General features: G+C 37.5%; 8 protein-coding genes across 8 annotated transcripts; 5 read left to right on the plus strand and 3 right to left on the minus strand.

Moving 5' to 3' along the window:
- The first annotated feature begins 12,116 nt into the window (after nucleotides 1–12,116).
- LOC110685472 (LRR receptor-like serine/threonine-protein kinase GSO1) lies at nucleotides 12,117–17,184 on the plus strand. The gene is made up of 2 exons (XM_021862002.1): nucleotides 12,117–16,422; nucleotides 16,632–17,184. The coding sequence occupies exons 1-2, from the start codon at nucleotides 13,029–13,031 to the stop codon at nucleotides 16,988–16,990; spliced, it is 3,753 nt and encodes a 1,250-aa protein (XP_021717694.1). The 5' UTR covers nucleotides 12,117–13,028; the 3' UTR covers nucleotides 16,991–17,184.
- A 21,797-nt stretch (nucleotides 17,185–38,981) lies between these two features.
- LOC110685463 lies at nucleotides 38,982–41,276 on the plus strand. Its single transcript, XM_021861988.1, has 2 exons — nucleotides 38,982–39,356; nucleotides 41,268–41,276. Exons 1-2 carry the CDS (start codon nucleotides 38,982–38,984, stop codon nucleotides 41,274–41,276), a joined length of 384 nt encoding a protein of 127 aa, XP_021717680.1.
- A 19,282-nt stretch (nucleotides 41,277–60,558) lies between these two features.
- On the minus strand, nucleotides 60,559–63,079 carry LOC110685464 (protein FAR1-RELATED SEQUENCE 6-like). The gene is made up of 6 exons (XM_021861989.1): nucleotides 62,703–63,079; nucleotides 62,514–62,609; nucleotides 62,210–62,391; nucleotides 62,007–62,072; nucleotides 61,200–61,861; nucleotides 60,559–61,086 (listed from the first exon to the last, which is right to left on the minus strand). The coding sequence occupies exons 1-6, from the start codon at nucleotides 63,077–63,079 to the stop codon at nucleotides 60,559–60,561; spliced, it is 1,911 nt and encodes a 636-aa protein (XP_021717681.1).
- Nucleotides 63,080–66,423: 3,344 nt separating this feature from the next.
- On the plus strand, nucleotides 66,424–69,562 carry LOC110685474 (protein TIFY 6B-like). Its single transcript, XM_021862003.1, has 6 exons — nucleotides 66,424–66,992; nucleotides 67,139–67,365; nucleotides 67,549–67,639; nucleotides 67,716–68,070; nucleotides 68,241–68,298; nucleotides 69,324–69,562. The coding sequence occupies exons 1-6, from the start codon at nucleotides 66,879–66,881 to the stop codon at nucleotides 69,457–69,459; spliced, it is 981 nt and encodes a 326-aa protein (XP_021717695.1). The 5' UTR covers nucleotides 66,424–66,878; the 3' UTR covers nucleotides 69,460–69,562.
- A 4,769-nt stretch (nucleotides 69,563–74,331) lies between these two features.
- Nucleotides 74,332–75,246, plus strand: LOC110685465. The gene has a single exon (XM_021861991.1). The coding sequence runs from the start codon at nucleotides 74,332–74,334 to the stop codon at nucleotides 75,244–75,246; it is 915 nt and encodes a 304-aa protein (XP_021717683.1).
- A 9,925-nt stretch (nucleotides 75,247–85,171) lies between these two features.
- LOC110685466 (histone chaperone ASF1-like) lies at nucleotides 85,172–85,645 on the minus strand. Its single transcript, XM_021861992.1, has one exon. The coding sequence runs from the start codon at nucleotides 85,643–85,645 to the stop codon at nucleotides 85,172–85,174; it is 474 nt and encodes a 157-aa protein (XP_021717684.1).
- A 13,598-nt stretch (nucleotides 85,646–99,243) lies between these two features.
- Nucleotides 99,244–100,402, minus strand: LOC110685459 (tropomyosin-2-like). The gene is made up of 2 exons (XM_021861985.1): nucleotides 100,370–100,402; nucleotides 99,244–100,290 (listed from the first exon to the last, which is right to left on the minus strand). Exon 2 carries the CDS (start codon nucleotides 100,285–100,287, stop codon nucleotides 99,595–99,597), a length of 693 nt encoding a protein of 230 aa, XP_021717677.1. The 5' UTR covers nucleotides 100,288–100,290; nucleotides 100,370–100,402; the 3' UTR covers nucleotides 99,244–99,594.
- A 4,071-nt stretch (nucleotides 100,403–104,473) lies between these two features.
- LOC110685475 (methylcrotonoyl-CoA carboxylase beta chain, mitochondrial-like) lies at nucleotides 104,474–123,409 on the plus strand. Its single transcript, XM_021862004.1, has 10 exons — nucleotides 104,474–104,825; nucleotides 104,998–105,117; nucleotides 106,175–106,609; nucleotides 106,778–106,868; nucleotides 109,136–109,371; nucleotides 109,502–109,666; nucleotides 110,587–110,661; nucleotides 120,003–120,134; nucleotides 122,778–122,834; nucleotides 122,953–123,409. Exons 1-10 carry the CDS (start codon nucleotides 104,634–104,636, stop codon nucleotides 123,154–123,156), a joined length of 1,707 nt encoding a protein of 568 aa, XP_021717696.1. The 5' UTR covers nucleotides 104,474–104,633; the 3' UTR covers nucleotides 123,157–123,409.
- Nucleotides 123,410–127,946: the final 4,537 nt, after the last annotated feature.

Genomic DNA, 127,946 nt, shown 5'->3' on the forward strand with positions numbered 1-127,946 from the left:
CATAAACAAGCCACCCACAGAGGTATTAAAGATCATAGAGGATGTAGTCCAAAAACTACACCGGTTGGAGTCCCGATGAGAGAAGCACTTCCAAGAAAGGACGAAAGTATGAGGTAAATGCTATCAATATGATTAATTTAAAATTAGATTCTCTGTCTTCTAAATTTGATCAATTACAATCCTCTTCCCTATCCCCTTCTCTGCATCATAATTCACATGCATCTAGTTCATTAAATGATAATATGTCAATACAAATGATGTCTTGTGATACTTGTAGAAGTGATGATCATGTGACTTCGGAATATTATTTTCTAAATGATTCATGCTGCCCTTCCCCTTCCATGGAATAAGTTAATGTAATCAACAATGGTCAAACCAATCCTAGGTATGACCCTTATTCCAACACCTATAATGAGGGATGCAAACATCACTCTAACTTTGGTTAGAAGGGGGGCCAAACCCAAGGAAATGGTCAAGGTCAATATAGTGGCCAAAGAAATGTTCAAAACAATAATCAAGGAAATTATATGAACCAAGTTAATGGTAATTATGTGTCTAATAATCAAGTAAACCACCAAAATGAAAATAGGTACCACCAAAAAGGTCAATACTCTTCCAACAATAACCTAACCGGTTTTAATGGAGGAAATAGACCTACCCTTGCTCCTATCCCTTAACCCCCTCTCCAAATTCAAGCCCCCCCTCCTAAGTCAAGTCTAGAGATGATAATGGAAAAATTTGTTAATGCTTAAATCAAGAAGACCAACGACTTAGAGGAGAGTATCAAGAAAGTGCAAGTCCATAATAAGATGCTAGAAACTCAAATAACTCAACTAGTTAATGCTCTTAAAAGTAACAATTCTAGCACCACTTTGCCTAGTCAAGCCATTGATCCTACGGAACATTGTAACGCAATAATGACTAGATGTGGGACTAGTATAGATGAAACTCCACCAATGAGAGTAAGAGTGAGGAGGTTAAAGAAGAATATCAATGTGAGGTGTCTAAGTCAAGTGAGGATGAGATAGTTGTCATGAGTGAGTCCACCACGATGAGCTTAACCGAAAATTGTAGTGCAATTATCAAGAACCACTCGCCCACTAAACTTAAAGATCCGTCCCAGAAGTTTCTTTATTCCTTGCTCTATTAAGAACATTTATTTTTAAAATACCCTATGTGATCTAGGAGCTAGTGTGAGTTTGATGCCTTTTTTGGTTTATGAGAAGTTTGGTATAGGTGGTTTGGTACCTACTAATGTCACTCTTTAACTTGCCAATCGATCCACCAAATTCCCTAAGATAAGGTTGAGGATTTCCCTTTTAAGGTAGGTAATTTCATCATTCCGGTTGATTTTATTGTGCTAGAAATGACGGAAGATGCTCTCACCCCTATCATCCTAGGTCGACCTTTCTTAGCAACGGGTGGTGCAATCATTGTAAGGGAAGGAAAATTCACATTGAATGTGGGTGATGATAAATTTTGTATGATTGTTGATCCCAAGAAAGGAATTCCTTCTCCCACTAAATATTTCATGACACTAGATGTTATTAGTGATAATGATTTGCATGATTTGAGAATGCTTTATGTTACTAATCCTCTTTTCAATGTCCATGAGTCAAAGCAAGGTTTAAATAAGTTTGATGAGGTGATTTCCAAGCTTACTTTCCTCAAGACAATGCTTGAAGAAGGTGAGCCTAGGGCTTACAAGGATGAAGAGGGTGGCATCAAGGCTTCCAAGAAGAAGAGGAAAGGAAAATCAAAGAAAAAGGAAGAAGGATTCAAAAGAAGTTGAATATGAACATGGAGTAGGTGATAGTCATGAAAACAATTTGGTTTTGCCCAAGATGGCAAGTTGTAATGATGAAAACAATGGTTACGAAATGGTTTCAAACTTTATCCCACCTTGAGGATATTTTTCGAATTTGCGTTAAGCTAGTGACGTCAAAGAAGCCCTCAACCCGAGTATTTTTCCTATTACTCTAAAAAAATTGATTGAAAGAGCTTAAACTAACACTTAAAATTTTGAATGTTTGTTTAGTGTTTTGTTTTAGTTATAGGTGATTTGTTAGGGGATAGCAGAAGAAGGTAAATTCGGCAATTAAGGTAGGAGCGGGCGCTCCTACAGAGATGCGTGCTCGCTCCTACCTAAGTCTAAGTATCAAAATCGTTAGACCAACTTAGGAGCGGACGCTCCTTAATGAGTGCACACATGCTCCTGCTTCAAGAAGAAGTAGGCAGAACCTACAACAAGTGATAGGAACGGGCACTCCAAGAGTACTGCACTTTCGCTCCTCTATCAGCTCTTATAAAAAAAATTAAATTTTTGAAATGAGGCAAAAGGCCAAAATAAGAATAGGAGCGGGCGCTCCGAGTATACAGCATGCCCGCTCCTCCCTTCAACAAGAAATCGGTAGCAGCTCAAAGGGGTCGGAGCAGGTGCTCCAGTCATATAGCACGCTCGCTCCTATCTTCACTCAGTAATCAGAATGCGATTTAAATGGTAGGAGAGGGCGCTTCAGTATCCTTGCACGCCCGCTTCTCCTTTCAAAAGCCGAAACAGAAACCCAAAATAACAGTAGGAGCGGGCGCTCCTCAAACTAAGCACGGCCGATCCAGGCCACATCTAACCAGGTAAAATTTCGAGATTTCCCTTATCTCTTTTTCACTTTCTTTCACTTTCTACCTCTCATTTCAAATCATTCATACTATGTCTCCTCTTTAACCACCTCTTTCTCACTCTAAAAACCTCACATTCTACTCCTTCTCTCTTCAAAATCATCATCAATCCTTCACTTTTTTACTCAAAATTCACAAATTCTTACTCTCCTTCCAATTCTCTTTCTAAAAATCACAAAATTGAGCAAAATTTCAAAAACCCATAAATTCTCAATTGAAGAACAAGGGAAAAGGGTGAAATCTTGAAGAAAGAGGAGCAATATTTGGGTAGTCTTGAAGGATTTTAGAGTATTTTCATACTCTATTTGGTATAATCTACTTCTCTACTCAACTTTCTTCATCAATTTTCTATATTCTTCTTTATTTCATACAAAATGTGTAGTTGATTACATGATTGGTTGGAATTGAACAATTGTTGATTATGGAGAATTGTTAGAGAAAATTGTAAATGATTTTTGGATTAGTTGAAATTGTGATTGAAAATTGCATAAAAATTGGGTGAATTGTGAATGTGATTTGTGTGAAATTGGTGAAGTGCATTGTGCTTGAGAAATTGTGTGTTGGGATATATTGTTGATTGTGTTGTTATTGTGAAATAAGTACTTGGATTTTTAAGGGGGTTTGAAGTTAAGGGTGTGTGTGGAGCTGTTTGTTGTTGATCCTAAACTAAAAATGAAGAAGTTCATTGGAGGGATTAAGAAAAGAAAAACAAGTGAACCTCAAGCATCCTCATCTCCTTCACAACAAGAAAACCCCAATCCGCCACCAACATTAAAAATCGATAACAAATTTAGAAGGGCATACAATGACCTTTCTACCCGAAAAATTATCCCAATCCGATTCTATCATCAAAAGTCAATGCAACTTCTAGAGGTTGATGAAGGAATTAGAAGAGTAGCCAATAATGTCAGTTTGCTAAACTTCTTGAACCTTAGGGAAGAAACTTTTTCTTCCCTAACTCTTGAATTCCTTTCATCGATCACTATGAAGCACATTAGCATGGTTTAGATGCCCTTGGTTGAACATGGAATTGCCTTGTTTAGGCTAGTGTGAGAATAACCTTACCGAATGTACGAGACCTAAAGTCTAGGATTGTGGTAAGAAGGTGTCGTCCATATCAAAGGAATTTGAACCCTGAAAGGTAGTATTTGATCCCACGTTGTTCCCAAAAGTGAGGTCTTTAAGATTTTTCAAGCCTACTACATTTTGAATGAGTGGCAAGGATCCTCTTTGATTTAGTACCTAGATCGAGAACTTGAGTACCAAAGGTTGTCACATTCACAAAAAATTAAGGCATACCAATCTTGTTTTCTTAGTTCAATCTTTAGTTTATTGTAATTAGTAGTTTGTGAATATCCAAGTTAAAAAAAATGTGAAAAGAAAAAGAAAAAAAGAAAGAAAGAAAATAAGCGATGAATAGCCACCACCCTATCAATTAAATAAGCTTGGTGGTGCATTTTTGTTTCAAGTTTATTCATAGTTTGTAATTTGAGTCAAAGTTTGAAACCTATGGGGGTTTGCTCTTAGTGTTTTACATCTTAGGCTTTACTTTAATTGCAATGCACTTCTAGTTTTCTCTATGCCTAAATTTGTGCCGTAATCCTTGAGTCTTGTAATGTTAGTAGAGTAGTTGAAGCCATTGTCGGTGGCGGGAGTTGATTCACAAGCATATGGAGAGGGTACTTATCATTGAGATGTCGAGTATTCTAAAACCTTCTTTTGTCTATTTTTCTTCCAAATCCTTTGAGGAGTCACAAGACACTACTATTAGGGGGAATTTGAACTTTGTGTTGGGGACGCGGTAAGATTGGTTGAATGGACCAAAGTTGAGTACATTCGGGAAGGTTAGCTAGGCCTAGGCTATTCATGACCGTGTTTGATCTTAGGCATATACCTCATGCTCGAGTTTTATTTCTTAAGGATTCTTTTATCTTAAAATGTGCTTTTCTTTGAGCGGACTAATCTATTGGTTTCATTTGCGCAAAGTGAGTTTCTTAGGGACAAGCAATTGGCTAGTTTGGGGGAATTAGATAAGTGTTTTATTTGTCCACTTATCATGACCTTTTAAACACAACTTTGTACTCTTTCCCCTACTTTAATCCCTTTTTCTAACTCCTTTTGTTCTAAATTGCATCTTTTGGCTTACCCGTTTCTTTTTATGTGTGTGCTTGTGTTTGTAGATGCAATGAGAATGTGGTTTAGTAGCATGAGCTTGAAGGCTTTCTCGAATGAGCATTTACCAGGCTGGAGCGGGCGTGCACCTTACAAGGAGCGGGCGCTCCTCATCCCAAAACCACAATCTTCCTACCCCCTTGCATTACAAGGAGCGGGCGTGCACCCCAAGTTTTCTACAATCTGCCTCGTAATGTGCAGTTAGGAGCAGGCACACAAAGAGGCCAGGAGCGGGCACTCCTACTATTCTGAAGCCCGATTTTTGACGGATTTTACAATGTAATTTTTAGGCGTATAAATAGGACGCTTGACTTCAATTTTTGGCACTTTATTCCCTTTAGTATTCTTAGGCCCTTAATCTCTTAGAACTCTCATTAATTAACTTATATCTTCTCAAACTCAATCATTATAGTAGATTAATTGAAGTTTGTTTTCTTGAATTCAACACTTTCTCAACCTTGAAGCTTCATTAGTCATTTCTTTCCTCCATCTCTTACTCTTTAATATTTGTTTTTATTTACTTTGAATTGCTAATTTCTTCCTTAATCTTGTTTAATTGTTGTTGCATGTTCAATCTACCTTGTTATTATTACTTTTCTCAACTTGTTAGATTAATGTTAGAATTAGAATGTGTTGTTATGATGTTCTTCACCATGATTAGTGAGTAGCTAATTAGCTAGGGGTTGGGTGAAGACCCAACCAAGCCATGGGTTGATTGATGTTTGTGCTTGCATGTTCATTTTGGGTTGATGATTTATTGTTAAAGAATTGGTTAATTGCATGTGTAATTGGATGTCCACTTATTGCTTATGTATTCACTTCTATGCTTTCATTGAGAGATGGAGTCTATTTGTGAGCCTTTTCTTATATGATTATTCTAAATTCCTCTTGATTATGGTTCCTTGTTTGGATGAAGTAGTAATTTTAGTTGTAATAATTAGGTGAGAAATCCCGATTACTTGTGCCTTAATGCTTTCTTGGACCGATCAAAAGATAAATCCGAGTTAGTAGTCTACTTCTCATCGTTAAGACTTGGTGTATCTTGTTAGTTGAGTTTGGATTAGGAATGCTTAGTGTTGTGGCCTCGAAAGAAGGCAATGTTGAGTGCCCTTTCTATCACCCAATTTGTATTCATGCTTGCCTATTGTTTTGATTCATTGATTTGGTTGGTGTCGATTCCCGTTTCCCCCTTGTGTTTGTCTCCATAGTAGTTATTTAATCAAAACTCCCAAATTTGTGGCCGATCTAGCTTACAATCGTTTCATACTTTTGGTGTTTTTGAGCCATTCCTTGTGGATATGATCCTTTACTTACCCTAGACTTGTCTTAGGTTGGTTTAGGTAGAAATATTTTTTGGTTTTAGGGTGATTGTCCAACGACCGATTATTCCTCTACCATACTTCTCATTTTGCGGCTATGAAAGTGGAAATGTCAAAGGCTTATGACAGAGTAAATTGGTTATTTCTTCTCAAAGTTCATCGAGCTTATGGTTTCCTTCCAATTTGGATTCAATGGGTTTCCCAATGCATCTCTAAGGTCACCTTCAAAGCTCTAATTAATGGGAGAATCTTGGAATCCTTCACGCCCTCTTGTGGACTCCGTCAAGGTGATCCTCTTTCACCGTACTTATTTTTGTTCTGTATGGATGTTTTTATCTCGTATGTTACTTCTGGCTGAGGACATTAATCTTTTTCAAGGGATTAAAATTTCAAGACGAGCCCCCTCTATTTCCCATCTCTTTTTTTGCGGATGATGCTATGTTCTTCTTTAAATGCTCGGAGGAGTCATGTGGCACTATAGTAGACATCCTTGCTAGATTCGGGAAGGCGTCTGGTCAGCTGATTAACTTTGCTAAATCCTTCATCAAATTTAGCCCTTCTGTGTCTCTAGAGTTGGCAAACTCTTTCAAAACTATCCTTTGTATTCCTATAGCTGATATTATGGGGGAGCTCTTAGGAGTTCCAATCGATTTACTAGGGAGGAAAGCTTCCTTATTTGTGGATCTTATCAAAAGATTCAAGAAGAAAATTCTTTCATGGGCTCACTGCAAACTCTCAGAAAGTGCTAAGCTTATCCTTATTAATTCTGTCTTTTTGGGCATGGTAGCTCGTGTTATGAAGCCTTTCAACCTTCCGATGTCCATCTCCAACAATCTAAATTCCCTTATCATAAGGTTTTGGTGGGCTAAAAGTGGAGAAAAGGGGGTTCACTGGATAAACAGGCAACGCGTTCAACTTCCTAAAGGCATGGGAGGTTTGGGGATCTGCTCCATTGGAATTTATAATGAGGCCTTATTCTTTAAAAATATCCACAAAATGCATACGAATCCTCAGCTACTTGCGGCCAAGATCTACAATGCAAAATCTGATTACCTCCTCTGCCCTTCTAGTGACCAGCGTAAGCCGCCTCCAGCTTCTTTCTCGTGGGTTAGAAGAACAATGCACTCCCTAGCTATTAAAATGAGAAAGGGTTTTGCGTGGAAACTTGGCTCTGGTAATAATGTTGTAGCTTCAAGCTTTACTTGGGTCAATAATAAAGTTCTAGTGGTAAATTCAAACCAGAATCTCAGACAAAGTGCTTTGTAGAAAGCAAGTGAATTTTTTTACTCCATCTCGAACTTGGAACGTGGGAATTGTTCGAGAACGTATTGAGTGGGAGAGTGCACTATCGATCTTCCAAAGGAATAAAGAAGAGGAGGACTTCTTATATTGACTTGGCATAAAACAGGTACTTATACTGTTAAAATAGGGTATGCTTTTCTTGCTAACCTTGGAGGGGGGAGAGAGCCCACTTATAGAAAAGAAATCTATGATTACTTCAAGATTTTATGGCACTTGGAAATTCCTCCGAAATGGCGTATTTTCATGTGGAAGCTTGCTGTAAATGGAATCCCTGTTAAAGCTAATCTTTATGCAAGAAGGATAACTACTGACACCTTGTGTGACTATTGTGGTGTCAAAGAGGAGGATGGATTTCACCTTTTCCTTGACTGTTCTATAGCTCGGTACGCTTGGAACAACTGTTAGATTCCAAATCACAAAAACCTACCGGTTCCATTTCACTTCAAGATTGGATCCGAAGCCATATTATGCTTTTTTATAGTCAGGATGGAATACAAAGCAAGCGCATAAAAGCTCTAGTTACTACTCTGTGGGATATATGAATTACAAGGAACAATCGTAATTTTCAAGGAGATAATGGGTACTTGAGATGTTACTTTGGAAATCTGAAAGAATCTTTTCTCTTATTACATGATTTCACTAAGCCAGATTCCAGGCTACAGAACCCAGGACCTCCTGCTGATTTAAACCTTATGCTCCCTCTGGGGTTTTTACAAGCTTCTTTAGGACAACTGTATCATGTCCTACTTTTTAATGATTCATTATCTTTAAGTACTATTCGAGTTGATGTCTCTTGGAACAAGGCTAGTAAACGCTATGGAGTTGGATGGACGATCGAGTGTCAAGACCAGGGCAAAATTGAGGTAGGGGGCTTCTCTGGCATTGTGGCTTGAGCTTTACAATCGGAGTTTTGGGCTTGCCTCTACGCTTTGAGGTAGGCGAGTGACGATGGCTATCAAGCAATAAAAGTTTTAACTGACTCTACTTCTCTTGTCATGGCTATTCGAAACAAGAAACCCCCAGTCATTCACAATTTTTGGACTCTGAAGGAGATCATCAAGATCGGGAGCACATTTCAACATTGCATCATCCTCAAAGTCGATAGAGCGGAAGTCCATACCCCTCACCAAATAGCTAACCAATGTCGGGTTACTTTGAATAGTTTTTTTCTATTATGGCGGTTTTTGATTTATTTTTTTTAGTTGTTTGCCTTCTTTCCTTTGTTTATGCTGTTGTTAAAAAAAAAATAATAATTATCACAAAAACTTGCTAAAGTTAATGTGATGATTAAATTGGGACTAAGAGAATATGGGTAATATTGATAATGAAGTGAGTTTATTTATTAATTAACTTTGTTAATTTCTTAAATAAAAAAATTAGATCTTGTTAACGAACGCCCCTAGAGTGTTACATAAACATTTAAAATATTACCTAAAGTGGTATTAATTTGGGAATGCATGACAAAATCACGCTTCGATCGGTGTAATTAATATTCATTTTAGTTTAGTATTTCTAATTTTAGTAATCTTATCCAACTTCCTCGAAGGCGTTTGTTAGCTTTTGCGCAAAAATTAATGAATTTCTTCACCTTGTAAAAGTATGATTACATTCGAAAACACAAATTTACAAGGCCCCAAAATGTTAAAGTGTATCCCTAAACGTACCGTGTCTAACCATCAAGCTGAATTAATGCTTGACAAAACAAAACACGTGTTTTGGTACCAGTAAAAGAGAAGAAATGAGGCGGTGTATAACCAACGAAGTAGAAATAAAAAAAAGTAATAAAAAAAAATTGTGCTTTATTACACTCTCAATTTCTAAAAGTTAATCATATCTTACTCCCTCCTACCAAAATAACTGACATGATTCCCATTTTCGTCAGTTCCAGAATAATTGACACGTTATTAGATATAGCATGAGATCAATAATTAATACTTTGTTCGTTTTTTTTTTTTACTTGACCTGCTTATTATACTATTCACCACTCCTTTATCTGTTTTTTTTGTAAATTATATGTAATTAAAAATATATTCATATAATATCTTATTAGATTTGTCTCAATATATACTATCATAATATATAGTTTTTACAATTTTACTTATGGAGAATTAAAGTTATTGATCATTAAAGTTGTGCACTGACAAAGGTGATAAATGAAATGTGATTAACATTTTGCTCTATTCTTCAAAGGCCCACTAATTCTTGGGAAACGATTTCAGCCACATAAAAAATCAAAAGGAATTTTTTAATATTAAACAAATGTATTACGAAGTAAATGGTTACCACTTTTATTCCAACTTTTTTTTTTTTTTTTTATGGGAAACTCTCAATGGTACTCATCACTTTTTTATTATTCTCAATGGTAAACTCTAAAATATCAAATTATCTTTGGTAATTTACAATTTGTAAAAATAATTCATTGGTAACATTAGTTAAACATTTTAAGGAAATATAACCATGGTAATGTATTAAAAGGGAGGGAAAAGGGAAATGCCTAAATACCCCTACTGAAAAAACTCATCACTCACTTCTTTCCCACCCAGCCCTTTGCCCACCCATCTCCGACTCCCTGCCGGCGCCGGCTGCGCCCACCCAACCCAACTCCGTTGCCTCACCAATCTAGGCCCAACCTTCATTGGCACCGGCGTATCAGTTCTAGAACCTTCCTGGAAAAGCTTAACAACGTCCCTAGGTTTTGACGAAGATCGAACCAAGCTAATGGATTCTCGGTTCGAAGAAATGTTCTTCGCTGCCATAACCAGTGATTTTGAGCAATCGAATTGAGGACCTAAGAGAATAGTAGCGCCATCATCTTTAGCCCTAGAAATTGATTTTTTAATGTTCTTCAAATTGCAATCGAAATCCATTTCCCTTTGATTCAAATTGCATGTTGCAACTTTAATCTACCTTATAATTTAGAAATTTGATGTTTAGGTTGAAATTCAACAATTTAATTGTTCAAATTGTGGTGATGTTGCTGTTATTTGGTGAGGTTATTGCGGCTTGCGGTGTTGGAAGAAGTGGTGTGTGCGGTTCGGTGGTTGTGCGGGGCGAGTGCAGCAGGTTGGTTGTGGGTGTGAAGGTGCTGTGATTAATTGAGGTTGATGGTGGTCGGAGATGCAAGGTCACGGAGGTAATAGATGGTGTTAATTGGTGGTTTATTGTTAGAAGGTGGTGCGGTGGCTTTGGTTGTGGCTCGCGCCGGAGAAAGGGGGATCGAGGCTGCCTGGTGCCGGAGGGTCTGGGCATGGGTGGTGGCTGGTGGTTGGCTGACTGTGTGGTCGTGGCTGGGGGAGAGTGTGGTGGGTGGGTTTTTTTTTAAAATTTTTAAAAAAAAAAAAAATATAATTTAAATGTTAAGAAAATAAAGGAAAATCTGATTTCAAGGATATAATAGTAATTTTGTTTATTAGTTAACTATGGTTAGGCTTATAAATTGTATATTAATCTAATTAATGTCACCATTGAATTAATGACACAAATAATTGATTACTAAAGATAATTTGATTTTTTTGATGTTTACCATTGAGAAATATAAAAAGTTTAAGAGCACCATTGAGAATTTCCCTTTGTTTTTTTAAACTATATGCCCATCTTAACGTCCTATATATTCTGGGACAAAAGAAATAGGGAAATTCTCTCTTATTTTTTCTTAGTGGTAAAGTCTGAAATTTTTTATTATCAATGGTAATCATGAATTAATATTATTAAGCCTATGATAACATTGATGATAATAAAATATCATTAAACGATTAAACATGGTTAATCTTGGTTAATAACATTGAAATTACATTAGTACCCTTCAATTTTTTTGTAAAAAAATAAACAAAAAAAATTCCAAACCCCTCCCCACCCACCCAGCCACCAGCCAACTGCCATCCCTCCTCTGTTGCCGGCGCTCAGCTCGGCCCGGATGACGGCGTCTCAAATCCACACCACCACCATCGACACCTCAATAATCCCAATACGAGCATCAAAACGAGCATCGACACGCCGTTTTTGACCTTCTGATCTCGAAATTAAAAGAAGGCCGGATTTGAAGAAGATGAAGAAGAATTGATGCCGGATTTAGGACCCTCCATTTGAGCAGCTTTACCTTGAGGTTTGAACCCACAATCGCTTGATACAATCCCTAAAAATCATTATTTTAATTTATTTTTTCTTTCCTCCGATCTATCTTCAATTAACCATGATCGAGGAGAGAGAATAACAGATGAGGGAAAATTTGGGGGCAAAATTAACGTTTGGGAAACGGGAAAATGGGGTTGAAGAAGATGATCATTTCGGGGAAAATTTTTATTTCCAAAAATTGGTTATTGGTAGTGGATATAATCTAATGGAGTTGAAATAATGGAGGAATGTAAAAGGAAAAGAAAGAAAAAGAAAAAGGTGGGGAATTCATGGCAGAAGAAAGAATTAATGGAGGGGGAAAGAAAAAGGAAGAAGAAAGAAGGTTGGGGTAAATTAAGTGGGGATAGTTGCGTCTTTTTACAGTCCTAATAGTTAAACCATGGTTAATAATTAACAATTTATTTAACTTAAGTTACCATTGAATTAGTAATATTAATTTGTGATTACCATTAATAATTAAAAGTTTCAAACTTTACCACTGAAAAAAAAATTAAAGTTCGTGATTACTAGAGAGAATTTCTCAAAGAAATATTTTTTTTTTGTGAAACAATCACTATTTGCAAAAACTTTAAGAGAAGGAGGGATTATATGATAGTATTTGTAAACCAAAAAAAACCTTTGTGCTCTATTAGGACTATTACACTCTCAATTTTGGAGACCAGTGAGTATATTGGTTAATGTTAATTAACAATATGACAAAATAATCAAGTCAAAGCTCTGAATTTTCTCATGTAAATGAATGGAGTTGTTTGCATTTTTTTTTCTTTTCGTTTCTGGTGCAGTTGTTGCTTGCAGATGCCATAGTTGCCTGCTTTATTAGGTCTATTTTCTTTATCTGGGTTTGAATACAAATTTGCAATAGTCAGTAGTAATTTAGTAGTTGTTGTCTTTCTAAATTTATCAGAAGATTGAAAAAGTCAACCCCTTTTTTAAATGCCATTTACGACAACCTTCAAACTTAAACCTTTTCCCATAACACTTTGACTCATTTCCTTTCATTTTCTCTCTCCTCCTCTCAATGGAACAGTAGTTCGGCGCTCATTTATAATTCGCATGCAATTTTCAGAATACCCATAATACTTTCACTTTCATCTGTCCATTTTTCCACATTTATTTTTCGAACAGAGCATTGATCATAAAAAAAATCCTCTGTTTTTCACTTCATAAATTACACCCAAAAAAGCTGAAACTTCACTCCAAATTTGCTCCTTTTTTCATTGTCTGCAAACTTTAGCATCTGGGTATTTGTCTAAGTGATTAAAGATTGCATCTTTGATTACTTGTAATCTTTTTTATTTTTCTTCTAAGGTAACTTTCTATTTTGGATAAGGAAATTACACTACAAAATATGCAAAATTCACTTCAATTTTCATAATTTCCTCATCAAATTCAAATTTAATGATCTGGGTAGCTGTCTAATTGATAAAAATGGCATCTTTGATGTTTTCAGTGTGTTACTTTACTCTGTTTTTGGCAACTTTCTTTTTTGGGTATGTTTCATGCTCAAAAAACTCAACTTTGGAAACCCTCTTAGAAGTGAAGAACTCATTTACAGAAGACCCAAATGGGGTTTTGAAAAGCTGGTCTAAAACCAACCCAAATTACTGTAAATGGGAAGGAATCATATGTAACTCAGCTCGAGTTGTAGTGAGTCTAAATGTGTCGAATGCATCACTTGGTGGGTCAATTTCACCTTCAATCGGTGGTTTAAAACACCTAATCCACCTTGATCTTTCTATAAACCAACTCAGTGGGTCCATTCCAACTACTCTTTCAAACCTTTCTTTGTTAGAATCTTTACTTCTTTACTCAAACCAACTAAGTGGGTCCATTCCTACTCAACTGAGCTCACTCAGGAATCTTCGTGTCATGAGAATTGGTGACAATGATCTTACTGGTTCAATTCCTTCATCATTTGGTGAACTTTCTAATTTGGTCACGTTGGGTTTAGCTTCTTGTAGTCTTTCTGGTTCAATTCCTTCCCAATTAGGAAAGTTAACCAGCCTTCAAAGCTTGGTTTTGCAAGATAATTACTTGGTTGGTCCTATTCCTGCTGAGATTGGAAACTGCACAGATCTTCTTGTTCTTGCTGTTGCAGGAAACATGTTGAATGACACTATCCCACAACATATGTTTCATCTTCGAAAACTCGAGACGCTTAATCTTGCTAATAACAGCTTGTCTGGGGAGATTTCTGATCAAATTGGTGAAATGGGTAGTCTTGAGTACCTTAATTTGATGGGTAATCAGCTTGTGGGTCCCATACCAAAGTCATTAGCAAATTTGGGTAAGCTTTACAATCTTGATGTGTCAATGAATAGGTTAACTGGTGGAATTCCTGAAGAGTTAGGGCAAATGAGCAAGTTAGAAAACCTGATTTTGTCAGGCAATAGTCTTTCTGGTACTATACCATCTGGTATTTGTGCCAATACAACTAGCCTTCAGGGGCTATCTTTGTCAAGTGCTCAACTATCTGGCGAAATTCCACCAGAAATTGGACAATGTCAGTCATTACAAACGCTTGATTTGTCCAACAATACGCTCAACGGATCGATTCCGGTTGAGCTGTATGGACTTGCAGGGCTGACTGACTTGTACCTATATAACAACAGTCTGAGTGGTTCAATATCTCTTGCTGTTGGAAATCTCAGCAGTTTGCAGACTTTGGCACTGTATCAGAACAAGATTGGGGGAAATTTGCCTAAAGAGATTGGTATGTTGGGTAGTCTGCAGGAGTTTTTCATCTACAGCAATCAGTTTTCTGGAGAAATTCCTTCAGAAATAGGCAACTGCTCGAGTTTACAGATGATTGATTTCTATGGGAATCAGTTTACTGGGAGAATACCTGCAAGTATGGGGCTGCTAAAAGAGCTGAACTTTCTGCATCTTAGACAGAATGATTTGGTGGGTGAAATTCCTGCTACATTGGGGAACTGTCAGCAGCTGTTGATCCTCGACTTAGCTGATAACCGCCTTTCTGGTGGAATTCCGGCGAAATTGGGCAATCTGGAGTCTCTGCAGCAGTTTATGCTGTACAACAATAGCCTTGGAGGTAAAATCCCTGATGAATTGAAAAGCATGTCTAATCTGACAAGGGTGAATCTTTCAAATAACAAACTGAATGGTAGCATTGCTCCTTTGTGTAGTTCAACTTCATTTCTTTCTTTTGATGTGACTAACAATGAATTTGATCATGTCATTCCACCCCAACTGGGGAATTCGCCTTCGCTTGAAAGGCTAAGACTAGGAAGCAACCATTTTACCGGGGAAATTCCTCGGACATTCGGACTCATACACGAATTATCCTTGTTAGACCTTTCAGGAAATTCGCTTTCTGGTTTCGTACCTTTTGAGCTTTCTTTCTGCAAAAAACTCTCTCATATTGACCTAAATGGAAACCATCTTACTGGCAGAATCCCAACATGGTTTGGGAATTTGCCACAGCTTGGTGAAATTAAACTGTCCTCAAATTCATTCTTTGGTCCTTTACCACCTCAATTATTCAACTGTTCTAAACTCCTTGTCCTTTCTCTGGAGGACAATCAGCTGAATGGTACCCTACCATCAGAAATTGGCAATCTTGCTTCTCTCAATGTCCTTAGGGTCAGTAAAAACCAACTTTCTGGCTCGATCCCACCCTCGATAGGCCAACTTAGCAAGCTCTATGAGCTTCAACTATCAAATAACCATCTTAATGGTGAGATTCCTATTGAGATTTCTCAGCTCCAGAATCTGCAAGTCATGCTGGACCTTAGTTTCAACAATCTCACTGGACAAATTCCTCCACAAATCGGATCGCTTACTAAGCTTGAAGCTCTCAGCTTATCTCACAACCAGTTCACTGGTGCGGCCCCCCCTCAGATTGGTGGAATGAGCAGTTTGAGCATACTTAACCTCTCATACAACCACCTTGGAGGGAAACTTGATAAGCAGTTCTCGCATTGGCCAGCTGATGTTTTCGTGGGGAATAAGCTCCTCTGTGGGAAGCCTCTTCAACTCTGCAGTGTTGCCTATCAAGGCAGCCGTAAGCATGCAACCTTAGCATTGATACTCTCTTCATTTCTGACCGTTGTTGCTGCTATTGTCTTAATACTTGGAGTGGCCATCTGCATCAGACGGCGAAGATATATGATCAAGAGATCCAAAGAAACAGGCAGCAGTTCATACAGCAGTTCTTCTAATACAAATCGGCGCTTACTGAATTCAAAATCCCCCAGGAGGCATTCAGAGTACAGATGGGATGACATTATGGAAGCAACAAAGAATCTGAGTGATGCTTTTATAATTGGTTCGGGTGGTTCTGGTACAATCTACAAGGCCGACTTAGCATTTGGAGAGACAGTAGCTGTGAAGAAAATAGCCCGAAAAGATGATCTCATGTTGGACAAAAGCTTTGCCAGGGAAATCAAAACTCTTGGGAGAATAAGGCACAGGCATCTGGTGAAGCTGATTGGGTACTGCACCAACAAAGGAGCAGCCTCGAATCTGCTTATATACGATTACATGGAGAATGGAAGTGTCTGGGACTGGCTCCATGGACAAGAAAGTATCAACAAGAAGGCTGGAACGAAAGGACTCGATTGGGAGACGAGACTAAGAATAGCTGTGGGGTTAGCTCAAGGAGTGGAGTACTTACACCATGATTGTGTGCCGAAGATCATTCATAGAGACATTAAAACAAGTAATGTGCTGCTGGATTCTAACATGGAAGCTCATTTAGGAGATTTCGGACTAGCAAAGCAGATACATTGCAATTATGAATCTATCAATGAAACAGAATCTAGTATTTGGTTTGCTGGATCTTATGGATACATCGCCCCAGGTAAATTCAAAAACCAATTTCTCATTATTTAATCTGCTTCAGAGTTATATTGTTACACTTTATTATAATCTTTTTTTTGTTGTATCATTTTTATAAACCATAGTTGACTTTGTATTTTTTATGTGTCATCAAACATTATACAACGATATCTTAGATCAAATATCTAACACAAAATTTGGCTTTTTAATATGTTGTCATAATTTTGCCAGAATATGCATACTCATTGAAGGCAACAGAAAAGAGTGATGTGTACAGCATGGGAATTGTACTGATGGAGCTTGTAAGTGGAAAAATGCCAACAGATGGAAGTTTTGGTACAGATATAGACATGGTGAGATGGGTAGAGACACGTATCGAAATGGAAGGATTAGAACGAGAGAAGCTTATCGACCCCAATCTGATGCCTCTCCCTCCTAATGAAGAATGTGCAGCATTCCAGGTTCTTGAAATTGCACTCATGTGCACCAAGACTTACCCTGCTGAAAGACCAACTACGCGACAAGTCTGTGATCAACTCCTTCAAGTCTACCGAAACAGGACAGTTTGTTCGGCCAAGAGTGATCTGTGACCATTTCATACTGTGGATTAGTGTCCCTTAGTGCATTTCAAAAGATCACTTATTTTGGTTGAAAATTTGATTGTTTTTTCAGAATCTCATGCTAACAGACTGATTATTGAAAGTGTATGATCTAATTACATCAAGATGATGACTTCATATTATTATTGTATTAACCTAAATGCAGTTATAATGATGTAAATAAAATTTTCTATCAAATGATGTTGGCTTTGTTATAATCATTCCATATTTAAATTAAATTAATCAAATGATGACTTAATTTATTTCACAGATAAACTTACTTAACAACTCATCATGTGTGCTTGTTCACCTTTGCTTAACAACTTTGATAATATATTTAATCATCAACTTTAATAAATTCAAGAATAGATCTTACCATCATGGCATCATCAAATCACATATTCAATCATGTACTGACCATTTATCTTTTGAATATTCAAAATAAATTAAATATATATGGTTTGTTTATAATGGAGAATTGGAGATAACCATGGAAAATCTTCATAACACTAGCAATAGAATTGCATTTCAAATTAATTACAGTATAACATTTGATTTTTTCATCTGATTTCAATTGATTGCAAACATATACATATACATATACATATATATATATATATATATATATATATATATATATATATATATACATACATATATATATATATATATATATACATAGTTGAGTTTTTTTTTGTTTTTTTTTTTTGAGGAAATGTTAGCAATATTTATTACGGAGTATTTTGTAAGGATTTAAGTAGGTACAGAGTAATGCTTTAAGTAGCCCTTAGGCTAAGAATAAACATTTAATATTTTTCCTAATTTGGTTTTAATTTAGAAACATATGACAAAGTCACTCGCAAATTTTTTTTGTTTTCTTCTTGAATAGCAAAAATATTTCATAAATTACGACCCTACAATAGAGATTTGACGTTAACAAATACATAAGATATTGAATCAAATAAAATTTTCCTTCATAAAAACTACGATCATGAAGTAGATCTAGCTTGCATTGTGGAACATTGATCTCCCGCTTATATCGCTGGAAAATACAGTTTTGTTAGAGAGACAATCTAACGATCCTTTGTAGTCATGAGGATGCTTTTCTTCTAATTTATCCGTATGTGTTCGAAAACTTGATAACTTTTTTTACCAACAAAATAATTTCACGACAATCCATTAGATCTAATTTCAGGGATTCAAAACTAAGAAATTTCTCCCCCGAAAAGAGAAGATCGATCTGATAAACCTTGTTTTTTAAAGAAGGTCGAAAAACCCTTGTCTTTTGAAGGAGATCGGAAACCCTTTCTTTCAAGGAGAAAAGATCAAAGCAATATTATAAACCTAAATTAAATTTAAAGATTTAAGAATTGTGGCTTTCCGGGCTTTCCATGGGTTAAAACCGATGGAAGCCCCTTCAAAATTCAACAATAGAGGTTACGGTTTTGGAGAGAGAAAGGAGGAGAGAAAATATGTTGTATGGTATATATATAAAGACAATTGCAAATTAGTGTAATTAATGTTATATTTTTACTTGTGTTTTTCATTTTTAGCTTTATATGTAGCCATAAAGGATGCCCCTCCGTGTTTTAATAAGTGTTACAGTTTGAGCAAATACGCATGGCGAGACACGAATTTGACCCTTAATTTATCTAATTATATGTTAGTAAAATCATATGAAATTTAATAATATGAAAGTATACATTATAACGTTTTCAACAATGCATTATACAATTTAATTTGTTTTTTATATGTTAGTAAAGTAATCAAGTCAAACTCATTTTGTGATTAGTGAAAAAAGTCAAACTACAACAGTTTTTAAAACACGGAAGGAGTATGTATATCATTTTTGATTTTTAATTCCTCTCTTCAACCCCATTTTTTTTTTTTACAATGTCATTTATATTATAAGATCCTGTCTTTGGTCCCCACCTATAAAGACTACAATTTCCCATGTACGATTGCGATCAATCTATTAACTTTTTTTTTTAAGGCAATCAATCTAACTACTTAGTATTAACTTATACTAAAAGCGATTCATCAATAAGGACAAAAACACTTGTCATTAACATATGAAAAAAAAAAATTAACTTTATATTTTTTATTTGTAAAATCTTTAAGTAAACTTTTTATATCTTATATGATATTTTCTTTCCAATTTGACAATCATATTTCATACATACCCAAATAAAATATTTCTACATATCTTTTGTATACTTTATATATTTTATAATATTACTGACAAAAATATTTAACAATCGTACATTGCACGAGATTTTAACCTACTTCAAAACTAAGACAATATATGCTTATATAATTTCATATTTTGCTCTTACTTTATAATCCAATACTCCATACCTCACAAGCGAGTGCATATATTATCCAACGAACCCAAGAAAGATCACATACACATGTTCTAATTAAAAGGAACACAAATTATAAAAAAAAAAAAAAAAAAAAAAAAAAAAATGAAGTATACGTCCATTGCATCACTTCCTATTCTATGTTCATTTGTTGAATATGCTTCACCCAATCTTCGTCTTCTGCGGGAACTTCCCGTTTTTCCTTAAACCAGGTCTTGATCAATTCCGGATCTCTTGCTTCAGCAAAGAAAATCTCCAACCCAGGTCTTCGAACCTTGGTCCGTGGGTCACACCATGGTTCCGGGAACTTGTAGTAAAGTTCCTCATCTCCTTGCAACACAAACTGACCGTTGAGTGTTAAAGGAAACTTCTTCAGGGGTAAATGATCCTTATTGACTCCATATTCCTTTGTCAGTCAATTTATCCATACACTTCATATACTATATGCTTTTCATGTAAATAAACAACTTAACAGGTGCAACTAGTTCCACTCCTTAAAGTGGTGAACAAAACTTGCTAATGCCAGTAATTGATTAACACAATGCATTGGTGCAACTACTCCTCTTTTAATATTTAATCATTGGGGGATTAGATTTCCCGTGACTATTAGATAATACTCCGTAATATTTTCATAACCCTATATTAAATTTTCTTTTTAAAAATAATCATTCAATTTATTTTAATTAAGAAAATATTTCCAAAACGCCAAATGAGAGAAAGAGATCAAAGCAAACAATTGGTGACCAACTCACATGCAATAACTTAATTGCTAAATAAATAATCACATGGATATGGTTTTATCTCTTAATTTTATTATGATGCTTGCAATGCAACAAAGTCAAGAATCAATAGTTTATTTATTTAATTACTTTTCAAACATGTTGTCGATGTCGACTAAACCAAATGAGAAAGTATTGTATTTCCATTTCGTAGTAGCTTGTTATATTAATTATTGCTTTCTCTGAGTTGGGCGGTAAGACACTAATAAATGACAATAATGATAGTTTATCATGAGTAATTTTGACACTAATAAATGACATGAGTAATGTCCCTGGTCATGTATTTGGGTTGGGTTCAATTCAGGACATGTTTGGTCTCGGATTAAGTCATATATATCTTAGCCATCATGTCAAACTTGGAAAATGTACATATCTAGTGAGCCACTCATGAATCTTGAATTGACAGGTACATATGAACCATTAAAGAATTATTATATAAAATTATAAATAACGAACTTTTAAAGGCAACCACAAATAAATGACTCATTTCATTAAGGTTCACCCCTTTTATGATACATAAAATCATTAACAATACGAAGTATAAGTAATTAAACCATCTAAATTTTAGGGATGAATGTATGAAACAGGACTATGAGATCGGTTTTCACCCATATTAGGCGCTCTTCGGTTTCTTAATCACATGATTCTTTGCAATAAAGGACACACATACTATAATTCCATAAGGTCAAAATTAGTTATTAATTACCAATAAGTCGGTTTTATTAATACACTACAAGAAAACAGCGTAATTGCGACGGAAAAAGTTCGTCGGAAAATATAAAAAATCCGTCGGAAATGAAGCTTGCGACGGAATTCCGTTGGAAACGTCCATCGAAAAACCTTTTGTAGGAAATTGGCCATATTCCGACGGAATTTCCGTCGTAAACTTCATTTCCGACGGAAATTATTGTGTCGGAATTTAATTTGACTTTAAGTGAAGATCCGTCGCAATACTAAAATTCCGACAGAATTTTCCGTCCCAAAAAACAATTTCCGACGGAATATTCCGTCGGAAATTACACATTGCAACGGAAAATTCCGTCGAAAATTTATTTTTGCGACGAAAAATTACGTCGGAAATTTAGTTTTGCGATGAAACATTCCGTCGGTAACTTTCGACGGATTTTTCCGTCGTTAATCAATTCTTTTTGTGACTGATATAATCCGTCGAAAAGACCTTCAAACCCGACTGTAATATTTTAAAAAAATGCATTTCCAAACCTGAAGTTGCTATTTAAAAAAAATTAATTACCAACCTACGAAATTATATATAATAATAATAATAATAATAATAATAATAATAATAATAATAATAATAATAATAATAATAATAATAATAATAATAATAATAATAGAAGGTTGCTATTGCGTTGCTGAAGCGGGTTCAGGCGTTCGCTAAGACTCAGGATATTGGTGCTCGTGCAGCTGCTCACATCTTCAGCAGGATCGGGTTCGCTATAGCTAGAGGGGTGGGGGCCCAGATTGTATCTCGGCTCCCTACCAATTTCTTGTAAATTGATTGACTCTGTACGTTTTGTTTTTTATAATAATAATAATAATAATAATAATAATAATAATAATAATAATAATAATAATAATAATAATGTCCTATTACAAAAGATAGTCCGAACTAAGTATCCATACCAAACAAAAGCTATGCTAGAGTGAATCTATGCTAGACTAAAGCTAAGCTACGCAATCACCTGGGTACCCTGGCCTGCTCCACCACTACCTGGGTCGTCCCTAGGGTCTCGATGCTGAGGATGAATGGTGGAACATGCGTTGTTGTTGGTGAAACGACTCATCATCTCATCCATACTCTCCTTGTATCTCCTCTCTATTTCAGCTTTGCATCTCGACTTCCATTTGAGTTTGGAGAGCATGCACCCTATGTTCCATCTGATCTTGCATCTGAGAAATGATAGACGTCGTGTATTGCTGTGAAGAACGAGAAACTCGACCCATCCGGTTGCCATAGTAGAGCTCTGCACTTTGGCCAAGTCCCTTCACACGACCTTTCTTATTGCGCCCACCCACCGTCTCCCAGTACAACTCATTAGGACTCTTCTGAATCCCCTAACTCCTTGCTTCTTCGAGCTTCTTCTGGTAGGTCTCCTACAAAATATAGAAGATAATAAAAAAAAATGTTAAAAAAAACAACCAACAATATTATGTAAGGTTTCTTATTCTTGATTTTTCAAGCTAATTTGGCCTATATGGCTAAAACATTGCCTGTTTTAGGTGTTTTCAATCAAATGGACTAGTTCTATCTTCTAACATTTAAATATCAAATAAATTTAGGTGCATATGGATAGAAATCAAGAAAAAAAGCACATAAGTCACTTTACGACCATCATTCATCCAAATTCAAGCAAATTTGGCCTATATGGCTTAAACCTTGCCTATTTGCTATGTTTGCAATCAAATGAACTCGTTCTTTCTTCTAAAATTCCAATATCAAATACTTTTAAGTGCCTATGGATAGAAATCAAGAGAAATGAGCACATAAGTTAATTTACGACCCTCATTCATCCAAATTCAAGCAAATTTGGCCTATATGGCTTAAACCTTGCCTATTATCTATGTTTTCAATCCAATGAACTTGTTCTTTCTTCTAACATTCAAATATAAATTACTTTTAGGTGTCTATGGAAAGAAATCAAGAGAAATGAGCACATAAGTCACTTTACGACCATTATTCAACCAAATTCAAGCAAATTTGGCCTATATGGCTTAAACCTTGCCTATTTTCTATGTTTTAAATCAAATGAACTCGTTCTTTCCTCTAACATTCCAATATCAAATAATTTTAGGTACATATGAATAGAAATCAAGAGAAATGAGCACATAAATCAATTTACGACCCTCATTCATCCAAATTCAAGCAAAATTGGCCTATATGGCTTAAACCTTTCCTATTTTCTATGTTTTCAATCAAATGAGCTCGTTCTTTATTCTAACATTACAATATCAAATACTTTTAGGTGCCTATGGATATAAATCAAGAAAAATGAGCACAAAAGACACTTTACGACCCTTATTCAACCAAATTCAAGAAAATTTGGCCTCTATAGCTTAAACCTTGCCTTTTTTTTATGTTTTCAATCAAATGAACTCGTTCTTTCTTCTAACATTCCAATGTAAAATACTTTTTGGTTCCTATAGATATAAATCAAGAGAAATGAGCACATAAGTAAATTTACGACCTTTATTCATCCAAATTCAAGCAAATTTGGCCTGTATGGCTTAAACCTTGCCTATTTTCTATGTTTCCAATCAAATGAACTTGTTATTTCTTCTAATATTCCAATATTAAATACTTTTAGGTTCCTGTGGATAGAAATCAAGAGAAATGAGCACGTAAGTCAATTTACGACTCTTATTCATCCAAATTCAAGCAAAATTGGCCTATATGGCTTAAACCTTGCCTATTTTCTATGTTTTCAATCAAATGAACTCGTTCTTTATTCTAACATTCCAATATAAAATAATTTTAGGTTTCTATGAATATAAATCAAGATAAATGAGCACATAAGTCAATTTACGACCCTTATTCATCCAAATTCAACCAAATTTGGCCTATATAGCTTAAACCTTGCCTATTTTCTATGTTTGCAATCAAATGAACTCGTTCTTTCTTCTAACATTCCAATATCAAATACTTTTAGGTTCCTATGGATAGAAATCAAGATAAATGAGCACGTAAGTCAATTTACGACCCTTATTCATCCAAATTCAAGCAAATTTGGCCTATATGGCTTAAACCTTTCCTATTTTCTATGTTTTCAATTAAATGAGCTCGTTCTTTCTTCTTTAATTACTATTAGGTGCCTATGGATAACAATCAAGAGAAATGTACACATAAGTCAATTTACGACCCTCATTCATCCAAATTCAAGCAAATTTGGCCTATATTGCTTAAACCTTGCCTATTTTCTATATTTTCAATCAAATGAGCTCGTTCTTTCTTCTAACATTCCAATATTATTTAATTTTAGGTTCAATAAAGAGAAATGTGCACATAAGTCAATTTACGACTCTCATTCATCCAAATTCAAGAAAATTTTGCCAATATGGCTTAAACCTTGCCTATTTGCTATGTTTTCAATCAAATGAACTCGTTCTTTATTCTAACATTCAAACATCAAATACTTTTAGGTGCCTAAGGATAGAAATCAAGAGAAATGAGCACATAAGTCAATTTACGACCCTTATTCATCTAAATACAAGCAAATTTGGCCTATATGGCTTAAACCTTGCCTATTTTCTATGTTTTCAATTAAATGAACTCGTTCTTTCTTCTAACATTCCAATATCAAATACTTTTAGGTGCCTATGGATAGAAATCAAGATAAATGTACACATAAGTTAATTTACGACCCTCATTCATCCAAATTCAAGCAAATTTGGCTTATATGGCTTAAACCTTGCCTATTTTCTTTGTTTTCAATCAAATGAACTCGTTCTTTCTTCTAACATTCCAATATCAGATAAATTTTGGTGCCTATGGATAGAAATCAAGAGAAATGAGATCATAAGTCACTTTACGACCCTTATTCATTCGAATTCAATTAAATAAGCAAATAATGAGTTTTACTTTGCTAATTTGCCATATATCAAGCCATATAATAAGTTTTTACCGCAATCTTTTTGGCTTTGGTGTTGGCAGCCACTTGGCCTTTCCCAAGAACTTCCTTGAAGTGTGTCTTCAAGAAAAGATCAGGGGAATTTGGTAATTGACCTTGGTTTTTTGCTGACTTTAAATGTACATGCAGAAAATCAATGAAAACATGTCAGCCCACAAAAGTTCATTAATATATACACAAATGACTTAATTGTTACTGGACACATTTTAGGAAACTTACCATCCTTTTAGCATGCTGTACAGCTGACATAGAACCTTGAAAGTGGGTCGATTCAACGACATTTTCCATGGATCCGCCTTTTCTATTCTTCTTGTTTTTTTCCGACCGCTTCTTATATATTGGATCATTGGCAACATTTTTCATCATGGCTTCGTGGACATCTTCATTAAGCCAATTTGGTTTGACACCATTCATCCTCTTTGTGATATGGTAGAAAATGTCACGTAGGCTATTTGCAAACTTGAATCCGAAAGTTTGCTTCACATGCTCGTTTAACTCAGGTGCCCACTTGAATTTTTTCTGCAAATCAAGAACCAAGTTTTTATTACAAATTCTACTCCATCAATGTACTTTATAAAACATGTCTTATGTTAGGTTAAAGTTATCATACGCATAACAAGTTCCAAAAGTGCTCTCTCGTTTTTTCATCAACCTCTCCGTAATTCTTCAAAGGCTCTCGATAGTAGCCGGTTAGCGTGTCGGAGAGCATATTCTTCACCGGCTTATCATCAAACCTATAATAAAGGATAGACATTCATGTAAGTAGATAATCAACAAAAAGTGAACAAAATATGCTAAAAGTAATACAAATTTACTTTACCAAAATAAATACGAATTTAAGGATATTTCATTACAACTACATACGCACCTAAGTGTGGAAGGGTCCAACTCCGGCAAGTCATTAGGTTGTGGGTCTTGTTGCTCCTGTTGCTGTTGCTCCTGTTGCCCCTGTACATGTGTTTGAATCTGTCTCCGAGTGATGATTTCTTGAGACGCCCCCAAATCGTGTGCCTCCTCTTCCTCCATTGACTCGTCATCATCATAACGTACAACCTGAGATTTCCCCTTAGTCTTTCTCCTCTTGAACGTTTCTCCTTTATTTCCTCCCTCCATGACCACCTGAAAAAATTGTTAGTACCATGATCGCACATTGTAATTTCATAAATTAGAACCATATTACATAAAAAATAAAATGAGACAAAATATGTAATGCAATATTACAAGTCCGAGTAGTCATTATAAAATAAAAATTACTAGACAGTAGTTAAAGGAGTAACTACATATTCTCCTCTTCATTACTCTTATCACTACTACCATTATCATTATTACTATCATTATCACTATCACTAGTGTCATCTAAAAATACATCGATGTCCTCTTCTTCGTCACTATCACTGGAGTCAATGCTATCTTCTTCTTCTTCTTCTTCATCGCTTGAGATAACAAAGCCATCGTCATCATCATCATCATCAATATCAAGTTCATAGTCTGGAATGTCAGTTGGTGGACAAAGTGTTGCATGTACTTGTGGTGAAGGAGCCTGCAAAAACTCTAAATCCACCAAAGCATCAACCACCGACCCTTTCTTGAGTTTTAAATATAGCCCATCATTGAACCCGATCACGTTTAAGGCTAGGGTAAGATGCATAATACGCTTGAGACACTTGGTAAGATAAGACAAATCACTACTACAAAAAATGGCATAGAGAACTATTAAAATAGGCTTTATAGAACGCCTCAGGACCGTTCTTCTGCTAAGGGATGTATAAAGTATATAGAATGGTTTGAATAGGCGTTTTGTATACTCAACTATAGAGAATGGTTATGCCTGATCACCGTTCTCTATTCCCTATCTAAAATTAGAAAATAATGAAGGGAAAGACAACGGTCATAATACATAACCGTTTTGTTTTCCCTTACCAAAGAGAACGGTTTGATATGCCAACCGTTCTCTATTCCCCTATTTTTTTTTAAAAAAAAAAATACAAAATAATTGGCGAGATAGTAGGCAGCTAATTTGCAAATTAAAAAAGAGAAATTCTCACCGGTAACACCCAACTCTTGTTTTTTCTCAATGGTAGAATGCAAAATTTTGGATTATCATTGGTAATCACCAATTAGCAATACTAAATTACTAGTAACATTAATGTAAGTTTTACTTCAAACCTTAACCATGATTAAAATGTTAAGTGGGAAATAAACTGCGAAATGACTAAATTGACCCTATTTATTTCCCTTAACCACTTCTGTCTAATCAAATGAATTCAACACTTCTCGTTTCATCGTTATAAAGTTTGTATTCCCTTTTTTTTTCTTTGAAAATCCCCTTTCTAAGAGATTATATAAATTAATTATTTTCAGATGTTGTCACGACCACTGTTAATCCTCTCCATAGCAACAACTTTCTCTGGCAAATCAGATCAGGTGAGCTCTACGGATGATCACCATGATTCTCATGTACCTTTTGTACATCCCCATGTTGATGTAAGGTAAACCAATAGCAATATAGCATTCACTTTACAATATTGGTTGTATAAGGTCAGATAAATGACTTTGTTGCAATATGATGATAGCGTGTTATTGAAATTAGCCGAAGCCTGCCCACGTTGCTTCAGATGATCAAATTCTCACATAAACTAAAATTAATCAATAAACCTAGTAGTTCATCCCCAAATTAGATCAAAACCCACCAAATTAAACTCAAAATCAGATCGAAAATTGGAAGAACAAGTGATGATTGGGTCAAGTGAACCTAAATTAATCGAACCCAGAAAAATTGAAACTTGAATTACCCACGATTGATAAAATACAGATAAATTGGTAACTCAATCTATAATCATCCGACTAAAACTTCAATCAAGATGATCAATTTATTGGATTGGATACTTTCGCTGACCTCCTGTCTCATTCCCTATGCTATCTTATATTTCGCAATTTGTTTAGCCATGGAAGTATTAAGAGAAATTGAGAAGAAGAAGAACAGAGAATACGAATAGAATTGGGGGTTTAGGGTTTATATAAAGGGGTAATTGATTAAGGACGGAAAGCAGCATATAACTTTGGAGGGAAGTGATTTTTTTGGAAGGATAGGTTTGTAATTGTGTTATTAGTAAACCATGGTTAGTCAATAATTAGGTAAAGGTTTGATTAATGTTACCAGTAAATTATTATTACTAATTGGTGATTACCAATGATAAGCCAAAATTTTGCATTCTACCATTGAGAAAAAACAAAAGTTGGGTGTTACCGGTGAGAATTTCCCATTAAAAAACTTAGTTGTAGAGTCGTAGTAAATACATAATGGATGTCAAACTAAAATACCGTCTACCGAAGTACCAAGTACTGAAAAGTTATCGAAGCTTATAATTAAATTGATAAAATTTTCGTACAACTCAAATGCAAATGAAATAAGAATAACAAGATATCAAATAAAAAAAATTCTACAAGAATCTCTTTTCTTTCAATGATGCTGACCCACAACAAATCATATATGCAGTATTTAATCTTCTCAATTAGTTTTCATCTGCAATTCTACATCAACATAACAAAAAAAAAACATGTAAATTTCGAATCAACAAGCAATAAAAACAAATAACCTAAATTGTTAAAAAAAAATCTTCCAAATCGAAGAGCAGAAAATGAAAAATCTAAAACTATAGCAAAATCCAACATTAAAAATTGAAATCATAAGCATTTGGATATATTGATATTAACACAAAATTTCAGGTCATATACCAAAAAGTGATGGGCAGAATGTTTAACCAAAAAGACTTAATTAATTTGGATTAATTTTGGAACAACATGCTAAAAAAACTAAAACCTCAATCATAGTTTTAATAATTATACAATGAAACTTGATTAAAAAAAACAATAACAAGATCTGAGAAACTAAATTGAAATGAAATTTAACGTAATAAAAGAAGAATGATTTACCTTGAATAATGAATCTCATAGACTTCGATCTGTTGATATAGCTTTGAATAATCAAAAGGACAAAATTATAATTACCGATTGTGGCCATAGGCAATGGGAAATTGCAGAAATAATTTTAGAGGAGTTGCATTGCAAAAGCGTCTATGAGGAGAAGATAAAGAGGAAACCTGTGAGAGGGATGAGAATGAAGGCATGTAGCGGCGGTTGAAAAGTTAGAGTAAAGAAAGAGGATGTAGAGTTGTGCTAGGGTTATATTATCTAGTTTTTATTTATTTATTTATTTATTTTATTTTAATTATAATTAAATCAAATAGAACGGTTATCCATGAAAGGCGTTTTCTAGGTAAAGTCATGTTTTTATTAAAAACTAATAATAAATCAAATAGAACGGTTAACAGGGAGGCGTTCTATAATATTCAACATATAAAACGGTTATCTAACATAACCGTTCTATAAAATCCTATAGATCGCCTATCTTACCTAACGGTTGTGTATTATGTGTTCCATATTCCACTTTTTGTAGTAGTGAATGGATCATACTTGGGATATTTATTAGTATGATTTACTTTGACAAGCTTGTATTGTTCATGAATGTTCATTCCTCTACCACAATCCATCCAATTACACTTAAACAAAATAGTCTTGTACTCTCTTTCGGGACCGGTGGAGACAAGTTCAATTATATGGTTTAAAATGCCAAAGTACTCTCCACCGTCCTCACTTGAGACACACACCCCATAATTCATCGTAGATTTGTGTTTGCCATAGGACTGTGTGTGGAAATTAAAGCCACCGACAAATATTTGGATCCAAGTTCGAACACGCTTGAAAGGCCTCATAGACAATGCTCGCAACACATCGGAACTTGGTTTCTATTCTACCACCTACGACCGTTTCGATACAAATGTCACACTTCTTGAAATGAAATTTAGTGTATTATCACAAGTTAATCGATATGTAATGTTCGAAAAGTATTATCACCTTGTGATGAAACCAATCAAGGAATTCACTTTCGCATTTCTCCATGACATCTTCTCGACGCAAATAAGTTCGAGTACTAAGAATGTAGTCCTCAAACTGCCTAATAGATTAATGACACAAGGTTAATCATTGCAGCAATTATTTTAAATTTAAGGGTTTTTGAAAATTTTCTCCTAAACATATATACCTTTCGTATTCACCAAGAATGCCGGTATTTCTTAAAACGAACAAATGAACACAATTGAGTTCCTTGTCATCTAAAAACCGAGTTTTACCCACATTTGACACACGACCCTTATCCACCGTGAACAGCTCTGGGATTTCATCGTTGTTAGCCGTGGATTCCACATGAGCATTCACATTTCGACCTAGATCTCTTGTTTTTGTGTCAACTCAGGGCTGAAAGTAATTGGAGCAGAAGTTTGATATCTCTTCAGTGAGATAAGCGTTGCATATGGAACCTTCAACTCGAGCCTTATTACCAATTTTTCGTTTCAGGTGATTGAGGAACCTGTAATTATTTTTATATAGATATAGATGTATAAGTAACCCTTAACAATGAAAGAGATGAAAGAAAGAGTTGAGAAAGGGCCTTTGATTTACCTATCGAAAGGATAAATCCACCGATATTGAACAGGTCCACATAACTTGCCCTCATATGGCAAATGAATTGGTAAATGCTCCATGGAGTTGAAGAATGAAGGAGGGAAAACCTTCTCAAGCTTGCACAGGATCTCAACTATGTATTTTTCCAATCGCTCCATGTCGCTAATTGTAATTGTGTAGCAACATAAATCGCGAAAGAATTGGCTTATCTCTGTAATTGCATTCCATATATGGCTAGGGAGCATTTCTCTAAAAGCAGTGGGCAACAACCTCTCCATGAACACGTGACAATCATGGCTTTTCATTCCATGTACTTTACATTCTTGCAAATCAACGCATCTGCTCAAATTGGAAGCATAACCATTAGGAAACCGCAGCTGTTTGACCCATTCACACAAAATCTTTCTTTGAGCTTTGTCAAGAGCAAATGGAGCCTTTGGCATGAATTCTTTTCCTCTATCTGTAATCCCCTATATTTTCAACATAAATATAATGTATTAGTTTATTATTTATATAAATATTTTTATTTTTGATTTTTTTAACCATGAATTATTTTGAGGTAAAGTAATGAGATTTTAATTATTTTCAAACTAAAACTACTAAGTTGTAATTTAAATTCTAAGCCTCTCCTAACTTACTAGCCCAAACACTTAATTCCTTTTATTCAAGCCCAAATTGCAAGTTCCTAAACCAAAAATAAAACCCTCTTCTATTCTCCCTCTCCCCTTTTCACGTGAAATCAAGAGAAAAAAAAACCCTCACTCTCTTCTCCTCCTTCACGCACACAGCAAACCCAAAAAAAAAGGGTGAAGCTTCGAAGTTGCCCAGCCGTGAGGACTGCACCGCCTCCCTGCCGCCGCGCCGCCCCTGCACCGCCAGCCAGCAACCAGTTCGCCCTTCCTCTCTTCTCTTTCCTCTTGTTTTCTCTTCCTTTATTTTTGTTATTTTGATTAAAAGCTTCAATTTCTGTTTGGTTTCAATTATAAATTATTGTTATTAGGCTTTAATAGTATGTATAAGTTGCAAAAGATTATAAATTTATGGGTTTAGTATGTCTAAATTATTATATAAATTTCAGATTATGTATTTTGTATATTTTAGGGTTTAAACCTTAATTTTTCATGTTTTAGGGCTTGAAAACGTGCTAATCAAGTTATCTAATTATACTATGTTTGAATTTTGTTAAAGTATAATTATTTTGATCATATATAAATTTTCAGATTATTAAAGTTTCAATTTTTATGAGCAAGTTATGTTAGTTTCATGTTTTTATGCTTCTAAACCTACAAAATAATTATTGTGGGTATTTTATGTTTAAAAAAGCTTTGAACTTTAAATTCTATTTTAAAAGTAATTTTCAGATTTCATACTTTTTATTTTGAAGCCTCTAATTGCATTGAATTGATATATTTTTAGGTTTTTAACACAGTAACTTGCTATATAATGATTATTTCAAGTAATTATGCTTATGGGGTTATTTTATATACTTAAAACAAATTTTCAGATTTATTTACTTACTTTAAAGTTGCTGTAATTTGATATAAAACACTATATTTTCATAATTTTAACATATAAACTTATAGTTGGGATGTTATATTATTAACTTTGACTATTGGGGACAATTTAAAGGCTTTATTTTGATGATTTAAGAGGTTTTAAAGTAGTTTAGTATTGCTGTAAATAAATTTATTTGCTTTGGTATTGATTTATTTCAAATTGTTTGGTTTAGGAGAGGACTTGGTAGAAGGCGACTTCTCGTTTTAAAGTGGCCAACCGGATTGTTTACACAAGGTACGTACAAGTTACGAAACCTTGCTTGTAGGTGCATGTTTAAGGACGGATCGAGAACTTAGTATCATGTATAGGATTGACTGGGTTAAATTGTTTGGTTATACATTGTGAATATCAAATGACGTGCACTAGTTTATAATGCAAGTATTATTTGTGCTCTAATTATGCAAGGTGCGCTTAAAGGCAAAGGTATGTGATTGGTGTAAAGATTAAATTATTACTCATTCATGATTATGCAAATAGGATGAGTAAAGGAGGAATTCAAGTTTTGTAAGACGAGGTTAAGGTTTTGGGGTGCCTTATGCACTCAAGGTGTTTATACACCGAGGTAGTAAGGGAATAATTAATAAATGTTGTTTGACACTAATAAATCAAGAATTTAAATTGGGAATTTTCCATGTTTGATTGAATTGTGTTTGGAATGTTTGTATTGTAATGTATATGAGTCATCACCAAGTCTAAACCTGTAAATCACGTAAAGTGCAAGATGAATGAGCAATAAAACTCTGGATTGGTGCACATCTGGAGTAATGACAATCAGGGGTTTGGGGTATATGGGGTATTAGCCGTGTACTTTTATCGAGGTCGTCTGATCTACGAGCCTCCTATTTCAAATATTTTTTTAAAAAACTAGGAGTTAGGTGAGATCTCATACTAACTACGGTCACGGAGTCGCGCCCGTGGTTGTTGGACGTTTATTGATGTTTCCGAAAGGAGGCATGGGGTTTTTCTTTTATTGATGTTCCAAATGGGACATGGGTTGGACAACCTTGTCTATTGCTAAATCCAATGAAATAAATAAATGAGTCAGTTAATATCAATTAGTGAGGTCTTAATAAATTTGATAATTAAGTCATGAGTTGAGTCTGTATTTAATGATGCTTATGCTTGATTATTAGTAGCATGTTAGGTATTTTCTTAATTTATTTCGCAGCTTGTATGTAATCAGCTAAAGCTGACTGCGTGCTTTTGTGTGTGTCTTTCTTTGGTCATGGCCTTCGCCTTTCAATGACCCTGTGACGATCCAATTTTTACACTTGTAATATTGGGGAGCAGAATAACCACAGGTTCTTACACATGCAGCATTCAGCAGGGTTGTGGGATCTTGAGTAGAGAGTTGGTTGTTTGCAGTTTATTTCTTTTGCAAGTTTGAATTTATTCTAATTCGATTTTATTCGACACTAATTCATTTGGTTTGAATTTATTTGAACGCTGGATTTAATCACTTACTACTTTTATTGGGTTTTGAATAAGGGCCTTAACGGTTCAAACTTGTAACACTTATTTTGATTTAATCCTTTTGTTTTGAAGTTTATTTTTAACTGTTTTAATTTTCCGCTGCTAATTTCTGAGATAGCCTTAAAGTTTGAACACGTGGCGGTAGCACGCCAGTAATTCTCTTGAAATTGTACAGGTTTCTCACAGGTTTTTAAGAGATAATTATATGGGTGTTACAAAGTGGTATCTGGGAGCTTAGGTTAGATTTAATTACCACTAAAGCCAATTAGCTTAGTATGACTTAGGCGCCTATTCAATGGTTGAAAATTTGAATTTTAAAGACAAATTTTTATTTATTTATTTATTTAAAACTAAGTATGTTTTAAACCATTTTATTTAAAACAATTTTAAAGTTTATTTATTCTACTTGGTGAGCTTTGGGTAGACTTAAGAAGGGAATGCATGCATATTTCATACATATTTTTGCATTTAATTATCACATGAAGTGTTATTTTCTTATTTATTTAACATGTTATAATTATGTTCTAATTGATTTATTTTGTGTTGTGCTTGTGTTATGCTTTTTGAATGTTCGTTGTGTTGGGTTAACATAGAAAAGAGATCAGCGACTCAGTAATCACGTCTGAAAGCGTGAATAATGATATTAGGAACAACCCCATTGTTGTGTCTGAGGATAAGAATGATACTCGAAGTGACGATACTCTGGAAAGGTTTGAAAAGACTATGACGCCAACTAATCCTGATGAGGAAGACTACCAGTACTTACATGAGTTTAAAACAACAAATTATAAGAAGAATAAGATTAAAACCTACCAAAGAATGTTCCATGATTATACTCTTATTGAATTTCCGGATGAGGATGAGCTTGAATGGCTACAACCACCACCTGAAGATCCAAATGCTGGGAAGAGAGCTACTAGAAATCTGAATCCGCTCTACAAGGCAATAATTATTGAAGACTCAGATGATGAAAATGATTTTGATTTTGATGTTAATAATTATAATGAGAAGAAAGATAAGAACATCAATGTGATACCTTGAGGATTATTTTTGTTAGGATGGAGTTAGCATGAATAAGGCATTTGCCATTGATAATGGTTATTAGAACCTCATTATAGTATGATTTGGATGATTAATTTTAATAAGTAGCTAGTGTTACAGAGTTTTTATTTGGGATTGATACCTTTATATAAGTTATAATAAGAAGTTGATATTTTTTTTAGAGCTTTATTTTACTTTTATATGTGAGCAAGAGCAAGTTTAATTTTTGTGATCATATAATTATTTTTTTTTGGGGAAACTTTCTTTGTCTATGATCAAACTTAGTAAGCTGTCGCGGGATGGGGAAATTATTTTCTTAACTTCATTTAATCCTGCGTATGAATCGTGTTTTTATTGTGTGGTTTTCCTTGGGACAAGGGGGTACAATCTCAAGGTACCCTTTTGAACCAGTTTATGTGACAAATGTAATATTGTGATTCAATGAATATGTGTGAATAGTATTTGGGTTCCGTTTAAAATGGTGTAGAGCTAGAATGGCTGAGAACGCTGCCTTAGCTGATGCTATTCGTCTGTTGGCTGAAAATTTGAACCAAAACCGGGGAGACCAAGTTGACCCCCAAGCTGAAATGTTTAAGACGCTGGCCTAGGTTAGGCCACCAGTTTTTAGGGGAGGTGCTTACCCTACTTTCCTAGAAAACTGGATTCGAGAGTTTGACAAGCTGTTCGTGGCACTCAACTGTCCTGAGGGTATGAAAGTGGACCAGGCCACTATGTACCTTAAGGACGAAGCTGATATCTGGTGGAGGGACAATGCTGTGACCATTAGGGCCAAACCTAACTTTGGGTGGGAAGTGTTTAAGACCTCCTTGAGGGACAAGTTTTACCCCCCGTTCTTGAAGAAACAGAAGGCTTAGGGGTTTATAAGCCTGGCAATGGGAGACATGTCAATCTCTGAGTACTATAAAAAGTTTATGGCTTAGAGGTTTGAGCATGGATTGACTGACGAGTTTAAACAGGGCCTAGCCGGAAAAGTTTTTAAAACCCTTGACAAGGTTTATGAGAGAGTTGCCCATCTGTACCATCTGAATACTAGGACTGCTAGTGCGAGTGCTAAGGCTGGGGAGAAAAGGAAGGACTTTGGGAAATATGAGAACCAGAGTAACTTTAAGAGGCCTAGGAATGGGAACTCGTTTGATAGGGGTAACCAGAATGTTAGCAGTTCTTCCAATGCTAACAATGGAGAGAGAACCTACCATTGTAAGAAGTGTAAGAGGAACCATCCTGGGAGAGACTGTGATGGGAATTTGGTGACCTGCCGGTTCTGCAACAAAAGGGGGCATAGGGAGTATGAGTGTTATACCAAGCAGAAACAACAGGGAAATGGTGGGAATGGTGGGAACACCTAGCAAAGGCCTAACAACTTCAACAACTAGGGGAATAGGGGAAATGGTCAGAATGGGAAGTTTGGGAATGGTAGCAACAATAACAACAGGTCTGGCAACGGCAACAGCAATAACTCAGGTAACAACAACTCAGGCAACAACAATAATGGCTATCAGACAAGAAACAACACTCCCGGCCACTTGTATGTGATGAGCAAGGGAGAAGCTGAGAGGTCCTCAGATGTAGTTACTGGTACTTTTTCTATCCAATCTGTCTCTGTCAACACTCTATTTGACTCTGGAGCAGCTTATTCTTTCATTTCTACTTCTGTTGTGCGCAAGTTAAACTTAACTGAATCGAGTCATGTTGATGTGTCAGTCAGTCTGCCTACGGGAAAACTTGTTCATTGTAATAAAATATTCAAAAACTAGCCTTTGAAAATAGGACAAGCTATCTTTCCATCAGACCTTATTGAGTTTAACCTAGGGGATTTAGATGTAATTCTGGGGATGGATTGGCTGAGTTTATACAAGGCCAAGATAGAATGTGAGATGTAGAGGGTGAAGCTGAGTGATCCTTTGGGTAAGACAGTGTCCTATTGACGATTAGGGAAGCCTAAGGGTTTTGGGATAATTTCTGCTATGAAGGTGAAGAAGCTAGTAAATAAAGGATGTCCATTGTACTTTTGTTGTGTTCAAGTTTTGAGTATGAGTGAGAGTAGGCGGATGGAGGATGTGCCCATTGTGAATGGGTTTTTGGATATCTTTCCAGAAGAGATTTCGGGAATGCCACCTAAGAGGGAAGTTGAGTTTACCATTGACTTAGTTCCAGGAGCTGCACCTATCTCAAAAGCACCTTATTGAATGGCACCAGCTGAGATGAGTGAACTAAAGGCTCAATTGCAAGAGTTGTTAGACAAGGGGTTCATTAGGCCCAGTGCATCACCTTGGGGAGCACCGTTGTTAATTGTGAAAAAGAAAGATGGAAGTTTGAGGCTATGTATTGATTATAAAGAGTTGAATAATGTGACTGTGAAAAATAAGTACCCTCTACCTAGGATAGATGACTTGTTTGACCAGCTAAAGGTAGAAAGTGTGTTTTTGAAGATTGACTTGAGGTCGGGGTACCATGAGTTGAAGGTTGCAGATAAAGACATTCCAAAAACAGCCTTTAGAACTCGGGGTGGACATTACGAGTTTACGGTCATGCCTTTTGGGTTAACCAATGCACCAGCCATATTCATGGACTTGATGAACCGAGTGTTTCATGAGTACTTGGATAAGTTTGTTGTCGTGTTCATTGATGATATTTGGTGTATTCGAAGAATGAGGAAGAACATGCTGAGCACTTGAGAACTACCCTTGAAACTCTTAGGAAGAATAAGTTGTATGCTAAGTTTTCCAAGTGTGAGTTCTGGTTAGAGAAAGTTGCATTTTTGGGGCATTACATTTCGAAGGAGGGTGTATCCGTGGATCCTGCGAAGATCAAGGCGGTGAGTGAGTGGCCTACACCTAAGAATGTGACTGATGTTCGTAGTTTCTTGGGATTAGCTGGGTATTATAGAAGGTTTGTTAAGGATTTTTTGAGGATAGCCAAACCCATGACTACTCTTATGAAGAAGCAGAGCAAGTTTGAGTGGAACGAGAGTTGTGAATCAGCTTTTCAAACCCTCAAAGAGTAATTGACCACTGCACCGGCGCTAGTATTACCAGATGGGAGAGAAGGATTTGAAGTGTATAGTGATGCCTCGAAGCATGGTCTGGGATGTGTCCTACAGCAGAATGGAAAGGTGATTGCGTATGCATCGAGACAACTGAAGAAACATGAATTCAACTACCCTACCCATGACTTGGAGCTTGCAGCTATTGTGTTCGCTTTAAAGATTTGGAGGCACTACCTTTATGGTGTTTCTTGTAAGATCTTCACGGACCATAAGAGTCTAAAGTACATCTTCACCCAAGATCACTTGAATATGCGGTAACGCAGATGGCTGGAGTATCTTACAGACTACCACGTCTACATCCAGTATCACGAGGGAAAGGCGAATGTAGTTGCTGATGCCCTTAGCAGGAAGTTGAGTCATAATGTTAGTGCTTTGATTGTGGCCAATGAGTTGTGTGAAGATATGAGGATATTGAACCTTGAGGTTATCAACCAATGAGAGTTAGAGGGATTACTGAGTGCTTTAACCATCCAACCTTCCATATTTGAGGAGATTAAAGAAAAGCAACTGGAGGATGAGTCGTTTCAGAAGATTAGGGATCGTGTGACTAGTGGTGCGGAGACTGAATTCAAGATTCATGAGGATGGGAGCTTGAGATATAAGGAAAGATGGTGTATACTACAGAAGTGTGAGGATCTTAAAAGGAAGATCATGGAGGAGTGCCATAATACACCATATTCAGTTCACTCTGGGGTGATAAGTTATATAAGGACTTGAAGGAGTTCTATTGGTGGCCGAATATGAAGAGAGAGGTAGCTGAGTTTGTATCCAAGTGTCTAACGTGCCAGAAGGTGAAGATAGACCACAAAAGACCCATGGGAAAGGTACAACCATTAGAAATACCAGGTTGGAAGTGGGATTCCATATCCATGGATTTTGTGACAGGCTTACCAAAGACTCGCACTGGGAATGAAATGATTTGGGTGATTGTAGACAGACTTACTAAGTCAGCGATGTTCATTCCTATCAAAGAGACTTGGAAAAAGAAGCAGCTAGCAAGTGTCTATGTGAAGAATGTAGTTCGGTTGCACGGAGTTCCCAAGGACATAGTGTCAGATAGAGACTCGAGGTTTCTATCAAAGTTTTGGCAAAAAGTGCAACAGAACCTTGGAACAGCATTGAAGATGAGTACTGCCTTTCACCCTGCAATAGATGGTCAGACTGAGAGAACAAACCAAACCATGGAAGATATGTTACGAGCTTGTGCTTTAGATTTCCAAGGGAATTGGGAGGATCACCTACCTTTGATCGAATTCTCCTACAATAACAGTTACCATGCAAGCATCAAGATGGCACCATTTGAAGCATTGTATGGAAGGAAGTGCAGAAGCCCAGTTTGCTGGAATGATTACAGTGAACGGGTTACTTTGGGTACAGAGTTCATTGAAGATATGGTGAGCAAGTTGAGACTGATTCAGTCGCGTATAAAGGCAGCACAAGATAGACAGAATAATTATGCCGACTTAGAAGAGAAGGGATGATAAGTTTAGTGTTGGGGACAAGGCCTTTTTAAAAGTTTCTCCAACAAAAGGTGTGATGCGATTTGGCAAGAAAGGGAAGCTTAGTGCAAAATATGTGGGTCCGTATGAAATTCTCCAGCGTGTGGGGAAAGTGGCTTACAAATTGGCTTTGCCAATGGAGTTCGAGAAAATGCATGATGTGTTCCACATTTCCCAATTGAAGAAGTATGTGCCTAGTGAAACCCATGTTTTGCAGCCGGAGACTATTCAACTAGATGAGTCTCTAACTTATGAAGAAAGACCGGTCAAGATACCAGATCACAAGGTGCGTAGTACTAGAACCAAAGATGTGAAGATAGTGAAAGTCCTTTGGTCGAACCAGGAGTACGAAGAGGCTACTTGGGAGGCCGAGGAAGAGATGAGAAACAAATATCCCGAGTTGTTTGACGAGGTAAGTTACGAGGGCGTAACTCTTTTCTTTTGAGGGAGATAGAATGCAATGTAATTTCGCGCTTTTACCTCAATTATACCATTTATTGCTTGATTTTTCATGTTTATTATTATTATTATGCATTATTATTGCGTTTACATACAATAAAAGTATGTAAACTTTGGCCAAATATGAGTTCATTGAGTACAAAGTTCAGTTTGTTGAGTATACATGTTGAGGATCAAGCAATTTACAGCAATACAAAACACAAAAGGTTTGAATAATTTTGGAAAAATTATGGTTTTTGGGTTAAGTTTCGAGGGCGAAACTTCTTTTAAGAGGGGTAGATTGTAATCCCCCATATTTTCAACATAATTATAATGTATTAGTTTAATATTTATACAAATATTTTTATTTTTGATTTTTTTAACCATGAATTATTTTGAGGTAAACTAATGAGATTTTAATTATTTTCAAACTAAAACTACTAAGTTGTAATTTAAATTCAAAGCCTCTCCTAACTTACTAGCCCAAACAATTAATTCCTTTTATTCAAGCCCAAATTACAAGTTCCTAAACCCAAAATAAAACCCTCTTCTATTCTCCCTCTCCCCTTTTCACGTGAAATCAAGAGAAAAAAACCCTCACTCTATTCTCCTCCTCCACGCACACATCAAACCAAAAAAAAGGGTAAAGCTTCGAGGTTGGCCAGCCGTGAGGACTGACCCGCCGCACCGCCTCCCTGCCGCCGCGCCGCCCCCTGCACCGCCAGCCAGCGGCCAGTTCCCCCCTCTTCTCTTCTCCTTCCTCTTGTTTTCTCTTCCTTTATTTTTGTTATTTTGATTAAAAGCTTCAATTTTTGTTTGATTTCAATTATAAATTATTGTTATTAGGCTTTGATAGTATGTTTAAGTTGCAAAAGATTATAAATTAATGGGTTTAGTATGTCTAAATTATCATACAAATTTCATATTATGTATTTTGTACGTTTTAGGGCTTAAACCTTAATTTTTCATGTTTTAGGGCTTGAAAACGTGCTAATCAAGTTATCTAATTATACTATGTTTAAATTTTATTAAAGTATAATTATTTTGATCATATATAAATTTTCGGATTATTAAAGTTTCAATTTTTATGAGCAAGTTATATTAGTTTCATATTTTTATGCTTCTAAACCTACAAAATAATTATTGTGGGTATTTTATGATTAAAAAAAGCTTTGAACTTTAAATTCTATTTTAAAAGTAATTTTCAGATTTCATACTTTTTATTTTGAAGCCTCTAATTGCATTGAATTGATATATTTTTAGGTTGTTAACACAGTAACTTGCTATATAATGATTATTTCAAGTAATTATGCTTATGGGGTTATTTTATATACTTAAAACAAATTTTCAGATTTATTTACTTACTTTAAAGTTGCTGTAATTTGATATAAAACACTATATTTTCATAATTTTAACATATAAACTTATAGTTGGGATGTTGTATTATTAACTTTGACTATTTGGGACAATTTAAAGGCTTTATTTTGATGATATAAGAGGTTTTAAAGTAGTTTAGTATTGCTGTAAATAAATTTATTTGCTTTGGTATTGATTTATTTCTAATTGTTTGGTTTAGGAGAGGACTTGGTAGAAGGCGACTTCTAGTTTTAAAGTGGCCAACCGGATTGTTTACACAAGGTACGTACAAGTTACGAAACCTTGCTTGTAGGTGCATGTTTAAGGACGGATCGAGAACTTAGTATCATGTATAGGATTGACTGGGTTAAATTGTTTGTTTATACATTGTGAATATCAAATGACGTGCACTAGTTTATAATGCAAGAATTATTTGTGCTCTAATTATGCAAGGTAGGTGCGCTTAAAGGAAAAGGTATGTGATTGGTGTAAGGATTAAATTATTACTCATTCATGATTATGCAAACAGGATGAGTAAAGGAGGAATTCAAGTCTTGTAAGACGAGGTTAAGGTTTTGGGGTGCCTTATGCACTCAAGATGTTTATACACCGAGGTAGTAAAGGAATAATTAATAAATGTTGTTTGTCACTAATAAATCAAGAATTTAAATTGGGAATTTTCCATGTTTGATTGAATTGTGTTTGGAATGTTAGTATTTTAATGTATATGAGTCATCACCAAGTCTAAACCTGTAAATCACGTAAAGTGCAAGATGGATGAGCAATAAAAGTCTGGATTGGTGCACATCTGGAGTAATGACAATCAGGAGTTGGGGTACATGGGGTATTAGCCGTGTACTTTTATCGAGGCGGTCTGATCTACGAGTCTCCTATTTCAAATATTTTTTAAAAAACTAGGAGTTAGTTGTGATCTCATACTAACTACGGTCACGGAGTCGCGCCCGTGGTCGTTGGATGTTTATTGATGTTCCCAAAAGGAGGCATGAGGTTTTTCTTTTATTGATGTTCCAAATGGGACATGGGTTAGACAACCTTGTCTATTTCTAAATCCAATGAAATAAATAAATGAGTCAGTTAATATCAATTAGTGAGGTCTTAATAAATTTGATAATTGAGTCATGAGTTGAGTCTGTATTTAATGATGCTTATACTTGATTATTAGTAGCATGTTAGGTATTTTCTTAATTTATTTCGCAGCTTGTATGTACTCAGCTTTTCTGACTGCGTGCTTTTGTGTGTGTCTTTCTTTGGTCATGGACTTCGCCTTTCAATGACCTTGTGACGATCCAATTTTTACACTTGTAATATTGGCAAGCAGAATAACCACAGGTTCTTACACATGCAGCATTCAGCAGGGTTGTGGGATCTTGAGTAGAGAGTTGGTTGTTTGCAGTTTATTTCTTTTGCAAGTTTGAATTTATTCTAATTTGATTTTATTCGACACTATTTCATTTGGTTTGAATTTATTTGAACGCTGGATTGAATCACTTACTACTTTTTGGGTTTTGAATAAGGGCCTTAATGGTTCCAACTTGTAACACTTTTTTTTATTTAATCCTTTTGTTTTGAATTTTATTTATAACTGTTTTAATTTTCCGCTGCTAATTTCTGAGATAACCTTAACGTTTGAACACGTGGCGGTATCGCGCCAGTAATTCTCTTGAAATTGTACAGGTTTCTCACAGGTTTTTAACGTTTGAACACGTGGCAGTAGCGCGCAAGTTATAAGGTGTTCATCATCGGGTTTGGTTTTAGGGAGACATTTTTAGGTGTCTACAGGAGGCAAACTCTGGAAAGCAACTATCAAGGTGTTTCCGCGCTTCACTATCTCTAGGGTGTGCCATTGTGCCTTGAACTCAAGGATTTTTTGCATGCCATGTCATTTCCTCGAAAATGTTTTTAGTTGCAAAAAGCCTTTGCAACCTAGGTGGGATAGGGAAATAAAATAGAACATTCAAAGGCACTAAGCTACCTTTAGAAGTCTTCTTGTATCGGTCGCTGCCACACACCCTACATGTAGATAATTGAGCATCATCTTTCCAAAACAACATACATCCTTTCGGGCATGCATGAATCTTTTCATGGGGCATCTCTAACCCCTTAACAATTTTCTTAACCTCATAGAATGTCTCAGCCATGTGGTTGTTGTTAGGAATCGCTTCATTAATCAAAGAAGCAAATCCATCAACACATCTATGCGGCAAATTATACTCGCACTTTAGGCTAGTGATTCTAGAAGCCATCTCTAACACAGACAATGAACTCCCTTCATATAACGGTTGTTCAGAAGCCCTTAACAAATAAAAAAAAAATGGTTAGCTTGTGCATTAGGCTCTTCCTCTAATGAAACACTAGCCTCTTCGGAATGCCCTTGATCTTGAGACTGACCAAATGCATCCAATAACATTTCACGATATTCATTTGACTGCCTTTCACGAGTTCCTGGAAACCCTTCACCATGACACATCCACTCATAGTAATTAGGTTAAAAAAAACCTTGCGAGACAAATGAAGTTTAACCGTTTCCGCATCCCAAAAATGTTTGTTTTTGCACTTAAAACATGGAAACCTAACTTCATTCGGGTTGCTACTCTTGGGATGATCTTCGACATATTTAAGGAATTCATCTACCCCTTTCATGAACTCAGGATTAATAGAATTCCCAACCTTCCTTTCGTATATCCAGCTACGTTCTCTTCGTTTCATGATTACAAGTTCTACACAATTAACGCATATGCCATTAATCACATTAGTCACAAAAAAAAATATATATTCATTATAGATCAAAGTGCTATGGAAATGCAAATGAGATTTGAAATGATTTTCAAGGGTCCTTATCACTCCAACCTAACCCATCCTTGGACATTCAATCTCACCAGTGAATGTATGCCAGGATTTCAATTCTATGGAAAATCCGGCAGCATTTCCCTACAGTTCTCCAAGTGCACGATATAGGCGATTAGAAACACCTATATATGTACCTAGAGAGCATTGTAGAGAAAGGACAAGCAAGGATCTTCCTTAGAATTAAAAAAGGAATACATTCACCATCTAAGTAAAAATAAACGTACAAAGACAGTCCCAACCAGGGAATATTCAAGACATACTCCTAATGTGTATGCCTTGAACGGGTATCTAGGCATATGATTATGCAAATGATTTATTTAAAAATATTAAAACTAAACTAACATACAAAATATTATACAATTATATCATAATTAAACTTAACATAAACAAACATATCATAAAACCATAACATTAATATAAACAAATCAAACCAAACGAAACCAAACTAAACTAACATATCATAATATTAAATCTACTAACATGCATTATATAAAATTAAACTTAAGTAAGAAACATTATATTAAACTAAACAAAACTAAACTAAATTGTAATGAACTAAAGTAATCTAACATACATCATATTAAACAAAACGAACCAAACCTAACTAAAGTTTCATAATATTAAACTAATCTAATATACTTTTGTAAAACTAAACTAAATTAAACCACATTATATTAAAATAAACTAAACTAAACTACTATATATTAAACTAAACTACATTATATTAAATAAAGTTATCTAACATACATCATATTATACTAATCTAAAACAAACCAAACTAACATTTCATTATATTAAACTAAACTAACATACATAAATTAAAAAACTAAACTAATTTAAAGTACATTATATTGAAATAAATTAAACTAGACCACATTTTATTATAATAAACTAAACTTAACTACACTATGTTAAACATAACCAAACAAAAGTAACATTATATTCATACATTACATATTAAGTTTAGTAATGTGACTAACCTTGTTTTGCACTTGTTTTTGATAATTAATCAAATAAATTGTACAAATCCTATAAAAAATTTAAAGAAAATAAAATAAATAATGGTTTATTTAATTTTTTAACAAAATTAAATTGAAAATTTTAAAATTAGAAAAAAGGGGGGAAGTAGGAAACTTACTGGTTGTTTCAGCCGACGGAGGTGCTTCAGTCACGGAGGGAAGGGAGGAGGCTGGAGCCTGCTTATGGTGATTAAAGTGGAGGCTGCTTGTTGTGGTTAGGGAAGAGGCGGTAAGATTTTAATTTAAAATTAAATAAAATAAAAACCAAACACTGACCTTATGTGAGGGGTGTCGCCGGCAACTACCACCGCCACGTGGAGGCTAGACGGCGCGTGGAGGCTCGTCAGAGAAGGCTGGACGACGGCGGATTTTCTCTTTCTCCTTCGCTTTCTCCTTCAGCCTCTCCCTTTCTGTCGCCTTAGGGGAACGCCGGCGATTCCGGGTCCGTTAGGAACCTCCGGCGTGCGCGCGTCTAGCCTTCTCCTCTCTCTCTCTCCTTCTCTATCTCTCTCTCTTTCTCTTTCTCTCTCTTTCGTTTTCAGCACTCTCTTTGTGTCGCCCTTGGGGAAAGCCGACGACTCCGGCAACGTTGGGGAACACCGGCACCGGCGACGATCTCTTCTTCTCTCTCTTTCTCTCCTACTCTTTCTCTCTCCTTTTCTTTCTCTTTCTTACTGTCGGCTTCCCACCTTTTTTTTAGGTCAAACCGTTTCAATTGTTTCAATGCCCTTATTTTTCAAATGATTAATTTTCTGACGGAAAATTAATTCGTCGGAATTTATATCTTCCGACGGAATTTCGTCGAAATTTATTTTCCGTCAGAAAATTCCGTCGAAAAAAATATTTTTCGACGGAAAAATTTACAGCCATAAACTTTTCGACGGAAAATTCATCGCAACACATAAATTCCGTCGAAATATTGCGACGAAAAAAAATCTGTCGGAAATTTTGAAATTTGCGACAGAATTCTTCGTCCGTCGCTATTTTGCCTATTTCTAGTAGTGATACACACATAAAATCTAATTATTGTGATCAGTTTTAATTAAAAGGTACCTAATCCAGTTATCAAAAAATATTTGAATCAGAGGCTAATTCTTTTGAAGGGCCCAAGACACATTTAGAAGGTCCAAATGGCTTTATTATGGACTAGCCAAACAAAGAAATAAACAAGGAAAGGTCCACTACATCGATCGAGAAAGAAGAAAGCTTGATCACCAAGGAAGAAGGTGTGCAGCAGTTCAATTCCAGTGAGGATAACAAAGGCCACACACCGAGTTAGGGCACACGCGCCCCCTTGACGGAACCACCTTGAACCCAGCTACACCTTGGGGCGGCGCATGTGGTGGTGGAATGATGGCAAGATGAAATGAATTATTTTCTATACTTAGTTTTTTTTCTAGAGTTTTGCTTGCAAGTTTTTACCTTTCACTTGAAAGGGTTTGTCTTGGTTTAAGCACTTAGGATACGCTTTATTTTCTGTTATTTAATTTCTATAAACTTCCTAAGGTTGTTAGGAAAGTTTTTAGTTAATTAGAGTCTGTTTAGTATTAGGTTTCCTATTCTAATTAGAAATAGTAATTTTATTCTAGTTAGGATACTTGGAGAGCAAGGTTAGGGGTTTGTCCTAATCCTTGTAGGAGTAGGATTAGTTGCCTCCTATTTCTATAAATAGGGGTAAATTTCGTGGCTTTTAGAGATAGAAAATTCAGGTTAATAAAATTGTTTTGGTTTAACTTTGTTTAAACTTTTCTTTGCTAGTTTTCAATTCAAGGAGTTGTTTTGATAATTAGAATGTTCAATTATTAGTTCTAGGAGTAGTCTAAGATTTTTTCATCAAAATACTTAGTTCTAGGAGTAGTTTAAGTAGTCTTGAATTCGATCCTGGAGTGGTCGAATTACAAGTCATATTTGGTTCGTTGTTCTTAATTTAATTTGTTCGATTTTGTAAGAGAATTCGGAAGGCGTGTGTTACTTGTGTGATTTTAGATCCTTTATTTTAAGTTAATGGGCTGAAATCCACATCACAATCCATGGTTAGAAAATTTCCTACAATTTTCTTTTTCAAATCTTCTTAAAAAAATTTTAATTCACTATCATATATTCTTTCCCACTTCACCATAATATAAAGATATAGAAGATTTGGATTAAGTAAATTATTAATCCAAATCAAATATACAAGTGTATACATTGAATTAAAATATAGAAAATTTTCCAAAAACTTCCATTTAAATTACCAATTTTGAGAACAAATCCACTTATTTTAATTTTTGTGGGAAAAATTACCACAAAAACCCATAAACTTTGAATACCGCTACCATTATTCTTGGTTCTCTTGCAAAAATCTCCGATTTAGGATGTCCACTTTTAAAAAAATTTCCTCCAAAAAACCTGTATAAAATAACAAACTTGCTCAAACATTAACCCTAAATTGATTAATATGATTCAATTGCCCCAAATCCCCCAAGTTCTATTTGGTAAACCCTAAATTCAATCTTTGAATCATAAACCCTAACTTAAGATTAAATTGATAAATTAAATCATCTATAATGCAACATTAAAGACAATTTACCTATATTTGTGTTCGACAACCAAATTTTCTTGTTCTCAAAATTAATTGATTGAATTTTTTATAAAGTATGCCCTACTAGCCGAAGATTTTTGCCGGAAATTAAAATTAAATGTGGTAATGCTACTCAAAGTTTTTGTGTTTTGGGGTAGTTTTATTAGAAAAATAAATTAAATGGTAATTGCTCTCAAAAGTGATTTTGATGGCAAAATTTCCTTAAAATATTAATCCAAATCTTCCATTATTTAACACTAAGAAAAAACAATTTCCATGTCATGCAATCTTTCCTTCCCAAACTCTATAGCTTTTTGCAACTACTTATAGAAAATTGATTCGATACTATTAAAGAGAAACTCATATTTATTACTTTAGAATTTGTAAACCCTTGTTTTTTTTAAAAGTGTCCTACTTTGACTTTTTGCACTATTCATATAATTCACATTGACCAATGTTAGTGATTTCTTATACGTAAGAAAAAATATAGTAATAATATACTTGGATACTTATTGTAATTGTCTCATTGTATATATATTTTTTTAAGTATAAGCTTATTATAATTTATACTCATTAATAATATTATTGGTCAAAATTCTACTTTTACACACGTGCCTAGCCAAATTGAGGCACTTCAAAAATAACAAAGGACAATTCATGCGGGCAACAACCTGAAATTTAATTGCTTAGAAAACTTCAAAGAATTTTATTCAAACACCTTATTATTCTACAGCTTATAAAGAGAATAAATTTGTAACTTTATAAAAATTGGAAAAAAAAACGTACATTATATGAGCCCTAAGCTAGTTAGAAATAAATAATAAATATAGATACGTACTAGAACACAACACAACTCAACAATTGAACAAGTAGTAGAACCATAGGAAAAACCTGAATAATTCCAGCAAAATTATAGAACCTCTTTCTATCAGCCAAAAAAGCCATAGAATCATTGTTATTGTTCATATGAGAAATCTCTTTATGTTTTTCTTCCTGACCAAACATTCTATAAGCCTCAATGACCTTAGGTAAGGTAGGTAACATCAACATATTTCTTCTAACAGGGGCAAACTGATCTAATAACTTCATCATGAACTATATCACCATTTTCAGTTGATGCCTCTTAAAGATTCTCTTGGTCAAATTACAAGTGCAACCGTTACATGTACAATAAGGAAGTGGATGTGCCTTATCTATTGCATCCCAAACAGATTTAATAGATGTGAAAAATTCAGAAATAGATTGACTTCCTTGATTAATTTCAGCTAATTTTTACTCTAATGCATAAATCTGAGATAGAGAAGTATATTCAAATCTATCCTCAAGATCTAACCAAATTGCTATAGCAAATCTCATAAACATAACACTACCAGCGATACTTTCATCAAGATTAAACATAAGCCAAGAACATACCAGATCATTGCATCTCTCCCAAGCTTTGCAATCAGCACTGTTATCATTGGTAGGTCGACTATAAATCACCATTAACAAAGCCGAGTTTATTCTTTACAGAAAGTGTCAACAACACAGCTCGCTTCCAACTGGTAAAACCTTCACCATTGAATTTGAACGAAATTGATTGAGCTGAATTTGCATCAAAAGGATGTATGTAATAGATGCTTGCAGGAGTCTAATTCAGTGGTAATATAGATAAATTCTGAGAAGTTTCAGCAGCCATGACCAATTGAACAAAGGAAAAAATTCAGGAATAAAAACAGAAATTCAGCTAGAAATTTTTAGAAAAATTTATGAATATGAAGAATTCAGGAAGAAATCAGAAGAAATCAGGAAAAAAATCGCAACAACATTCTACAGAAATTTATCTCAAACAAAGATGAATAGTCTTTTGTTCTGATACCATGTCATGAAACAGAGAAAAATCTAAATAGAAATCTGAGAAATTGTATTATGTGTGAATAAATGACAATTACAGCTTAGGATGATATATATAGTATCTATTACATAAGAATAATCTAGAAGGAAATCTAACAAACTTCTTGTGGACACAGTAAACTTGCTATAACAACCTAGTCCTAGCTGGCAAGATCATAACAAACTCTGAGGACGTGGCAGGAACCTCTAACAACCTTGCTGACTTGTGCTTATAGGCTCAATAGTTAACATATAGCTAAGTGGTTGACAATCTACAATGTATAGTCAAGCCATTACATATTCATATCCAAAGCACTCTCGAAAGATCTTCAAAATGTTTTATTATAAGCGCAAGGAAGGGCGAGACCAAGGATGAAATCAGAGATCAGTAACTAGGATCGTTTATGTTGTTAATAGAGTAGTTTCATTTTTGTTATTGCTTGTATTCGTAGCAGTTTTTTTTTCTCTTTAGGATTGGCTTGGCTTTGGTTCTTCTTTTTTTTTTTAAAAAAAAAAAAAGTATCTCACAAACTATTACTCCCTCCATCCCTAAATTACATTCCAGTTTGTAAAAATACACGGGAATTAAGTAGGAAAGAATAAGACAAATAACAATAATAAAATATTTCAATGGGAAATACAAAACATTAAATGATGTCTTTGAGTAAAACAAAGATAGATCAATGATTAATGATTCCATGTCATCAATCTTTTGTAAAAAAAAAAAAAAAAAAAAAAAAAAAAAAAAAAAAAAAAAAAAAAAAAACATGCTTCTTATTGAAAATTAAGAACAAATCATATTCATTAGGTTAGTTATGGGAAATACAAACTTGAGAAAAACGATGGAGAGAGAAAATAAGAGTGAGATTAGGATAGTAAGAGTGAGAAAGCATTAAATATACAACAGAAAAAGAGAGTTGATTTGGGATATTTGGAAAAAAAAAATTACTAAAAATGAAAAGGAGAAATGTAATTTTGGAATACCCAAAATAGAAAGCAGGAATGTAATTTAGAGTGATACTAGTTGCATAGTTCCTATATGCATTTGTTGCATATAGGGGGGCAATTCTGGAAATGCTCCTTGGTTTGTGTTATTTGACTTCATGTTGACCCCGTTCTAATTTGAAATGTTACGGGGATGCTTATTGGGGATATGAAAAGGGTATTACCTTCTCTTTCTCTTATTTCGACTTCCTAAATTCTCTCTCTCCTGAAACTCCCTCTTTCTCTCACACTCTGTCCAGTAATTGAAACTCCGAAGTTGTCCCACTTTCGTCCCTGAAAAGGCTCCGGAGCTGCCGGATTTTTGGTGTTGGTGCGGCGTTGGCGATTGCATCATCCGTTGTTGCGATTTTGGAGGAATTTGTCGCGTTTTGTAGGTACGAGTATCACTCTGCTTCCATGTATTATTTCCCGTATTTTTTTCAACTTTCGGAATCTTTGGGGTGGAGTGATTTTGATTTCATGCTGTGGTTGGTAGTTCGCAAATTAGGGTTCCAATTACTCGTTTCGAATTGTACATCTTAGTTTCTAGGGTTTACATTCATAATATTCATATTATTGTTGTTCTCATATGTTATCTTGCGTGACATTGTTCTTATGTGTTAAATTGTGTAAAATTGTTAACACTGAGATACAAGTTTTTTGGGTTAAATTGTGTAAAATTGTTCTCATGTGTTTAATTGTTCTTATGTGTTAAATTGTTCACATGCTTAATTTTGATAGCTTTAACTAATTTCAATTGAACATGCATAGTTTACTTATTGTTAGTTTGGCATGGTTGATTTTGTAATTGTTGGGTTTGTTGTTGAGATATTATTTCCTTGTATGAGTTAATTCGTATTTCCAACCCACTGTGTTATTGCTTCATTGCTACTTAGGGGGGGGGGGGTCTGAAGCATGTATTATTATTATGGCAGCGGGTTTAGGTTGTTCTTAGGTTGTTGGTTAGTTCTGATGTGTCTGCAAAATTTGCGGATTCGCTAACCAGATGATTAATTTATTGAATTGTTGTAAATGTAGTTTTAAATATGGAATTGATTATTTTGTATAATTTACTTATACTGTGTATGGTCTGAGGCATTTGTGTTATATTAGAGTTCCATCTCTAATCTTGTAGTTGACTCTGGTTTATTTCCTAATTAGATTAGTGTAGTTTTTGATTAGTTATATGGGTTTTTGGAGCAAAGGCTTAAAATTTTTGGAACTGCTGCATTTGAGGTGTATTGTTTGTTATTGTATGGTACTATGTAGTTGTAATGGTATGTAAATTTTGATCCATTGGAAGTTTTTTCTACTAGAGATGTCAGAGTATATTGTGAAGTAGTTTTTATTGATAATTGTGGTAATTTTTATTATTTTCCAGGGTATTTTGTGCAATGGTGAAGAGGAAAGTATAGGGAGTTGCTTCTAGCAGTATAAATAGGAGGGTATGTGTGTGGATCATTTATATGGTATTGAATTATGTTTTATTTTTTATTATTTTTTTTGCTGATGTTATCTGTAATGTGTAGGGTCAGTTAAAGGGTTTGAATGGAGAGGGTGTAGTGCCTATCAAGAAGGGTCTAAACAAAGGGAAGAAGAAGGTGAGAGAAGATCCAGTCTTTGAGGAAGAGGAACTGGAAGACACAAGTAATAAGTATGATGATGAATATGATGAATAGGATGAGTATGAGGATGATGAGGATGGAGTAGAGGATGATGAGGATGCAGAAGAGGATGCTGAAGAGGATGCAGAAGATGATGCAGATGAAGAGGAGAACGAAGAATTGGTAAATCAAGCAAGAGTCCAGGGTATGTTCCTGAAGTTTCTTCAGGAACAAGCTAAGTATAGAAAGAGAAAAGCTGGAGGAGGGGTTGGTAAAAAAAAGTTAAAAAGAGAGCAAAGGTATGTGTTAAAAAAGTTGTATAATGAATTTGAATACAAAGTGAGGGATGATTATTAAATTTGGGTGTCATGAAATGTTAATGTAGGTTGAGTCTGATGTGAATCTTGGTCAAAGAGTGATGCAGAAAGGAGTTGTTATCAAAACTCAATCTCGGACAACGCAGAAGGTAAAAGAAATTTTATGTTTTGGTTTATGTATCAATTTAGATGTGCGTAGATGTTTGTTGGTTTCTTCCTAGGCTTTAGTATAGGTTTTACATAATTTTGATGTTATATCTCTGTTGGCAACTTGAAACTAAGGAACTGTTTGATTTAATATCCCCTACCTTGCTATTTTTCGAGTGGGTGCCTCCCTTGTCATATAATTATAAGTGGTTATCTGTTTTAAGATACCTCTCTGGAAATTGTGTTTCCATATGCCTCAACACATGGACTATAGTATAATTGTCCCATACCCTTATTTGAATCACTTTATATGCTTTTCAAATCCAAGTGATTTATATGTTAATTTATATGGTAGTGTTAATTTTCTGCTTTCTAGGTTAATTGGACTAAGTATTGGTAGTAAATTGTTGTATGGATTTAGTATTATACACTGAGTATTTCTTGTATCTTGTGTATTCTAGGCCCTCAACTTGAATGGCGTAAAGGCTTTTGCAAATCTGGTGGTTCAGTTTGATGAGTCTAGGAAGAAAGTTGTAACTGAAATGGGTTTTGGGAGCCTGTTAAAGATACCGGTAACTTGTTTTCCTCGTAAATTTGCGTATTGGCTATTGACTAGAGTTGGTGGTGATGGATCTGTAGTGTTTGGGGATGGATATGTATTTCCACTTAGCCCTGTTCAAATCCAGTGTGTCCTTGGCATCCCGATGGGTTCGAGACAACTGCCGTCGAACATTCCGGATGATGATAATGTGAAGGCTGAAGTGAGTCGTATTAAGGGTTTGTTTGCTAAGGGGAACAGTATATCAGTGCCTATTGCAGGGGCTGCTTTGTTTAGGTGGGATAGTAATGCTCAGTTGGTGCCGCTAAGATCTGAAGCGGAGAAGTCGCATTTTAGAATTGCTTTTCTCATAGTTGTTCTTGGGTATTTGCTTTGTCCAACTACGAACACAACCAAATTGGCAAGCAAATTGACACCAGCTTTGATAGTGTACCAAGAAACGGGGGAGTATGACTGGTGCAGTTGGACTCTTGATTGGCTTTGCTGTGTAGCAAACAAGTTTCAACAGAAATTCACAAACAGAGGATATGTTGCGGGGTCTGGGGGCTGCTTTCTGTTTTTGTTGGTTAGTTTTCTCTTGGTTTCCATTGTACCCTTTTTTATGTTAATATTTATCTTTGACTAATGTCAACTACTGCATATCTGTCATTTAGCTTTTTTACATCGACCATTTGAGGCGCGTGCCGGTGCAATGGGGAGTGATGCCGAGGATTACGGTATGGACTCCGAAGAAAATTAAGGATGCGCTTAATGCCGACATATTTCCCAGTGGTGATTATGGGAAGATGAAGGTACATTTTATTTTTTGCACAAATGTATGGCATACAGTTGTATTTCAAATACGAAGATATATGATGTTATATGATGTTCATGTATCAATGAATTTATTGTTGGTGTAGTCAATGAATGTAGCATATGGTGAGGCACATCCATTTATCGTGATACAACAAAGAGTGATGTGGATCACATAACCGCGGTGGTATGCCCTAAAATTTGGTGCTGATACTTTGTTTGCTTTAAAAGCAGTTTCATCTATGAATCCAATTTGTTGGTGTGTTGTGGCTTTGTGTAGGTTGTGGAGAGGGTTACTCCCCAACTAATGTCTGCGGTTGATGTAAAATTGAATAGTGTCATCGAGTCTGTCAAGTCTATGAAAGATTTGTTGACAAGGAGCTTTGGCTCTGGTACCAGCAAAGTGATAGAGGTAATAGACAATGGTAAAGCAAATGAAAGTGCAGTAGAGACGGGGAATGTTGGTAGTTTAGATAATAGGGATTTTAAAAGTGTATGTGATGCTGCTGCTTTGGGATTTAATAGTTTAAAATAATGTACAGGGAAAAATTTCATCGGCCAGGGAAAACCTTTTCTTGGATGATCTTCTGTCGGATGAGAACGAAATGAAAGAAAAGTTGGAAAGCATCCTACCTGCTCCCAGGAAAACCAATCGCTCTCACTGATTTTTCCAACCAAAGTGTTAAGGAATGTAAAAACTACTTGTTATCTGTTTCTGGGGTTTGTGAATTTATGTTGGAGGAAGACTATATGTTGTAAAAAAGTTGGTATTTTATCAGGTGACTTAGGAATCGACACTCAGTGATTTGGTCACTAAAGTTGCAGTATTACTGGTGGTACAAATGGTACAATTGACAGTACTTTTGGGTGCCATTATCCATGATCATGGTACTGCTTTTGTGCTTTATTATGTCAATGGCACATTGTATTGTGCAATTTTATCTGAATGGTACATTATGATGCCTTCTATTTTATGTGATGGTACATTTTGTGAATGATATTTGCCTTTAGGTCCCTGAATGGTACTACAGTTTGTGGACAAATACTGCTGGTGCAATTATAACAAATTAAAGTAATATTAATAAAACATTGCGAATGGAAAGTTTGAGGTAGTGCAGGAATCGGAATCGAGTTAAGCATTACATTGGATAATTAAAAGAAGTCTTTGAGGATAATAGGCCTTAGGAAATACATAAAATTCATAAATACGAGTTAAACAGTTCAGTTTATTAGTTTACGAATCTGGAACAAAGGAACTTCAGCAGTGCACACTTCAGCTCGTTCTTTCTTCAGCATAGGTCCTTGCCCATTCCCAAATGGTGGTAGGAGCCGTCGAAAGCCAATCCGGAGTTGAAAAAATAGCTCCCTGGTTCAGCCTCTTCGTCGGAGCTACACGGGTCATTAATGAACTCCACAGGGGGCTGGTAACGCCGTGGAGTGTAGCCTGGTGGTGGCCTTGCCTACAAACATACAAACATAAGGACATGTGTGAGTAGGGAATAGTGGAATAGATTCACACATATTAATATTAGAAATGGTACATTCGTGTACCTTTAAATCAAAATGGTACAGTAATATGCTATTTATTTTAGTAGGGTACTTATAAGTACTGTTTTCTCATACTGGTATACAAAATGTATTATGTAATTGCATTTATATTTTTCCCTGAGATTTATGATTGTTAATGGTACACTGTAAATGCTATTATAGTTTTAATAGTATAAATAACTGTATTACAAAGGTGAACTAGTGAAATAAATCAATGGGTGGTGCTATTTTACGGCTTCAGTATTACTTAATCAAAAGGTTGAATTCATAACCCAACCTAATACTTATCACAACACAGTACATCCATAAAGGTACACAAAACTAGTAATTAGGATGAATGTGATTGAAGACATTACCTTGAAAACGGCATCCAAAACCATCCCGGTTGGGGCATCCAAAGTGTACAAGAAGTTGCCCATTAGAGCTGACGGATTCCACAGCACCAACACCCCACCTGGCCTTCTTTGAGGTCCACAGTGATGCACCTCATACGAACCAGGTAGATCATACATAAGATATGTGGTAGATTCGGTAAATATTCGGGCTTCCAGAATGATGAACATCAAAGGGTTGAACTTATCAAATAGAGTTGTGAAGTGCTGAACAAATGAGGGCCTGGTGCATCCTCGGGCATTCCAAAATAGAACCACGGATCCATGATCCAAAACTGAATCAACACTGGACGAAATGTGTTCTCCCCTGTAACTTATGCGTTGATAGCGTTTACGGATAGGCAGATGTTGTTGGACTTTTGGCTTCAATGTGGAACCCTCAACTTGGACCCTCAGTTGTGTGTAAGATATGTCGACTCGCATCACGTGGAGTGTATTTGTGTACAATCCAACAAAGATATGGCGCCAATTCATGGGAAAGCTATAAATTGGGGTGGTTTTGATGTTGAGAATGGGTTTCATGTCAATTGCTTCAGCCAAATCGCTTGGTATAGTTAACCCAGTAGATGAGGAGTAGAACCCTTGGAGCATCCAATACAACAGGATACAAGCCCCTTCACTGTAGCAACCCACCAAGTCCCCGATCAGTGGGAGATGTCCTAGAACAGGGCTCCCATCTGGCACAACCATGAATTCGGTTGACGAGCACATTGATTGAAGAAGATATGCTCTTAAGCTTTGTGTAGGGTAGCTAACCCCATTAAGCATCTCATCATTCCCCTTGAAATATTCAACAAGGTTAATGTTAATTTCATTATCTTCCCTTTGTAATTTTTGAAAGTACATAATGGGCTTTTCTGGGTGGCATGTGCTAACATCAAGTGTCGGTGTTTGTGTCACTACAGAGGTGGAAGCACGATGGAGGGATTGACTCATGTTGTTGGAGTGAAAAGGTTGAAGCAGGGGCGGGGATTGGAGAAGAGGATAGGAAGAGTTCTAAAATTGAAGAACAAGGTGGAATAATATGGTGGTCAAGCCTTCAAGAGCGGGAAAATTCTTTTTCATCAAATTTGAATTTTCTAATATATACAAAACTCACAAAACAGAAGGTTACTGAAAATTGTAGGGTGGTAAAATAGGGTGGTAAAATGTATCACTGCCTCTCTCTTTTACGGAAAATGGAAGTTAAATTAACAATATTAAAATTATGTGGTACAAATATGTTCTTCCATAGGTTGTAATAATACCATTAACTATCATGTTGCAACAGAGAGGTACATAGAATAATTAAATAAAATAAATTATTTAGTTGTTATAGGGTGATTCGTGATTGATAGTCTACGCACCTAGGGACTGTACTGACTTGACAACACGTCAGGACAGTTAAAACGAAAACCAAGGTGAAGTACTACAGTGTACCATTTTAGGTGTAACTTGTACTGTAGAATGGGCAGTATGTACCGTTTTATAATTTTCAGACTCGTTAGAAACACAAAGTGACACAAGTCAGAGTGCACCATTATTAACATAATGGTACATTATACAACCACTTTGTATGTTTATTGTACCATCACAAACTACTAAAGTCCCAACTGTAAATGGTGCGTATATTCTGTTTCTGGGGTTTTTTTACAATAATTTTTACCATTTTACTTAGCCAAGTCTACATTTAACACACATGTCTACTTCCTTGGCTTTAAAACCACTAAAAGTTCTCTGTTTATCCTGTTACTAATAACTCTAAACTCCAAAAACTTACAACTATGGTGAAAAAAAAGGAAAAGGAAAATAAAACCATGATCACACCACCTGGTGTTATGGAAAAGTTGAAAAAATGGAAAAAAACAGGGCTACCATGATGCAAATGGTGTTGTTAGGGACTTGTTCTTTCTTCGAAGGAGTAGGGAGATGATTTTTTGCCATAAATCCGCTACTATTGAACGTGGTGGTTTAGAAAAACCCATACTCGGGATAGATTTCCACCCTGAGTACCCTTTCCTAACCCCCTTTAAAATTGGTAGGGCATAATTTTTTAGGAAGGAAGCTTTTTGTTGCATGAACTACCTCGTTGATGCATGCAAAATTGTTGTTGTTGTCAATTTCAAAGAGTTCTTAAAGGACTTGAAAGAGTGCTTGCAATACATATAATGGGGCACTTACTTAACCAAGTTTTGGAAGTTGTTCCTACCTCTTCCACTGTGGCATAAGCATGTTGAGTACATGCTGCAAACACATTGCAATGACACAGATGAGTACGGTTTGCTTTTGCTAGGCCGCAACTTCAGCGCTGATCAAGAAAAGGGTCGTGTGAACTCCACAATGGAGTGGCTTAATCTGTCTGAAGAGGATCCTTACGAGACTATAGTACACGATGAAGAGGAGCGCATGCATTTTAGGAGTCAAATGTTGGCAGAGAATGGATATGATGAAATGAAGCATTTGAAATTAATCACAGCTGAGCCGTTTACCTACGACGACTACCCAAAATGGTATGCGAAAAGGCTTGAGGAAGCAACAACTCGGTTTCAGAACAAGACAGGCCTTGACTCAGCAGACTGCTATGACGGGGGGTATGCATCAAGCGACCATGAAATGATGAATGAACAACCTTGGCTTGTTTATGACTGGGATTGAACGATTCAAGTTGACAAGAGTTCTCAATTTTTTGGTTTGTTACCCCCTGTTTTAAAATTTTGCCCTTTTGTAGAGTTCAATTCAGCTTATGGTTTATCAAAGTATTTTGTATGATTGGTGAACACTATGATGGGAGTAGTATTATTTGATAGGGGAGTATTTTTTATTTATTTAGCCAATCCCCAGTATTTCATATTTTGAAGGATCAGGGAGTAGTCGTTCGTCGTAGGGCATTGTAATGTGACTACATAACCTTTTGTACATGAAATTGTTGGTGTGTTGAATGGATAATTAGATTGATCTCACAATTAAAATTATTGCATTCAAAATAAATTTAATTGAACGATTTCATCATGGACAATAAGTACTTATCACAACACAGTACATCCATAAAGCCTAATACTTTAAATACAATACAACTGCTATGAGAAACAGAGTAAGCCCGATTTTAACTAAATTAATGTTATGGTGTTCCAACACCTCCACCCTTTCAACAATTGCAGCAATATTAGGTGAAGGACCGTCTTTAACGAGGTCACCATCGACAGCCCATTCCCAGTTGCCGCAAAGACGACATTTGTAGTAAGGCCTCATTGGATTCATCTCGGACATTGATATCCGGAACTCCACCAAGTTTGATCCCGCTCCGGAACAAGAACAATTTTTGGCCGATATCCATGACGTTTCAGCAGTTGCAACCGGTCGCCTAATAGATCGCCGCACCAAGGAGGAGGATGTGTTTGATTCCATGAACAAAGTGCTTAAGTTTGATTTCATAAGTGGTGAGTCAATTGGGAAAAATGACAAACATATTTATAATAAATTTAATTATTTACTATTGAAAATACAAAAACTCATACATTCACAATATACAAGGTAGGGAGAAAAATGGCGCCAATACACGTTACCCTTTCGCGCCAAATCAACAAAGGGGCACCAGCCCTTGTTAACCACACAGCGGTAAATTTATCAGTACATCGGTACATTTAAAGTACCATTATTATGTCAAATTTTTAGTGGCGGTACAATTAAGTTCCACTAATAAAGCATTTGAGATACACAAGACACTAAAGGGGTTTGAACAAATAAAAAATGGCGGTAAAATACGTTTGGTCTACGCGCCAATTGAGCAGTGGGGCCCTACCATTTTCACATCACTTATGGTACAGTAGCAATTTCATAAACAAATACAATGTACCGTTAAGTATCTTAACAAGAAATTATGGTACAAAACTATACTAGTATTAAAGCGTTGGGTTGATATAGGACATGTCCATCATCTAAATGTTATAGGGACTTAAGTACATGATCATTTTATTTTGTTTACTTCCAAAAGGTTGAGCCAAATTTGTAAAACCATTTGAATATGTAATGTTACTATGGAAAGTTCTATAAATTCAATTTTAAGTTATGTTCATTTACAACAAAACTCGTAATTCACTATCCAAGTGCAAGTACATATGGGTACAAATGAGTTCCTCACCTACTATGTCTGACTACGTGAGTAGTTCATGAAGCGTGGTTTATAACTTACCAATATTAGATTTGATTATAATTTTAACATGTTAGAGTTCTTAGACTAAATATAACCTATCCTCCTAGGTTACACAAATTCATAATGAGTCCTTTAATATTCATTAAACTTACTTTAATGACGATTTTCATTGACACAAGGGTCATAGGGTAAAGAATGGTACCCTATATCCACACGAACCCTGATAGTGGTACCCTTGGTTATTTATCCATTGCAACGTTGGTACAATATCCTCCCTGATAGTACAATATGATACCACTTTATTGTTGAGTTATGATACCATACCGTTGATGGTACATATGAAGTCCTGTTAATAAGGTACACTAAATGAATCAAAGGGCCCCAAATGAATTCATATATATATTTATGGGATTCAAACTTAAGTACAATGCGAATTCATAACCCAACCTAATACGCAACTCCAAAAACCAGTAGTCAGTCACTGTTGTATACATCTATGGGTACATGGGTACAATTCGATGATTGACGCATAGGTTCCATGGTGGTATGTAGGTCTTTACTTTGCACTTGGAGTGGATCATTAATTTATTTTAATATTACAGTACAATACCATAAGTAGGCATGGGTGATTTCACATTAGTACATTATAATAATACTTAAGATGGTTAATTGTCATAATTAAAAAATTGCGCCACATTGTCAATTTTTAAGGACAATTACCAAAGTACACAACTCATACATAGGCGGGATGAAAAATGGAACATTAAATTACCATTCCTGAAAATTATAAAAATTGCAGCCTCAATGGTACAAAATAGTACACCTATTGTTAAAAGGGTAAATATAAAGTACCATTACATAACAAGTAGTCAAGTAATAAGTCATAACGATACCTAAGCAATACCACCTTATAGGGCATGCACAACTTTTGTTGCTTATCAACAAAAATCATGTCAAATTACAATATTACCGAGAATATTACACAATCACATTCATAGAGTAATAACCAAAACATACGTAGTCTACATATTAACTGCCGTACCCAGTACAAGTGAAGTTTGCTATGGAACCATCAAGGTCTGTCATGTGCATTCCAGCAGACCTGATATACTCATGGCTGGACAATGTGACACTAGTGGTGCTGTTTTTAGCAGCTAGCTTCTTCGCTGCGTTCTTAGCTCTTGCTGCCTTTTCTTTTCCCTTTTTCTCCGTGCATGAAGGATATCTTTTATTAGTGGTCCTGTGATTCTTCTTCTTAGGTAATGGTGGATCAGGAGTGACACTTGATTGGTCAGGAATGGCACCAGATAGATCAAGAATGGCACCTGATAAATCAACAAAAGACCCTTCACAACTACCCTGAAAAGCACTACTTGGAGTTACAAGAGCTGTGTTACGTGCACTGTTATGTGTTACCTTGTTCTGTCCCACAGATGAAGGGGTAAGTACCAAATCTTTCTCACGCCCAGCCTCATCCTCAAGTTGCTGTTGTTCATTACCATTTTCCTCCATTTCCTGTTTTCGCTTTTTTCGACCATAGCAATTACCTCGTCCACTCTAAGGTCCATCAACTGCAATAAATCATTCACAGCAGCCACAGCCTCCTTATAGGAAGCTGCTTTAGAACAAATCGGTTCATAAGCCCCCATAAGGTTGTGGTACTGTCGAACCTCATCTGTCTTGAGAGGGTCATGGTATGCCACTTTCACTCTTGTATGCTTTCTCTGCATATCTATCCTCCAACGGCGAAGAATGTATTTCTCAGGTACTATACCTACACCAGAAAGATCGTACACAAAGATCATATGCCGACAAATTATTCCATGGCATTCAAAATGCTTACAGTCACACGGTGCCTCAAATGTACTACTATCATACATAACCCTGTAACATCTACGAATTTTCGTTACACTCTCCTTCCTCGCATTCTTCGGCTTGATCCAAACACGATCTTCAAGAATGTACTCCACAAGTTTGTCAGAAATTTCTATTTGATCTATACAACGCACATACAAAATTTTTTTACACTCCTGCTGGACTTCTTTGAATTTTGAGTCCGTGTAGCACTTTTGGAACACCTCCTCGACAGGAAATGCTGTTGCTAATTCCCGAACATATCGAAGCGTGTTAGAGTCCGCAATTCTTTCTGCTTCGGCTCTAATCTGCATGGCATCACAATATCGGAGCACAAACTCTGACAAAGTGGTGTTCTTGTCAACATAGCCTTTAAAAAAATGATTAAAACTCTTGGACCTCTGAGTCGTTCTCATCCCTGCCCAGAACAGATGTTTCAAGTATGCTAGCACCCACATATGTCTTTCCAAGTACAAACCTGCTCAGAAAATATGTTAAATTTGTAACAAAATTCCCAACAAATGGAACTTCATTTTATAAGCATAAAACACACATGATACAACACAAGCAACAGGCAACGCATTTAGAATATACCGGGGGGGGAGTCGTAATAAGAGCTATACTTTTAAGTCTATGATCACCACAACAACAACCATAAAGTATAAGTTCACATTCTTCAAATACCACACCTAACACCAAGTTAGGAACAAATCATTAACAAAAAATTCTAGTAAGGAACAAATCAAACACTTTCCCAGATATCTATTAATTAAAACACAACCATAATGCAAATTAAAACTATAGAACCAAATAAGAACTACCATACCTTCAAGCCAACTATTTTTTTGCAACTTATAGTGCTCAATTGCATCCATCCAACGATCATCAAACTCCTCAGGAACTAAACTCCCATATATTATATTTTCCAATTCATCACTCAATTCTTCATATTTCTCCAACTTCCCAAGATACTTTCCAAACTTCTGCAAAATATGCCATATGCACCACCTGTGACATGTTTGATTCAAGACCAAACAACTTTGCGAATGGCAGGATCTTGATCCGTAAGTATGGATGTTGGAGCTTTATCACCCATGCAATTCAACCAAGTCTTGAACACCCACGCATACGTCTCGACAGTCTCACGGGAAATCAACGCATAACCTAACAATATACTCTGCCCATGATGGTTAACCCCAAGAAAGACAGCAAATGGGAAATGGAATCTGTTCGTCAAATACGTACTGTCAAAGCATACAACGTCGCCAAATTCTTCATAGGCAGCCCTACTCCTTGCATCAACCCAAAGAACATCCTACAATGCACCATCCTTCCCAAACCTACAGAGGTGGAAAAAATTCTGATTGTCGGAACTCATTTTTTGGAAATACTCAATCATACCATTTGCGTCACCCTCGGTCAACTCCAATTTCTTCAACTCAGAAACTGCATTCTCCAAATCTTTTTGCGTAAAGGCCAACTGATCAACCCCATTCCTCTCTCGAGCAATACAACTGTACGTTTGTGAAATTTTCACCCTTGACTTCTTGGCATTACAGGCCTGTTTAACCAAATGCTTATTTTTAACAACCAACTCATGCTTACGAAACATGGCAACATCCCTTGCTTTTCTTAGAGTGACTGTGCCTTTTATGTTCCAAATAAACCTTGCGAATAACCTAATCCCCCGCCGCATTTACACTAGCATACAACTCCACAAGGCATGAACACTTCTTTGTTTTCCTTTTTCAACAGAGTCATCATCTTGCGCCAATCCTTCCTTAAGAGGATCAACCTTTCGCTTCCTAGAGGGTACACCATAACACTCACAAGTCCACTTCGCATTCCTCCTATGTTTGCAAAACTTACCATTTCCCAATTCACTCTTCACCTTAGCCCAACCAGATGCTGCTCTAACTATGCCAAATCCCTTCTGCCTCGCATACCTCCAGAAGTAGCTAACAACTTCATCCCAACTACCAAACACCATACCAATGGCAAGTGGTTCCAGTTCCTCTTCCTCCCCTACAAAGGTATCAACCATTACCTTCCTCTTGGGGGTAACAAAGGAGGAACCCCCAACATTTTCACCAACACCAGATACCCCACCATCCTCATATTCCATTTCCATACCATCTTCAACCTCTTCCTCGTAACTAAATTCCCCATTTTCTTCACCCTCACCCTCTTCCTCACACCAGATTTCCTCAAAATCTTGACCATCATCATCACCATCTTCCTCATCTTCATCAATCATATCATCATTCCCAAATTCTACACTACCCTCCCTTTCATTTGATCCATTTAGCCCCACAACAGTATCATCAAACCCACAGCCCTACAATAAACATAAAGGCACAAAAAAATACACACAAATTCAATACAACATCCAACCAATCAATAACATCAACACACATTCTTCAACTCAACACACATAAAACAAATCAAATCAACTCCATTATCAAAGGTCCATATTTTCTACGACCCCACATTCTGTTAACAATTCTCCATATCCACACATTCAACATTTTAAATTAGCATTTCCAAACCTAAATGTTGAGCAAAATTTAAATCAATTATGTTGTGAAGACACAAAATATTGAATTCTTCTAAAAAAACCATGTATTAAATGAAATTTAATTGAATCTACTACTTACATTGTCATTGTTGAATTGAAGCTCTTTCGCGCAACCTAAATTGGAGCCTTCACTCAACGCCTCGGCTAAATCAATGCCAAGCAACTCCGACAACGTCCTCATTCTTCACATATCAGCCCTACGATTGCAATTTGAAGGCTAAACAGAGTTTAAGAAGTACAGATGCATGTCTCGTTTGGAAGAGAGAAAATGCTACAGTATTAATGTTTCCCCCAAATCAATTTCCCTAATAATTTAGTGAAGACTAAATGAAATTAGATTTTCCCGCTTTACAAACAAAGCTCGTTACACTCATATTGCCCCGTTATGCTTTTCCATGCCAACTATACAAGGCCCCACCTTCAACTTCTATTTATTAACACTTTTGCCATCCTATGGATTTCTTAATCCATAGGAACTATGCGCCAGAGGTTCTCCTGTAATTTAGAAACGGAGGGAGCACAAGTTTTATAAAATTAAGATAGTATAACATTTTCACCAAACAATTTTTCATGCCTTACCTTATAAAAAAATTACTCATTTTAAACAATTACTCAGATTATTAATTTGCTTGCCGGCTTAAAGAACTTCAAGATTCTTTTGGTCAATTCTATTTTATTACTTTGATTTTATTGAGGGATTTCTATTTTATTTGGTTGATGTACTTAGCAATTATTTATTTAAGGGGATTTTATTTTATTTAATTGATGTACCATTTGAATGAGAATTATTTAAAAGAGATTGCAATCGCCCTTCGGGCCCTTCACTGCACCATTTTGTTTTTGTCAATGATTATTAATTTTAAATTGTAAATTTGCTGTTTTGATGTATACTTGGGCAATTATTAATACGAATTCCTGTAAAAAAAATAGAAAACTAAAAACGACTGATTCACTAATTAGGTGTTTAAGCATGTTAGGTGATATCTTAATTTGGTGGAGTTATGCCACATGCACATGGGGTTTGTATTATATTTTATTTAACAATTTTAAAATTATATCCATTAAAAAGAATTGTACTTTTAATTAGATACAGCGTGGCTCGATGAACACTGTTCATTGGAAGTTCTACCTTAATATTTATTAATCAAAAAGATTATAGGAAAGATTTTGAGATGGATACTTTTACGGGTAAATCAAGTACGAAGTAATATTTTACTACGTACATTTTTTTTAAAAACACTAAAATGGTGAGGACCATTATAACAAATTGCAATCCTTACAATTTCTTGTTTCAGTGTTTGAGTGTTAGATATTTGGAAGTGCAAGGAATGAGAGGTGTCTTCGCCTTCAATTAGTCTCATATGAGAGGATTCGAACCTTAAATCTCCATAAGCAAAATCTTACTTGGTCTGTCTATCACTCTTTCATTTTGGGAATGGGATTGTTGTACGTGGTAAATGGTTACATATTATGCATCAACTTTGTAGGTGCATGTAATACTCTAGACAATATGTAAGATCACTAAGACACATGAGTTAAAAAACACACTAGCTTTCTTTGTTTTGCACTTTTACTCATTAGTTTTGACTTTTACTCATAATTTAGTTAATTTACTCATATATAAAAAAATTATTTTTATCATAAAATATGTTGTTATTAGATTTGTCAAAAGTATATCTTCATAATATCAAATTTTAATCTATTTTTAACATCAATTCATGGTCGAAAACATTTACCTACATACACTTGTAGTGACCACCTGCGTGAATTGTATTTGAAATGATACAGTCTCAAACTCTCGACTAATAGAGTATATAAACCAACCTTGAGTTTCAATATTTAGCTTACATTTTTGGTTGAGTTGATCCATTAACATGGTATTAGAGCTAGCACGATAAAAAATCAAAGTTCAAACTCATCCACCTCTCCCGCGCTTGGTATGGAGTTCCAAACGATATCCACATTTTAAACCCAACGTATACTCATGTGAAGGGACAACGCATAAATCAATTCAGGTTTTAACCACTAGCTTAAACTTTTGTTTGAATGGATCTATTTACATTTACCTGTATGAAAAGTGCTAGCACGTCACTTACAGAAATCAAAAGGAGTAACAATTAGCTGTCGAGGGACGGAATCCGGAAATGGTTGTGTACTTGTGTAATGTGTTATTACAAATAATGTCACACACCCAACTACCCAAGACCGGCTGAACTAAAAATTAATATACTAAACACAATAATAAAACTTGGTCCTATGACCTATGAATTAATTGAAAAGATGATTAGAAAACTTTCAAAGTCGTGCATCACGTGGACCTTTGCAGAGATCAGATGTGTAGTACTGTACAATGTGCATTACAATATGAGTTAATTAAACTGACTTTTTTGAATTACAGCTCATTTTTCACCATTTCAACTCGTTCATCTAGTCAATGAATGAATGAAGCTTCTCGTTTATATGATTCTCTTTTATTCGTACACATTACTAGATCATGGATTATTATTTTATTCCTATCTTTATTATTAAAATGTTTAATTTATAGCACATAGAATAGAGTGCATTGGATGCTTATTAGTCGGATGCATGGTTGTATAATGTACTTATTAATACATGGTTAATGCTCCTTATTTTAATATTATGGATTGATTTCTTGATTCCCCATTGTTTGAGTTTATAATATATTTCACAGCAATAATATGACTTTGTTTTATAAAATTAATTACATATTCCATAAACTTGGCTTATTCTTTTGTGTTTAAGGGGGCCATCAATGAATCTGGTGCTTTTTAAGCATATATACATATAGTTTTTAGCTTCTAATTACAGGAGTTGAAGCTGAATTAATGTGTATGAAATTTATTCAAGGAGAAATAATATATCCTGTTTTTGTGATTTTTTTGCAAGCTAAGTAACAATGAGAAAATCTAATTTGCAATGGTCTTTCTCAACTTCCCAATTTCTTTCCTTTAAGTCTGCTCAAGATCAAGATGGAGCTCATAAGCAATACCCACCTACCGCCTTTTCACAGGTTTGTCCCTTAACACCGGTCGTGGCACGAGTCCCTTTAGAGGCATTGGGGTAACGTTGATGTTGATATATATCGTATGTATGTAACAGAAAAATATGTCATTTCAGATAGACAGTTATCTGATGCTGTAAGATGTGTTTTTGCAGAGAAAGTTGGGATTGGATATTCAAGGGGGAAGTCAATATCCTATTACAGGTCATCATCATTGGCAGCCTAAAGATGTACTTTCATTAAATCAGTCCTCTGAAGTCAGAATCCATCCTGTTACTGGTCAATCAAATCAAATCGTTCCCGCCACAATAGGTTCTGGTACCGTGACAAATATTTCTGTTACGCCTCCAAACGGTCCTGTCGTTGGCTCTACTGATCTGAAGTAAGTTATGGAAGTCTGTTTTGCACTAATGCATCTTATTACAGCTTTTTTTCATAGGAAATAAGTGCCTAATAATGTGTTCTGCATGAGTTCTCCGAGTTATGGAAGTCTGTTTTGTATTACTGCATCTTATTACAGTTTTTTTTTTCATAGGAAATAAGTGCCTAATAATGTGTTTTGCAGGAGTTCTCCGAGTATTGCTATCGGTTCCTGTCAGTTGACCCTGTTCTATAATGGATCAGTTTGTGTCTATGATAACGTTTCTCCTGAGAAGGTATTATTTATTCTGTTTACTCAATCTCATCAGTTTCGTCTTCCTGCTATTTCTGACATTCTGTGTCTTTAATCAGGCTCAAGCCATAATGTTATTAGCAGGGAATGGTGAATCAAAAAATCCAACTTCCTCGCCTGCTGCAATCCCGTCTCTACCTAAAGTGCAGCTACCAGTGCCAATGCAAAGACCGCCAACAAACGATACTGCTATTCCAAATCAGTTAGCAGGACTCTTAAGCCCCATTTCTTTGCCCCCTTCTATCAGTTCTCTTCCTGTAGTAGCAACTAGTTGTGCAGTTGAAGCGAATCCAATTAAACCAGTTATGTCAACTGCAATTAAACCTGTTATGGCCCCTCCTGCTCATGTTAAGTGCCCTGAGCCTCCTAAATCAGGTGCCTCTGTCGGAGCTGGTGTAAAATCAGTTTTATCAGGTATATTCTCAATCAAATAATCAATTCCTGTGGATAATTTCTCTATCACATTGTTGTGGCTTACAATTACTGTATTTCAGTATCAGACTTTTGATATTTACAACAGTTCATTTCATCTTGATATAAAGATTAAGTTTCTAACTAGTTACATAAATTGTGAATTACTGCAGCTGTGCCTCAGGCTCGGAAAGCATCTCTTACAAGATTCTTGGAGAAACGAAAAGAGAGGTGAGCACTTCTTTTAATAAGAGAATATATTTTCTCTGAAGTTGATGCTCTAATCTGTGAAAGGTGTAGCAAATTCTGATATAGTCCTGCATCAGATGCAAAATGTGGTTATAAATTTATAATCCTTACTGCAGTTTGTTCTTTACCAAGTAGTATATATTCCCTTTAAGATCTAAATGTATAGGAGTATGGCCTAAAGCTTTCAAAAACTTCTGCCCTTTCCACGCTTGTCTTCTTGACTTGTCCTGGAAAGCGTAATCTAACCTGTAGGATTCTGTATTATTGTATAGCAAAGTGAACGCCTTTGTTGGTGTTGACTCCTATTGAGTTTGTAGCAGAAAGATGGATAATATGCCACATTTACACTTCATAAGTGAGGATCCTGGACTCCTGGAGGATTATGTCCAAAGATACCACCTTCTAAGGTGAAAACAGCTTCAAAAGCTATCTGAAAAAAGGAAATATGAGGAAGAAATCTACCAATATAGTCTTGTGTTGCAGTGCACAATATTAGTATGTTGGAAAATCGCTTTATTTTATATCAATCAAACTCTCTATATATAACTCCACTAATAAGTTATATGGCATGAAGAAGAGAGCAAAGCCCTGCCTGGAATATGGTATGATTGGCAGGGTCTGAGGGATGTTCCCTTGTACATATACGTTCCTTGAAGTTGTAACAATAATCTGAACTTGTAAAAGTCAGTTTATGTGGAACCTCCAAGTTTTGTGACTTGGTCACATTGGTCTACACTCTACAGTCCATGGCTGCATAATTTCTTACTAGCAGTCTTGCCATACTCTATTCTTAAAATCATAGGTTCGCGACTTTGACAAGTATCCTGATTACCATAGAATGATAGGAATTGAAGTCAACAAACTAGTGTTCTAATATTTAGCTTGATACATGATAGTTAACTTCAAACTTATATTTCAAAGATCAAGATATCAATTTAGAAACATTTTTGTAACAAGTTTTTGATGCACTGTAATACATGCTTACAATTGACATGTTTGTTTCACAGGGTAACCGCTGCATCTCCTTATGTTGTCAACAAAACTGCTTTCGGATGCAGCACTAAAGAGCCTAGTGGATCAAATTTAGCAACGAAATATGCCCCGTCTAGTCCCCTACCAGCTAGTGTTGTAGAGATTCTCTGATGAACTCTAGCAGTATGTAGGATTGTTTTGGATATATATTCAACCTGTTATCAGGATGATCATATTCAATGAATTCAAATATGATCTATATTTATTCTTTTGACTTGGAATTTGTTGCAATTTTAATATGCTTGCTTTCTGTTCATTCATTACTTTAAATAACAAGATAAAAACAATGTAATTAAGCTAATGCAAGAGGCTACTCCTTACTCGTCACTACAAGCAGGGCCGTAGCAAGGGGAGGGCAGTTGGGGCGGCTGCCCTGGGCCCCTAGTTAAAAAGCCCAGTTTCAATACAATACAAGGCCCAAATAAATATACTTCATACTAAATAATATTACGTATATATATATTTAACCAAAAAAAAGAGAAAGAAAGAAAGCAAGAAGTGTGTACTGTACAACACTACAATAGTAATGTAGTACTCCAAAATATCAAATGGCATTTTTGGTAAATGTATTTCATCCCTAATTTTTTGCCCAACTTATTCACTTTCCCAAGTGAATTTGATTAACAAAAAAAAAGTCATTAATTTTAATTGTATCCCGGTAATTTTATTTTTCAAAATGTATTTCATTACAATTTTCAGTTAGTTAAATTCTTTCTCTTTCGCAATTCAATTGAAGATGTAAACTATAATAAACGATCATTTTACTATTAAATTTTCAACGTGATTAATCTAATTACATACCATTCTCTTTGCATACCCTACTTTTTTTTTGAACGGTGCATACACGACTTTATTCATCAAGATCTCTTCTTTGTATTAAATTATATTTTTCATTGTATTAAAAAAATCTAATGGATGGGTTGGATACTTGAGAATGTAATTTCAATGTTTTATGAAATTTGATGTTTTTAAATATTATTGAACATAATAAAATTTTGCATACCCAATTTTAAAAAAAAAATTATATAGTTTATGTGAATTAGGACCCCGATTTATGTTTTTGCCCCATGCCACCGAAATCTCATAAACGGGTCTGACTACAAGTAATGTTCGTTGCAAATAACCCCGTGACAACTGACAAGTGATTAACTTCAAGAGGAAAAAATACCAATTGAGTAGGAAATGGTTGCTTCAAAGTGTAATCCATCAATTTAAAGATCACAGATGCAAAAGCAATATACTATACTACATAAATATTATAGAGGTTGGGGTTTGTATACTAGCTTAGTTTCCGATGCACGCAATGCATGCATTAAAGTCAAAATCCATATACTAGTATTTCAACCATCAAATATCATGCATTGTAGACTTAAAGTACTAGTTTGTTTAGTTTAAGTTTTTATTCTTATCAAATTTTCTTGATTCACCCATCTAATAGGGCGAAGTCGTATGTGTTTTGAAAGGGCAAGGTTTAGAAAGAGCGAGAAAGAATAAGCTTTTAGTTTTGAGAGCGAAAGAGAATAGATGATGATTGTTGCTTATTGAAAACGGGGAGATACGACCCTATTTATATAGAAAAACATCTGAAAACGATCAAAAAATGAAATTCCAATCGAAGTAAAACTGCTCCCATCACAGCGTGACGTGATGAACTTGTCGCAGTGCGATGGTGCTGCATGATAAAATTTGTCGTACGAAGTCCTTTTTCCAATAAAATTAGGTACTTAAAGTCTGTACTTTATCATTAAAATCATATTAAATCTCTTTAAAGCATTCGTTTTATTTCGACTAAAATTTCTTTAACTTTTCTAAAATATATAAAAATATATATAATTATTAATCCTAATATCTTTAGAACTTAAAATAACCTTCTAGACTATTCTAGAAAATTAAATTAATTCCTAATGACTTTAGGAATGATAATTAATGGATCCTTCACTTGATCATTGGGTCGCCTTTAAAATTCATTTAAGATCCAATTTAGTATTTCGGTCATAACTTCCTAATTATTCATCAAAATTGACCTTATAATATACCGGTCGAAATCTCTTTTCGAGCTTCGTCCAAATACACAATTATTGGACTCATATCATTGACCAAACTAAATTGGATTGGATATTTTTCATAAATAGAGTACGAAAAGAAATATTTTTGAAAACAGAAAGAAATATTTTTAATTAAAACAGGGGAATCGCAAGACTCTTTCACATTTCACTTAGTTCGATAATCAATGACGTGAAAGGTACTCATCACTGGGTTTGGTTTTAAGGGAGACACAAACTAGTATCCACCAATACAAGACACATAATCATACCTTCCGTTGTCCCTTTATCGTGGTTGCCTTTTATGATCCGCGAACGGTTTAAAAGTTTCTTAAAAACTTATTGGCGGCTCCCTACTATCCTTATCCCTAATTGTATATGTCATTTCCCACTTCCTAAGAGTACCAAGCATATTCACATCACGTGCTTAACGTAGGCCCACTTCAAACAACGCCTACAGTGACATATTCCGTTTTTGCTAATAATTCGTCTCCATTCCCAGTGTCTCCAATCCCTCCTTCAGATACGCCTTATCCTTTAGCGCATTATATAAATTGTGACATGTTCTTTGTGAGAATTATCGCAAATTTCTTTGCAGCACTTGTTCAAGGAAAGGATCCAAGATCCTTTAAAGAGGCCATGAAATATAAGGGTTGTTGACGATCTATGGAAGAAGAAATAAAAGCGTTAAAAGACAATGAGACCTGAACCTTAGAGCACCTTCCCTCGGCAAAAAGGCTCTAGGTAGTCAATGGGTATACAAGACGAAATTTCTGTCTAATGGTGATATTGAATGTCTCAAGTCTCGTTTGGTTGTCTTTGGCAATCATCAAGAAGGTATAAATTATGGTGAGACTTTCGCTCCGGTTGCAAAAATGAATACAGTTCGTGCTTTTCTTGCTATAGCTACTTTTAAAAATTGGGAGCTTCATCAGATGGATGTTCAAAATGCCTTTTGATATGTCTATTTTATATAGTGATTTACCTCCGTCCCTCGGTCATAATTAGGAGAATTTTTTGCTCTTTAGAGCCACTTTTATTGCTAATATGTGCTTTCTAGTGTTTTCGTAGTTTTGGTAGCATTTTGTAGAAAATTGCACTTTTGGAACATTTTTCCGAGACTATTTGGAGCAACTACGAGCATTGGAGGAGCACGACCATCTTTTCTAGCCCAGGGCCGGTTGGAGTCATCAAACCGGTGATTAAGGGCTCAACATATGAGAAGCCCGAGGTTATGGACCGAGTGATTTAAGCCCCAAGGAGGAAACTAGCGTTTGGGCCAAGATAATAGCCCAAACGAAAGTCCAAAGAAGAGCCCAAGGTTTCACCCGTCCAAATGAGGCCTCGCCCGAAGGCGCGTCCCGGCGGGCGGGGCGGATGACCAAAGAAGATGCTTCTCACCCTATCCCGCGCCCAATTAGGCGCAAGAGATGCATTGAGGATCGAAAAGGCTTTCAAAACTCCATCTATGCGTTTTGATGTCATGGATGTATTGCAAGAAGACTACGGCCCTGTTCTTTTGAGCTTCTGGGTAGAGTAGAGCAGGACAGAGCAGAGCAGATTTCAGCAGAGTAGAGCATAGCAAGGCCAGGCTAGGCTTCCATACACTACAGAGCAGAGCAGATTTCAGCAGGGCAGAGCAGAGTAGAGCAAGGCTAGGCTTCCACACACTATGGAGTAGAGCAGAGCATATTTCAGCAGAGCAAAGAAGAACAGTACAGAGCAGAGTAGAACAGAGCAGAGCAGAGCACCTCAGCTCTAAAGAAAAGGGCCTACATGTGGCACATAAATGTTATTAGGAGCACATTTTGAGCATAGTTTTTTTTATTTATTTTTATTTATTTTTATTTTTTGTAAAATGTTAACTTGGTTGTACAACACAAATTTGCGATATAATTAGTCTAATGTGTTATATACTTCCTCCGTTTTTTATTAGATGTGTCATATTTGAAATTACGGACTCGTAGGAAAATTTTAAAGTAGAAAGAGATAGAGAGAAAAAATAAATAGGGCTCATGCGATATGAGAGAGAATTTATTGACCAAAAGAGAAAGTATTGCATCTTATTGAAACATCCATACATAGAAAGTGATGTATTTAATTAAAAACAGAGGAAGTACTTACTTTGTAATTTTCGATTTCTTATGAATCGTTTAAAAGTGTCAATTGAATATCTTTTATGGAGGAAATCTTTTTTTCTTCCTTTAAATAAAACATTGTTTAACAAGACGTAACGAGCTAAAATAACTAAATTTTTGGCTAGACACAAAACCACAATGATTGTTTAAAAAAACAAAAAAGAGAAAACACAGCACTATAGCATGTGACTATGTGAGCTTAAGTTGTGTGCACGTAGTAAACGAGTTGGACCTTCGACCACGCTTCACATAAAATACCACCTCCATTAACAGTTATGTGCAACAAAGGCACTACGCGCGGACTCCTAGGCAAAACTTTTAAGGAGTGTTTAGAAGAGAATAATTGAAAAGAGGACATGTGATTAATTGATAAAAAGGGAGGGAAAGGGGGACCCGGATTTTTACAAAAGAAGGAGAGAGAAACTGAAATTTTGTGGGTTTCATTTTTCCCACCTAAAATTTCAGCCACTTTGAAAAGTTTGCACTTTTTCACACCAAATTTTTCCCTCCACTTGAAATTGTCATTCAAGGGAGAGTATATAAACATGCAGACAGTCTTTTAAGTTCAAAATATTCATACAACCCAATACATCAAACCTAACCAAATTACACCATGTTTTCATTACAAAAGTCAACACTAAGCTACCCTTCAATTAGTAATTAATGCAAGGTTAGTAGCAGCATCCTTCTTCTTCAAAGCTAAGTCTGGTTCAGCTTGAGCACTTCAAAAAAAAAAAACAGCAACCCCCACTTCATCACCAATCCTCAAATCTGTAACAACAACAGCTCAAACATTTAAAAGTATGGCAGAATTATTCGACGAGGACTTTTTCAGCATAGATGCATTGTTAAATGATGAAGCAAATATGGAAGACAATCAATCAAGAACAAGTGAAGAAAGTGATGAGATTAATAAAAATCAGATTCATGAAGAACCACAACAGCAACCTAAAAGCAGAAAGCAATTAACTGTTATGCAAAAAAGGGAGATGGTTGATGCTATTCTTTTGAAGTTAGATGGGGAGGATTTTCCACGAGGCTTTCTATCACAAATAGCAATAAATTTTAACATTCACAGATCAACAACACTTAGGCTATTCACAAAAATTAAGAAACAAATGGCTCAAGGGAATGTGATAGATGTCAGAAACAAAAGGCTTGGCAAAACTGGACCAAGACCCACAGAGTACACTGATGAGTTTCTGCAGTCAGTCCCTTTGTACAAAAGGACAACTGAGAGAAGCTATGGAGCTGCTCTGAATATCTCACATGTTACCATTCACAAGTTGAAGAAAAAAGGAAGGCTAAGAACACATACAAGTACAAACCACCCAGCTCTGACATCCAACCACAAAATAGCAAGACTGAAATGGGTTTTAAGTCATTTGCTGCCTGCTGAGCAGAATGGTAATCCAAAGTTTGAAGACATGCAGGAAGTCATACACATAGATGAAAAGTGGTTCTACTTGAACCCCGAAACAAGAAGGTTTTACCTGCTGCCTAATGAACCAAACCCATATAGGTGCCAACAGTCCAGAAGATTCAAGGTTAAAGGAATATTCATGGCAGCCATTAGCAAGCCTATTTTTGACAGCCATGGACATGTGCTACATGATGGAAAGTATGGAATCTTTCCATTTGTGTATGAGAACATTGCAAAGAAAGAAGTAAGAACAGAGAAGCAGGGGCTGTTGAAATTAAGGCAACTCAAAATGTAAACAAGGAGGCAATCAGGGCAATGCTTATCAACAATGTCATTCCAGCAATCAAAGAGAAATGGCCACCACATAAGCCAAAGGACATATGGATTCAGTGGGATAATGCCAGACCCCATCAGATTCCCAAGGATGAGGAATTCATTTCTGCATGTCAGTCAGATGGGTTCAACATTCAGTTCATCTACCAGCCAGCACAATCACCTGACTTGAATGTGCTGGACTTAGGGTTATTCAATGTCATACAGTCCATACAGTACAATACCAATCATTTCCAAAGAACTTGGGGGAACTCATAGATAAGGTGAAAGAGGCTTATGACTTGTTTAATCCAGTGTTAAACAAGTACAGTTGGATAACACTACAATGTTGCATGGAAGATATTCTCAGGCATCTAGGTGGGAATAATTTCACCCCACCACATAAAGGAAAGAAGAGGCTGGAAAGACTTGGCTTGCTGCCAGAACAACTAGAGGTGGAAGCAAATTTGGTTCAACAAGCTGTTGATTATCTCAACACTTTATTCATTTCAACTAGTGAAGGGAATGCAGAGGATGAAGACATGCAAGTTGATGCAGACTGACCACATCTCAGAAACAGAAACAGAGTGACAGTGAGACTGCCACACATAACCCATGAAGAGCATTCAAGTAAATGGTAAAATAGTAGGTTGTCTATTGTGTTTTTGGTTTAACAATTGTTTGACAATCATTGGTTATGTGTATTTTGTTAAACTCTAGGCCATATATTGTGAGGCAGTCTTAGCTAGCTCCTTTTGAACATGTTAAACCTTTTGAACAAGTTAATGATATTAATCATGGTTGTTTTATGTGCATTTGATGAACACATTATGACTGCCACTGTGATACACATACATACACAAAAATAAATCCATCAGAGGGTGTATCTTTATCACATTAATTGCATAACTGGTTCCCTCAACAGCAACTTCCAATTGAAGTAGTTGGAGCTATTCCAAGTTATGAATTTTGTTGAGTCAAATGAGTCCCTTCATCATTTGGATTTTGCACACACACTTATACACACTAAATTAAGGGACTCATATATCAAGTAGGACCACACACCTCATCTTGAAGGGACTCATGAAGGGAAGACATTAATATAGGCTACAGCATTGTTCTCTCTTAACATAGTCATTGAGAACAAAATAGGGACTCCAACAATAAGGGACTGAACTGCAGGAACATCTAATACCTAGTACAATAGGGTACAAATTCATTATATCATCATTCATCATATCACAATTCCCAAAGCCATACACAGTAATGACCAACCTTAAGCCAGGCAGGAAACACCACAACTCACAGCAGAAGTACAACCCAGATATGAACAACAGAAAACCCAGTACCCTCAAATATTTGAATTAAACAATTGAAATTTCAACTAAATCTAATCATCCAATTACCAACTACCAAACAATAACCTAGTAACTGTAGACACCTAAAAATGTCTCCCCGAAACCAAACCCGATGATGAACAACCTTTCACCGCCACTATTGGTCGGGTTTAGTATTTAATCCCAAGAGTGCTTAAAAAATCGTATTTTATTAAATTCATATTTTTGAACAGTCCATGGATTAGTCTTGATGTTTAGTAAAAGCATAGTTTTAATTTTAGCCCAAACTTATTAATTAATTTTTAGCCCAAACCTTTTTTATTTTATTGTTTTATTATTTATTTTTGGCCCAAACCCTTTATTTATTTATATTTAATTATTTTCTTATTTTAGCCCGAATAATAAAAAGTCAGAAAAGGCCCGAAATTATCAATCGGCACTTAAAATGCCGAAGGAAATTAGGGTTAAAAATGTATTTAGACGATAAAACAGACTAGAATTTCCCGCGCCACGGCAGGTACCTACCGTGTCAAAGGAATCCTTCCCGTCTGACGGTGGGATTTCCCATGACACGGGAGGTCTGCCGTGACACAGGACATTCCGTGTCTTTTCCGCGTAAACCCTTAACGTGTTTTTTATCCCGTTTTCTGAAAATTTCCCGCGTCACACCAAAAATGTACCGTGTCATGGGAAAGTGTACCGTCTGACGGTGGAACTTCCCATGTCACGGTACAGTTTGACCGTGTAACGGGATACGTATTTAGGGTTTTTATCATTTTAGGGTTCCGTGTGCTCCCTCAGCACATTTTCCCTATAAATACCCCCTCATTTCTGATGTACGGGACACCGAGTAATTCTCTAATTTTATTCTCCTCTCTTCTATGCTTTAGCTTAAACACTAGCCTACCCTTTTTACTTCAAAATTCCTTCTTCAAGTACTCAAAGGAGTCCATACTTTACTCGTGATTCTATCCTTAAGCCAAGGCGTGAAAGGTAGAATTGTTTGAGGGTTTGGCCCCAAAATCAACTTTACTTTATTTAATTTAATTTAATCATCGTTTTATTATTTCCTTGAAGTTACTAACTCGTTTATTATTTTGTAGTTGCAAACATACAGAATCAAAGTAAGGATCATGCTCCTTTTATTTTTATTATTTTTCTAACGATTTTATGTTGTTGGAATTGTGATTAATTTGGTTTTAATATTAATGTTGTTCTACTATTTTTATTATGATCACCATATTGCATGTTTAAAGGGAATATGTAATTGAAAATCACGCCTAATAAGATAATTTGGACAACCGGTTTAGGTTCCTTTTAATCTTGTTATTTAATTCAAGTGATCATGATATTTTAGAATTATGAGTTGCATTAATATTAAACCAATTTAGCTTAATAATAGTTTGGAGCAAATTGAATATTTTGTTTGTATGCCTTTGAGATCGCAGGAATCACTTTTCACTATAAGAATCGAGTAGAGCCAATACGGGCGAATGTGACTCCATGACTCACTTCGTACCATCATCCCCGATCCTCCTTTCGTGGTTCCGAACCATATGGAGTTAGTAATCTCATGGATTATGAATGGGGTGTAACCTTCACGGGCCAATCGTTGTTTCCTTCGTTGTCCCTTATTCGTGGTTGGCTTTTATGATCCGTGAACGGTTTACAAGTTCCTTAAAAACTTGTTGGCGGCTCCCTATTTTCCTTGTCCCTAATCGTATTATGTCAATTCCTAATTCCTATGAGTGCCAAGCGTATTCACAACATGCTTTTAACGTAGGCGCACTTCAAACGACGCCTACAGTAACCATTAGTTCATATTCCCTCAAATATAGCAAATGGAGTATAAACATAAGACTACAAAGTATGCCCTGAATATAGCAACCACATATCAAACATAAGGCAACAAATGTCCCACACTCAGATTTTATCAATTGTAGACATAAGTTATCATAAACAGCCAACAAATTCCAAACAAAAGCCAACAAATAATCCAACATTAGGTTGAATATCCAACATTAGGTTGATTATAGGGTACAAATAATCCAACATTAGGTTGAATATCCAACATTAGGCTCAAATCACCAATGTAATTACAGTTACCAACAAAGTCAGCCAAACCCTAACACATACAGTGTAAACAATACATCCACCAAGCAAATCAGGGACTCAAAGTAATCAAACAAAGTTAATTGCACCATGTAAAGGTCACAAATAATCACATGTAGCCCACAATTACACAACAATAAACCACAAATCATGAAGAAATTGCAGCATTTAATAACAACAAGAATAATTATTCAACCCTAGACATGAATTACAAACATCAACCAACAATTGTCACCAATAAGGCAGATATGACAACATTGAAATAGATCCACAACTAAACAGTATTAAGTAGCAATTAATTTTAACAATGAAGGGTAAGAAAAGTGTTACGCTGCTGCATTAGTTCGAGCCGAAGTTGGGAGGGTTGTTGTCCTCCCCAAAATCACCTTCGTCGACCCCAAAAGAAGCCAGAACTCCTAATTTTCTTGCCGGAAAGAACAAGATCGGTCTTCTCAGGGACAATTTCCTTACCTCCAGCCTCCTTTTCAAGGGACTCGGAACGATTAGCTGCAATAGGGGACTCAGCATCTTCATCCTTCACAACAGGTACAATAGTACCTTTTTCAGTGGGTAACTTAGCTTTGTTGCCCAGATCTGCCAGATTCGAACCCTCACTGTCATCATCGGAACCTACACTAGGTGAAAAAAGGGCTTTGGCAGTGGTTCAAACCCGGTCTAAGGCACCGGTTTGAACCGCTGCCTATGTGGGGTGTGCCAAAAACCCACTTTTTGGCACCGGTTCAAAACCGGTGCCATAGGGTCAATTAGGCACCGGTTAACCGGTGCTATATGCCCAATAAGGCACCGGTTAACCAGTGCCTTTAACTGCTCTCCCGCCAATTTTTTTTTTGGTGGTAGCTATTTTAGGCACCGGTTGGTGCCTAACCGGTGCCTATTCACTAAATTTTTTTTTTTCCAATCTTCGTGCAATAATATTTAAAAAAAAAACCTGTTTCCAGCAATAATAATAACTTGTAATTCCAGCAATTATATTAAATATAATAATTAATAATATTATTATTATAATAACTAATAATAATAATATTATTAATTATTACAATAAGATACAAAAATAATATTAAAAATAAGAATTCAATTATATATATAGATATAAATAATCCCAAACGCAATACAAAAAAAAGTTGCTTACATATACAAATAATAGTAAGTAAATATATAATGAATAATAAGTTGTATAGTTCAAACGTTAACATAAATAATTTACAATTACAATGCCATTTACATGTTGAAGGTGATAAAAGACGCCAACATGTCACGAACTTCATTAAGCTCCTTGATTTTCAACGCACCATCCTTTTGGACCTTGCAAAACTTGAAATACAAAAACATTATGTTAAAATTAATTAATTAGGCAAAACAATATGTATTTTATCAAATATTACCTATATGACTTCTATGTAGCCCATTTCCTACATTACTTATCAAATGAACTATTTCTTTCTCATAACATGTCAATGTTGGGTAGTTGTATGTGTGTAAGCCCTAAAATTGTATAGGAGAGCATTTTATTAAGGTTTATGACACTTTTTACTCAAAATGGCCCGAATATGGCCTATATGACTTTACTTTGCCCATTTCCTACATTTCTTATTAAATGAACTTAATTTATCTCATAACATGTCAATGTTATCTAGTTATAGGTGTATAAGGAAAGAAATCACATCAAAAGAGCATATTAACACAAAATGGCCCTAATATGGCCCATATGACTTCTATTCAGCCCATTTTCTACCTTTCTTGTGAAATGGCCTTTTTATTTCTCATAACATGTCATTGTTGGGTAATATTAGGTGTCTAAGGCTAGAAATCACATCAATATAGTATTTCAATAAGTTTAACAACGCATTTTACTCAACATGACCCAAATATGGCCTATATGACTTCTATGTAGCCCATTTTCTACATTACTTATCAAATGAACTATTTCTTTCTCATAACATGTCAATTTTGGGTAGTTGAATGTTTGTAAGCCCTAAAATTGTATAGGAGAGCATTTTATCAAGGTTTATGACGCTTTTTACTCAAAATGGCCCTAATATGGCCTATATGACTTTACTTTGCCCATTTCCTACATTTCTTATTAAATGAACTTAATTTATCTCATAACATGTCAATGTTATCTAGTTATAGGTGTATAAGGAAAGAAATCACATCAAAAGAGCATATTAACACAAAATGGCCCTAATATGGCCCATATGACTTCTATTCAGCCCATTTTCTACCTTTCTTGTGAAATGGCCTTTTTATTTCTCATAACATGTCATTGTTGGGTAATATTAGGTGTCTAAGGCTAGAAATCACATCAATATAGTATTTCAATAAGTTTAACAACGCATTTTACTCAACATGACCCAAATATGGCCTATATGACTTCTATGTAGCCCATTTTCTACATTACTTATCAAATGAACTATTTCTTTCTCATAACATGTCAATGTTGGGTAGTTGTATGTGTGTAAGCCCTAAAATTGTATAGGAGAGCATTTTATTAAGGTTTATGACGCTTTTTACTCAAAATGGCCCGAAATTGGCCTATATGACTTTACTTTGTCCATTTCCTACATTTCTTATTAAATGAACTTTATTTATCTCATAACATGTCAATATTATCTAGTCATAGGTGTATAAGGAAAGAAATCACATCAAAAGAGCATATTAACACAAAATGTCCCAAATATGGCCCATGTGACTTCTATTCAGCCCATTTTCTACCTTTCTTGTGAAATGGCCTTTTTGTTTCTCATAACATGCCATTGTTGGGTAATATTAGGTGTCTAAGGCTAGAAATCACATTAATATAGCATTTCAATAAGTTTTAGGACTTACCTCGCTGTTGAGTGTCCGTACAATGAGTCACAATGTCAAGCATGAATCTCATCACATACAAAGCACAATCAAGTCCATTCTCTTGTTGTGCGTACTAGCATATGACAAACAAATCACATTAGTGAAACATGCAAAGGAAATGAGCAAATATTTACTAACATAGATTTTCAAGATAATCACAATATCATGTAAATTACCAACCGTGACTTCCATGTTGGACCCTTTGGAGCACGACAATGTAGCTTCTTCATAACACTGTAGTAAAAAAAAGTACATTCAAATTTGATTAGTCGTATGATTACTAAATTAGTTATTATTAGCAATAATCATCACTAGGTTGCTATATATATATTTACTTTTGCAATATAGACTTCACGAGCCACTTCTCCGATGATCGAGCTGAATCAAGGTGATAAATTGTGTTAGTGGAATTACAAATCACCATGAGGCTCCAATGCTCCCTACATAAGTTCACAATAGACAAGCAAATTAATATTTAGGAGTCAACATATAATGAGGCCAAATCGATTGAATTTGACATGGTTAGACTTACTCTCTATAACATGGGGCGAGTATGAACTTGTCTCCCGCACGCGCTGATTCCCTGATACTCTGTTCAACATAGTACAACACGTCATGGGGGTTGCCTATGATTCTAGTAGTGGATAACTGCTCGGGGCATAACCACCCAACTTTACAAGGAGAATCAGTGTCAGTTAAGTGCTCCTGTAGTGCTCTGCGTGCATGAACATTGAATAATTAATCAGATGTAGGATAATCACCATCAATTTGAATAACTTGAAAAAAGTATAGATTATGTGGGCATTGAAGTACCTCATGAATGTTTGAATGAGGGAAATGTTAAGCTTTGCACCACGTAGAAATTCCTTCACATCTTCTTTGCTGATCCATGCAACTGCATCCTCATCATAGTGGAACATTGCCTTAGGAAGTGAAACTTCCATGGGATCGACCAAATGACAAGCACGGTTGTGAAGAAAGGTCATGTCAGCAGAGAGCGATTGAAGAACAATGTCTTCAACAAGTGGAGTAGGTAGCATGGGTGAACCTTTCGAAGAGTGCTACTTCGACGCTTGTTCACTCTTGGACCGTTGTTCACTTCGCTTCTTCTTAGGTTGATCAATTCTTTTAGGCTTCTCCATCCTCTTTCTCTTTGAAGTTTTTCTTCCATTCGAAATCTGAAATAGTTTGAGAAAGAATAAGTTTATAAGTTGAGAAATGAAGAAAATGGCTTTATTTTGATGAAATGGGCCCAAAAAAATTAGAACTTTGCTTCTTTTATGCAATTTCAACTCACAATCACTTCTACATATGTAATTATGATATGATTTAAGAATTTATAAGTTTATTAGTTGAGAAATGAAGAAAATAGGCAAGTGAGTAGCCATTTCGGCTCAAAATGGCTTTATTTTGATGAATTGGACGCAAAACCTTAGAACTTGGCGATTTTTATGTAATTTCAAATGACAACCACTTATAAATATGTGATTATGAGTTGTTTTGAGATTCAAGGAGTTTATAAGTTGAGAACTGAAGAAAATAGGCAAGTGAGTAGCCATTTCGGCTCGAAATGGCTTTATTTTGATGAAATGCGCCAAAAAAAATTAGAACTTTGCTTCTTTTATGCAATTTCAACTCACAATCACTTATAGATATGTAATTATGATATGTTTTGAGAATGTATAAGTTTATTAGTTGAGAAATGAAGAAAATAGGCAAGTGAGTAGCCATTTCGGCTCAAAATGGCTTTTTTTTATGAATTGGACCCAAAACCTTAGAACTTGGCGATTTTTATGTAATTTCAAATGAAAACCACTTATAAATATGTGATTATGAGTTGTTTTGAGATGCAAGGAGTTTATAAGTTGAGAAATGAAGAAAATAGGCAAGTGAGTAGCCATTTCGGCTCGAAATGGCTTTATTTTGATGAAATGCGCCAAAAAAATTAGAACTTTGCTTCTTTTATGCAATTTCAAATCAAAATCACTTATAAATATGTAATTATGATATGGTTTGAGAATGTATAAGTTTATTAGTTGAGAAATGAAGAAAATAGGCAAGTGAGTAGCCATTTCGGCTCAAAATGGCTTTATTTTGATGAATTGAACGCAAAACCTTATAACTTGGCGATTTTTATGTAATTTCAAATGACAACCACTTATAAATATGTGATTATGAGTTGTTTTGAGATGCAAGGAGTTTATAAATTGAGAAATGAAGAAAATAGGCAAGTGAGTAGCCATTTCGGCTCGAAATGGCTTTATTTTGATAAAATTGCTCAAATTTTTTTAAAAAAAAATATGCAAGTTCTGCCAAACGAGAACACTCGAGGGAGCCGCCCCCGCTTCCGGAACAGCGAAGGCAGCCCGCGCCGAGGCCACAGCAGCCCCGGCAGCCGCCTGCCAAGCCTGTAGCAGCCACGGTAGGTGGCTGCCATGTCTGCTGCAGCATTGGCAGCAGCCTGCCTAGGCTGCTGCAGCCCAGACATTCAATTCACCAACTAACTCGTTGCGTACTTGTTCCTTAATTGATGCCACCTTGGCATCCAACTCCCCCGGTGAGTTAACACTGGCTCGAGATCTACCCGATTTTGTGTATTCGGGACCCATCACCTTTTCCCATCCAAGCAATGACCCTCCCGAACCTACTACTCGTCCTGGATAGTATGGCCTTCCCAAATCCATGGTGAAAGGGTCATTCTCCACACTTGGTTCAAATTTGCCCTCCACCATCTCTTGAGTGTGCTCAAGCTACAGCATATGGAAAAATGAGGTCAGTTTAACAGTTAATGGTTTGTACAGTGATTTAGATGCAAAAGTGACTTAAATTCAACAATTCATAGGTAACTTACAAGCTTATCTGCCAGTTTTTTGGCTTCCGGACCCTTGATGACCCATTTTCCGGTTTCCTTATCAAACGTATGGAGAGAACAAAAGAAATCACCGGCACGACTCACCAATGTAGTGATCGTGGAACTAGAGGGTTCCTTCGATGCCACTAGAAGCGATTTAGGGTATAAACCCGAACCGACCCACTCAGGTCTCTTTTCACCAAAAGTCTTAGGACCCAACGATGGACGTATTCCTTCTTTTCTGCATTCTTTTTATTTTGCTCTCGAAGTTCCTACAAAACTAAAAATGTTAGTATCATTGCTACAAAAAGTGTCAAGCTATTATTCAATTGAGATCAGATTTACACAAACTTACAATGGCTTTCTTTTGAGTCTTCATTCTAACGAACTCTTCCCAATCATCTTTTGACACGGTCGGCCATATTTGCCACGGGAGACGGTCATCCTCATCTGCATTCTTCTTCTTTGATTTCTTCTTATTCTTGTAGATCCACCCATTAGTCAAATTGGTCTTAAAGCCTCTGAATCTTTCCGCTAATAAAGATTCAAACACCCTTCTCTTCTCGGGATCATTAGGAATAGAAAACAACCTCTGCAAGCACAAATTAAAACCGATTATTAGTTTCTATTTAGTAACAACCATAAGATTATGTATCTTAAATTGTCTAAATGTGCCAAAAACACACTTACCCTTGTAGCATCCCAAAATGTTTGAATCAAACCCGGAGGTACTTGCCGCATTACAAGTGTAATGGGGATTTTCCGCGAACATATGCCAACTTGATTAGCATATTGTCGACGCCATTTGGGCCCGAGTTGGTCGTTGTTGTCATACTCCAAGACCATGGGACCGTTCGATTTCTTAAAGCTTCTCGTCGGACCCCTTCTTTTTCTTTGAGCCGATGCCTTTTCCCCCCTCCACCACCTGTGTTGTTTTCATCTTGTCCTTGGCCATGACTTTCAGGAGTCGGGTTCTCACCAACAATCTCACGTGTTGTATTTACAATAGGCGGTGTACGTTCAGCTGAAATTTCAAAATCGTCAAGCCTACGCTCGAACTCATCTTGAGTCTGATCCTTTGGCTCACCCAAGTCATCCTCCTTATTCACATCATAAGGCTCATCATCATCGTCCTCGTCCTCATCTTCGTACTCGTCCTCATACTCATCATCGTCAATGTCCTCTACACAATGAGGACCGTACTCGTCTGCCATGAGATATAAGCGCCTGTCAAAGCAATCATAAAACAATATTAGTGTATAGTAAAGTATATGCATGATATTTATTATGGTTAAGTAGAAGCTATTTAAGCCATTTTCACCTACTTATTATGGTCCTATAACCTTGTATATGCATGATAATGAGTACAAAATGGCAATTTCAAACTACAAACATGTTAAATATAATAAATATAGGTTGTTAGAATGAATAAATGTTAGTTCATACACAAAACAAAGGAGTTGGGTTAAGTAGAAGCTATTTAAGCCATTTTCACCTACTTATGGTCCTATAACCTTGTATATGCATGATAATGAGTACACTTAGGCAATTTCAAACTAAAAACATGTTAAATATATTGAATATAGGTTGTTAGAATGAATAAATGTTAGTTCATACACAAAACAAAAGAATTGGGTTAAGTAGAAGCTATTTAAGCCATTTTCACCTACTTATGGTCCTATAACCTTGTATATGCATGATAATGAGTACACTTAGGCAATTTTAAACTACAAATATGTCATTTTCGCCTACTTACGCTCCTATATACATGATAACTAAACTATATTTGCTATGAAACCATTACTAACTTTTAATCAAACTACCTCAATCTGAAGTTCCTTCGTTGTGGTCTGATCGCATATAACCTGCTTCGTTGTCTATGTCATTTAGTACAACAGGTCTAGGAACAGTGAAAGGTACTGAATCATCAAACGCATCATATTGTTCCTCATCCTCAACATCTCCAATGCCTAGGATTCTTCTTTTGCCAGCTAGCACTATAGACCATTTTGAATCCATTGGGTCAGTTACGTAGAACACTTGCTTAGCTTGAGATGCAAGGATAAATGGTTCCGCACTATCATTCAAGTGGCCAAGATCTACAAGAGTAAAGTCCTCATATTTGACGTTACGCCTGATATTATCAACCCACTTACACTTGAAAAGAGCAACCGTGAAGTCACAATAATCAAGCTCCCATACTTCTTGAATTCGACCATAGTATGACAACTTTGCATCGACGGGTGATTTATCCTTAGAACTTGAAAACTCCCTTGACGATGCCACAAGAGTTACACCACTATTTTGGGTAGAAGAAGATTTCAAATCACGACCCTCGGTCCAAAAAGTGTACCCATTGATGTCATATCCCTCAAATGAACGGACATCATCCCTAGGACCGTACGCAAGCCACCGTACTGTATCGGTCACATTAGTATCATTCAATCCACTCATTACTCGATCACGAAACCAATCAACAAACCTCTTATTATGCAACTGCATAAGTGCCCTTTCACCTTTGGATGGAAATTCGTCACGCAAACTAGCCATGTGCTCGTCTAAATATGGGTGCACATCTGAAACATGGTGCAACACATAAAGGTGTGCTTGTAAGAACTGATCTCGGTCTGGTGACATTCGTTTCGACCCAATTGTGCCATGACCATCAAGTCTACCTTCATGTCGAGAAGTAGGAAGACCAATAGGTTGAGCAAGGGCTATGTAGTCTGCCACAAAGTTACCTATCTCCTCACCCACGGTCCCTTGCATCATACTTCCTTCAAGGTGAGCCCGGTTCTGTACTTTATCTTGTAATGTACCCATGTGTATTTCAAAAGGGTAGCACCACCTCATGAACACTGGACCGCACAACTTAATCTCACGCACCAAATGAAGAACCAGATGAACCATTATGTCAAAAAATGAGGGTGAGGAATACATCTCAAATTTGCACAAAGTCACAACCACATCTGCTTGCAAAGCATCTAGTGTACAAGGATCAAGAACTTTGCTACAAATTGTATTGAAAAACGAACAAAGGCTTGTAATCTCTTCCCTCACGTGTTTCAGTAGAATACCACAGATTGCAATCGGTAGGAATACTTGCATCATAATGTGACAATCATGGGATTTCATACTTGTCAGCTTCAATTCTCCATTTAAGGTTACAAATCTTTTCATGTTAGATGAGTACCCTGATGGAACCTTAATGCCGTACAGACATGCACAAAACATACGTTTCTCTACCCTTGACAATTTATAGCAAACCGGGGGTAAATAATTCTTTTCATCCTTCCCTTTACCCTTAACTTTCTTCTTTGACGCATCTTTGGCCTTTCCCTTTCCCTTGCTCTTCTCCTTCCCTTTTTTCGAAACATTTTCATCTTCTATTCTCGGCTCATTCCCCTTTCTAACCTTTTCTTGAGGCCACAATTCTGGATGAATCCCCATCTCTTTCAAATCTAACCGTGCACCCTTTCTGTCCTTTGTTTTGCCTGGGATATTCATAAGCATCCCCAAAATAGCATCACACACATTCTTCTCTATATGCATCACATCAAGACAATGCCTAACGTCATGTTCTCTCCAGTACGGAAGCTTCCAAAAGATTGATTCTTTCTTAAACAGAGCAGCTGAGACCACAGTTTTTTCTTATTTTCCAAACACCGTTCGTATCCCTTACACCCGAGCACTAATCTCAGCACCAGTCAATGGTCTAGGCGCAGTATCCTCTTCCACGGTTCCATCGAAAGCCTTTTTCTGCCTACGGTACGGGTGATCACGCCTAAGGAACCTTCGAGTCCGTACGTAGACATCTTTGTGAGAATGAGTCAGGTATACGCTTGATGTGTCAACAATACATATGGGGCATGCTTTTTTCCCTTTGACCTTGTACCCACACAAGTTGCCATATGCAGGGAAGTCATTCATGGTCCACATAAGGGATGCACGCAATGTGAACATCTCGTTCTGAGGAGCATCGAAAACGGAAACCCCTTCGTCCCACATCTTTCTCAAGTCGTCAATAAGCGGCGCAAGGTAAACATCTATGTCGTTTCCAGGTTGCTTAGGACCAGTTATTAGCAATGAAAGCATTACATACTTACGTTTCATGCACAGCCAAGGAGGCAAATTATAAATCACTAAAAGTACCGGCCATGTGCTGTGTTGGGTACTAAGAGTGCCAAATGGATTCATCCCGTCCGTGCACAACCCAAGCCTTAAATTTCTGACTTCATTACCAAATTCCTCAAACTTCAAATCAATGTTCTTCCACTGTGGAGAGTCAGCTGGATGCTTCAACATTCTGTTTTTCTTTCTTCCCTCTGCATGCCACCTTAAGTTTTTAGCGTCTTTTGGTATTGAGAACAGACGCTTAAACCTTGGAATAATGGGAAGATACCACAACACCTTAGCAAGAGGTCCCTTCGTGCCAGGATTACAACTCATGCGCTTGTACCGCGACCGCTTGCATCGTGGACACTCCTGCAGTTGTTCATACTCATTTTGATACAAAATACAGTCATTAGGACATGCATGTATCTTCTTATACTCCAAATCAAAGGGACACATGAGCTTCTTTGCGTAATAGTAAGACTTAGGAATTTCATTCCCATCAGGCAACATATCACTTAATGCAGTCAACAAAGAAGTAAAACTGATGTCCGTTCACCCATGCTTCGACTTAATGTTGAAAAGTGTTAGCACGGCCGATAGTTTGGAGTATTTTTTGCACCCGGGATACAAAGGCTTTTTGGAAGCCTCCGATAATAACTAAAACACTTCACCTTCAACACCATGAAACATCTCATCCACTTGTTCATCCTCGACCTCATCCGCCTGATCATCATCGGCTCCATCCTCACCATTATCAACAATATACTCATCATTCTCGTATTCCTCGTCCACATGAATCTCATTGCTTCTAACACGCACATCATTTCGATCAAGATCCCCACTGCACCCTCCACTTTCTCCGTGCCAAATCCACACATGGTATAATTTCCTAAACCCACGACATAATACATGATCTCTAATGATTTCAACACTATCGACCACATTCACATTATTACAATCAACACAAGGACAATAAAGGCCTTTGCCACCCAGTTTGCGTTGATAAGCTAAAGCCCTCTCGCAAACTCTTGAACCCCATTCCAAAATTCCAATGTATCGCGTCTACCATACATCCAACCACGATCCTTCTCCATTTAGTAAATTGTCTCTACACATATATAGCAATATATAATTTATAATGTGTAAGTGCTACATATTTTATGTAAATCAAATTCAAGTACAAAACTTGAATATACCATTCATATAGTGAAAAAATGCATGTTTCCAAAGGGTCCTTATCACTCCAACCTAACCCATCCTTGAATGTCTACTCTCACTAGTGAATGTATGTCAACTTTCCAATTTTAAGGAAAATCCGGCAGCATTTCCCCCTAGTTCTCCAAGTACACGATGTAGATAATTAATTACCCACATATGTACCCAGAGAACATAGTGAGGAAATGGTAAGCCAAGATGTTCCTTAAAATCGAAAAGAAAACATACATTCACCACCTAAGTGAGAGTACACATTCAAGAACAGTCCCAACCGGGGACTATTCAAGACTTTCTCCTAATGAGAAAGCCTTGAACGGGTATCTAGGCATATGATGATGCAAGTATTCTATATATTGTTGTATTTATTTGCAATTAAACAATACACAAGTTGCAATTTCATGAATAAACTTTTATTAAATGGATAAATAGAAAGAAATATAGCTAAGTAAAGTTTATAAGTCATACCAATATAGCAACTACCCACTTGAGCTCAATATGTAGTCCTCAAGCTAATTAAACTCGTGCTTCAATTCACAAATCTGTTAAAAAAAAACAATAAACAAAAATTAGGTTAAATATAAGGTATGTACTATTTCTTTCTCATAACATGTCAATTCACTAATTTATTTATAAGCTAAAACACATCATTCATTGAACTAACAATTGCTAAACTAACAAGGTTACTAATCTCTAATTTTTTCAAAATTACCCATCAAAACAACTTAAAAGTAACCATTCACCCATTCCAAAATTCATCTACTTTAGTAACAAGCAAGGTTACTAATCTCAAATTAATTCAAATATACCCATCAAAACAACTTAATATTAATCATTTAAACATTTCAAAATTCAACTAATTTAATAACAAAGTTAACTAATCTCTAACTTATTCAAAATAATAATCCATCAAAATAACTTCAAATTAACCATTAAAAGTAAAATACCAAATTTCACCTATTTAAGTACCAAGGTTAATATATTTTCTATAATTATTTCAAAATTATCCACCAAAACACATTAAATTAACCATTAAAACATAATAAAATCCAACTAATTGAGTAACAAGGTTACTAATCTCTAATATTTTCACAATTTCCCAATTATATTCAAACCTAAAATTGAGAAAAATTATATTCAAACCTAAATTTTAATTTACTAACAATGGTTCAAAATGCAAAACAAATTAATATATATAATTATATAATTGGAAAATAATGTAAAAAAAAATTAAAAATAAACCTTTAGACAAAATAGGCAGCAGCTAGGAGGAGACTCAGGGCAGTCACGGCAAATGGAGGAGGACCCTCAGGCCGGTGGCGCGGCTCGGTGGTGGAGGATCCTCAGGGGGGTGGCGTAGCTAGGTGGTGGAGGAGACAATTAGGGCAGCAGCTAGGAGGAGACTCAGGGCAGTCACGGCAAATGGAGGAGGACCCTCAGGCCGGTGGCGCGGCTCGGTGGTGGAGGAGCCTCAGGGGGGTGGCGCGGCTAGGTGGTGGAGCAACCTCGGGGCGGTCGAAGGAGTTTTCGAACTATGCAACAACTTAATTTGAAAGAGAAAGAAAGGGAAAACAGAGAGAGGAAGGATTGAAGGTGGTTTTCGAAACCTCTGGTGGCCGCCGGTGAAGGTGACGGCTGTGGTGGAGGGAGAGAGAGGAAGGAAAAGGCCGTTGTTCGCCCAGCTCTAATGAAACAGTGAGGAAGGAATGAATGAAAGAGAAAGAGAGGAAGGAGAAGAGAAAAGCCGCGAATTTTTTTTTTTTTTGAATTGGGACCGGTTCAATTGGCATCGGTTCAAACCGGTGCCTTTTTAATTTTAGGCACCGGTTCAGGCCAAACCGGTGCCTTTTCTCTTGTCCTAAAATCCTGCCCATTTCCAGACCGGTTTTGGCCACCGGTTTGACCTGAACCGGTGCCATATAGGTAGGGATGTCAATGGGGCGGGGCGGGGCGGGGCGGATGTTGGCCTTCCCATCCCCATCCCCACCTAATATTTTCATCCCCATCCCCATCCCCATCCCCATCCCCGTGGCGGGTCCAATTTTCATCCCCATCCCCGCCCCACCGGGTACAACTCCAAAACCATCCCCGCCCCACCCCCCACTTGGATATCCATCCCCACCAAAAACCCGCCTAATCCCCACCCAAGATCCACCTAATATCCGTATATCAAATACACAATCTTACATAATTAATACGAATTATAAAATAAAACATTATATACACATTTTTGTGTTATAATATAAATGTCGTACAAAGTGTTTGGGGTAAAAATACCCTAAACACGTGGCCCAATGGCCTAGTGACACGTGGCATCCAGCCGTTGGTCAGCAGGGCTCCAATCCTCTGCTGACACGTGTCCTCTAAACCCTAAAAGGGAAACCATCCCTTCCCCACTATAAATAGTGGAAGGACCCTCATTAATGGGGGGGGGGGACATCTATTGCTTACATTGAATACTCCTCATAAAGACAAACACCTACCCCGAGCAATATTAATTGCGGAATTCTCCCATTACGCGAGAAGTAACTTCAACATTACGTGCATTCTACCTCCCGTATCTTTACTAACTTGATCGTCGGAGGCGGAGCTCCTACCCCCAGGAGTCTTCGTGATTTTGCAGGCACAGGCGTCGAAGGGCATTCTTGGAATTGTAACTCTCCCGCAGGACACATCAAAAAACCCCGAAACATTTGGCGCCGTCTGTGGGGAGAGTACTTCTAAGATGACTTCTGATACTGTGTCACCAAATCAGGGCAAACGGCCTGTGGTCGAGCCTGAGGTCCAGACGGACCATGAAAGTGGAGACGAAATTGAAACATATGTGGCCCCGGATGGGTCTTTCAGAACGAAGCACCCTCGTGCTAAAGATAGAAGAGAACGGGAAATCAGCCAAGCTGCTCCCAGCAACCCAGCCGGGCAACCGGCTGGAATTGCCCAGACGGTGGAGGGCTCAGCTCCCGTTACAAGAAACGAACTCATGTCTTTCATGAATAGTTTCAAGGGTGAGATCAAGAGCCTCATCCGGTCAGCTACTCCAAAGAAGGGTCAGCCGGCCAAGAAGCCTTCTGGAAAGAAGGCGGTCAAAGAACGAGTTCCTACCCCTCATCCCAAGCCAAAGGAGGGGGAGGGCTTAAGGTTTGATCCAAGCAGACTCCGTTTTCCTCAAGGGGAGCTGCGAAAGGCCATCCGGCACGTACAGCCGGATGGCTCCAAGAAAACATTCTCAGACGCCCGCACATTTCTCCAAGAGAAGCGAGGTCAGGCGTCTGCGTCGGCCTCAACGTCGACCTTCCCGGACAGTTTCCATGACGTCTCACACAGGCGTACGGGAACGAACCCTGGGAGCCAGACGGGCGAAGCTTCTGCCCGGTCTGGACCCAAAGTGATCCAGCCTGGCTTATTCGGCACACCGAATGGGTTGGGTGGATCCCCTTTTATGTCACCGGGTCTTTTCGGTGGGCAAGCGCAGCAGCCGTACCAACCCACGGACTGGCAGCTGCGCCTGCTAAATTTGGGGGAACAGCCAACGGCGTTCTCACCCGAGATAACCCAGGCGGCACAGCCGCCTATGATCAAGAATGTTTTGGTGGGGGCCTATGACGGCACCACCAACCCAGAAGACCATCTAATGGCCTACTCTAACCTCATGTACCTTCAGGGGTTAGAGGATGCCGTCTGGTGTCGATGCTTCCCGGCTACCCTCAAGGGCATAGCCCAGCGGTGGTTTGGTAACCTACCAGCCGGTTGCATCAACAGCTTTCGAACTTTGGCGTACTTGTTTACGTCAAATTTCTCAATGAATATTCCTGCCAAAAAGACTAGCCTCGACCTAGGGGCAATACAGCAGGGCGACCGGGAGGGCCTCCGGTCATACGTCAGACGGTTCAATCTGATGAAAATTCAGATTCCAGGACTATCAGACAAAGTGGCCTATACAGACTTCTTTCGAGGTCTGAAGGATGGGTCGACCTTTAAGTTTGACCTCGTCCGGAAGAGGGTTGCTACCCTCCAAGAGGCGTTAATTGAAGCTAAAGCCTATATACAGGCGACGGAGCTTTGTGCTGTCAAGCAGCCGTCAGATTCTAAAAAGTCTGACAAAAAAGAGAGCCGGCAACAGCATCAGCCGGCAAGAAAGGAAGAAAAGAGAAAAGGGGTCTGGGCAGCTGACCGATCAGGACAGCCGGCCCAGAAGATCAGGCGGAAGTCAGAACCGTATGTCCCCAAATACGAGTTCACAAAAGATTGCTCCACCATCCTCCTGGAAATCAAAGACCGGATGTCTCTCGACAAACCGGCTGAAATGAAAAGCCCCGTGAATAAACGGGACAAGAGCAAGTATTGCCAATACCACGAGGATGTTGGCCACGACACCAATGGCTGCTATAGCCTCAGGCGGCTATTGGACCGTCTGGCAGATGAGGGGGCCCTAAAATACTACCTACCCAAGGCTAAGGCTAATACCCAGGTCAAGAAAGGGCAGGCGGCAAAAACCGGCCCAGTAAACTCCGAGACGGATGAAGAGACCATCTTCACCATAGCAGGCGGTTTTGCCGGAGGGGGTCCCACCATCCGGGGCACCAAAGACAACATCAGGAAGCTGGTCAACTCAGTGGATGAGGGCCAGGCGTCGAAAGACATCTTCCCTGAGGTCCTTATTTCTGAAAAGGACCGGGGCAAGGTCAGGCGGCCTCATGATGACCCCATCGTCATCGAATGCAAGGTTGCCAACCAGAAGGTTGGCCGGATCCTAATAGACACCGGGAGCTCGTCTGACCTAATTAGTTATCAGTGCTTGACCAAGCTCAAGTACACATCCGGTAACATGCACCAGGCTCCTCACCCACTAGTCGGTTTTGGGGGTGGAGTAGTGCATCCGGTCGGAAGCATAGATCTTCCGATCCGGCTGGGTGAAAAGGGGCAAGGACGCCACATGATAGTCAAGTTTTTAGTTGTGGAGGAGCTGTCCGCCTACAACATGATATTTGGCCGTCCTACCCTCAACGCATCTAAGGCTGTCATCATCCCGTCCCTCATGTTGGTCAAGTTTCAAAAGGATGATGGTACAGTCGGTGCCCTAAGCGGGGACCAGAAGACGGCAAGAGAATGCTATCTCTCTGACGTCAAGACAACTATGGGTGCAGCCGGCCAGGGTGAGCCCATAGATATTGATAACTGCGACCCAGCAGTCCCGGCTCCAAGGGCAGCCGGTAAGAAAAGAAAGGCGGACCAACTGGCACCCGTCAAAAAGGAGAAATAGCAATCACTAGCCGGGGAAAGGTCAGATGACCAACGACCTCAGCCGGCTGGTGACTGCCTTGATGTCATCCTAGATGACAGCCGTCCCGAAAGAACAGTCAAGGTCGGGACGGTAGCCTTCGAACGGTTGGGAGAAGGCTTGCTCCAGCTGCTGAAGGAATTCAAAGACATCTTTGCCTTTGAAGTGGAAGAGATGCCAGGCGTCAGCCCGGATCTTGCTGTCCACAAGTTAGCCGTAGATCCCAAAAAGCAGCCGGTTAGGCAGAAAAAGAGGGATCATGGTGGAGAAAGATCTCAAGCGGCAGCGGCTGATGTCAAAAAGCTGTTGGATGCTGGGTTCATTAGGCAATGCTACTACCCGGATTGGGTGGCAAATGTCGTTCTAGTAAAGAAGCCGAACGGTACTTGGCGGATGTGTGTGGATTACACAGATTTGAACAAAGCATGCCCAAAAGATAGCTACCCGCTTCCAAAGATTGACAGCCTAGTCGACTCAACAGCCGGCCATGCGCTAATGAGCTTTATGGATGCCTATTCCGGCTTCCATCAAATACCCCTCTGGAAGAAAGATCAGGAGAAGACGGCTTTCGTCACTGATCAGGGGTTATTCTGCTATACAGTGATGCCGTTTGGGTTGAAGAATGCACCGGCTACATTCCAGTGCATGATAAACACCGTTTTTATCAACCAGATTGGCAGGAATGTAGAGGCGTATATCGATGACATGATAGTCAAATCCAAGCTACAGACGGATCACCTAGCAGACCTGCGAGAAACCTTCACCACACTCAGGCGGCACCGGGTCATGCTTAACCCAAAGATGCGTATTTGGTGTTGAGTCTGGGAAGTTTCTCGGATTCTTGATTGACCAAAGAGGCATCGAAGCTAATCCGGAAAAAATACAGGCGGTAATTGACATGAAGTCTCCCCGCACTGTAAAAGAGGTCCAGAAGTTGACCGGTTGTCTGGCGGCATTGGGGAGGTTCCTCAGCCGGTCAGGTGACAAGTGCCTCTATTTCTTCCAGGCAATCAGGAAGAGGTCAAGGTTTGAATGGGGTGAAGAAGCAGAGGCGGCATTCCAAAGGCTTAAGCAGCACTTGCATTCTTTGCCAAGGCTAGTGAGCCCCCTACCCCGGGAGGTTCTGTACATGTACCTAGCCGTCTCTGATCACGCCCTTAGTGCCGTTCTCCTCGCTGAGAGAGACGGCATTCAGCTGCCGGTGTACTTCATCAGCCATGTCCTTAAAAATGCTGAGCTCCGGTACCCCATGATCGAAAAATTTGGGTTGGCCTTATTCGTAGCAGTCAAGCGGTTGAAGCCTTATTTTTTGGCACATCCGGTTGTGGTATACACAGATCAGCCGCTCAAGCGCACGATGACTGCTATAGAGTCATCCGGTAGAATGATCAAGTGGGCTGTTGAAATACAAGGCCTTGAGATAACTTTTGAACCCAGGCGGGCAGTGAAAGGTCAGGCGTTTGCCGACTTCATTGTCGAGATGACTAGGCCGGTGCAACCGGAAAACCCTGATCAGGTCTGGAAGTTATTTGTAGACGGCAGCTCTACGGTGAACGGCTGTGGTGCAGGTGTTATCTGTCATTCCCCGGAAGGGGATAAGTTTGAATATGCACTACGGTTTAAGTTCCAAGCCTCCAACAATGAGGCAGAGTATGAAGCCCTGCTAGCCGGAATGCGCATGTGTAAGGCAGCCGGTGCAAGAAAGGTCGACGCCTGCTCAGATTCACAGCTGATCGTTAGCCAATACCTTGGTGACTACGAAGCCACCCATCCGGCTATGATCAAATATTTGCAGGCGGTCAAAGAGGAGGCTGGGTCCTTCGATGAATTTCATCTGCGACAGGTGCCCCGGTCTGAAAACAATCAGGCGGATGCCCTCTCAAAGTTGGCATCATCAGCCTCCTGTGATGCTCCTAGGACGGTCTTTTGGGAAGTCATTGAAAAACGAAGTATTCCAATTGATCCCATTGGAGTCCTGGACAGAAGTGCTACCTGGATGGATCCCATCCGGTCTTTTTTGACGGATGGTATCTTGCCGGATGACCCTTCAGAAGCATCAGCGCTCAAGAAGCGTGCTTCAAGTTTTCTTATGCATCAAGGGGAACTCCTCCGGAAGGGATACCTGCAGCCGTTTTTGAAATGTGTAACCCCGGATAGGGGGAGAGAAGTTTTGGAAGATCTGCATGCGGGGTTTTGTGCCACACATATTGGTGGCAACAGATCTCACGGCAATCCATAGTCCGGTTCCGTTCGCTAAATGGGGCATGGACATTTTGGGACCTTATACGCCTGCGACAGGCGGCCGCCGCTACATTCTTGTAGCAGTAGACTACTTCACCAAATGGGTTGAGGCAGAGGCGGTAAAAGGGATTAAAACGAAAGACGTGATTTCTTTCATCTGGAGAAACGTCATCACCCGGTTCGGGGTTCCAATGTCCATGGTTTTCGACAACGGACCGCAGTTCGAAACGCCTGTCCTGAAGACCTGGTTGGGAGACCAAGGAATTTCCCATTGTTTTGCATCCGTTGGCCGTCCTCAGGCAAACGGTCAAGTTGAGGCTTTTAACAAGCTGATCTCAGACGGGATAAAGAAGAAAGTAGAAAGAGCCGGTGGACTATGGGCAGAGGAATTACCTCATGTCCTTTGGGCTATCCGGACAACCGAAAAGGGGGCAACCGGTGAGACCCCATTTCTCATGACATACGGCACTGAAGCAGTTCTTCCCATTGAACATTATGAGCCTACTCTACGCATTATGTTATATGATGAGGCGGCTAACTGGGAAGCCATGCGGTTGGCATTAGACGCTCTTCCAGAGCGAAGGGGGAATGCTGCCTTGCGTCATGAGATCTACCGTCTGCGTATGACTAGAGCCTACAACAAGCGGGTTCGTAAAAGACCTTTGAAAGAAGGAGATTTTGTGCTTCGCAAGATGGAGGCAACCGGTAGGGCCAATGAACAAGGCAAATTAACCCCAAATTGGGAGGGACCCTACCGGATCTTTGAAGAAGTACGAGACGGCACTTACCGCCTGGAAACTCCAGACGGAAGAAAGTTGCCTAGAACTTGGAATGTAGATAACCTCAAAAAATACTACTACTAAATATTGTACATCTTTTGTAAATTTTCAAATTGAGAATTATATTCAATTTTGTATACAGCCGCCATGTCTTGTGCCTACCACAAGCGGCACCAGTAACTAATTTTTTCATCCGGTGACGCCCATACGGGTGAATTCATCGAAGAGAACATCTCCCATTTGGGTGGTAAATTGTTCTAAGCGATCACACAGGCGGACAAATCCGCCTGACGATCCTTCGCACCAAAAAAGGGCAGGCTAGCAACCCCAAACTTGCAGCCGGCTCACTTTTTGGAAGTACCACTAAGGCTGATTCCAAAATTCAGCCGGTACTCAATACCGCCGCCTGACTCTCTAAGAGCAGGCCTAAAAACATTTGGTCTAGGCCATAATTCATTCAGGGGTATGCTTGCAAAAGCCCAACCGGTGAATGGACATCCTAATCTGGCGTGATTCTTTTGCGAAGTCCCGACCAGTAATTCAGTATAAACCGACTGGCTCCCGAATCTAATGTTGGCACTTAGTGTATATTCGAGCTATATCATATGGATAGCCGCCTGGCTTGCAAAGGCCCAGGCCGCTATCCAGGGGCAATTACCCAGACGCCATCCGGTTTGGTTTTGGGTCGGAATTTCTTCGCCTAGTTTGCGAAGACCCAGACGGCAGTGTTACCGGTGGGGTCTTCTTGGCAACCCTAGCAAATTTCTTCGCCTAGTTTGCGGAGACCCAGACGGCAGTGTTACCGGTGGGGTCTTCTTGGCAACCCTTGCAAATTTCTTCACCTAGTTTGCGAAGACCCAGACGGCAGTGTTACCGGTTTGGTTTTGGGTCGGAATTTCTTCGCCTAGTTTGCGAAGACCCAGACGGCAGTGTTACCGGTGGGGTCTTCTTGGCAACCCTAGCAAATTTCTTCGCCTAGTTTGCGGAGACCCAGACGGCAGTGTTACCGGTGGGGTCTTCTTGGCAACCCTTGCAAATTTCTTCGCCTAGTTTGCGAAGACCCAGATGGCAGTGTTACCGGTGGGGTCCTCTTGGCAACCCTTGCAAATTTCTTCGCCTAGTTTGCGAAGACCCAGACGGCAGTGTTACCGGTGGGGTCCTCTTGGCAACCCTTGCAAATTTCTTCGCCTAGTTTGCGAAGACCCAGACGGCAGTGTTACCGGTGGGGTCCTCTTGGCAACCCTTGCAAATTTCTTCGCTGTTTGTGAAGACCCAAGCGGTAGTGTTACCGGCGGGGTTCTTTTGGTTATCCTCGCAGAAATATGTATAAAAAAATAAAAAAATAACAAGAATTCTAGTATTGAAGTGCAGAAACATAAAAAGCATTCAAAAGCCAAGTGTGAAAAACAGAGTGCATTCAAAAGCCGGCTCAGCCGGTGAAAATGTTAATATTCAAAATAAAAATTATTACAGCTTAGCCCATCTCATCCGGCGCTATTACAAGATAATGCAAGGCGCGCAGGCCGGGAGGTAGTTGCTACTCCAGGCGAACAGTGAACCGGTCCTCTTCCGGTTGGTTCTGGGTTGGATCAGGGTGAGCGGCTACGTCGGCTTCAGGAACAACTTCCTCTTCAGCAGCCTCCGCCTGCCGTCGCGCAATCTCCTCCCCAACCCAAGCGTCATAGGGTCCGGGTCCCGGCTCATTCGCCTCCTCGGCCAGAATGGCAAGATCAGAATATTTGAAGGCGAGTTCCCAGACGGTGAAGTCCGCCTCCGGGTGGATGAGGGAAAACGCCCGTCGCATCCGGTTTGCACAATCAAGCTCATTCTCCTCAATGAGCCTATCCTGCTCCGCCTCCAAGGTGGCCTTGAAGTTCTCATTGGCAGCAGCCGCCTCTTTGCGCAGGCGCTCATTCTCTTTGGCAAGGCGGCCATTTTCAGTCTCCGCCTTGCTCAGCCGTTGGAGGGGCTCTTTCTGTTCCTCCAACTTTTTATTGGCATCATCCAGGGACGCCTGCAGTTGGTCAACTTGGTTTTTCAGTTGATCAATCTGCTGTTGGAGGGCCTTGGTCTTCTCCGCCTGTTCCATGCGTATAGATTTAGATTCTAAGCCATGCATGTACAAAGAGTAGTCAGCAACATTATGGGCGTCATCAACAGCCCGTTTGCTTCTCCTTACCTCTTCAGACTTGCGGGTATAAGCTCGTTTGAGCCCCTCTACGCGCAGCATAGCCTGCAAAAATACAGCCGGTTAATACTGCATATTTAAAAATGCACGTCAAGAAAATTACCGCATGGTTGTTGGAGCATACGTCGGCCAGGTCGACCAGCACCCGGTCGGCATTAAAGGAGTTGATCCCAGGGATCGCCTCCTTCTCGTCCCTGGGGACGGCTTTCAGCATGGCCCGGGCATATTGTGCCCCGTCCGGCCAGCGGGGAGAATTATCTGCACCAGAAACAGACGGTGAGAAACTCGCATATGCTCTGCCTATAGATTGCCGGCTGATTGGAGAATCCCCCGGCTGCGATCGAGACTGTGAATAAGACTTGACCCGCATGGGCAGGTCAAGCAGTGTAAGGTCGAAGTTACCTTGGCGGCCCGAACGGCCTTTAGAGGGACCGGTTGCGGTCCTCAATGGGATGGCAGAAAGCACATCCGCAGATCCAGGCCCGCCTGGGACCTTTATTGATTTGCCGCCGGTAGTTTGCCGGTCGGCTGTCTTCTGCACCTTGGATGCAGACTCTTGTTGGGTCGGCGGAGGCCTGACCTGTTTTTGAAGGGACCGGGGCATCTGCTTCCCGTCCTGTAAACGAGAAAAATATAAGTTATGGGATAAAAGGATTGAAATAAACGAGAAGGATCAGACGGTTATACCTTCCTCGCCGCCTGGGCAGCAAGTTTTTTCTCGAGATTGGCTTTCCGGATGTCGGCAGCCGACCTAGCCGGTGTCTTCTCGGTGGGCAGCATTTCCTTGGCTTCTTCTGCAGAGGAAGGCACACGGTTAGAATAATAAACAAGCAAGGAAATAAAAGCATCCGGTTCGAAAGAAACCGGCTGAGTTCCGAATACATACGTTTTTTAAACATGCTGCTTAGACCACAAGCGGACAAGAAGCATTCGTCCCTAAAAAATTCATGTTTGGGCACCCAGTTTCTAGGTACCCTTACTATCTCTCCGGATGAGAGGGTGTCAGGAACTAACTCAAAAAACCCGGAGTCAAGGATGGTCTCTCTATCATCCTCCGGGACAGGGGGCAGGCAGCACTTGGTCCCCAAGAGTTCTGGTTTCCGGTTGTATATCCGGAATTCTCTGTTCTTTGCCGTAGTTGGGGCCTTAACCAAGTAGAACCGGTGCTTCCAGTCCGACCATTTGGATGGCTTGTCCAAGGTCATAAGGTATTTGGGCTGGGTGGTCAAGGTATACCAGGCTCTCCAGCCGCCTGGGCTCCTACTCAAGTAATGCATGTGGGCAAACGCCTCCCAGCCGGGGTTGAGGCCCTGCATCTCGCAGGCGGCGATATACCCTAAAATATTTACCCATGAGTTGGGGGTTAATTGCCAGAGACCTAGGCCATACCCCCTAAGTATGGCTTTTATTGTGTCGTGGAGAGGGAAGCGGACTCCGGCCAAGAAGGCCGCCTCGTAGCACCCGAACCAAGCGTTCGCGTTCGGTTGTCCATCCTCCCACCATATTGTTCCCAGAGCAGCCGGGATTTTTATTGTATAGTCACCCCCCAGCGGCCGCCGTTTGATAAAATCTGGCAGCGCAGCCCGCATGAGCTCGCGGTCCTTAGAGGAGACGGCGATCATGAGAGGATCGTTCCTATTGTCCCAAGAAGGCCTCTCCGCCTCCTCGCTATCCTCAGATTCGGTTAAGTAGCTGCTACTGCTACTTTGAACGTGACCGGCATCAGAGCCGGCTGGGGAGTTGGAGACCTCCTTATCAGAGCCTACCTGCTCTCTGGTCTCCTGGAGGGGAGCAGTCTCTTCGTTTAAAATGCTATCACCCGGGGTGCTAGGAGCGCCCTCGGGTGAGCCTCTCTGCTCTACCTCTCCTTGCTCTACTTCACCGCCTGAAGCTGGGTCCTCAGGCGGCTGCTCATCTGAGCTCCCACTTCTGTAGTTGGGATCTCTGGCAGTAGACCGGATTCTGGCCATTGTGTCCTGCACAGACACAGAGTCGGTCGATATGGGTGTTGAAAAAGGGTTGTCCCAAAGAACAGAGGCGGCAGACCCAGTTCTAGACTCAGCCGTACTAATAAACCGGCTGAGTTCACAGCTAGGTTCCGGGTATGGGTATAAGGGGTCCATCTACTTATGGGACCAATGAACAAAAATGCGAGTAAAAGACTCAAACGGAAATGCATGAAAAAGCTAGAAAGAATAGAGACGGTACCTAGAAGAAAATCTGGAAATTCTTTGGGATGCTTGCGAAGACGCAGGCGGTTCAAAATCCGGCTGGGTTTCTCTGATTACCCTCTCGAAAACCTTTGGCTAGCTTGCAACGACCCAGACGGTCTGTAGACCGGTGGCTCTCAACGAATCTCAAACTCCGAATGCTCTCAACTCTCAAATTGCCGGCTGCTCTCAAATTTTCAGAAATTTGGCAAAGTTTGTAAATGAGAGCTCGGGGGACATCTTCTCCTATTTATAGGATTTGTCCCAGAAGGTGAAGAGTCGTGACTCTTCGCCTTCTGCTTTTCCATCCTTCAAAAAGAATCTGAAGAGTTGAAAAAAAAAAAAAAAAAAAAAAAAAAACCTTTCACCGGCGCCACGTGGCACCCTGCCACGTCAGCACCAGTGAGGGGCAAATGTTTGGGGTAAAAATACCCTAAACACGTGGCCCAATGGCCTAGTGACACGTGGCATCCAGCCGTTGGTCAGCAGGGCTCCAATCCTCTGCTGACACGTGTCCTCTAAACCCTAAAAGGGAAACCATCCCTTCCCCACTATAAATAGTGGAAGGACCCTCATTAATGGGGGGGGGGGAACATCTATTGCTTACATTGAATACTCCTCATAAAGACAAACACCTACCCCGAGCAATATTAATTGCGGAATTCTCCCATTACGCGAGAAGTAACTTCAACATTACGTGCATTCTACCTCCCGTATCTTTACTAACTTGATCGTCGGAGGCGGAGCTCCTACCCCCAGGAGTCTTCGTGATTTTGCAGGCACAGGCGTCGAAGGGCATTCTTGGAATTGTAACTCTCCCGCAGGACACATCAAAAAACCCCGAAACACAAAGTATTATAATTAATATTGTATTTCATGTAATTATTTTATAAATAGAATAAAAGTATGTAATTTTGCTTTAAAAGATATATAGATGTGGGTATGAGGTGGGGATGGGGCGGGTACGAAGTGGGGCGAGGCGGGGATGGGGCGGGTACAACTTAAAATCCACCCCCGCCCCATCACCCATGGCGGGTATGATTTTTATCCCCATCCCCGCCCCACCACCCGCCAAACCGAGACCCATCCCCGCCCCATTGGGGCGGGGATGGGGCGAGTCTCCTACTTGACCCGCCCCACTGACATCCCTACATATAGGGGGTGCCTATTACTATTTTTCTACTAGTGCTAAAGGTTCAAGCTTAGCACCACCACCGAATTTCCGCTTCCTGTCCATGAATATCTGAGTTCGAACCAATTTCATTTTCCCAGTTCGACGCTGACATTTGTAGGTCGCAATAACATCTTCATTTGGTTTGTTCTCATTTGGGGGATTCATTTTTGTTAAATTTTCAAAGGAAAAATTAGATCGGAACTCGGAGAAGGTGGAGGAATAGGAGAAATTAGTGTTTGGAGAGAGAGGGGAGACAGTGAGAAATAAAATCACGAGAGGAGAAGAGAGAGAGGACAAATCTGGAACGTTCTCCAGATTTAAAGCCTTCAAAAGCCATATTAATGGTGACGGTTGAAGTAGCATTCATGAGGGTAGGTGAGGAGATGAGTGGAGATCTGAGGAATTGCTCAAATAAGGGGTTTAGATCTTTAATTTTGGTGCGAGTCATTAGTTTTAATGTGTAGTTAAGAGTGATAATTAATTATACCATGTCAACAAGTTAGGTGATAATCAGTTTTTAATAAGGGCATAATGGTCAATTTGTCAGACAAAAAGTTATCAAAAATGGAAAAAAAAAATTGTTGCAAATACAGTTAGCACCCATTTTGGGTAAATGTTGCAGATAACTGTTAACGGAGGTAGTAAGTAAAACTTTGGCTCAACTCTTTGAGGTTCCCTATTAAATAAGGCATGGAAGGGAGCCAAATCCAATTCTCTTTAGATACGTTCCTAAAAAAAGAGAAAGACATGACCCAAAACCATCTTCAGCCCATAAAAAAATAATAATATTGAAATATATGTTGAGATAAAGTATAGAGATAGAAATCTATATGCGTAATGGATTAGTATTCCATGTCAACAACAACAAAAACACGGATCAGCACAACGTTATACATTAATCATTTTTTGATTTGTTCATGATCAGATTAATACACAACTTATGCGACAGCAAAAAAAAACAGATAGAAAATCATTCAATAAAAATTTCAAATTAAACCCTGAAAATGCTGGGTTTCATAAGAAGAAATTCATCAACAACAAAATCAACACTTTATTTGAATTCATGGCTTCAAACAAGAAGAGGATTTTGTTTAGGTGTTCTTCCCAATGATGTTGACCGAAATTCCGACACTTTCACTCGCAATTCCAAACTTATGCAGGATTTACTCTCTCAACTCCAGTCTAACATCAACAAGGTCTATTCTCGACTTCAATTTTAATTTTTAATTTTTAATTATTATAGACGGAATTTAATCGCATGTCATGGTACGACTAGAACATGACTTTACTGACTAAGTTAGTTTACATCCACTTTTGCGGGTTTAGTTATTTTCCTTTTTTCCAATTTTAATTTATTTATTGTTAAAGGTAATTGCTGGTGGAGGAGAAGAAGCAGTGAAGAGGAATAGGAGTAGGAAGAAGCTTCTTCCTAGAGAGAGAATTGAACGGATTCTTGATCCTGGTTCTTCATTCCTTGAACTTTCCCAGGTTTTTACTATATTCTGAATACTATTTTTCTGAATACTTTTTATTTCGTTGGAAATTATGTGATTAGTTTGGGAACTTATCATATTTTTTTAGTATGATTATCTAAATGCATGTTTGTTCCTATAATCTTATTAAATTAGACCCTTTTATATTAATGGTTGAATGACAGTATAGTGTACTTATTTTACCAAGTCGAATTCTTGCTGTGCTGCTTAACTTTGAACAAAACTATGATTCTGCTTTATGGTAAGTCCAATGAGATTTACAAAAGAACATATTCATAGAAGGTAATGATCAATTTGTTGCTTTTTTGGACTAATTTATGATTATTGGGGATCAGTGAATAAAATTGTAGTTTAATTTAACAGTTTGCATTTGACATTGCAAGGAGAATTGGAGAAACATATGTAGCGTTAGATTATTTAGGTACATGGACTGTGGAATTGAAGTTTGGGGTAAGGGGTTGTCTTGAAATTCAGAGTTGAATCCTGCTATTATAAAAGAATCACATCTAATTTTATTGGAATTCATGTAGTCCAATTCTGGCTTTTATCATTTTACTTAAGTAAGCGAAATTTTGACTAGTTTCGAATTTTTCGACCGGTAGTTGGCATACACTTTGAATATCCTAGGTTGGGTGGGTGGGTAAGGGGGTAACCACTCGAATTCTTTGAATATGTTAGTTTTTAGCTAAAAGTGGATTAATGACTTAGCTAGCTGGACAAACTTTGAATAAATCTTGTCAAGGCCTGTAGAAAGTAGAATGTACGTTTGAGGATATTGTCACTCATCATATGGCTACTTGCATGAGTGAATTGCTTGATTTCACATCATTTCTCATCATGGCTGATTTGATGTGGTGACTTTTGATGGTCCTGACTCAATCTTCTTGGTAATCTGTTAACTCTTTTACTGTATTGATCCACTATGCTCTCCACTCTTGTTCTAGTAGTTCTACCTTTGGATTTTTCATTAGGAAGACATCATGCGAATAATAGCTAAGTAATGTAAGAAAAGAAGTTTTCTACTTTGTCTAAGCTCAAATTGATGTGATTAGCTTGCAGGGCATGGGTTGTATGAAGAATCTCTTCCATCTGGTGGAATAATAACAGGAATTGGACCAGTTCATGGGAAACTTTGTATGTTTGTAGCTAATGATCCCACTGTCAAGGGAGGAACTTATTTTCCCATCACAGTCAAGAAGCACTTAAGGGCACAAGAAATCGCTGCTCAATGCAAACTACCATGCTTGTATCTTGTAGATAGTGGTGGTGCTTTTCTACCCAAACAGGCTGAAGTCTTTCCCGACAAGGAGAATTTTGGCAGAATATTTTACAATCAAGCCATAATGTCTTCCCAAGGCATTCCTCAAATTGCTCTTGTTTTGGGTTCATGTACTGCTGGAGGAGCATATATACCTGCTATGGCTGATGAAAGTGTCATGGTAAAAGGAAATGGAACGATATTTCTTGCTGGACCTCCACTTGTGAAGGTTAGTGATACAGTTATGGTATCCGGACAGGGTACCATGGCAACCATGAAGCCTTCTTTTTATCTGTTTCCAGCTTGATCTGTTGGTCTTGTTTCAGTTTTCAGAGCTATGAGAATGCAATTGTATTGTGTGCGTGTATTTTTTTCTGATGGATATAAATTGAAACAGGCTGCTACTGGTGAGGAAATTTCTGCTGAAGATTTGGGAGGTGCTAGTGTGCACTGCAAGATATCAGGAGTATCTGATTATTTTGCTGAAGGTATTCTACTGCTGTAGAATCTTATTTCTTTATCTCATAAGAGTTGGTTGATCAATAATTTATTGATTACTTTCTCTTGTAAGCTTCATGATTTAATGAAACCATTTCTACAATCTTCATCTAGCATTATTACGACACTAATGTCATGACAATTTAAACAAGCATTACTATCTATTATATATATATATATATATATATATATATATATATATATAATAAAAATAATGGCTGGAACTGTTTATATTAATATTTACATCTGGCTGTTGCATGTAATGTAATTGAATTTACATACTATAGTTGATGTAGAACTTGAATTTACATATTATATATATATATATATATATATATATATATATATATATATATATATATATATATATATATATATAATAAAAATAATGGCTGGAACTGTTTATATTAATATTTACATCTGGCTGTTGCATGTAATGTAATTATTTCAAAATTATCCACCAAAACACATTAAATTTATACATGTTGTCCCCCTCACCCCCCCCACCCCCCCCCCCCCCCAAAAAAAAAAAAAAAAAGAGTTATGTTCTTTGTAAAAAATTGAAGATTTACACACTCATTATTGCAATTAGTCTATTTACGTGAACTCCTGTGAAATTTCGCTGCTACTTCTTTGTTCGCCCCTATATTATAATACGGCTCATGGTTTTAAGGAAACCCTTTCTGTTGGAATGATGAAAGTAATGCATTCATGTGTTTTTGTTAAGCAAAAATATGTGTATTGTCATACCTTCTTGCTCTGTGATCTGTTGTACCTAATAATAGAATTTCTCCCAATTTATACGTATTAGCCCTTTTCTTTCTTGTATGTTGTTGCAATGAGATCTATTCTACTATTCATTTATTTCAACAATTTAGAGGATTCGAAAAGTTCCCTTTAGCTATCACATATTGCCTCAACTATTGAACTACTCTATTTTTAAAACCTCCTTACAGCTAATAAACTTACTGTTTAAAGTCCTGGCAAACTTTGGTTGTCCACTTTCCTTCCCCTTCCTTGCATCAATTCTACTCCGTGTATGCCAACTGCTAGTAATTATTGCTTAGGTAACTGAGAAATGTGGAGGAGGAAGATTTTTGTGGATGACTATACGGAATAACCATTTTTGGTTCATGTAGCCAACCCCACTTATGGGATTAAGGCTTTGATTGATATGACCAAGGAATGTCTTATTAAAGTCTCAGTTATACAAATCTTTTTATGACGTTGTTTGCCTATTTGGCACATAAGGCTCAATGTATAAAAAAGCTCAAGGCGCGCTGAAACATGAAGGGTTATGCAGCGCCTAGGTGTGCCTCTTTGAAGTGAGGCGCACTATATAAAGTTATGAACAGTAAAAAAATGGCAAAAATTTGTTTCAGGTGCGCCTCGTGTGCTTTTGGTGCACCTCGTGCGCCTTACCTGCGCCTAACCTTTGACCAAGTTAAGCGCTTACCCTATATCGCCTTGCGCCTCAGTGCCTAACGCGCTTTTTTAAACACTAATAAGGTTGAACATATTTCAAGTTCTGACTTCTCGCTGTGCTCATCGCATGATATGGCAAGATGACACAGACAAAAATTTGTGATGGTGTAAGTGCATAAAGGTGGTGGCAGGACACCAACTATCTAATACAAGCACAATATGGCCTGAAATCATAGCTTTTAGATATTTGCTTTCTTCCTTTGAATGTGTTTGCTTTCTTCCTTTGAATGTGATGATCGATAAGTTTCAGAATTGTACTTTGTAAACTAACTTGCATGCTTTTTCCTGGTGCAGTGATGCATTAATATGATTTAGTAACTGCATATTATTTTGTTGATTTCACACTTTCACTTATATTATTTTTAATGTTTATCCACACAAGGCACCACATTGTGACTGTGATATGTCAAGCTACCCAGCTCCCGTTTCATGACTAGTGATACTTGTGGAGAAATCTTTGAACTGAACTCGTCAGAGATTAAGGCATCATATATTACATGCTTTACACCTTCTTTGAATGCAACTCCTTGTTTCTTTTCGTGTGTATGTTGAACATCTTGTGCATGTCTAGATTGCAATTTTTGAACTTTATAGGATATAGAAGCAAAAATTCTAAAACCTGGGAAATATGACATTCTCAGCTTAATTTTAGCAGCTCTCTCTTCTTCTGTATCCTTTTTCCTTTTTCCTCTCCTTTAGTGGAAGATATATAAGGGATTGGAACAACCAACTAAAAACATTTTATTCTCGTATTTATGGCATTTCCTTGCAGATGAACTGCATGCACTGCATACAGGAAGGAGTATTATTAAGAATCTATATAAGGCTGGAGTAGAAGAATTATCTAGTACCTGGAAGACAGCAGAGCCTAAGGAACCTCTTTATGATGTGAAAGAGCTCAGATATATTGCCCCAATTGATCACAAGCAGCAATTTGATATACGATCTGTTATTGCTCGTATAGTTGACGGGAGTGAATTTGATGAATTCAAGAAACTGTATGGCACTGTGAGTCCCATATTTATCTCCCAAACACAATCACCTGAATTCCTAGGTTATAGTTATTTACTATTTCAGGCTAATCATTATTTTAATTTTAATTTTTGAATTAGAATTTCTTGTTTGTTATATTTTGCAGACCCTTGTAACTGGTTTTGCAAAAATTTTTGGGAAACCTGTTGGCATCATTGGAAATAATGGAGTATTATTTCATGAATCTGCTCTTAAAGGGGCCCATTTCATTGAACTATGCACTCAGCGAGGCATTCCTTTGGTTTTTCTTCAGAATATTACAGGATTTATGGTATGGGGCATTCTTATACCTCTGAAATATTGAATAGACTGCTTTGAGATGTTTCCTTTGCCTTCGTGTTATAAAGCTGATGTTATCGAACTAAAAGGAACTATAGGGTCACCATGGCTATATAAGTTAACCATGTTTGAGATACATTTTGATTAAAGATCTTTCTATACGCAAGAGCCACCTCTATAGAGTTGAAGACATGCGTATCTGGTTCACCTTCTGTCAACAAAGACTTGAGACAAATTTCTAATATAGGTGTTATGCAACATATTGCTAAAGATTAGGTCTCTCGTAAATTTTGAGGTTTAACTTATTTAGTTGGTCCAGAGACTTGCCCTTTCACAATTGTGTATGGGCAGACCTTATCAGGCCTAGTCGACACCAATTCAAGGGTTTTTTTAATTGTCCTGTCTCAATGAGTGTTTTCTCTAATCCCATCCCATCCTTAGCTCACTATACAACAATCCTATTTTGTCTAATCCCATCCCATGTTTTCTCTAATCTTTTGTCTTTACTTAATCCGTCTCAATTTTAATTTTTAAATCAAACTTGCTGTTTTTTTTTTCCTGAAATGTTGTCCTCTAAACACATACATTGTCCTCCCTCTGTTCCTTTTTGTTCTTCCCATGAGAGAATCTTCCAAATTACTCTCAATATGTAACACATAACACATTCATGTTGTGTCTTATTTGATTCGTCTCAATGAGTGTTTTTATTAATATTCAACTGTTACATTTTTACTAATATGCATTATGCAACTAAAGTCTAAAGATATATATGGTCAAAGTAATGCATTGGCAAACGTGTACAAAAAAAAATGGGAAAAACTTTTAGGATTAGAGGGAGTATATTATAGAGTAATAACATTAAACAGACAATTGTTTCATTATGCAATAACTCTTGGTATAATGTCTTGGTAGGTTGGCTCAAAGGCCGAAGCAAATGGCATAGAAAAAGCTGGGGCAAAAATGGTGATGGCCGTTGCATGTGCAAAGGTTGGTGTAACTTTGACTTTTGCCCTCCATCTTACACATGGATATTATCTCACTCCCTTTCCTTTCTTACACATGGATATCATTCTTTTCCTATTTTGAGATTATGTTATTTGCATTTCTGGGGGTTTAGGTTCCTTTTGAGAGCATTTTCCCATCATCAGATACTTTTGTATTTGTTAGATTTTGATCTACCATGTGTGTTTGTTAGAATTTTGATCTACCAAGTAAAATTTGTCTGAAATATGAAATGCTGATAATTAAAAAATATGTAGATTTAAAGTGTTCTGAGTTTCTGACTATTGCAGTACCCATGACCCTTAGAAAAAAATTCGCGGGATTGGGTGGTCTCCATGCTGTGACATTATCAGCGCGGGTTCCCACTTCCTTCCCACCTTGTTAGTTCCATGTCAGATCTATGCTGTTTATGTTATTTCTGTGTAAAATTTGTGACACTGAAATTTTTGGAACGTCTGAATTTTAATTTCCCATTGGTGACATATGTAAGGGCTTGGTTATTCACAGCCAACTCCCCCTCCTATTGTAAGTATTGCCCATTTACACTTTATTTATGCAACCTTAGCTATAAACTACAATTGTCTATAGAATAAAGTCTTTAGTCAATAGATACAGCATCACAGCAATGAGAAAAAAAGGGGTGGGTGGGGGGGAGAGATAGCATATAATATAATGCAAACAAAATATTCACTACTTTTTGAATCCGTATTTAAGTGGACAAAATTAAAATGGTTCATCAAAGTGTTGGCGCTTCTCTTTTATTGTGAAGTATATGATTTCATTGCATTTCGGATCAGTTTCATCTGGAAACAACACCTCTATTATTGAACCAGTAAGGTTATTCACAGCCAACTCCCCCTCCCTCCCTTCCTTCCAACCTGCCACAGCAGGATTCATTTCTGAGACCCTGGATTACCACCATACAGTTGATGTATTTTGAACAATAAGTTGCATAAATTTCAAAGTGCAAGATGATGTCACTTTTTCAAATTCTTGCTTTTACTTTTGCTTTCTCCTTCTCAAAATTGTTCACTTTGCTTGCCCCGTATTCCTTTTTGAGGGGTCTCTTTCACATTACTCCATTATCTGGTGAAATTTTCCACTTGCAACCCCCAAGTTAGTTTGTTTTTGCTTCTTAAAATTAGTGATCTTTGCTCTATGGGGCATTAACGGGAGAGAGGAAGTATTGACCTTCAGATCAATTTGCTTCTAATTCTTGGCTAATTTCTTCAATGCCAGAAGTCCAATTGTATTTTTCATATCATATTGCATGCATCCTTTATTATACCCTATAGATCGTTTGTCTATATAAGGAGCATGAGAAATGACCTCAGGCTTCTGTACAGTTGCTCAGTTTAGCATGAGCTATACCGCTTATTTGTGGACCTAGTTTTGTAAATAGTAAAGGATGCTATCTGTGTTTTGACATTATATGTAATATTGTCAAATTAAGAGGCTTTGCTATGTCAGAGTTGTGTGAACAAGTTCAAGAATTAGGTGTTAAAATCTTGATTGAACTTAAAATGGTCATGCTCTTTCGGTTAACTTTGCTATGATCAAGCTTGATCTCTGTGATTTTGGAGTTTGAGCTCATTTATTGTTATTCCCTTTGTGCAACACGATATATATACCAAGTTTCAGCTTTGATTTTTACATAATGAGTATTATCAACCACTACTACCTTTGTTTGAATTCTAGTAATATTTGAGCTTTTAGCACTATTTATATGCGACTTTGACCATTAATATCCCTATTCATATTAAAAAGAAAAAAAAAAAGTTGATATTATAAACATATACATTGAGATCAACCCAACAGTGGTTAAATTAATGACATGTAGTTTAAAAATCTTAAATGAATTATTCAAAAAAGGCTTGCAAGAATTGAGAAGCAAAGGTAGTATCTCATATTGTCCATGCTTGATCAGACTATAAAGGATGAGTTCGACTTTGGAAGTCAGTGCTGTGGTTGTTTATCAGCTTTAGTCACTAAAATACATGACCACCGTCTTCTCATTAATATGATTTTTGAGCGATCAGTTACTATACTGTTGGTTTGATGTGTTAAACTGCTCTCTCTCACGAGTTGGGTAAATATTATCTCTTAATGAAGCCTTAACTTTCAAAAGCAATGGAAATGAATGTGCAAGTACCGCAAGCTTTTTACTAAGTACTGATGAGATTGAGGGCGTTGCAGCACTGATTATATGCAACGTGCGTGGATGTTCACAAGCAGAAAATTAGCCGGAAGGTTGTTTGAGATAAATTAGCTTAAAGCTTCGTACAATCATTAATGGCTTTAGGCCATCACTCTCAATGTTTTTTCATACAATTTCTGAATGCCTTCCTTCTGCTACTCTTCTACTATTTATACTACTGCTTTACTACATAATGGACAAAAGCCTTAATTACTACTTTACTACTTTTTGTCTCTTGCTGAGTTACTATAGTGAAAATCAGTCCTGCTCTCTGCCCACTTAACCGTTGCTTGTGTTGGTAGTGGGAGGGTGTTCTGCTGCTGTTGTGTTGGTAGTAGGGTGGTGGTTTGCTGCTGTTGTCTTTTGTCTTCTTCTGTACACGATAGTGACTGGTGGAGGGTGTTGGTGCATTGCATTATATTGGAGAATTATGGGCCAATTTTTTAGTATGGTAATTGGAGACTAGTAAAAGAGGCAACCTTCAATTTTGTTGTACATTACTAGCTATAGGATGTGATATCATCTTTAATTTCTTGATTGACCTTACAATCAAGAGTAATTAGTAGCCAAATTAAATTATTGCATCACAAAAGATGTCACACTGGGTGTTTGTAGTGATTCTGGGGGTATAGAATACCCAACTTTTCTAAGACCCTGATATATCTATCAAATTGTGGAGAAAAAAATGATCATATATTATCAGATATCAGTATGCTCATTGTCTATGAACTTTCCAAGGAATATTATGTTAAAATTATATAACTATAAGGCACTCTATTTATAACATGTGGCCCATGTATATTTGTTCTTTTCTTTTCTTTTTTTTAATTTTTTTTTTTTTTTTAAAATGTCATAGAACTTTCAAGATGGCTAAATGAAATCCTGCTTAGCTGTAGGAAAATATTAGAATTTAGCATGATGGTTCTGGGTGTTGGATTAGCTGCTAGCCTGCTTCACACCGATGAGTAGACTGCTAAAATTTTTTTAAGTATCTTTAAGTTGTAGGTCTCTGGTGGCGTGGGGGCGCGCCCAGGTGCGCCTCTCTGGGTCTCTGTTCCGTACCCTTTTATGAGCGGCCGCGCATCCACCTTATTAGAGAAGGCCGCGCCTATACGGGTCTTTTTGGACGATCTAACTAATTACTCCTTGTTAGTTTCTCTATATATAGATTTTCCTTCTATTTTTAGGGAGAGAAGAGTTAGTTTTAGAATTAGTTTAGATTTTGTAGAGAGAGAAACTCTAGTTTGTAGAGAGAGAAATTCTTGATTGATGATTGAAGATTCATGATTCTAAGCATTTTCTCCATTGATTTGAAGCAAGTTTGTAAGGGTTTCTTTTACTTTAATGCAGTCTTTAGTTTTTGATTTCAATTGTTTTGTTGATTGTTCAAGTTTGATTGACTTGTGATTGAATTAGTTTGATTAATATGATGATGATGAATTTGTTATTTAGCTTAGTTTTGATCTTGATTTCCATGGATTGTGAGTAGTTTTTTTGCTAGGGGAATGGTGAAGCATATATGAGTAATGCATTGATACTAATTTGGGGAAATGGATGGAGTTGATGTAGTGATAAAATTGGTTGATTGATTATTGCATGTGTGTGATTGATTGAAGAGTAGCTAACTTCGATCGTTGCACTAGATTGCATTGTAAGTTCACATTGATACGGACAATTGATTTGTGGCTTGCATTTGTCGATTGAGTTGGTTTGTGAAGTTCCTAGCTAGAGTCTCTCCTAGTTGATGCTAGTTTGACCTCTAGGAGAATAGCCTATCATACTCTTTTGATTGCTTAATTGATTTTCCCTCGCAACACTCAACTTAGTCAATTCCAATCCCGATTAGTTGTATCCATTGCATGTATATGTAGATCTTAAACCCTAGTGTTTGATATATTCGGTTTTAATCTCGTTTTCTTAGTTGTTTTAGAGTACACACACCTTGGTTCCTTGGTGCGTTCACCTGTGGGCTCTTCATTCTATATCATCCCGGGGCTATTGAAACCACCAAATATGGCAGTTTCAAAACACGTTGATAGTGGGTCCAACATCCCAAAATAATGATAGCACCACAATGAACCCACCAAGTTCAAACTTTCTTCAAATATAAGCACAATTTTCCCTATCTTACCTCACTAACATTTCTGACCTTTTTACCTCAAAATTCGATAAAATCGAATATAATCACATCAAAAACCGCGAAACACCTTTCCATTGCTCATGCTCACTTGAATTAATCCAACTCCATGAATTCACCCTATAAATCCAAAAGAAAAAAAATAAGTGAAAGAAAAGAATATAAAAGAAAGAAAATTAAGAAAAAGAAATCAAAAGAAAAGGTTAGAAATCTCAGGGTTCCTCCCGAGAAGTGCTTGCTTATGGTCCTAAACTCGACCCTTCCTCCAAATCATGGAGGGTCAAAGAACACCACCTTCTTCGAAGTGGTGGAAGGCACAAATTCCTCTTCAATAATTAGCAACTTCTCATTGTTGCTTGATAAAAGTTCGTTTGATTGGACTTCTAAAGCAAGTCTCTCTTGCTTCAACTTCATTCTCATTCTCTTCTTCCTAGAAGCTCTCGCTTTCTTCTTTACCTTGTTCCTTTTTGTAAACGGTCTCACACCATCCACACTCTTAGGATCATTTTCCTCCTCTTGAGGGTAGAGCTCAAACCAATGCGGAATGTCAATTACCTCTTCGTCCATAGCCTTTGAAAGCTCCTTTTTCTCTTCACTAACTTTCATGCAATCAAAACTCACAAGCACAGCATCACAAATCTCATGAACATCGTTAGTCGAAGAATTAATCACACAAACATTATCAATGGAGTGAAGGGAATTAACACTCGTGATTCCTTTCACAAGGGACAAAGACTCATGCATCGGTTTTAAATCAAAACTTTCCTGATTGTTACCAACTCTCAAAGTAATTCGACCTCTCTTAACATCTATCAAAGCTCCCGAGGTAGCTAAGAAAGGTCTTCCTAAAACGATAGGAATATGGTCATCTTTCGCAATCTTTAGCACAATGAAATCAACGGGGTAGTGAATTCTCCTATCTTGAGGGGGACATCTTCAACTCTACCTTTAGGAAACTTAATAGAACGGTCGGCCAATTGAAAGGTCATGTTAGATGGAAAGAGCTCACCTATCTTAAGTCTCTTGAAGACGGAATAAGGCATGATGCTAACACTAGCACCAAGATCACAAGGGTATTTTGGAACAATTTCCCATTAATATTGCAAGGGATGGAGAAATTTCCGGGATCTTTCATCTTTGGGGGAAAGTCATTATGGATAAAGGCACTACAACACTCCCCCAAACTCACCGGCTCAACCACATTGCAATCTCTCTTGCCGCTCAAAATTTCCTTAAGAAACTTAGAATAGTTTGGCATTTGTTCCAAGACTTCGGTGAAAGGAATAGAAAGATGAATTTCTTAAGCATTTCGATGAATTGCCCAAATTGTTCATCCAATTTGTGCCTATTGAACTTTTGGGGGTAAGGAAGTTTGGGTTTGTAGACTTCTTTTTCTTTCTCTTTCACCTTCTCAACTTGTTCCTTAGCAACTTCCTCATCCAAAGGGCTCTCATCTCCCTCATTCTCAATTGGACTCTCTTTCGCATCACTCTTCTTAGACACCTCACTCTCAAGGACCCTACCACTCCTAGTGGTGATTGAACAAACCGGTTTCTTAGGATCAATTCCTTGTGAAGGTAAAGAAGAAAGGGTAGCATGCTCTTTCGAGGTGTTAGCTAGTTGAATGATTTGGGTCTCAAGCATCATTCCATGAGTTAACATGTCATGAAACATTTTGTTACTAGACGATATGTAATCATTCAATTTCTTGGCTTGATCTACCATGACATTCTCTAACCTACTCATAGAATGAGATAGTAGATCATAGGAATTATCACTTTGCCCTTGGGTCTTTGGAGTAAATTCGGGTGGGGGACCTTTTTGAGCATTGTTTTGAAAATTTCTCCTACTTTGATTACTCCAAATACCCCTACCATGATTTTGGCCGAAATTTCGATTATGGTTACCATAACCTTGGTTATGATCCCCATATCCTTGGCCGTGACTTTGATCATTATAACCATAGTTGTTATGGTTACCACGAAACCCTTGGGTTACTTGGTTCCTATAACTTAGAGTAAGAAGACGTACCACTCCACGGAAATTGGGAGGGAAGAGTTTGTGCTTGTGAAGAAGCATTCTCAAGCTTAGCCGTGATGGAAACCACCTCCTTCCCTAAGTTCGAAAGTAGTGTGGACAAATTGTTGAAGGCGTTGAGTTGATCAATCAAGCCATTTTCGCTTGTCGACTCTATCTCAACTTCTTGCCAATCCATGTAGTTCCTCACTACATCATCTATCACATTCACAACCTCCTCCACCGTCTTGTTCATGATTGGGCCTCCGGCTCCGACATCAAGACTTGACCTCCCTTGAGGACTCAAACCACCATAAAAAAATTGAATAATTTGGTAAGTCGGAATTCCATGGTGAGGACACTCTCTTTGATAATCCTTGTACCTCTCCCATGCTTCATAGAGGCTTTCACTAGTCCTTTGCTTGAAACTTTGAATCAAAACTCTAGTCTCCGCCGTTTTCTTTTGAGGGAAGAAACGGGAAAGAAATTTCCTGGTGACTTTATCCCAAGTTCTAAGGAATTAGGCTTCACTTCCTTATCAAGCCATTCTTAAGCTCTTCCAATTAGGGAAAAGGGAAATATTTTAAGCCTTATAAATTCTTGAGCAACCCCGTTCACCTTAATTGTGTTGCAATATTTCTCGAACTCCTTAAGATGATTGAGGGGACTTTCATTTGTTACATCACTATATTGTCTTCTTTCAATCAAAGCTATCATTGGCGGCTTGATTTCAAAATCACTATCCGGGATTAATAATGGAGCAATCCTGCTCTCATACTTGTATGCACCCGGAGTGCCCAACTGCTTCAATGTAAGCCTTGGGACTTCTCCCATGTTAACTTGCACACATAAAATCATTGGCGGCTTGATTTCAAAATCACTATCCGGGATTAATAATGGAGCAATCCCGCTCTCATACTTGTATGCACCCAGAGTGCCCAATTGCTTCAATGTAAGCCTTGGGTCTTCTCCTATGTTAACTTGCACACATAAACTCAAAAGAAACTATTAGTAGCACGGCTACAAATGTAGCCTAAAGGAGAAAAATCTTTTTGTATTTTTGAAATAAGGTGAAATAGACTCTACAACAATAGCAAACAACTACACTATTCACCGGCAACGGCGCCATTTTGACGAGGGGTGGAACTAGGTCGTTGAAACTAATTCTCCCTCGGTTAAACAAAATTTGTAATCACTCAACACACCCTTATAACTAGCATAGGAGTAAGTCGAGGGTCGAACCACTAGGAATGGAAGGTGGTCACTATTACTAGAGTTAAGCTATTTCGAAGAAGTAAAGTAAGGTGTGTGTACTCTAAAGCAACTAAGAAAATGAAATTAAAACCAAATATATCAAACACTAGGGTTTAGGATCCACATATACATGCAATGGATACAACTAATCGGGATTGGAATTGACTAAGTCGAGTGTTGCGAGGGAAAATCAATTAAGCAATCAAGAGAGTATGATAGGCTATTCTCCTAGAGGACAAACTAGCGTCAACTACGAGAGACTTTAGCTAGGAACTTCACAAACCAACTCAATCGACAAATGCAAGCCACAAATCAATTGTCCGTATCAATGTGAACTTACAATGCAATTTAGTGCAACGATGAAAGTTAGCTACTCTTCAATCAATCACACACATGCACATAATCAAGCAACCATTTTAATCACTACATCAACTCCATCAATTTCCCCCAATTAGCATCAATCCATTACTCATATATGCTTCACCATTCCCCTAGCAAGAAAACTACTCACAATCCATGGAAATCAAGATCAAAACTAAACTAAACAACAAATTCATCATCATCATATTAATCAAACTAATTCAATCATAAGTCAATCAAACTTGAACAATCAACAAAACAATTGAAATAAAAAACTAAAGACTGCATTAAGGTAAATGAAATCCTTACAAACTTGCTTCAAATCAATGGAGAAAATGCTTAGAATCTTCAATCAAGAATTTCTCTCTCTAAAAACTAGAGTTTCTCTCTCTACAAAATCTAACCTAATTCTAAAATTAACACTTCTCTCCCTAAAAATAGAGGGAAAATCTGTATATAGTAAAACTAACAAAGAGAAATTAGTTAGATCGTCCAAAAAGACCCGTACAAGCACGGCCCTCTCCAAGGTGGATGCGCAGCCGCTCATAAAAGGGTACGGAACAGAGACCCAGAGAGGCGTGCCCAGGCGAGGTGCGCCCGCGCCACCAGGTCGCGCGGGAGCAGGGCAGCCTCCACCTTCGACTTTGCTCTTCCTCGTGCGCTCCACTTGATGATGTTGATGAACACGGAAGGAGGCAGTCTTCAGCCTCCACAGTGGGTTCAACACCAAGAGTGGTGTACCCGCCGCTTGCATGCACGAGCTAGAAGACTTGGACTTTACACTCCTTCAAACTTGAACTTCAAATGGTAGGCAAGAGGCATCTCAAACGATGTATAACTTGGGAAGGAGACTCGGGGATCCTCGGATTATGATCATTCATAACCTGAAAAATGAACGAAAACAAGCAAATAACAGAGAAAATAACAAAATAAAAAGAAATGCATAAAAATAGAAAATCAACTAGGAAAATGCAAACTAAGGAAATAGAGGGTAAAACTAAGGAAAAACTAAAGAAAATAGCTATAAAATAGCATGAATTCCACCCTAAAGAGAACCATATGAGTGCCATAAATGACACTCATTAGTCTCATGTTTGGTCTGGGATACTTTACCTCTTCCAAATGCTGTAAGATAAATACTCCGTATTGACATCATAGGAATAAAACTAAAAAAGTGGCAGTATCCCCAATTTGAAATGTAATTTCTTCCTCAATTCCTGTGTGGTTTTATAGTTAGTTATGTTTGATATAACACTATCTTTGTTTGGATGACTTCCAAGTTCGTGTGCAATAATTAATGGATCAAAGACCCGAGGAAATGAGTGACCTGTATATGTTTTCTGAAATTATCACTCTGTGCAGGTTCCTAAAATCACTGTTATAATTGGTGGAAGTTTTGGTGCTGGAAACTATGCTATGTGTGGACGTGCATATAGTCCCAATTTTATGTTCTTCTGGCCAAATGCAAGAATATCCATAATGGGAGGGGCGCAGGTATAACTTTTATACTATGTTATTTCTTTTTACCGCCTTTTTAATAAAGTGTTGATTTTAATTGTTTATTGTGTCTTACGTAGTACTACGTATTTGATAATTGAGGTTGCTGTGCCATAACATTTTAGGTTCATTTGTGAACCATGAGGAATACTTTAAGCTACTTGAGCTTAAATTATCAAAGACTGAGATTTAGCAGTTTTTAAATGAGTTAGGTGATGTGCAATGACACAGTAGTGGCAATTACTTACCCCTATAACATCCCCTATCTCAACCTGCTTGACTTATCTGCTGCTACCTGCTTTACTTTGGCGTTCTTATTTTATCCCATTTACAGACTTAAAAAGTCATCTTGTAAATCAAATAAATGGAACTGTTGACTATGGCCCGTGTAAGTCAGAGTTCAAAAGACCTACTTTTCAGCGTGTAGTTTGTTGACTTTGTTCCATGCCCAGTTCCCCACACATGACAAGTTTCACAGGACACCACTGCTATCCTTTTTTTTTTTTTTTTGAAAAAATTCTTCCACACTCACTTCATGGATGAGTTCATCTTTAGCATAGTTCTTGTCAATTTCCTCTTCAGATTCATTGTTCTATAGGTTTTGCGTTGCCCATACTCCTTTGAGGGTATCTTTTTGGCATTACTGTGTGTCGTGTCTGAGTGACTTGCCATTAAGGAAGACTATCAGTAAAGCTGGCTATTAGTAGGTTCAACACAGAAGCTACTGAAACAACACAGATCTTTTATGATGGTAGTGACAGGATAAGGGCTGGAGCGGAGCATGACCATGTCTCCAGCAATGGCCTTAGGGTTGGCAACAGACAGAGCTGCTCATGAGAAATTATGACTTGGCTCAGCTTAATTCACTTGTAAGAGCTTGAGTACTTATGCTATGTTTGGATAACAAATTAGAAGAGAAATGGAAGGGAGGGAAATAGGAGGAAGGGGAAGGAAGGGAAAGTGGAGGAAATGATGAGCTCCATTTTCCCTCCAAATCTCTCCAATTTTGAAGGGATGGTCTTTATGAAAGGAGGAGGGATCATGGATCCCTCCCTCCCCCTCCCCTTCCCTCCCCCAACATATTATCCAAACAAGAAGTTTGTCTCCCTCCCTTTCCCTTCCCTTTCTTTCCTTCCATTTTTTGTTATCCAAACATATAGCCTTAATGAGCTGAACTTAAATTCAGCTGATTTTGAGTCGTGGGCTCATAAAATTAAGAAATCGATGTATACCTTTCAAATCATAAGAGGTAGTTATAAATTTTTTTACCTCTGTGCATCAACTTTCTATTTAAAGGATATGGTAATTTTTAGCAAAAATTGGACCAAGCCTATTAGCCAAACACTACCAAATAACTGAATAGAAAGAACACTGTTATTATTCTCAGTATGTTACCATGTATTAATTGTTGAAACATTGTTTATCTAGGCAAACTTCAGCTGTAGTTCGAGATCTAGAATCCAAGCTAAGCTTCAGCTAGGCTCATCTAGTTTAAGAGGAGCCAGTGTTTGAACTCCGTATGATCCAAGTTAGATTGAGCCGAGCCATGTTGGAATTTAGTTTAGTTCGATTCATTGCGAGTACTGTGGATGGGTGGAAGCCTGGCAGTGGAGCTAGGTTATAGGTTCATATGAGCTGAATTAGGGGGGAGGGGGGGGGGGTGGAGTGGATAATTGTGGGTTGAGTGGGGCGCTAGCTTGCTGACCCATAAAGACTGTTCTTTTTCCATCATTGTCAAAAACGTTGGTTGATATCATTTTCAATGTTCTTACGTGAATTACTTCCAATATACAATGGTGATTATGATATGCCTTGGCCCTTGGAAGCATAAACTATGTAAATACTAGATGCACTTCTCTGTTTCTTTTTGTCAGTTAATATGTTGATCTATCAAATGAATAACATCATGCTTGATGAATTTTACCTTCTACCCTTATATTGAGTGGTTTAAGTGGATCTTTGGAAAGTGAGGCTTGCAAGTTCCAACCTGAGCATTATGTAGTGATAATCATTTATAATCCATCTGAGCATTATAGGATACCCCTGATCAGATCAAATACCTCTTATAAGATGATAATTTTTTTTTTTCATTCTTCTTGGACCACCATTTTTAATCCATTAAACTGAAGAATAGGGATCAATGCTATTTTTGATATGTATGATTTGTATATTAATTAATGGTTTTAAACATGATGTTTATTTTTGAGCAACATCAAATGTGCATGTTGATTAGCTGGGGGTGCACTCTCTCTTCTTTAAATAGAACACAGACTTGAAGTATCTAATCCAGGAGGCCAAGAGATGCCAAACCAAAGAGTGCTCAATCTCACCTGAAAAGCCAAGTATCCGAGTCGTAATTGTACTAAAGCATAGAGTAGTTGTGCACGAAGTTATTATGCTCCCTAAAAGCATGGTTAAGACCCAGCTAAGATTATGTAAACCGTGTCACTACTCACTTGAATGGTCTGCTTACCCAATCCTCAGTTGCCTGTGCTGATGATAGAAGGTGTTACAACAGTTTGAGCTAGCTCAAGATCCTTGATTTATTTTTTAACATTTCTCCTGCTGATGTTTAATGACAAATATCACATGTGATTAAACTGTAAAATGAGGACTAATTTCTTGCATGGCACTGTGTAGGCTGCAGGTGTACTGACTCAAGTAGAAAAGGCAAACAAGAAACGGCGAGGGATCCAGGTAATGTTTGTTTGGAAATGCTGCATTTTACTTGTACATTGCTACTGGTCTTTAGAATCTTGGTTCATGTGCCAGACAACTACGTTTACCTGATCTTGCATATATTTTACCTGTGTAGTGGACAGCTCAAGAAGAGGAAACATTCAAAGCGAAGGTGGAACAAGCATACGAGGAAGAAGGCTCTCCATATTACTCCACTGCTAGGCTTTGGGATGATGGTGTCATTGATCCTGCAGATACTAGAAAAATTATTGGTCTATGCATCTCTGCTTCAATGAATCGTGCTCCGGAAGAGACAAAGTATGGTGTATTTAGAATGTAATGATCAAATAGATGAAATGATGATCCAGTGTAAATATTTAGTCTGTAAATTTCAAGAGAAGCCATCAAAATTATTTAATGTTATTTAGACATTTTAAAACTATGCCAATATGAGTCAATGTTTTCAGTATTAGATTACAGTAATATGAACCTTGTAAAATGATATGTGCTATACACTTACGTCATTCAGTACGTATTGTACCTGGCAAGAGATGTAAGATGAATATAAATCTAGTCTTTATATTATAAGCCAACTAGCCAAGGCATGGAGTTGTGATGTCCTCCTAAAAATACTTTAATACCGGCTTGCGCTAGCGCACGGAAAAAAACAAAAAAAAAGGGGGGGGGGTAAAAAAAGCAATTCTAGGTTCTTACTTCCAACTTACCTATAATTAAAGGAAAAAATGACAAGAATAATCTTAACTTTACGTGATTCGTCCAAAATAATCCCAACTTCGGATTATTTTTTAATGATACGAACTTTGATGACACATGTCGGCACTAGATGGTCAAAAAATAAAAACAAAAAATTTTAAAAAAATGATGTTTCTAAGGAAAAAAATTTTAAAAAATTACTAATAATTAGAAAAAAAAAAAAAAAAAAAAAAAAAAAAAAAAACCTACCCTGGCATCCCCAACCACGCTATCCGTCGCCAACCCGACTCCCAACCACCAACTCCGGTGATATAAGATAATGGGAGAACCATCCCCAAAAGCTAGTTCAAATCCCACATTAGTCCTCCATATAACCGATGTGGGACTCAAGTCCCATACTTTGCAATGGATTATTAAATTTGCAGTCTAGAGCCATCATCTTGTAGCTTCAATGAGAGGATCGTAACATACACCCTTGTGAGCCACTTGCCCTCATGTGGCTTCGAAGGAGAGGAACCTGGCTCTGATACCATTGATATAAGGCGATAAGACAGCCATCCCCAAAAGCTAGCTCAAATCCCACATTAGTCCCCTCTATGATCGAGGTGGGACTCAAGTCTCATACCTTGCAATGAATCATTAAATCCGCAGTCAAGAGCCACCTTCATGTAGCCTAAACGAAAGGACTGTAACATCCGACCGCGAGCAGACCTCTCCCCCTGCGCCGACGTTGCGCCGACCCCTTTCCCTTTGAACTAACAACCCTCCTCCCCAACCCCACAAAACTTTTTAAAACCAGCTCCCACCGATACTTCTCTACTCCCACGCGCCGTCGAACGTCGGTTCGTCCATGGCTAGGCAGCTTGTTCTCTATCTGGGCTCATCCGATCGACCGCGTCGTTGATTCTGCTTTAACTGTGATCTTGGACGCCACCTTGTCCACGTCAACGTTTCTCGTTTCGAGGAGATTGCTTAAGTTGTCTTTTTTTTGTTACAGTGGTTGTGGTAGGGGTGGGTGTTGGGCTTGGGAGGTAGGGTGGTGGAGGACTGGAGGTGGTTGGGTTGGTGTTGGTGGCTCGGGGGGGGGGGAGGTAGGGTGGTGGAGGTGGTTGGGTCGTTGGTGTTGGTGGCTGATGTGTGGTTAACATTAATTTGTTTTTTTTAATTATTTTGAAATTATTTAGTTTTATGTTTGTTAATTAAGTGTAAATTAGTAACAAATAATCATATTTTTTAAAAAAAAATCTTATTTTATGACCAATCACGTGGTGACACGTGTAAATTAAACTTTAAAATTGGGACTATTTGAAGCAAATTCATATCAATAATGATCCAAAGTTAGGATTATTTTGGGCGAATCACGCAAAGTTGAGATTATTGTTGTCAATTTTCATTTTTTTTTTAATAAGTTGTCAATTTTTCCATAATTAAATCACTAAAAAAATATTTCTATGTTAATCAATAATCTTTAATCAACTCTTCAAAAAAAATAATCTTTAATCAATTATGTCTCTAATTAATTCTCAATGATGATTTAAATTAAACTCACAAAATGATTACTTATTATAATTTTTGTTTACAATCAACTAACTTCATATTTTTTTTTAAAAAAAATATCAATTAACTTCATAAATTACAATTTTTTTTGGAAAAATTGCCCGCAATAATCCGACCTTTTGGCCGTCCGCTTAAAATAATCCCACCTATGGATTATTTTTAAATAATCCCACCTTTACCCCCCTTCTTTTTTATTGGTCCCAACCGGTCAATTAACTTGTTATAGCAAGTTACTTGACACGTGTCGCCACCTGATTAGTCTAAAAATTAAAAAAAAAACTTAATTAATTTTAGAAACCACCCACCAGCCAAACCACCATCTCTACCACCGATCCCGGCGCGCTGACCCCCCTGCCACCGTTCCAGGCGCGCCGACCTCACCTGCCACCCTCCCATGAACCACCGTTGAACCCCCTCCCCTGAACCACTTCGAACGCCTTCCTCCTTCACGAAATCTCCCCCTTTAACCACCCTCAAACCCTCACGAAACCAGGATTGCCTCCCTTTGAACCACCGTCGAACCCCCTGCCTCCCTCACGAAACTAGGCACGTGAACCCCCTTCTCCTCAACCCCCTTCGAACCTCCTCCCTCCGTCACGAAATCCGGTGAACCTCCTCCCTCCGTGAAATCAGGTGCCGCTGAACCTCCTCCCTCCGTCACGAAACCACGACTTCGGTCCCCCTTGCCTCGATTTCTGCCGCTCAGCCCACCGCTCTCCTTCCCCCGTCACGCGAGCTCCGTTCTGATGGTATGGTGGATCGGAGGAGGTGGATTGGTGGAGTATTGTGGTGGCTGGGGCTGGTGGAGTATTGTGGATCGGAGGAGGTGGCTGCTCCTTTTTTTTTTTTTTAAATTCATTTTTTTAATTTAAAATTTTAAACAAATTGTATGGTGACACGTGTCTTTTAAATCCAAAAAAAAAAAATTTACCTTTGCAACAGGTAACCGGTAACGTGGGACCATTGAGAGAAGATCGGGGGTAAAGGTGGGATTATTTAAAAATAATCCAAAGTTGGGGCTAATTTTAGCGGACGGCCCAAAGGTGGGATTATTCCGGGCAATTTTTCCTTTTTTTTTAAAAAAAAAAAATTTCCAATGGATGAGTATAATGTATCAATCAAATCACAAATTCCTAATTGCAACAACATTATATTTCAAGTTATTAAATTAATTTTCATGATTTTCTACCTCCCTCATTTTATTTTTTGAATCAAACAACTAATCAGAAAAATTACTTTACTCTTTATTCACTTTCTGGAAAAACTAAAATGCCAATATATCTTTTTAATTAAGTATATTAGCTATCAAGTTTATTTAAAAAATTTATCATATATTTTAAAATCTATAATTATGTCAACAAAATTGATCTTAGTTTCATAATGTACTGATGTCGATCAAATTAACAGTTTAACACTGTATTTCTAAATTAATTACATAAGAGTAGTACTATGTGTATTACAAGTATATCGATATACTCCCTTTTCATTTTTGGGTGTTCCAATTTACTTGTTTTGTTTAATTTTTAAGGAATCTCTCTCTCTCTCTCCTTTTTCTTTTGTATTGGGTCTTTTACTCATCCATACAATTTTTTCTCACTACTTTTTTTTACTTTTATAAAACCTTATCAATTGTTAATGAATATGTCTATATATATTTAAAAAAAATGTCTATATATATATTAGTACTCCATGTAATTTAAAAATTATCAACTTTATTACTACCTCAGTTTCACATTTTTTTGCAACTTTAAAGGGTGCACGGGTTCCTAGACAAAATTTGTTTGTGAGTTTAAGATAGAGAGAGAAAAATAAGAATGCATGTGATGAGGAGAGAGAAAGAGAGAAATGACAACCTAAAAAGAAAAGAAAACATTAGTTGCAAATAATGTGTAGCATCCATTTTTGGCAAAAGTTGCAAAAAATATGAAACAGATGTAATATTATTATTATTATTATTATTATTATTATTATTATTGGTAGTAGTAGTAGTTAAGGATTTTATTGAACAAGGTTTCTTTATAAAAATGAGGTCAAAGTTATGCATTTCTAAATATGAAAGTCAAAGTGGAACAATTAAATAAATAATAATAATAATAATAATAATAATAATAATAATAATAATAATAAAGAGTATTATTTATAAAATTTGGCTGTTATGTATTAGGTTTATATTTTTTAACTTTAAGGTTATGTTTATCATTTTGCTATGCTAACAACAAAAGTATATTTAATAAGCAGTTTTTTTGGTGTAGTCAGCCACAACTTTTATCTCTTAGCACACTAACACACACCAAAACACTGACCAGATCACCTTTGTCCGATAGGTTAACCCTAGCCATAAAACCCCTCATCGAGTAACCCATGAACGACCGAGTAACATCTGACTAAGTAACCCCATCCACACACAACCCCTGATCGTGTAACACTTGAACGACCGAGTAACATTTGATTGAGTAAAGTTTGATCGACCACACAACTCTGGCCACACCGACACACCACGTAATAGGTCAAACGAAATGGATTTTTTTTTTTTGGTGCAAATGATATAAAAAGACAATTCAAATTATAAACAAGAGTGGTGTGATCTAAACATATAACTTAAAAAAAAAAAAAAAAAAAAAAAAACTCTTTCAAACATGAATTATACTCCCTCTGTATTTTTTTAAGAGTTACACTTCCCATTTTCGACCGTGTTTTTTTAAGTGTTACACTTCCTTTTTTGGCAAAAAGCTACATTAAAATATTATATCTCTCTCCTCTCATTGTCCCCGCCCAAACCCGCTACTACTTTTTTTATTATATCTTTCTTCTCACATTCATTACTTTTCAATAAATTATACAAACCTATAGATACCTCAT

The sequence above is a fragment of the Chenopodium quinoa genome, unplaced genomic scaffold, assembly GCF_001683475.1.
Source record: "Chenopodium quinoa cultivar QQ74 unplaced genomic scaffold, ASM168347v1, whole genome shotgun sequence".
NCBI lineage: Eukaryota > Viridiplantae > Streptophyta > Magnoliopsida > Caryophyllales > Amaranthaceae > Chenopodium > Chenopodium quinoa.

Bases quoted from the DNA above. Each gene is read 5' to 3' on its own strand.
- LOC110685472 (XM_021862002.1), top strand. From the start codon at position 13,029: ATGGCATCTTTGATGTTTTCAGTGTGTTACTTTACTCTGTTTTTGGCA. The intron at 16,423-16,631 runs GTAAATTCAAAA...TAATTTTGCCAG, and splicing joins TTATGGATACATCGCCCCAG to AATATGCATACTCATTGAAG.
- LOC110685463 (XM_021861988.1), top strand. From the start codon at position 38,982: ATGCGATTTGGCAAGAAAGGGAAGCTTAGTGCAAAATATGTGGGTCCG.
- LOC110685464 (XM_021861989.1), bottom strand. From the start codon at position 63,079: ATGCGGCGGGGGATTAGGTTATTCGCAAGGTTTATTTGGAACATAAAA. The intron at 62,610-62,702 runs GTAGGATGTTCT...TTTGACGAACAG, and splicing joins TTTGGGAAGGATGGTGCATT to ATTCCATTTCCCATTTGCTG. The intron at 61,862-62,006 runs GTATAGCTCTTA...TTTTCTGAGCAG, and splicing joins TGGTGATCATAGACTTAAAA to GTTTGTACTTGGAAAGACAT.
- LOC110685474 (XM_021862003.1), top strand. From the start codon at position 66,879: ATGAGAAAATCTAATTTGCAATGGTCTTTCTCAACTTCCCAATTTCTT. The intron at 67,640-67,715 runs GTATTATTTATT...GTCTTTAATCAG, and splicing joins ATAACGTTTCTCCTGAGAAG to GCTCAAGCCATAATGTTATT. The intron at 68,299-69,323 runs GTGAGCACTTCT...TTTGTTTCACAG, and splicing joins TTGGAGAAACGAAAAGAGAG to GGTAACCGCTGCATCTCCTT.
- LOC110685465 (XM_021861991.1), top strand. From the start codon at position 74,332: ATGGCAGAATTATTCGACGAGGACTTTTTCAGCATAGATGCATTGTTA.
- LOC110685466 (XM_021861992.1), bottom strand. From the start codon at position 85,645: ATGGCAGACGAGTACGGTCCTCATTGTGTAGAGGACATTGACGATGAT.
- LOC110685459 (XM_021861985.1), bottom strand. From the start codon at position 100,287: ATGCTGCGCGTAGAGGGGCTCAAACGAGCTTATACCCGCAAGTCTGAA.
- LOC110685475 (XM_021862004.1), top strand. From the start codon at position 104,634: ATGCTGGGTTTCATAAGAAGAAATTCATCAACAACAAAATCAACACTT. The intron at 105,118-106,174 runs GTTTTTACTATA...TGATGTGATTAG, and splicing joins CATTCCTTGAACTTTCCCAG to CTTGCAGGGCATGGGTTGTA. The intron at 109,372-109,501 runs GTGAGTCCCATA...TATATTTTGCAG, and splicing joins TCAAGAAACTGTATGGCACT to ACCCTTGTAACTGGTTTTGC.